We start from the raw sequence: 137,016 nt of genomic DNA, 5'->3' as shown, positions 1-137,016 counted from the left end.
TGCAGTCTACATGAATCTCTTATGTTTGACTGCCATCTACTGGTTACACTTATCATTACACCATGTACCAAATAAAATTGCTTCAAGGTCGGTAAGCAAAACCAGAATTATTCTGTACATTAGGCGCACTGGGTTATAAGGCGCACTTTCGAGTTTTGAGGAAAAAAAATGATTTTAAGTGCGCCTTATAGTCCGAGTTTACTGACAGATATAAGTAAGAACTTTACACTACTTTATATTAGAAATGGCAACAGTGGAGGATGAATGTCACATAACAAGAAGATAGAGAAAAAGAAGAGGATTATCGACTACGGTGTCGGCACGGACTACAAAGGCGGACGCGCAATTTTTCAGGACTTATGCAGATCCCAAATGCAGATCAGCAGGTGCCAGAAGGTAAGAAAAGTTGCTTTTGCATAATATTGCGAAATAAAACACCAGATAATATGTCTTACCTTATACACACACCATAATAATACTCCTATGTTGAAGCATATGCGGCTTCATAGCTTACCAAAGTCGTACTAAAACATTTTGATAGATTTTTGAGCGCGGTGTGTAATGTTCTATATTCTCAATTTAACATATAAAATGTTGGTGTTGTTTACTTGAGTCATATTGCCATCATATTGCAGTCTACACGTATCTCTTATGTGTGACTGCCATCTACTGGTCACACTTATCATTTCACCATGGACCAAATAAAATTGCTTCGAGGTCGGTAAGCACAAGCAGAATTACTCCGTACATTAGGCGCACTGGGTTATAAGGCGCACCGTCGAGTTTTGATAAAATGAAAGGATTTTAAGCGCGCCTTATAGTCCGAATAAGTACTTGTCCTTTGAAACTGACTTTGAAACAACGCTGCAAAACAGTTGTAGATTGTCCTGATGAATTCGAGGACCACAGAACTTTCCTCCAGAAGGTCTTATCTTTGTCCATGTGATGTCAGATGAAACTAAAATGGAGCTGTTTGGCCACAATACCCAGCAATATGTTTGGAGGAGATCCCAGGAACACCATTCCTAGCGTCAAGCATGGTGGTGGTAGTATTATGCTCTGGGCCTGTTTTGCTGCCAATGGAACTGCTGCTTTAAATGGGACAATGAAAAAGGAGGATTACCCCCAAATTCTTCAGGACAACCTTAAATCATCAGTCCGGAGGTTGGGTCTTGGGCGCAGTTGGGTGTTCCAACATGACTCCAAACACACCTCAAAAGTGGTAAAGGACTGGCTAAATCAGGCTAGAATGAATGTTTTAGAATGGCCTTCCCAAAGTCCTGACTTAAACGTGTGGACAATGCTGAAGAAACAAGTCCATGTCAGAAAACCAACACATTTGGCTGAACTGCACCAATTTTGTCAAGAGGAGTGGTCAAAAATTCAACCAGAAGCTTGTGGATGGCTACCGAAAGTGCCTTATTGCAGTGAAACTTGCCTACTATCATTTTGATAGTAGGCTAATATAGACAATTACATCATGTGTTGCCTTCATCATAACACTTATATAAGACTTTTAAAGTCATTTTGATAGTAGGCTAATATAGACAGTTAGATAATGTATTGCCTTCATCATAACACTTTTCAAGTCATTTTAATAGTAGGCTAATATAGCTAATATAGACACTTACATCATGTGTTGACTTCATTATAACACTTATATAAGACTTTTATAGTCATTTCGATAGTAGGCTAATATAGACGCTTATATCATGTGTTGCCTTCATTATAACACTTATATAAGACTTTTCAAGTCATTTTGATAGTAGGCTAATGTAGATACTTATATGTGTTGACTTCATTATAACACATATAAAACTTTTCAAGTCATTTTGATAGTAGGTTAATATAGACACTTATATCATGTGTTGCCTTCATTATAACACATAAAACTTTTCAAGTCATTTTGATAGTAGGCTAATATAGACATTTATATCATGTGTTGCCTTCATTATAACACTTATATAAGAATTTTCAAGTCATTTTGACAGTAGGCTAATATAGACACTTATATCATGTGTTGACTTCATTACAACACATAAAACTTTTCAAGTCATTTTGATAGTAGGCTAATATAGACACTTACATCATGTGTTGACTTCATTATAACACTTATATAAGACTTTTCAAGTCATTTTGATAGTAGGCTTGTATAGACACTTATATCATGTGTTTCCTTCATTATAACACTTATATAAGACTTTTATAGTCATTTTGATAGTAGGCTAATATAGACACTTACATCATATGTTGACTTCATTATAACACTTATATAAGACTTTTCAAGTCATTTTGATAGTAGGCTTATATAGACACTTATATCATGTGTTTCCTTCATTATAACACTTATATAAGACTTTTAAAGTCATTTTGATAGTAGGCTAATATAGCTAATATAGACACATCATGTGTTGTCTTCATTATAACACTTATATAAGACTTTTTTAATGTCATTTTGATAATAGGCTAATATAGACACTTACATCATGTGTTGCCTTCATTATAACACTTATGTAAGACTTTTCAAGTAATTTTGATAGTAGGCTAATATAGCTAATATAGACACTTACATCATGTGTTGTCTTCATTATAACACTTATATAAGACTTTGAAAGTCATTTTGATAGTAGGCTAATATAGACACTTACATCATGTGTGCCTTCATTATAACACTTATATAAGACATTTAAAGTCATTTTGATAGTAGGCTAATATAGACACTTATATCATGTGTTGCCTTCATTATAACACTTATTTTAAAAAATTTCAAGTAATTTTGATAGTAGGCTAATATAGACACTTATATCATGTGTTGACTTCATTATAACACTTATTTTAAGAATTTTCAAGTAATTTTGATAGTAGGCTAATATAGACACTTACATCATGTGTTGTCTTCATTATAACACTTATATAAGACTTTTCAAGTCATTTTGATAGTAGGCTTATATAGACACTTATATCATGTGTTTCCTTCATTATAACACTTATATAAGACTTTTATAGTCATTTTGATAGTAGGCTAATATAGACACTTACATCATGTGTTGCCTTCATTATAACACTTATATAAGACATGTAAAGTCATTTTGATAGTAGGCTAATGTAGATACTTATATGTGTTGACTTCATTATAACACATAAAACTTTTCAAGTCATTTTGATAATAGGCTAATATAGACATTTATATCATGTGTTGCCTTCATTATAACACTTATATAAGAATTTTCAAGTCATTTTGACAGTAGGCTAATCTAGACACTGACATCATGTGTTGACTTCATTATAACACATATAAAACTTTTCAAGTCATTTTGATAGTAGGCTAATATAGACACTTATATCATGTGTTGACTTCATTACAACACATAAAACTTTTCAAGTCATTTTGATAGTAGGCTAATATAGACACTTACATCATGTGTTGACTTCATTATAACACTTATATAAGACTTTTCAAGTCATTTTGATAGTAGGCTTATATAGACACTTATATCATGTGTTTCCTTCATTATAACACTTATATAAGACTTTTAAAGTCATTTTGATAGTAGGCTAATATAGCTAATATAGACACTTACATCATGTGTTGACTTCATTATAACACTTATATAAGACTTTTATAGTCATTTCGATAGTAGGCTAATATAGACACTTATGTCATGTGTTGCCTTCATTATAACACTTATATAAGACTTTTCAAGTCATTTTGATAGTAGGCTAATGTAGATACTTATATGTGTTGACTTCATTATAACACATATAAAACTTTTCAAGTCATTTTGATAGTAGGTTAATATAGACACTTACATCATGTGTTGACTTCATTATAACACATATAAAACTTTTCAAGTCATTTTGATAGTAGGCTAATATAAACATTTATATCATGTGTTGCCTTCATTATAACACTTATATAAGAATTTTCAAGTCATTTTGACAGTAGGCTAATATAGACACTTATATCATGTGTTGACTTCATTACAACACATACAACTTTTCAAGTCATTCTGATAGTAGGCTAATATAGACACTTACATCATGTGTTGACTTCATTATAACACTTATATAAGACTTTTCAAGTCATTTTGATAGTAGGCTAATGTAGATACTTATATGTGTTGACTTCATTATAACACATAAAACTTTTCAAGTCATTTTGATAATAGGCTAATATAGACATTTATATCATGTGTTGCCTTCATTATAACACTTATATAAGACTTTTAAAGTCATTTTGATAGTAGGCTAATATAGCTAATATAGACACTTACATCATGTGTTGTCTTCATTATAACACTTATATAAGACTTTTTTAATGTCATTTTGATAGAAGCTAATATAGACACTTACATCATGTGTTGCCTTCATTATAACACTTATGTAAGACTTTTCAAGTAATTTTGATAGTAGGCTAATATAGCTAATATAGACACTTAGATCATGTATTGACTTCATTATAACACTTATATAAGACTTTGAAAGTCATTTTGATAGTAGGCTAATATAGACACTTACATCATGTGTTGCCTTCATTATAACACTTATATAAGACATTTAAAGTCATTTTGATAGTAGGCTAATATAGACACTTATATCATGTGTTGCCTTCATTATAACACTTATTTTAAGAAATTTCAAGTAATTTTGATAGTAGGCTAATATAGACACTTATATCATGTGTTGACTTCATTATAACACTTATTTTAAGAATTTTCAAGTAATTTTGATAGTAGGCTAATATAGACACTTACATCATGTGTTGTCTTCATTATAACACTTATATAAGACTTTTCATGTAATTTTGATAGTAGGCTATCATAGCTAATATAGACACTTATATCATGTGTTGACTTCATTATAACACTTATTTTAAGACTTTTCAAGTCATTTTGATAGTAGGCTAATTTAGACACTTATACCATGTGTTGACTTCATTATAACACTTATATAAGAATTTTCAAGTCATTTTGACAGTAGGCTAATATAGACACTTATATCATGTGTTGACTTCATTACAACACATAAAACTTTTCAAGTCATTTTGATAGTAGGCTAATATAGACACTTACATCATGTGTTGACTTCATTATAACACTTATATAAGACTTTTCAAGTCATTTTGATAGTAGGCTAATGTAGATACTTATATGTGTTGACTTCATTATAACACATATAAAACTTTTCAAGTCATTTTGATAATAGGCTAATATAGACATTTATATCATGTGCTGCCTTCATTATAACACTTATATAAGAATTTTCAAGTCATTTTGACAGTAGGCTAATATAGACACTGACATCATGTGTTGACTTCATTATAACACATATAAAACTTTTCAAGTCATTTTGATAGTAGGCTAATATAGACACTTATATCATGTGTTGACTTCATTACAACACATAAAACTTTTCAAGTCATTTTGATAGTAGGCTAATATAGACACTTACATCATGTGTTGACTTCATTATAACACTTATATAAGACTTTTCAAGTCATTTTGATAGTAGGCTTATATAGACACTTATATCATGTGTTTCCTTCATTATAACACTTATATAAGACTTTTATAGTCATTTTGATAGTAGGCTAATATAGACACTTACATCATATGTTGACTTCATTATAACACTTATATAAGACTTTTCAAGTCATTTTGATAGTAGGCTTATATAGACACTTATATCATGTGTTTCCTTCATTATAACACTTATATAAGACTTTTAAAGTCATTTTGATAGTAGGCTAATATAGCTAATATAGACACTTACATCATGTGTTGTCTTCATTATAACACTTATATAAGACTTTTTTAATGTCATTTTGATAGTAGGCTAATATAGACACTTACATCATGTGTTGCCTTCATTATAACACTTATGTAAGATTTTTCAAGTAATTTTGATAGTAGGCTAATATAGCTAATATAGACACTTAGATCATGTATTGACTTCATTATAACACTTGTATAAGACTTTGGAAGTCATTTTGATAGTAGGCTAATATAGACACTTACATCATGTGTTGCCTTCATTATAACACTTATATAAGACTTTTATAGTCATTTCGATAGTAGGCTAATATAGACACTTATATCATGTGTTGCCTTCATTATAACACTTATATAAGACTTTTCAAGTCATTTTGATAGTAGGCTAATGTAGATACTTATATGTGTTGACTTCATTATAACACATATAAAACTTTTCAAGTCATTTTGATAGTAGGCTAATATAGACACTTACATCATGTGTTGACTTCATTATAACACATATAAAACTTTTCAAGTCATTTTGATAGTAGGCTAATATAGACATTTATATCATGTGTTGCCTTCATTATAACACTTATATAAGAATTTTCAAGTCATTTTGACAGTAGGCTAATATAGACACTTATATCATGTGTTGACTTCATTACAACACATAAAACTTTTCAAGTCATTTTGATAGTAGGCTAATATAGACACTTACATCATGTGTTGACTTCATTATAACACTTATATAAGACTTTTCAAGTCATTTTGATAGTAGGCTAATGTAGATACTTATATGTGTTGACTTCATTATAACACATATAAAACTTTTCAAGTCATTTTGATAATAGGCTAATATAGACATGTATATCATGTGTTGCCTTCATTATAACACTTATATAAGAATTTTCAAGTCATTTTGACAGTAGGCTAATATAGACACTTATATCATGTGTTGACTTCATTACAACACATACAACTTTTCAAGTCATTCTGATAGTAGGCTAATATAGACACTTACATCATGTGTTGACTTCATTATAACACTTATATAAGACTTTTCAAGTCATTTTGATAGTAGGCTAATGTAGATACTTATATGTGTTGACTTCATTATAACACATAAAACTTTTCAAGTCATTTTGATAATAGGCTAATATAGACATTTATATCATGTGTTGCCTTCATTATAACACTTATATAAGACTTTTAAAGTCATTTTGATAGTAGGCTAATATAGCTAATATAGACACTTACATCATGTGTTGTCTTCATTATAACACTTATATAAGACTTTTTTAATGTCATTTTGATAGAAGCTAATATAGACACTTACATCATGTGTTGCCTTCATTATAACACTTATGTAAGACTTTTCAAGTAATTTTGATAGTAGGCTAATATAGCTAATATAGACACTTAGATCATGTATTGACTTCATTATAACACTTATATAAGACTTTGAAAGTCATTTTGATAGTAGGCTAATATAGACACTTACATCATGTGTTGCCTTCATTATAACACTTATATAAGACATTTAAAGTCATTTTGATAGTAGGCTAATATAGACACTTATATCATGTGTTGCCTTCATTATAACACTTATTTTAAGAAATTTCAAGTAATTTTGATAGTAGGCTAATATAGACACTTATATCATGTGTTGACTTCATTATAACACTTATTTTAAGAATTTTCAAGTAATTTTGATAGTAGGCTAATATAGACACTTACATCATGTGTTGTCTTCATTATAACACTTATATAAGACTTTTCATGTAATTTTGATAGTAGGCTATCATAGCTAATATAGACACTTATATCATGTGTTGACTTCATTATAACACTTATTTTAAGACTTTTCAAGTCATTTTGATAGTAGGCTAATTTAGACACTTATACCATGTGTTGACTTCATTATAACACTTATATAAGAATTTTCAAGTCATTTTGACAGTAGGCTAATATAGACACTTATATCATGTGTTGACTTCATTACAACACATAAAACTTTTCAAGTCATTTTGATAGTAGGCTAATATAGACACTTACATCATGTGTTGACTTCATTATAACACTTATATAAGACTTTTCAAGTCATTTTGATAGTAGGCTAATGTAGATACTTATATGTGTTGACTTCATTATAACACATATAAAACTTTTCAAGTCATTTTGATAATAGGCTAATATAGACATTTATATCATGTGCTGCCTTCATTATAACACTTATATAAGAATTTTCAAGTCATTTTGACAGTAGGCTAATATAGACACTGACATCATGTGTTGACTTCATTATAACACATATAAAACTTTTCAAGTCATTTTGATAGTAGGCTAATATAGACACTTATATCATGTGTTGACTTCATTACAACACATAAAACTTTTCAAGTCATTTTGATACTAGGCTAATATAGACACTTACATCATGTGTTGACTTCATTATAACACTTATATAAGACTTTTCAAGTCATTTTGATAGTAGGCTTATATAGACACTTATATCATGTGTTTCCTTCATTATAACACTTATATAAGACTTTTATAGTCATTTTGATAGTAGGCTAATATAGACACTTACATCATATGTTGACTTCATTATAACACTTATATAAGACTTTTCAAGTCATTTTGATAGTAGGCTTATATAGACACTTATATCATGTGTTTCCTTCATTATAACACTTATATAAGACTTTTAAAGTCATTTTGATAGTAGGCTAATATAGCTAATATAGACACTTACATCATGTGTTGTCTTCATTATAACACTTATATAAGACTTTTTTAATGTCATTTTGATAGTAGGCTAATATAGACACTTACATCATGTGTTGCCTTCATTATAACACTTATGTAAGATTTTTCAAGTAATTTTGATAGTAGGCTAATATAGCTAATATAGACACTTAGATCATGTATTGACTTCATTATAACACTTGTATAAGACTTTGGAAGTCATTTTGATAGTAGGCTAATATAGACACTTACATCATGTGTTGCCTTCATTATAACACTTATATAAGACTTTTATAGTCATTTCGATAGTAGGCTAATATAGACACTTATATCATGTGTTGCCTTCATTATAACACTTATATAAGACTTTTCAAGTCATTTTGATAGTAGGCTAATGTAGATACTTATATGTGTTGACTTCATTATAACACATATAAAACTTTTCAAGTCATTTTGATAGTAGGCTAATATAGACACTTACATCATGTGTTGACTTCATTATAACACATATAAAACTTTTCAAGTCATTTTGATAGTAGGCTAATATAGACATTTATATCATGTGTTGCCTTCATTATAACACTTATATAAGAATTTTCAAGTCATTTTGACAGTAGGCTAATATAGACACTTATATCATGTGTTGACTTCATTACAACACATAAAACTTTTCAAGTCATTTTGATAGTAGGCTAATATAGACACTTACATCATGTGTTGACTTCATTATAACACTTATATAAGACTTTTCAAGTCATTTTGATAGTAGGCTAATGTAGATACTTATATGTGTTGACTTCATTATAACACATATAAAACTTTTCAAGTCATTTTGATAATAGGCTAATATAGACATGTATATCATGTGTTGCCTTCATTATAACACTTATATAAGAATTTTCAAGTCATTTTGACAGTAGGCTAATATAGACACTGACATCATGTGTTGACTTCATTATAACACATATAAAACGTTTCAAGTCATTTTGATAGTAGGCTAATATAGACACTTATATCATGTGTTGACTTCATTACAACACATAAAACTTTTCAAGTCATTTTGATAGTAGGCTAATATAGACACTGAGATCATGTGTTGACTTCATTATAACACTTATATAAGACTTTTCAAGTCATTTTGATAGTAGGCTTATATAGACACTTATATCATGTGTTTCCTTCATTATAACACTTATATAAGACTTTTAAAGTCATTTTGATAGTAGCCTAATATAGCTAATATAGACACTTACATCATGTGTTGTCTTCATTATAACACTTATATAAGACTTTTTTAATGTCATTTTGATAGTAGGCTAATATAGACACTTACATCATGTGTTGCCTTCATTATAACACTTATATAAGACTTTTATAGTCATTTTGATAGTAGGCTAATATAGACACTTACATCATATGTTGACTTCATTATAACACTTATATAAGACTTTTCAAGTCATTTTGATAGTAGGCTTATATAGACACTTATATCATGTGTTTCCTTCATTATAACACTTATATAAGACTTTTAAAGTCATTTTGATAGTAGCCTAATATAGCTAATATAGACACTTACATCATGTGTTGTCTTCATTATAACACTTATATAAGACTTTTTTAATGTCATTTTGATAGTAGGCTAATATAGACACTTACATCATGTGTTGCCTTCATTATAACACTTATGTAAGACTTTTCAAGTAATTTTGATAGTAGGCTAATATAGCTAATATAGACACTTAGATCATGTATTGACTTCATTATAACACTTATATAAGACATTTAAAGTCATTTTGATAGTAGGCTAATATAGACACTTACATCATGTGTTGCCTTCATTATAACACTTATATAAGACATTTAAAGTCATTTTGATAGTAGGCTAATATAGACACTTATATCATGTGTTGCCTTCATTATAACACTTATTTTAAGAAATGTCAAGTAATTTTGATAGTAGGCTAATATAGACACTTATATCATGTGTTGACTTCATTATAACACTTATTTTAAGAATTTTCAAGTAATTTTGATAGTAGGCTAATATAGACACTTACATCATGTGTTGCCTTCATTATAACACTTATATAAGACTTTTCATGTAATTTTGATAGTAGGCTATCATAGCTAATATAGACACTTATATCATGTGTTGACTTCATTGTAACACTTATTTTAAGACTTTTCAAGTCATTTCGATAGTAGGCTAATTTAGACACTTATACCATGTGTTGACTTCATTATAACACTTATTTTAAGAATTTTCAAGTAATTTTGATAGTAGGCTAATATAAACACTTACATCATGTGTTGTCTTCATTATAACACTTATATAAGACTTTTCAAGTCATTTTGATAGTAGGCTAATATAGCTAATATAGACACTTACATCATGTGTTGTCTTCATTATAACACTTATATAAGACTTTTTTAATGTCATTTTGATAGTAGGCTAATATAGACACTTACATCATGTGTTGCCTTCATTATAACACTTATGTAAGACTTTTCAAGTAATTTTGATAGTAGGCTAATATAGCTAATATAGACACTTAGATCATGTATTGACTTCATTATAACACTTGTATAAGACTTTGAAAGTCATTTTGATAGTAGGCTAATATAGACACTTACATCATGTGTTGCCTTCATTATAACACTTATATAAGACATTTAAAGTCATTTTGATAGTAGGCTAATATAGACACTTATATCATGTGTTGCCTTCATTATAACACTTATTTTAAGACTTTTCAAGTCATTTTGATAGTAGGCTAATATAGACACTTATATCATGTGTTGACTTCATTATAACACTTATTTTAAGAATTTTCAAGTAATTTTGATAGTAGGCTAATATAGACACTTACATCATGTGTTGTCTTCATTATAACACTTATATAAGACTTTTCATGTAATTTTGATAGTAGGCTATCATAGCTAATATAGACACTTATATCATGTGTTGACTTCATTATAACACTTATTTTAAGACTTTTCAAGTCATTTCGATAGTAGGCTAATTTAGACACTTATACCATGTGTTGACTTCATTATAACACTTATTTTAAGAATTTTCAAGTCATTTTGATAGTAGGCTAATATAAACACTTACATCATGTGTTGTCTTCATTATAACACTTATATAAGACTTTTCAAGTCATTTTGATAGTAGGCTATCATAGCTAATATAGACACTTATATCATGTGTTGACTTCATTATAACACTTATTTTAAGACTTTTCAAGTCATTTTGATAGTAGGCTAATTTAGACACTTATACCATGTGTTGACTTCATTATAACACTTATTTTAAGAAATTTCAAGTAATTTTGATAGTAGGCTAATATAGACACTTACATCATGTGTTGTCTTCATTATAACACTTATATAAGACTTTTCAAGTAATTTTGATAGTAGGCTATCATAGCTAATATAGACACTTATATCATGTGTTGACTTCATTATAACACTTATTTTAAGACTTTTCAAGTCATTTTGATAGTAGGCTAATTTAGACACTTATACCATGTGTTGACTTCATTATAACACTTATTTTAAGAATTTTCAAGTAATTTTGATAGTAGGCTAATATAAACACTTACATCATGTGTTGTCTTCATTATAACACTTATATAAGACTTTTCAAGTCATTTTGATAGTAGGCTATCATAGCTAATATAGACACTTATATCATGTGTTGACTTCATTATAACACTTATTTTAAGACTTTTCAAGTCATTTTGATAGTAGGCTAATTTAGACACTTATACCATGTGTTGACTTCATTATAACACTTATTTTAAGAATTTTCAAGTAATTTTGATAGTAGGCTAATATAAACACTTACATCATGTGTTGTCTTCATTATAACACTTATATAAGACTTTTCAAGTCATTTTGATAGTAGGCTATCATAGCTAATATAGACACTTATATCATGTGTTGACTTCATTATAACACTTATTTTAAGACTTTTCAAGTCATTTTGATAGTAGGCTAATTTAGACACTTATACCATGTGTTGACTTCATTATAACACTTATTTTAAGAATTTTCAAGTAATTTTGATAGTAGGCTAATATAAACACTTACATCATGTGTTGACTTCATTATAACACTTATATAAGACTTTTCAAGTCATTTTGATAGTAGGCTTATATAGACACTTATATCATGTGTTTCCTTCATTATAACACTTATATAAGACTTTTATAGTCATTTTGATAGTAGGCTAATATAGACACTTACATCATATGTTGACTTCATTATAACACTTATATAAGACTTTTCAAGTCATTTTGATAGTAGGCTTGTATAGACACTTATATCATGTGTTTCCTTCATTATAACACTTATATAAGACTTTTAAAGTCATTTTGATAGTAGGCTAATATAGCTAATATAGACACTTACATCATGTGTTGTCTTCATTATAACACTTATATAAGACTTTTTAAATGTCATTTTGATAGTAGGCTAATATAGACACTTACATCATGTGTTGCCTTCATTATAACACTTATGTAAGACTTTTCAAGTAATTTTGATAGTAGGCTAATATAGCTAATATAGACACTTAGATCATGTATTGACTTCATTATAACACTTATATAAGACATTTAAAGTCATTTTGATAGTAGGCTAATATAGACACTTATATCATGTGTTGCCTTCATTATAACACTTATTTTAAGAAATTTCAAGTAATTTTGATAGTAGGCTAATATAGACACTTATATCATGTGTTGACTTCATTATAACACTTATTTTAAGAATTTTCAAGTAATTTTGATAGTAGGCTAATATAGACACTTACATCATGTGTTGTCTTCATTATAACACTTATATAAGACTTTTCATGTAATTTTGATAGTAGGCTATCATAGCTAATATAGACACTTATATCATGTGTTGACTTCATTATAACACTTATTTTAAGACTTTTCAAGTCATTTTGATAGTAGGCTAATTTAGACACTTATACCATGTGTTGACTTCATTATAACACTTATTTTAAGACTTTTCAAGTCATTTTGATAGTAGGCTAATATAGACACTTACATCATGTGTTGTCTTCATTATAACACTTATATAAGACATTTCATGTAATTTTGATAGTAGGCTATCATAGCTAATATAGACACTTACATCATGTGTTGACTTCATTATAACACTTATATAAGACTTTTCAAGTCATTTTGATAGTAGGCTTATATAGACACTTATATCATGTGTTTCCTTCATTATAACACTTATATAAGACTTTTAAAGTCATTTTGATAGTAGGCTAATATAGCTAATATAGACACTTACATCATGTGTTGTCTTCATTATAACACTTATATAAGACTTTTTTTAATGTCATTTTGATAGTAGGCTAATATAGACACTTACATCATGTGTTGCCTTCATTATAACACTTATGTAAGACTTTTCAAGTAATTTTGATAGTAGGCTAATATAGCTAATATAGACACTTAGATCATGTATTGACTTCATTATAACACTTATATAAGACTTTGAAAGTCATTTTGATAGTAGGCTAATATAGACACTTACATCATGTGTTGCCTTCATTATAACACTTATATAAGACATTTAAAGTCATTTTGATAGTAGGCTAATATAGACACTTATGTCATGTGTTGCCTTCATTATAACACTTATTTTAAGAAATTTCAAGTAATTTTGATAGTAGGCTAATATAGACACTTATATCATGTGTTGACTTCATTATAACGCTTATTTTAAGAATTTTCAAGTAATTTTGATAGTAGGCTAATATAGACACTTACATCATGTGTTGTCTTCATTATAACACTTATATAAGACTTTTCATGTAATTTTGATAGTAGGCTATCATAGCTAATATAGACACTTATATCATGTGTTGACTTCATTATAACACTTATTTTAAGACTTTTCAAGTCATTTCGATAGTAGGCTAATTTAGACACTTATACCATGTGTTGACTTCATTATAACACTTATTTTAAGAATTTTCAAGTAATTTTGATAGTAGGCTAATATAAACACTTACATCATGTGTTGTCTTCATTATAACACTTATATAAGACTTTTCAAGTAATTTTGATAGTAGGCTATCATAGCTAATATAGACACTTATATCATGTGTTGACTTCATTATAACACTTATTTTAAGACTTTTCAAGTCATTTTGATAGTAGGCTAATTTAGACACTTATACCATGTGTTGACTTCATTATAACACTTATTTTAAGAATTTTCAAGTAATTTTGATAGTAGGCTAATATAAACACTTACATCATGTGTTGTCTTCATTATAACACTTATATAAGACTTTTCAAGTCATTTTGATAGTAGGCTATCATAGCTAATATAGACACTTATATCATGTGTTGACTTCATTATAACACTTATTTTAAGACTTTTCAAGTCATTTTGATAGTAGGCTAATTTAGACACTTATACCCTGTGTTGACTTCATTATAACACTTATTTTAAGAATTTTCAAGTAATTTTGATAGTAGGCTAATATAAACACTTACATCATGTGTTGTCTTCATTATAACACTTATATAAGACTTTTCAAGTCATTTTGATAGTAGGCTATCATAGCTAATATAGACACTTATATCATGTGTTGACTTCATTATAAAACTTATATAAGACTTTTAATTTTTTTGCGTCTCCAAACAGACATTTTTTGTTGTTGTATTTTTGGCCCAACATGGCTCTTTCAACGTTTTTGGTTGCCGACCCCTGACTTAGGCCTACTACGCTACAGTATTTCAATGTCGGTCACGATGGTGTAAAAGCGTTTGAGGATCGCTGTGATGGATAAACAAATATGTATTTGCATATGAGTACGAGTTCACGGTTCCAACTGCAACGGGGCAACTTCCTGGTGGCGTGGACTTTAAACCCGCAAGAAGCAGTCCATAAAAAGGTCGCGGCTGTAAAGCTGGAAGCTCAGTTAAAATAGTTTTTAATTGCAAACTGACACCTGGAAATAGACGTCAACGCTCACTGTAGGCTTTTCTTCCCCGCGCTCATACTTCCTGTTTTGCCTCTGAGCCCCGCCAGACCTTTCCTTTTATGATGATTAAACGTGAGGAATATCGCTCTCTCGAGTCGTAAAGTCCACGCCGTCTCCTGACATTTTCCGCCGCGGCCCACCTTCGTCAGATCGAGGGTATTAATACATTTTCTTCCCGGAAAAAGGAAGCGGGGATAGAATGTCAGTTGATTGTTTCTCCACCAGGAAGTCAGGCTGCCTGCCGGTGGTCACGTGATCACCTGAGAGGTTTTCTGTGATCCGAAAGTGTTGTTTGTTCCTGTAAGGCCCCGGTTTCCCCCCCCATTAGTGCTTTTCCGTGCAAGCACGTTTTTTATTAGTCTTGTATCATTGTGGTCGCGCTTTATGGGAAGAGCGTGAGGAGCTGCATTTATGTCCCCTTTAACAGTGCACTGTGCTCCATGTGTTAGCATGACCATGCTCTCGGAGGCCCGTCCCAAACTCAGTAGGAAGTTTACCTGACACACGAAAAGTGACGATGTGGTGAGGAGTCACCATCCACTTCAGGCGCAAAATGGCAGTAGAGTGTTAAATATCTTAAAATGTGTTTTGTGGCAACTTCAACTTTGACCACAACGTCAGTTGCTATGTGGAGTGGCGCTTTCCATCATTTTCTGCAGACTGCATTGCAAAATGATGATGAGTTTTTTTTTGTTTTTGTGATTTTAAGTTTCACAATTTGACTACAAATATGTCATACTTACTAAACCGTCCCATGTGTGATGTCTGGAGGAGTGTTTTCATGTATATTTTAACATGCTATCATAATCAATCTGTGTTTGTAATACTTCATCCATCCATCCATCCATCCATCCATCCACTCATCCATACATCCTTATATCTATCTAGTAAGCAGCAAATTTGTATCTTAAAATGTGTTTTGTGGCAATTTCAGCTTTGACCACAACGCCAGTTACTACGTGGAGTGGCGCTTTCCATTATTTTCAGCAGACTGCATTGCAAAATGATTAACCCCGCCTCCTCCTCTCATGCTAGATCCACCCACAAATATGAGTCCTTTCCTTACCGTGATTCACATATACCGTAAATTCCGGACTATAAGCGGCTACTTTTCCCCTACACTTTGAACCCTGCGGCTTATAAAACGGTGTGCCTAATTTCTGTTTTCTTTTTTTTTCTTTCGCTAATTGACAATGTTTTGTGTTCAGTAATGTTTTTTAAGTTTCACAATTTGACAAAAAATATTTCGTACTTACTAAACCGTCCCATGTGTGATGTCTGGAGGAGTGTTTTCATGTATATTTGCACGTGCTATCATAATGTAATCAATTTGTGTTTATAATACTGCATCCATCCATCCATCTATCCACTAGTCCGTACATCCTTCTATCTATCTAGTCAGCAGCAAATGTTTATCTGAAAATGTGTTTTGTGGCAATTTCAGCTTTGACCACAACGCCAGTTACTACGTGGAGTGGCGCTTTCCATTATTTTCAGCAGACTGCATTGCAAAATGATTAACCCCGCCTCCTCCTCTCATGCTAGATCCACCCACAAATATGAGTCCTTTCCTTACCGTAATTCATATATACCGTAAATTCCGGACTATAAGCGGCTACTTTTCCCCTACACTTTGAACCCTGCGGCTTATAAAACGGTGTGCCTAATTTCTGTTTTCTTTTTTTTTCTTTCGCTAATTGACAATGTTTTGTGTTCAGTAACGTTTTTTAAGTTTCACAATTTGACAAAAAATATTTCGTACTTACTAAACCGTCCCATGTGTGATGTCTGGAGGAGTGTTTTCATGTATATTTGCACGTGCTATCATAATGTAATCAATTTGTGTTTATAATACTGCATCCATCCATCCATCTATCCACTAGTCCGTACATCCTTCTATCTATCTAGTCAGCAGCAAATGTTTATCTTAAAATGTGTTTTGTGGCAATTTCAGCTCTGACCACAACGCCAGTTGCTACGTGGAGCGGAGCTTTCCATCATTTTCAGCAGACTGCATTGCAAAATGATTAACCCCGCCTCCTCCTCTCATGCTAGATCCACCCACAAATGGGATCATATGAATCCTTTCCTTACCGTGATTCATATATACTGTAAATTCTTGACTAAAAGCAGCTACTCTTTTTCTACACTTTGAACCCTGTGGCTTATAAAACGGTGCACATAATTTATGTATTTTTTTCACCCCGCTAATTGACAATGTTTTGGACACGTTTTGTTATCGTGCTTTACTGTAAATGGACAAACGGTACTACCATTTTTTTACAGTAAAATTCTGGCACATGAGCTATCAGCTTTGACCGTAAAATATTTTGTCGTTTTTACAGTGTACAACTTGTTGGATAACATACTTTGACCTCAAGCAGACATTAAGTATTTATTTGTATTTTTATTTAAGAAATGGTTGTATAATTATATAAAATCGTATTATAAATTCCGGACTATAAGCGGCTACTTTTTCCCCTACACTTTGAACCCTGCGGCTTATAAAACGGTGCGCCTAATTTATGGTTGTTGTTTTTTTTGCGCTAATTGACAATGTTTTGTGTTCACAAACGTTTTTAAGTTTCACAATTTGACTAAAAATAGTTCATAGTTACTATACCATCCCATGTGTGATGTCTGGAGGAGTGTTTTCATGTATATTTGCACGTGGTATCATGATGTAATCAATATGTGTTTATATTATTGCATCCATCCATCCATCAATCCATCCAGCCATCCATTCGTCCACTCATCCATACATCCTTCTATCTATCTAGTCAGCAGCAAATGTTTATCTGAAAATGTGTTTTGTGGCAATTTCAGCTCTGACCACAACGCCAGTTACTACGTGGAGTGGCGCTTTCCATTATTTTCAGCAGACTGCATTGCAAAATGATTAACCCCGCCCTCCTCCTCTCATGCTAGATCCACCCACAAATATGAGTCATTTCCTTACCGTGATTCATATATACCGTAAATTCCGGACTATAAGCGGCTACTTTTCCCCTACACTTTGAACCCTGCGGCTTATAAAACGGTGTGCCTAATTTCTGTTTTCTTTTTCTTTTTTTCGCTAATTGACAATGTTTTGTGTTCAGTAACGTTTTTTAAGTTTCACAATTTGACAAAAAATATTTCGTACTTACTAAACCGTCCCATGTGTGATGTCTGGAGGAGTGTTTTCATGTATATTTGCACGTGCTATCATAATGTAATCAATTTGTGTTTATAATACTGCATCCATCCATCCATCTATCCACTAGTCCGTACATCCTTCTATCTATCTAGTCAGCAGCAAATGTTTATCTTAAAATGTGTTTTGTGGCAATTTCAGCTCTGACCACAACGCCAGTTGCTACGTGGAGCGGAGCTTTCCATCATTTTCAGCAGACTGCATTGCAAAATGATTAACCCCGCCTCCTCCTCTCATGCTAGATCCACCCACAAATGGGATCATATGAATCCTTTCCTTACCGTGAGTCATATATACTGTAAATTCTTGACTAAAAGCAGCTACTCTTTTCCTACACTTTGAACCCTGTGGCTTATAAAACGGTGCACATAATTTATGTATTTTTTTCCCCCGCTAATTGACAATGTTTTGGACAAGTTTTGTTATCGTGCTTTACTGTAAATGGACAAACGGTACTACCATTTTTTTACAGTAAAATTCTGGCACATGAGCTATCAGCTTTGACCGTAAAATATTTTGTCGTTTTTACAGTGTACAACTTGTTGGATAACATACTTTGACCTCAAGCAGACATTAAGTATTTATTTGTATTTTTATTTAAGAAATGGTTGTATAATTATATAAAATCGTATTATAAATTCCGGACTATAAGCGGCTACTTTTTCCCCTACACTTTGAACCCTGCGGCTTATAAAACGGTGCGCCTAATTTATGGTTGTTGTTTTTTTTGCGCTAATTGACAATGTTTTGTGTTCACAAACGTTTTTAAGTTTCACAATTTGACTAAAAATAGTTCATAGTTACTATACCATCCCATGTGTGATGTCTGGAGGAGTGTTTTCATGTATATTTGCACGTGGTATCATGATGTAATCAATATGTGTTTATATTATTGCATCCATCCATCCATCAATCCATCCAGCCATCCATTCGTCCACTCATCCATACATCCTTCTATCTATCTAGTCAGCAGCAAATGTATATCTTAAAATGTGTTTTGTGGCAACTCCAACTTTGACCACAACGCCAGTTGCTACGTGGAGTGGCGCTTTCCATCATTTTCAGCAGACTGCATTGCAAAATGATTAACCCCGCCTCCTCCTCTCATGCTAGATCCACCCACAAATGGGACCATATGAATCCTTCATTTACTGTGATTCATATATACCGTAAATTCCGGACTATAAGCAGCTACTTTTTTCCTACACTTTGAACCCTGCGGCTTATAAAACGGTGCACCTAATTTATGTTTGTTTTTTGTTTTTTTCCGCTAATTGACATAATGTTTTGTGTTCAGTAATTTTCATTAACCAAAGCAGAGGACTGAAAGGGTGTGTTACTTTTTGTGCTATGGCGCCATCTTTTGAACAAATTTGCTCATGGCAGGTGTTGCGAGTTGAACATGTACTTCCTGTTTTTGCCTTAAACCGAAAGTGAAAGCTCGAAAGGATTCTTCATTCGTTGCTCCGAGCAACGTTTTTAAGTTTCACAATTTCCATCCATCCATCTTCTTCCGCTTATCCGTAGTTTCACAATTTGACAAAAAATATTTGAATGTATCAAATATATGAGCTACAGTAGGAAGGGGATTCATACGGCCCCATTTGTCGCGGTTTACCTGACACATGAAACGTGACAAATTGGGGCGACGGGTGCCCTATCCAGTTGAGTGTTGAATATCTTAGAATGTGTTTTGTAGCACTTCCAACTTTGACCACCGCGTCAGTTGCTGCGTACAGCGCTTTCCATCATTTTCAGCAGACTGCATTGCAAAATGATTCGCCCAGGAATAGGGCTACTGTAGCAAATACCTAGTTAGCCAGCACACCAAGCTAACTATACAGTCTTTTTCAACCTTTTTTGAGCCAAGGCACAATTTTTTTTGCGTTGAAAAAATGCGGAGGCACACCACCAGTAGAAATCATTAAAAAACAAAACTCAGTTGACAATAAAAAGTCGTTGTCGCAATTGTTGGATATGACTTTAAAGCATAACCCAGCATGCATCACTATAGCTCTTGTCTCAAAGTAGGTGTACTGTCACCACCTGTCACATCACACCCTGACTTATTTTAAAATAATAAATAATAAAATAAAGTACCAATGATTGTCACACACACACCAGGTGTGGCGAAATTATTCTCTGCATTTGACCCATCACCCCCTGGGAGGTGGGGGGAGCAGTGAGCAGCAGCGGTGGCCGCGCCCGGGAATAATTTTTGGTGATTTAACCCCCAATTCCAACTTTTGAGGTTTTTTTTGCTGTTTTCCTGAGTGTAGGGTTTTAGTTCTTGTCTTGTGCTCCTATTTTGGTGGCTTTTTCTCTTATTTTGGTGTTTTCCTAGCAGTTTCATGTCTTCCTTTGAGCGATATTTCTACTTTGTTTTAGCAATCAAAAATATTCCGGTTGTTTTCATCCTTTTTAGTGGGGACATTGTTGATTGCTACGTCATGTTCGGATGTACATTGTGGACGCCGTCTTTGCTCCGCAGTAAGTCTTTGCTGTCGTCCAGCATTCTGTTTTTGTTTACTTTGTAGCCAGTTCAGTTTTAGTTTTCGTTCTGCATCGCCTTCCCTAAGCTTCAATGCCTTTTCTTAGGGGCACTCACCTTTTGTTTATTTTTGGTTTAAGCATTAGACACCTTTTTACCTGCACCCTGCCTCCCGCTGTTTCCGACATCTACAAAGCAATTAGCGACCTGCTGCCACCTACTGATATGGAAGAGTATTACACGGTTACTCTGCCGAGCTCTAGACAGCACCGACACTCAACAACAACACATCATTTGCAGACTATAATTACTGGTTTGCAAAAAATATTTTTTAACCCAAATAGGTAAAATTACATAATCTCTCACGGCACGCGGCACAGTGGTTGAAAAACACTGAACTACACAATGTAGCACCCAATGACTACTTTCAGGGGTGTTAATGTCACGCTTCCGCATTTCCTGTCAACAGAGGTATAGCTTTAATGAGTAAATGCGGCACAATGTATACACAAAAACAGTAAGAGTGCATATCTAAAAAAGTGTGTGTGCGTGTGTGTGTGTGTCTATTAGGAGTGTTGTCAGAGTAAAGTCGCTGGTAGATCATCTTGTTCATTCTCTGCATTCTTTCCGATGGAAACAATCTTAACGCTGATCCCAGAGTGTCAGCCTGGTCTGACCCGCCAACCCCTGCAGTCTCTTTAACGCCGACTCCCCGCCGGTCCCTAGTCCAGCTGCTCCACGTAGTGTGTCACGTAGCAGGGGGGGAAGAACACTTATCTGATGGACCGCTGCTTTTAGTCCATGGCGGTTGTTATCGCCGCCATCAAAAGCCAGGGTTATTGTCCTTTGTTGGCTGGCAGAAGTATGCAAACGGCATTTTTTTTACCGGTATTTGTTACATTTTGGTGTAAATCCATATTTCGTTCAAATTTTTTAAGACGTTCTCCTGTCATTCACCACCTTTATGTGAGGCAAGGAGACATGTCTTTCTATTTTTTTATGCATTCAAAATCGTAAAAAAATGCTAGCAAGAGGAGTCACATACAGTCGCGGTCAAAAGTTTACATTGCTATGCCATGGCTGTCTTGAGTATCCAATAATTTCTACGACTCTTATTTTTTTTGTGGTAGAGTGATTGGAACACATACATTGGAGCAAACAGCATCCTCAAGGACTCATCCCACCCAGGTCAACACTTATCTGATGGACCGCTGCTTTTAGTCCATGGCGGTTGTTATCGCCACCATCAAAAGCCAGGGTTATTGTCCTTTGTTGGCTGGCAGAAGTATGGAAAAGGCATTTTTTTTACCGGTATTTGTTACATTTTGGTGTAAATCCATATTTCGTTCAAATTTTTTAAGACGTTTTCCTGTCATTCACCACCTTTATGTGAGGCAAGGAGACACGTCTTTCTGTTTTTTTATGCATTCAAAATCGTAAAAAAATGCTAACAAGAGGTGGATGACAATGTCGCCAATAGGAGTCGCATACAGTCGCGGTCAAAAGTTTACATTGCTATGCCATGGCTGTCTTGAGTATCCAATAATTTCTACGACTCTTATTTTTTTTGTGGTAGAGTGATTGGAGCACATACATTGGAGCAAACAGCATCCTCAAGGACTCATCCCACCCAGGTCAACACTTATCTGATGGACCGCTGCTTTTAGTCCATGGCGGTTGTTATCGCCGCCATCAAAAGCCAGAGTTATTGTCCTTTGTTGGCTGGCAGAAGTATGCAAACGGCATTTTTTTACCGGTATTTGTTACATTTTGGTGTAAATCCATATTTCGTTCAAATTTTTTAAGACGTTTTCCTGTCATTCACCACCTTTATGTGAGGCAAGGAGACATGTCTTTCTGTTTTTTTATGCATTCAAAATCGTAAAAAAATGCTAGCAAGAGGAGTCACATACAGTCGCGGTCAAAAGTTTACATTGCTATGCCATGGCTGTCTTGAGTATCCAATAATTTCTACGACTCTTATTTTTTTTGTGGTAGAGTGATTGGAACACATACATTGGAGCAAACAGCATCCTCAAGGACTCATCCCACCCAGGTCAACACTTATCTGATAGACCGCTGCTTTTAGTCCATGGCGGTTGTTATCGCCACCATCAAAAGCCAGAGTTATTGTCCTTTGTTGGCTGGCAGAAGTATGGAAAAGGCTTTTTTTTTACCGGTATTTGTTACATTTTGGTGTAAATCCATATTTCGTTCAAATTTTTTAAGACGTTCTCCTGTCATTCACCACCTTTATGTGAGGCAAGGAGACACGTCTTTCTGTTTTTTTATGCATTCAAAATCGTAAAAAAATGCTAGCAAGAGGTGGTTGACAATGTCGCCAATAGGAGTCACATACAGTCGTGGTCAAAAGTTTATGTCATGGCTGTCTTGAGTATCCAATAATTTCTACGACTCTTATTTTTTTTGTGGTAGAGTGATTGGAACACATACATTGGAGCAAACAGCATCCTCAAGGACTCATCCCACCCAGGTCAACACTTATCTGATGGACCGCTGCTTTTAGTCCATGGCGGTTGTTATCGCCGCCATCAAAAGCCAGAGTTATTGTCCTTTGTTGGCTGGCAGAAGTATGCAAACGGCATTTTTTTTTACCGGTATTTGTTACATTTTGGTGTAAATCCATATTTCATTCAAATTTTTTAAGACGTTCTCCTGTCATTCACCACCTTTATGTGAGGCAAGGAGACACGTCTTTCTGTTTTTTTTATGCATTCAAAATCGTAAAAAAATGCTAGCAAGAGGTGGTTGACAATGTCGCCAATAGGAGTCACATACAGTCGTGGTCAAAAGTTTATGTCATGGCTGTCTTGAGTATCCAATAATTTCTACGACTCTTATTTTTTTTGTGGTAGAGTGATTGGAGCACATACATTGGAGCAAACAGCATCCTCAAGGACTCATCCCACCCAGGTCAACACTTATCTGATGGACCGCTGCTTTTAGTCCATGGCGGTTGTTATCGCCGCCATCAAAAGCCAGGGTTATTGTCCTTTGTTGGCTGGCAGAAGTATGCAAACGGCCTTTTTTTTACCGGTATTTGTTACATTTTAGTGTAAATCCATATTTCGTTCAAATTTTTTAAGACGTTCTCCTGTCATTCCCCACCTTTATGTGAGGCAAGGAGACACGTCTTTCTGTTTTTTTATGCATTCAAAATCGTAAAAAAATGCTAGCAAGAGGTGGATGACAATGTCGCCAATAGGAGTCGCATACAGTCGCGGTCAAAAGTTTACATTGCTATGCCATGGCTGTCTTGAGTATCCAATAATTTCTACGACTCTTATTTTTTTTGTGGTAGAGTGATTGGAACACATACATTGGAGCAAACAGCATCCTCAAGGACTCATCCCACCCAGGTCAACACTTATCTGATGGACCGCTGCTTTTAGTCCATGGCGGTTGTTATCGCCACCATCAAAAGCCAGGGTTATTGTCCTTTGTTGGCTGGCAGAAGTATGGAAAAGGCATTTTTTTTACCGGTATTTGTTACATTTTGGTGTAAATCCATATTTCGTTCAAATTTTTTAAGACGTTCTCCTGTCATTCCCCACCTTTATGTGAGGCAAGGAGACACGTCTTTCTGTTTTTTTATGCATTCAAAATCGTAAAAAAATGCTAACAAGAGGTGGATGACAATGTCGCCAATAGGAGTCACATACAGTCGCAGTCAAAAGTTTATGTCATGGCTGTCTTGAGTATCCAATCATTTCTACGACTCTTATTTTTTTTGTGGTAGAGTGATTGGAACACATACATTGGAGCAAACAGCATCCTCAAGGACTCATCCCACCCAGGTCAACACTTATCTGATGGACCGCTGCTTTTAGTCCATGGCGGTTGTTGTCGCCGCCATCAAAAGCCAGGGTTATTGTCCTTTGTTGGCTGGCAGAAGTATGGAAAAGGCATTTTTTTTAACAGCTTGGTGGGAGTTTTTGAAAATAACTGGGTCCCCGCTCACTCCATGCCAATTTACGCCTATTTGGAATAATCCTGATTTTCTTTTAAACAAGAAGCCATTGAACTTTCCAACATGGTATGATAAGGGAGTCGGATGCCTTGGGGATATCATCAATGCAAACAGTTTTATCTCTTTTAAAAGTTTAATAACACAATATGCAATCAATCCTAATAAATTTCTAGAATATATACAAATCAAATCTGTAATCAGCGCAAGATTCAACAAAACAACATGGGAAACTAATCCTACGACCGTTAAATTCTTCAAAACATCTGCCCCCAAAGCTTTATCCAAATTATATGCTCTCTTATCAAAAATAGATAACACAATAAGTATTCCAACTTCTAAATGGCACTCAGACGTATCAACAAGCTGTGACCCAGAATTCTGGAAACAAATATGCCTCAATACTACTCGTTTGATTAAGAATCCAAATGTACGACTGATTCAGCTCAAAATACTTTACAGAATACATTACACCGGTCTAAGAATGTATAAAATGGGTTTAGCTGACTCTAACATCTGTGTACACTGCTCAGATAATAAGATAGATAATTACTTGCATTCAATGTGGTCCTGTGCTCCCGTGAGTAACTTTTGGCTTGGAGTGTGCGAGAACCTATCATTAGCGTTAGAGATTCCTATTCCCATCTCCCCCGCACTCTGCCTGTTGGGTGATCTCTCCGCAACTGATCTTGATATAAACAAAACATACCTCCTTATAAATGCGTTGGGCATCGCCAAGAAAACTATTCTCATAAATTGGAAATCAAAAAATAATTTATGTATAAACCTTTACAAAAACATTTTATTAGATTATGTAGTTATGGAAAGAATGTCTGCTGAATCAAACCAACAACTGACAGAATTCCGATCTCTTTGGGCACCGCTAATTAATTTTCTGACCTGACTCCCTTGGGGGCCGGGGCTGGGGCTCTGTCCCGGGGGTCTTGCTCCGTGGGTGGGGGGTCCTGGGTGCCGGGGGGGCCGTGTGCCGCGGGGTCGGGGGGCCTGGGGTGTGTTTCCTGGTTCCGGCCTGGCGGGCCGATCCGTGGGTGGTCTGGTGGCTGGGGGTGGGTGGAGGTGCCTAGGCGGGTGTTGGGGTGCGGGTGGGGCTGTGGGCGGCCGCCTTGGGTTGGTTGGGGGGGCTGTCCCTCCCGTGGGTGGTTGGGCGGGGGGTTGCGCCCGTGGGGCTGGGGTCTTGCCGCTGTCGGGCGGGGGTCGGCTCGTGCCCCGCTGGCTCCGGTTGTCCGTGGGCTTCCTCCTTCCCCTGGGGCGCGGGGCGGGGTCTGCCCGGGGTCGCCCTGCGCTGCGGCTGTGCGGGCCTGCCTGGTGCCGGGTTGGGGGGACTGCTTGCCTCCCTTGTTGGGGCCCCGGCGGTGCTGCCCGACTGCCCTGCGGGAGTCCCCCTCCTGTGTTTTACTCTGCCCTTATTTTTTTATTAATTTTATTTATTTATTTTAATTTATTTTATGTGTATATATATATATATATATATGTATGTATGTATGTGTATGTATGTATATGTATGTATGTATATATGTATGTATGTATGAATGTATGTATGTATGTATGTATATATGTATGTGTATGTATGTGTATATATATATATGTATGTGTGTATGTATGTATGTATATATATATATATATATATATATAATTATTATTATTATTATTATTATTATTATTATTTATTTATTTTATTTTTTTTAATCTATTTAATATATTTAACTTATTCTGTTAAATTATATATGGGTACGCGTGTATGTGGGTGTGTGTACGTTTGTATATATGTATGGTGAAATCTGTGTGTATGTATGTAGGTACATATGTATGTGTCGCTGCCCCGGTGTGTATTGCTGATCGCGGCGCCGGGTCTGCTGAGGTGCCGTGGCATGCCGGCTGTGGACGCAGGGCTGGGCCCTTATGGCTTTTTGCCGGATGGGATGCCTGGTGGGTGGTGGGCGGGGGGGGCCTGGACGTGCGGGAGGGGCTGCGGGGTTTGGTGGCGTTGGGCACTGTTGGCGACCAGGCCTCTTGTTTATTTTTATTTATTTTATTTTATTTAAAGGGTTTATTTTTTTTTTTTTATTTTTATTTTTATTTTTTATTTTTATTTTTTTTTTTTTTTTTTTTTTTTGTGTGTGTTGTGTATGTATGTGTTTGTGTATATGTGGGCTTATGTATATGTGTGTGGGTGTATTAATGTGTATATATGTGTGGATGTGTATGTTTATATGTATATGCATACGTGTGGAAATGTGTGTATGTGTATGTATATGTATATGCATATATGTATGTGTGTATGTATGTGTATATGAATGTGTAGGTGTGTGCATGGGTGTGGATGTCCGGTGGCTCAATTGGCCTGGCTGTGGATGAGTTGGGGTAGGTGGGTTGGTGGCCTCGGTGGTAGCCGGGGGTGTGCGTTGTTGTGGTTTACGGGGTCGGTCGCTTTTTTGTTTTGGTTTCGGCGGCCGCGGGTGTTTACGCTGCGGACGGGCGGTGGTGGTGATGGTTGCTGCGGTGATACCAGCGGTTGGCATCGCTGTGTTGGGTTGGAGTGGTTGGGGGACTGTGGCTGGTGTCTGTGCGCTTGTGGGGTTGTGGGGATGGCTGGCGTTGGCTTGCCGGCTGGTTTGGGGGCTGGCAGGCGGACGGGATGCATTGGCTTCTTCCCCCGTTGGGGGGCTCCTTCCCCTGGCCGGGACTCGTATGGGCACGTTGCTGTGTGGATGGCCGGGATGCGGTGTTTGCATTGGGCGTGGGGGCTGTGCGGTTTCTCTGCGTTTGGTTGCCGGTATGGGCTCTGCAGGGTTGGGTTGGGGCGGGCGGGGGCTGGCTTTGTTTGGCGGGGGGAGGGGCTCGCGTGGCGTCACGTCAAAGTGGTCTGGTGTGGGTCACGGGCTGTGGCGGCCTCCTGGCCGTAGTTCCTGGTTGTCGGCCGCGTGGACTGGGGGGATGTCCGGGCCCTCTACTCCTCCTACTTATAGCGCACACAGTCACACATATATAGGACTTTGGGGATTGTCCTGCGGGGAGGCATGGCGGGGGGTTGAGGATGCCTCCAATGGGGCTCCAGTCCTCCTTTCTTGTCCCCTGCTCGTCCATCCCTCAATCTTAGCTGCATATTAGACACTTAGGATTTGGGGGGCTTGGTTTGGTTGGGACCCACCATGACCTTGATGTCCCCCAATTTTAATCGCATTATTAGTTCCCACAAGCATACATATCTCACTCACGCTACAGTACACACATCAATAGGGACTGGAGGTCGGCTGTAACGGCTGACCTCCTAATTTTAACTACACAGTAGACACTCTGGGGGCCTTGTACACATGCATGGGGGGTTTGGGGTTCGGCGCACCCCTCATTGCCTCGTCGGCCGGCGGGGACTGCGGTCTGGTGGCCTGCCAGGCTTTTATTCATTTATTATTGTTATATATATATTTTTTATTTTTATTATTACTCATTTTTATTTTATTTTATTTTTTAAATTTTATTTTTTATTTTATTTTTTTTATTTTTATTTTATTTCATTTTTTTTTAATCTTATTATTTATTTGTGTGTGGCGTCGCGCGGGTCTCACTTCCTGTTGGATGGGGTCCGTGCCCGTGTGGCCCGACCTTGCGCTGTGGGGTCTCTGTTGGTGACTTGGTGTGGTGGCGGCGCAGCCCCCGTGTCTGGTCTGGATGCTGTGTCCCGGTTGTTTGGGCGGTGGTGTGTTTGTGCGGGTTTGGGTTGGGGTGGGGGGCCTTTTGGTTGGGGGGGTTGTTGGTGTCTCTTGTTTGCGTGTTGGCGTTCGGGCTGACCGGCGGGCTGGCGCCGGCTGGTCTCCGTGGCCCTGGTGGCGTGTGGTTGCTGGTCGCAGTTTTTCTTTGATCGCTTTAATTTGATTGGCTGGTGCTGGCTGTCTGGGGTTATTGCGGCTGCTGTTTCTGCTGCCGTTTGTTTGTGGTGTGGGCGCCCGTGGCTGCTGGGTCTGGTGCAGGGGTGTGGCTGATGTTGTGACTGGTGGCAGCGCGCGCGCGTGATGGCTGTCGGGGCTGACGAACTGTGTATATGTATGTATATGTGTGTGTATGTATGTATGTTTATATATGTGTATGTGTACATATGTGTATGTATATGTATATATGTGTATGTGTGGGTATGTATACGTGTATGTGTGTATGTGTATGTGTATGTGTGTATGTATGTATGTATGTATATTTCTGGGGGTACGCTCTGGGCCTGCCTGTCAGACGGGGGTCGACGCCTCAGGCTACTGCATCCGAACTGCGTGTCTGGAGCTCCTGGGTCCCGCTGTCCATCCCTTCCGGGTGCCCGTCTTGGTTGGGGCCTATTGGGCCTAGTCCCTGCGTCTATTGTGGTAGCTTGGTGCTGCAAGGTATTCCGAGGTGCTGCGAGTCGGCCAGTTGCTGGGGTAGTGACCTTGTTTGTCAGCATGTCTGTGATCTTCTTTTAATTCTTTTTTTTTTTTAATTAATTAATTTATTTATTTATTTATTTTTAAAATATATTTTATTAATATTATTTTTTAATTTTTCCCCTCCCTCAGGGGGGGGGCTCGGCGGGGCGGTTGCTGGTTGTTCCATCTCCATCGTTGGGGTCCCTGCGGGTGGGGTGGGTGGTTCCCGTGGCCCTGTGCCTGGGTGGTCCTGCGGCGGCCGGTTTGGGTGGGGTGGCCGGGGGCTGGCCTCGCCGCGCTCTCCGGGGGTGGGGGGTGGGCTCGTGGGGGCCCGGTTGCCGGTGGGGCGGGGGCGGTCTTCCCGTCCGGTTGCGGGGAGTCTCTGGGTCCTTCGGGCGGGGCGTCTCGCCTTTCTGCCCGTGTGGGGTGTGGTCTCTCGCTGGCTTGGGGTCTGGCTGTCCCCTGCTTTTCTCGTGCCCTGTCCTCCGCCGGGTGCGTCTGTCTGCGGCCTGCTGCTGGCCCTTGTGGGCGGTACGGTGGGTCGGGCTCTGGGGTTCCTGTCGCTGGCCGGCTTGGCTGCGTGGGGGCGGTGGTCCCTGGTTCCCTGGGCACCACGCCTCCTGTTTGTGGGTTGGGCTCTCGGGGGTGATGGGGCCGTGCTCTGGCTCCCACGCACTCTGGGAGTCGAATGTATTGTACATGCAAATTCACATATGCTCACATATGTACATAGGTACCTACGCTCCCACATACATACACAAATACAGTACATATTTACCTACCTAATGTTCGTACATCCACACGCACATTCAATATACAAACATACACATACACATACTGTACATATACATTCACTGTACAAACACATATACACATTCTGTACATATACATTCATTGTACAAACACATATACACATTCTGTACATATACAAGTACATATGCATACTTACACTCATGCACATAATCACGTTTCATCAAACATATATTAACGTTGTTGCCCTAGGGTAAACTGGGTGTAACACATGGCACACTGACAAAGCTTAACCTATTGTGACTATAACAATCTACAAGGTTAATGTAGGTTGCTTCTCTTTCTCCCCCTCCATTTTTCTGCATTCTTTCGTATCTCAAGTTATCATTACGTATATGTATTGTTGCATTTAAACAACTGTATTGTTGATAATAAAGGTAAATTATTGGTATTGTTCATTATCAATAGCGCTATTTCTATTGGTATTTGTATTGATCCATTTGTAGTGTAATAATGCTCATTGTCATTTCTGTATTATTTTTTATTTTTCGCTAACTGCTTATTTGCTATTACTTTTACCATCATATTTGTACATGTCATATTTGCTGATGTTGCTCTATTGTTGTTGTTGTTGTTGTTTGCTGTTGTTGTTTTTGTCTCTCTGTCTAATCCCCCTCTTGTCCCCACAATTTCCCCCTCTGTCTTCTTTTTTTTCTCTCTTTCTATCCCCTCCTGCTCCGGCCCGGCTGCACTAAATGATAATATAAATACATTTAATAAAGTCAAATACAAATAAGGCAACAAGAGAAGTATCCTACACTTCTCTTTTGTAAAGTAAATCTGAACAGCCGACATGGGCATCTACATCAACTATATGATTTGCCTGAGAAGCTGGACAGGACATAAAAAAAAAAAAAAAAAAAAAAAAAAAAAAAAAAAAAAAAAAAAAAAAAAAAAGGAGTCACATACAGTCGCAGTCAAAAGTTTATGTCATGGCTGTCTTGAGTATCCAATAATTTCTACGACTCTTATTTTTTTTGTGGTAGAGTGATTGGAACACATACATTGGAGCAAACAGCATCCTCAAGGACTCATCCCACCCAGGTCAACACTTATCTGATGGACCGCTGCTTTTAGTCCATGGCGGTTGTTATCGCCGCCATCAAAAGCCAGGGTTATTGTCCTTTGTTGGCTGGCAGAAGTATGCAAACGGCATTTTTTTTTTCCGGTATTTGTTACATTTTGGTGTAAATCCATATTTCGTTCAAATTTTTTAAGACGTTTGCCTGTCATTCACCACTTTATGTGAGGCAAGGAGACATGTCTTTCTGTTTTTTTATGCATTCAAAATCATAAAAAAATGCTAGAAAGAGGTGGATGACAATGTCGCCAATAGGAGTCGCATACAGTCGTGGTCAAAAGTTTATGTCATGGCTGTCTTGAGTATCCAATAATTTCTACGACTCTTATTTTTTTTGTGGTAGAGTGATTGGAGCACATACATTGGAGCAAACAGCATCCTCAAGGACTCATCCCACCCAGGTCAACACTTATCTGATGGACCGCTGCTTTTAGTCCATGGCGGTTGTTATCGCCGCCATCAAAAGCCAGGGTTATTGTCCTTTGTTGGCTGGCAGAAGTATGGAAAAGGCATTTTTTTTACCGGTATTTGTTACATTTTGGTGTAAATCCATATTTCGTTCAAATTTTTTAAGACGTTCTCCTGTCATTCCCCACCTTTATGTGAGGCAAGGAGACACGTCTTTCTGTTTTTTTATGCATTCAAAATCGTAAAAAAAATGCTAGCAAGAGGTGGATGACAATGTCGCCAATAGGAGTCACATACAGTCGCAGTCAAAAGTTTATGTCATGGCTGTCTTGAGTATCCAATCATTTCTACGACTCTTATTTTTTTTGTGGTAGAGTGATTGGAACACATACATTGGAGCAAACAGCATCCTCAAGGACTCATCCCACCCAGGTCAACACTTATCTGATGGACCGCTGCTTTTAGTCCATGGCGGTTGTTGTCGCCACCATCAAAAGCCAGGGTTATTGTCCTTTGTTGGCTGGCAGAAGTATGGAAAAGGCATTTTTCTTACCGGTATTTGTTACATTTTGGTGTAAATCCATATTTCGTTCAAATTTTTTAAGACGTTTTCCTGTCATTCACCACCTTTATGTGAGGCAAGGAGACACGTCTTTCTGTTTTTTTATGCATTCAAAATCGTAAAAAAATGCTAGCAAGAGGTGGATGACAATGTCGCCAATAGGAGTCGCATACAGTCGCGGTCAAAAGTTTACATTGCTATGCCATGGCTGTCTTGAGTATCCAATAATTTCTACGACTCTTATTTTTTTTGTGGTAGAGTGATTGGAACACATACATTGGAGCAAACAGCATCCTCAAGGACTCATCCCACCCAGGTCAACACTTATCTGATGGACCGCTGCTTTTAGTCCATGGCGGTTGTTATCGCCGCCATCAAAAGCCAGGGTTATTGTCCTTTGTTGGCTGGCAGAAGTATGGAAAAGGCATTTTTTTTACCGGTATTTGTTACATATTGGTGTAAATCCATATTTCGTTCAAATTTTTTAAGACGTTCTCCTGTCATTCCCCACCTTTATGTGAGGCAAGGAGACATGTCTTTCTGTTTTTTTATGCATTCAAAATCGTAAAAAAATGCTAGCAAGAGGAGTCACATACAGTCGCGGTCAAAAGTTTACATTGCTATGCCATGGCTGTCTTGAGTATCCAATAATTTCTACGACTCTTATTTTTTTTGTGGTAGAGTGATTGGAACACATACATTGGAGCAAACAGCATCCTCAAGGACTCATCCCACCCAGGTCAACACTTATCTGATGGACCGCTGCTTTTAGTCCATGGCGGTTGTTATCGCCGCCATCAAAAGCCAGGGTTATTGTCCTTTGTTGGCTGGCAGAAGTATGCAAACGGCATTTTTTTTTACCGGTATTTGTTACATTTTGGTGTAAATCCATATTTCGTTCAAATTTTTTAAGACGTTCTCCTGTCATTCCCCACCTTTATGTGAGGCAAGGAGACACATCTTTCTGTTTTTTTATGCATTCAAAATCGTAAAAAATGCTAGCAAGAGGAGTCACATACAGTCGCGGTCAAAAGTTTATGTCATGGCTGTCTTGAGTATCCAATAATTTCTACGACTCTTATTTTTTTTGTGGTAGAGTGATTGGAACACATACATTGGAGCAAACAGCATCCTCAAGGACTCATCCCACCCAGGTCAACACTTATCTGATGGACCGCTGCTTTTAGTCCATGGCGGTTGTTATCGCCGCCATCAAAAGCCAGGGTTATTGTCCTTTGTTGGCTGGCAGAAGTATGGAAAAGGCATTTTTTTACCGGTATTTGTTACATTTTGGTGTAAATCCATATTTCGTTCAAATTTTTTAAGACGTTCTCCTGTCATTCACCACCTTTATGTGAGGCAAGGAGACATGTCTTTCTGTTTTTTTATGCATTCAAAATCGTAAAAAAATGCTAGCAAGAGGTGGATGACAATGTCGCCAATAGGAGTCACATACAGTCGTGGTCAAAAGTTTACATTAATCTGTCATGGCTGTCTTGAGTGTCCAATAATTTCTACGACTCTTATTTTTTTGTGGTAGAGTGATTGGAACACATACATTGGAGCAAACAGCATCCTCAAGGACTCATCCCACCCAGGTCAACACTGGCTTGAACTCTTGCCCTCAGGGAGGCGCTATAAGACCATCAAAGCAAGGACAAATAGACTGAAAAACAGTTTCTATCCTAGAGCTGTTATTGCCCTAAACTCTGTACTTACCTGAACACTCACCACTTTGTTACTTGCTTACCTCTGATAAAGATCTACTGTTCAGTATGTTTTTTTTTACATTTAATTATGTTTTTAAGTTTTAAATTGTTTTATTATTGTTGTTGTCTCAAGACTATTTTATTTTTACTGAGCTGGATTGCTGTCCAATTTCGTTGTTTCCATACAATGACAATAAAGGTATTCTGCCATACTTGTTGGTGACAAAAAAACATTCATGAAGTTTGGTTCTTTTATGAATTCATTATGAGTCTACTGAAAATGTGACCAAATCTGCTGGGTCAAAAGTATACTGCGGAGCGGGGTGTGTAAGGACCGGCCTCGAAGCCAGCGGCAGGTGAGTGGATTGCCCAGCTGGGTCCGTTTATCTAATCACCTGTTTGTCATGCTTGTCCCTGTCTACCAGGCTCCCGAAGATCTGTTGGCGTCAGGAGAACCCACCACAAGAGGGAAACCTCTACATATACATACAGCAATGTTAATATTTGGTTACATGTCCCTTGGAAAGTTTCACTGCAATACGGCGCTTTTGGTAGCCATCCACAAGCTTCTGGTTGAATTTCTGACCACTCCTCTTGACAAAATTGGTGCAGTTCAGCTAAATGTGTTGGTTTTCTGACATGGACTTGTTTCTTCAGCATTGTCAACATATATATATATATATATATATATATATATATATATATATATATATATATATATATATATACTTTGGGAAGGCCATTCTAAAACCTTCATTCTAGCCTGATTTAGCCATTCCTTTACCACTTTTGACGTGTGTTTGGGGTCATTGTCCTGTTGGAACACCCAACTGCGCCCAAGACCCAACCTCCGGGCTGATGATTTTAGGTTGTCTTGAAGAATTTGGAGGTAATCCACCTTTTTCATTGTCCCATTTACTCTCTGTAAAGCACCAGTTCCATTGGCAGCAAAACAGGCCCAGAGCATAATACTACCACCACCATGCTTGACGGTAGGAATGGTGTTCCTGGGATTAAAGGCCTCACCTTTTCTCCTCCAAACATATTGCTGGATATTGTGGCCAAACAGCTCAATTTTTGTTTCATCTGACATCACATGGACAAAGATAAGACCTTATGGAGGAATGTTCTGTGGTCAAAACCAACATTTTGCCCAGCAATATGTTTGGAGGATAAAATATAAATAAAATCGCTTCGAGGTCAGTAAGCACAACCAGAATTATTCCGTACATTGGGCGCACCGGGTTATAAGGCGCACTGTCGAGTTTTGAGGGAAAAAAAGGATTTTAAGTGCGCTGTATAGTCTGAGTTTACTGACAGATATAAGTAAGAACTTTACACTACTTTATATCAGAAATGGCAACAGTGGAGGATGAATGTCACATAACAAGAAGATAGAGAAAAAGAAGAACCTACAACTACAACTACAGTGTAGGCACGGACTACAAAGGGGGACGCACGCAATTTTTCAGGATTTATGCAGATCCCAAATACGGATCAGCAGGTACCAAAAGGTAAGAAAAGTTTCTTTTGCATAATATTGCGTAACAAAACGCCAGATAATGTCTTACCTTACACACACACCATAGTAATACTTGTATGTTGATGCACATCAAGCGGTGTGGCTTCATAGCTTACCAAAGTCGTACTAAAACATGTTGATAGATTTTTGAGCGCCGTGTGTAATGTTCTATATTTTCAATGGAACATATAAAATGTTGGTGTAGTTTACTTAAGTCATATTGCCATCATAGTGCAGTTTACACGTATCTCTTATGTTTGACTGCCATCTACTGGTCACACTTATCACTACACAGTGTACCAAATAACATTGTTTTGAGGTCGGTAAGCAAAACCAGAATTATTCCGTACATTAGGCGCACCGGGTTATAAGGCGCACTGTCGAGTTTTGAGGGAAAAAAATGATTTTAAGTGCGCCTTATAGTCCGAGTTTACTGACAGATATAAGTAAGAACTTTACACTACTTTATATTAGAAATGGCAACAGTGGAGGATGAATGTCCCATAACAAGAAGATAGAGAAAAAGAAGAAGGTTTTCGACTACGGTGTCTCCACGGACTACAAAGGCGGACTTGCACAATTTTTCAGGATTTATGCAGATCCCAAATACAGATCAGCAGGTACCAGAAGGTAAGAAAAGTTGCTTTTGCATAATATTGCCAAACAAAACGCCAGAAAATATGTCTTACCTTATACACACACCATGTGTAATGTTCTATATTTTCAATTTAACATATAAAATGTTGGGGTTGTTTACTTGAGTCACATTGCCATCATAGTGCAGTCTACACGTATCTCTTATGTTTGACTGCCATCTACTGGTCACACTTATCACTACACCATGTACCAAATAAAATTGCTTCGAGGTCGGTAAGCAAAACCAGAATTATTTTGTACATTAGGCGCACTGTCGAGTTTTGAGGAAAAAAAAGGATTTTAAGTGCGCCTTATAGTCCGAGTTTACTGACATATATAAGTAAGAACTTTACACTACTTTATATTAGAAATGGCAACAGTGGAGGATGAATGTCACATAACAAGAAGATAGAGAAAAAGAAGAACCTACGACTACGATTACGGTGTCGGCATGGACTACAAAGCGGATTTGCGCAATTTTTCAGGATTTATGCAGATCCCAAATACAGATCAGCAGGTACCAGAAGGTAAGAAAAGTTGCTTTTGCATAATATTGCGAAACAAAACGCCAGATAATATGTCTTACTTTATACACACACCATGTGTAATGTTCTATATTTTCAATTTAACATGTTGGTGTTGTTTACTTGAGTCATATTGTCATCATAGTGCAGTCTACACCTATCTCTTATGTTTGACTGCCATCTACTGGTCACACTTATCACTACACCATGTACCAAATAAAATTGCTTCGAGGTCGGTAAGCAAAACCAGAATTATTCCGTACATTAGGCGCACTGTCGAGATTTAAGAAAAGAAAATGATTTTAATTGCGCCTTATAGTCCAAGTTTACTGACAGATATAAGTAAGAATTTTACACTTTACACTTTATATTAGAAATGGCAACAGTGGAGGATGTATGTCTCTTAACAAGAAGATAGAGAAAAAGGAAGAACCTACGACTACGACGTCTTCACGGATTACAAAGGCGGACCCGCGCAATTTTTCAGGATTTATGCAGATCCCAAATACAGATCAGCAGGTACCAGAAGGTAAGAAAAGTTGCTTTTGCATAATATTGCGAAACAAAACGCCAGATAATATGTCTTACTTTATACACACACAATGTGTAATGTTCTATATTTTCAATTTAACATGTTGGTGTTGTTTACTTGAGTCATATTGCCATCATAGTGCAGTTTACACGTATCTCTTATGTTTGACTGCCATCTACTGGTCACACTTATCACTACACCATGTACCAAATATAATTGCTTCGAGGTCGGTAAGCAAAACCAGAATTATTCCGTACATTAGGCGCACTGTCGAGATTTAAGAAAAGAAAATTATTTTAAGTGCGCCTTATAGTCCAAGTTTACTGACAGATATAAGTAAGAATTTTACACTTTACACTTTATATTAGAAATGGCAACAGTGGAGGATGTATGTCTCTTAACAAGAAGATAGAGAAAAAGGAAGAACCTACGACTACGACGTCTTCACGGATTACAAAGGCGGACCCGCGCAACTTTTCAGGATTTATGCAGATCCCAAATACAGATCAGCAGGTACCAGAAGGTAAGAAAAGTTGCTTTTGCATAATATTGCGAAACAAAACGCCAGATAATATGTCTTACTTTATACACACACAATGTGTAATGGTCTATATTTTCAATTTAACATGTTGGTGTTGTTTACTTGAGTCATATTGCCATCGTAGTGCAGTTTACACGTATCTCTTATGTTTGACTGCCATCTACTGGTCACACTTATCACTACACCATGTACCAAATATAATTGCTTCGAGGTCGGTAAGCACAACCAGAATTATTCCGTACATTAGGCGCACCGGGTTATAAGGCGCACTGTCGAGTTTTTGAGGAGAAAAAAGGATTTTAAGTGCGCCTTATAGTCCGAGTTTACTGACAAATATAAGTAAGAACTTTACACTACTTTATATTAGAAATGGCAACAGTGGAAGATGAATGTCACATAACAAGAAAATTGAGAAAAAGAAGAACCTTATCGACTACGGCGTCGGCATGGACTACAAAGGCGGATGCGCGCAATTTTTCAGGATTTATGCAGATCCCAAATACAGATCAGCAGGTACCAGAAGGTAAGAAAAGTTGCTTTTGCATAATATTGCCAAACAAAACGCCAGATAATATGTCTTACTTTATACACACACCATGTGTAATGTTCTATATTTTCAATTTAACATGTTGGTGTTGTTTACTTGAGTCATATTGTCATCATAGTGCAGTCTACACCTATCTCTTATGTTTGACTGCCATCTACTGGTCACACTTATCACTACACCGTGTACCAAATATAATTGCTTCGAGGTCGGTAAGCACAACCAGAATTATTCCGTACATTAGGCGCACCGGGTTATAAGGCGCACTGTCGAGTTTTTGAGGAGAAAAAATGATTTTAAGTGCGCCTTATAGTCCGAGTTTACTGACAAATATAAGTAAGAACTTTACACTACTTTATATTAGAAATGGCAACAGTGGAAGATGAATGTCACATAACAAGAAAATTGAGAAAAAGAAGAACCTTATCGACTACGGCGTCGGCATGGACTACAAAGGCGGATGCGCGCAATTTTTCAGGATTTATGCAGATCCCAAATACAGATCAGCAGGTACCAAAAGGTAAGAAAAGTTGCTTTTGCATAATATTGCGTAACAAAACGCCAGATAATGTCTTACCTAACACACACACCATAGTAATACTTGTATGTTGAAGCACATTAAGCAGTGTGGCTTCATAGCTTACCAAAGTCGTACTAAAACATGTTGATAGATTTTTGAGCGCCCGTGTGTAATGTTCTATATTTTCAATGGAACATATAAAATGTTGGTGTAGTTTACTTGAGTCATATTGCCATCATAGTGCAGTCTACACGTATCTCTTATGTTTGACTGCCATCTACTGGTCACACTTCTCACTACACAGTGTACCAAATAAAATTGCTTTGAGGTCGGTAAGCACAACCAGAATTATTCCGTACATTAGGCGCACCGGGTTATAAGGCGCACTGTCGAGTTTTGAGGGAAAAAAATGATTTTAAGTGCGCCTTATAATCCGAGTTTACTGACAGATATAAGTAAGAACTTTACACTACTTTATATTAGAAATGGCAACAGTGGAGGATGAATGTCCCATAACAAGAAGATAGAGAAAAAGAAGAAGGTTTTCGACTACGGTGTCTCCACGGACTACAAAGGCGGACTCGCACAATTTTTCAGGATTTATGCAGATCCCAAATACAGATCAGCAGGTACCAGAAGGTAAGAAAAGTTGCTTTTGCATAATATTGCCAAACAAAACACCAGAAAATATGTCTTACCTTATACACACACCATGTGTAATGTTCTATATTTTCAATTTAACAAATACAATGTTGGGGTTGTTTATTTGAGTCATATTTCCATCATAGTGCAGTTTACACGTATCTCTTGTGTTTGACTGCCATCTACTGGTCACACTTATCACTACACCATGTACCAAATATAATTGCTTCGAGGTCGGTAAGCAAAACCAGAATTATTCCATACTTTAGGCGCACTGTCGAGTTTTGAGGAAAAAAAAGGATTTTAAGTGCGCCTTATAGTCCGGAAAATACGAGTAATAATAAATGGATGGGGGACCCTTTAGGAGTTTTCTGTATGGGGGCCCAAAATGTAGTACTATTTAGTAATTTGTTTTCACAATTTGTCCTCTCTAAGCGCCGTCGGAGTCGGGGCACAGTTTTCCATATGTGCACGGCAGTAAGAATGTAACCAGGCACCATCACCACACTAGACCACACCACCGGTTACGTAATCTACCTCCTTAACATTTCATTGTAAACCATCCTGCCACCTCATCCTGAACCACAAAGTGTTCCTGTGCACGTTTTTTTAGAATATCGTGACTCAATGTTCATGTGCGTAAGAGAAATATTTTTCTCCCATGCTTGTTCCTCCAGTGTGAGAAGAAAGTAGAACTCTCAGGACATGAAGTCAAAGGGAAACTTTTTTTTTTTTTTTCAAAGACTGCGGCGGTTATTTATAACCTGTCTGGAGACGGCCCAGCTCGTGTGGATATCTGGCACTGTCAACAAGAAGGAGACGGGGGAGATGGACATGGAACAAAAAGGTGAAGAAGTCGTGGAATGAAAGTGTATGAAGACCACCTGATACGTAACATGGGGGACTGCATACATGGCTGTTTGGAGGAGAAGAAACTAGAAACCCCGTTTCCATATGAGTTGGGAAATTGTGTTAGATGTAAATATAAACGGAATACAATGATTTGCAAATCATTTTCAACCCATATTCAGTTGAATATGCTACAAAGACAACATATTTGATGTTCAAACTGATAAATAATCATTAACTTTAGAATTTGATGCCAGCAACACGTGACAAAGAAGTTGGGAAAGGTGGCAATAAATACTGATAAAGTTGAGGAATGCTCATCAAACACTTATTTGGAACATCCCACAGGTGTGCAAGGTAATTGGGAACAGGTGGGTGCCATGGTTGGGTATAAAAGTAGATTCCACGAAATGCTCAGTCATTCACAAACAAGGATGGGGCGAGGGTCACCACTTTGACAACAAATGTGTGAGCAAATTGTTGAACAGTTTAAGAAAAACCTTTCTCAACCAGCTAATGCAAGGAATTTAGGGATTTCACCATCTACGGTCCGTAATATCATCAAAGGGTTCAGAGAATCTGGAGAAATCACTGCACGTAAGCAGCTAAGCCCGTGACCTTCGATCCCTCAGGCTGTACTGCATCAACAAGCGACATCAGTGTGTAAAGGATATCACCACATGGGCTCAGGAACACTTCAGAAACCCACTGTCAGTAACTACAGTTGGTCGCTACATCTGTAAGTGCAAGTTAAAATTCTCCTATGCAAAGCGAAAACCGTTTATCAACAACACCCAGAAACGCCGCCGGCTTCGCTGGGCCCGAGCTCATCTAAGATGGACTGATGCAAAGTGGAAAGGTTTTCTGTGGTCTGACAAGTCCACATTTCAAATTGTTTTTGGAAACTGTGGACGTCGTGTCCTCCGGACCAAAGAGGAAAAGAACCTTGCGGAAAGTTCAAAAGCCAACGTGCCAACTTCACTGATTTTGGACTGCAATATTGATCAGTTAAGCATACTTATTACTAGGGATGTCCGATAATGGCTTTTTGCCGATATCCGATATTCTGATATTGTCCAACTCGTTAATTACCGATACCGATATCAACCGATATATACAGTCGTGGAATTAACACATTATTATGCCTAATTTGGACAACCAGGTATGGTGAAGATAAGGTACTTTAAAAAAAAGTTAATAAAATAAAATAATATCAATAAATTAAAAACATTTTCTTGAATATAAAAGAAAGTAAAACAATATAAAAACAGTTACATAGAAACTAGTAATTAATGAAAATGAGTAAAATTAACTGTTAAAGGTTAGTACTATTAGTGGACCAGCAGCACGCACAATCATGTGTGCTTACGGACTGTATCCCTTGCAGACTGTATTGATATATATTGATATATAATGTAGGAACCAGAATATTAATAACAGAAAGAAACAACCCTTTTGTGTGAATGAGTGGGTTGGTGCACTAATTGTAAGTGTATCTTGTGTTTTTTATGTTGATTTAATTAAAAAAAAACTAAAAAAAAAAAATTAAAAAAAAAATGATACCGATAATAAAAAAAACGATACGGATAATTTCCGATATTACATTTTAAAGCATTTAATTATCGGCCATCTCTACTTATTACTGTACGTGTGTCGAGCTTGTGTGCTTAGCTGTTGTGTAGCTGCTAGCTTCTAGTAGCCCATAGCCTACCACCTTTAACCTTTTTGTAAATGACTTAACTAAAACACAAGAAAATATTAAACGCGTGTTTTTACTGAAAGACATCTAGATGTTAACTGGCGGTCCAGCTTTGCACAGGGCGAACTCTGCAGGTGTGCTTGCATCAGCGCTTCTAGCAAATAATTTTCAAAGTATCATCGACACTTGGAATGTTTAACTGTTGCCTGTTAGTACCTTCTAAGACCCGTGTTGCTGTTTGTTAGGGTTAGGAATGTCAGCAGGTGTGGCTGTGCTGTGGAATGTTGTGCAAACCCTTACTTAAGAGCCGCGCTGGACATTGAGCTGACAATTAGGTGCTTTTAGCTCATTGCCTGAACTCTAATTCAAATGGGGGCAACTTATAGCCTCTTCCCTTCTCACCTTGAGAGTGGAGTGGAGACATACGAGGACATGAATGCTCTAATAGCCGAGAGAGACGTACAAAGTATGAGGTATCACAGGTGTGGGAGCCTTAAGATGAATCTTCAGAGTTTGTTGAAGGCAAGAATGTTCAAAATAACAAAGTGGACTTTTTCCTCCCCAATAAAAAGTGCTATCAATAGACTCCAAAGAGAGAGAGTTCAATGCCCAAAGAAAGTCAGTGTGCGTCTTTCCCACGTTGCCTTACTTGCGTAAGAGGGATGTCTCGTCCTAAAATAAGTGGATTCACAATCAAATGAATCTCATCAAAGATAGGGAAAGATACTTTATGTGAATTTTACGGTCTAGCTCCATCCTATCTGGACGATTGTATTGTACCATATATCCCGGAAAGAAATCTGCGTTCAAAGAACTCCGGCTTATTAGTGATTCCCAGAGCCCCCAAAAAAGTCTGCGGGCTATAGAGCGTTTTCTATTCGAGCTCCAGTACTCTGGAATGCCCTCCCGGTAACAGTTAGAGATGCTACCTCAGTAGAAGCATTTAAGTCCCATCTTAAAACTCATTTGTATACTCTAGCCTTTAAAGGGGAACATTATCACAATTTCAGAAGGGTTAAAACCATTAAAAATCAGTTCCCAGTGGCTTATTTTATTTTTCGAAGTTTTTTTCAAAATTTTACCCATCACGCAATATCCCTAAAAAAAGCTTCAAAGTGCCTGATTTTAACCATCGTTATATACACCCGTCCATTTTCCTGTGACGTCACACAGTGATGCCAACACAAACAAACATGGCGCATAGAACAGCAAGCTATAGCGACATTAGCTCGGATTCAGACTCGGATTTCAGCGGCTTAAGCGATTCAACAGATTACGCATGTATTGAAACGGATGGTTGTAGTGTGGAGGCAGCAGAGGTGGGACCAAGTCATTGTTTTGCAAGTCACAAGTAAGTCTCAAGTCTTTGCCCTCAAGTCCGAGTCAAGTCCCGAGTCAAGACAGGCAAGCCCCGAGTCAAGTCCAAAGTCAAGACTGGAAAGTCTCAAGTCAAGTCCTAAGTCCTGCATTTTGAGTTTCGAGTCCTTTCAAGTCCTTTTAACCACAGACTAATATATTAACACAGATTGTGTATGCTTTTCAAATGCTGTATTTATTTATTAAAACAAGTGCATTTTAAATTGCAGGAAAGAAAATTGTGCTGACATTGCACTTTATAATAGCACTATTAACCAGTCATTTTAAACATTAACTCATTCCTTTACAGAACAAACACATTGAAAAATAAAGTGCAAATGTACTTATTTGTACAAAAGTGTTAACATTGAAAAAACATGACATATACGTGAACATAACAAAAAAGTTGTACTTTTTATATGTCAGGGCCCTATGCTGCATTGCATTTGCAAAAGACCAAATTAGCCAAGAGTCTGTCAGTCATTTGTGCACGATGGGGGCGTAGTATGATGCCACCATGGCTGAAAACTCGCTCCACTGGAGCACTGGAGGCAGGCACTGCCAAGACTCTCATGGCCACTCGGAACAGTGAAGGAAGAGTCTTCATGTTCAATGCCCAGAACAAAAGGGGGGGGAGAGTTGTTTTGGGTTGGTGCACTACTTGTAAGTGTAGTGTTTTTTATGTTGATTTAATTAAAAAAAGAAAAAAATATATATATATTTCTTGTGCGGCCCGATACCAATCGATCCACGGACCAGTACCGGGGCCGCGGCCCGGTGGTTGGGGACCACTGAGGTAAACAACCAACAGTATGTCAGAAAGCTAGCTAAAACGGTACACATATTCATAATATAGTATACATTTTAACTGACCTTTATTTGACTATTTTTGTCTTTTTTTAGGTGGCTAAAATACGCGGTGCTGCTGACCGCCGTCTAACGTTACGTGTGATATATTGACTAACGTAACCCTGCTTAAAAAAAATCACTGAACAAAAAGTATGAATAAGGTAGTGAACTGCAACAGATTCCCGTGTTTGCAATAACGTTATAACGTTAGCAGTGAGTTTACAGCCTCACTGATTTAACTACACAGCAAATAAAAGTCACGTTACTTAGCCAATAAACGTTATCTTACATTCAAAACTTACCGTTCTTTGTGCAACTTCAAATGCCGGACGAAGTTGGAAGTTGTTGCCTCTCCATCAGTAATTTTCGAACCGCATGTGTTGCATACTGCAAACCGTTTTGTGTTGACCACCTCGTAATTTTTATACCCAAACAAAATTGTTTTAGGTATCATTTTTTGTTCACTGGCGTGTGGTTTGGACATGTCTTCTTCGTTGGTTGTCCTGCAATTTGATTGGATGAATGCTGTGTGATGAAAACAAAGTAGATCTAATTTGATTGGCTGTTGTACTGAGACCACACCAGCTGACACACGCTGATAGACAAGTACACAATGAAAAATACGGAGCGCTCCCGAATAACTTTTTCATCTTTGGGTTTTGGGGAAAGTAGCAAGTCATGTCAAGTCATGTCAATTCAAAAGGCTCAAGTCCAAGTGAAGTCACAAGTCATTGATGTTAAAGTCTAAGTCGAGTTGCAAGTCTTTTTACATTTTGTCAAGTCGAGTCTAAAGTCATCAAATTCATGACTCGAGTCTGACTCGAGTCCAAGTCATGTGACTCGAGTCCACACCTCTGGGAGGCAGGTAGCGAAAACGAAATTGAAGAAGAAACTGAAGCTATTGAGCCATATCGGTTTGAACCGTATGCAAGCGAAACCGACGAAAACGACATGACAGCCAGCGACACGGGAGAAAGCGAGGACGAATTCGGCGATCGCCTTCTAACCAACGATTGGTATGTGTTTGTTTGGCATTAAAGGAAACTAACAACTATGAACTAGGTTTACAGCATATGAAATACATTTGGCAACAACATGCACTTTGAGAGTGCAGACAGCCCATTTCAGGCGCACTAAGAACATATATTTTTCCATAGACACAAAATACTGCATTACACAAGACTACCCGAATGTACTCGAATGAGTGAAAAAAATGAATGTTTTTAAGCTAAATTATTGGAATAATAATTTACGTAAAACCGCGAGTAATGAATAAAGTTTTCATCAGTTAATATATTCTGTAGACATACCCTCATCCGCTCTCTTTTCCTGAAAGCTGATCTGTCCAGTTTTGGAGTTGATGTCAGCAGGCCAGGGAAGCTAGGGTCGATATTCTTCTTTTGATCATCTTCGGTTCATTCTTGCCATCTCTGTCGTAGCATAGCTTTCGTCGGTAAAGTGTGCGGAACAAACGACTGACCATTTCGTCGGCTTTCCCCACAGCCTCGTATTTTGAACAAATTTCGTCCAATTTCTTGCCACTTTCGCATCTTTGGGCCACTGGTGCAACTTGAATCCGTCCCTGTTTGTGTTGTTACACTCTCCGACAACACACCGACGAAAGTGAGAAAATGGCGGATTGCTTCCCGATGTTGACGTCACGTTTAATTCGCCAAAATTCACCCATTTAGAGTTCGGAAATTGGTTAAAAAAATATATGGTCTTTTTTCTGCAACATAAAGGTATATATTGACGCTTACATAGGTCTGGTGATAATGTTCCCCTTCAAACCAAAAATAAACAATAGGTGAATGCCCCTAAGAAAAGGCATTGAAGCTCAGGGAAGGCTATGCAGAACGAGACTAAAACTGAACTGGCTACAAAGTAGACAAAAACAGAATGCTGGACGACAGCAAAGACTTACTGTGGAGCAAAGACAGCGTCCGCAATGTACATCCGAACATGACATGACAATCAACAATGTCCACGCAAAGAAGGATAAAAACAACTGAAATATCCTTGATTGCTAAAACAAAGTAGATGCGGGAAATATCGCTCAAAGGAAGACATGAAACTGCTACAGGAAAATACCAAAAAAAGAGAAAAAGCCACCAAAATTGGAGCGCAAGACAAGAACTAAAACACTACACACAGGAAAACAGCAAAAAACTCCAAATGAGTCAGGGGGTGATGTGACAGGTGGTGACCGTACACCTACTTTGAGATAAGAGCTATAGTGATGCATGCTTGGTTATGGTTTAAATTCATATCCAACAATTGCGACAACGATTTTTTTCTGTCAACTGAGTTTCGTTGTTTAATGATTTCTGCTGGTGGTGTGCCTCCGGATTTTGTCAACACAAAAAATGTGCCTTTGCTCAAAAAAGGTTGAAAATCACTGGTGTAGAGAACCTTGTACCAGCGCAAACACATTGACACATCCTTGCATTGGCATTTAAACTTTGCCAGCAAACATAAAACACTCGAGTCCAAACTTGTGATTTGCATGACTCAGACGTTCCTCAAGGCGCCCATTTAAGTCCTCTCCTTTTTCAAAGTTGCACGTTTTTCGTAAAGAGATTGTGTAACTGAGGTGTTGCTGTAGCTCAATGTAGTTGTTAGTCATTTGTTCAACTGCTTTAGTTAGTAGTGGTGTTCCTTAAAGTTCCATTTTATGTGCTCTACTTTTCATCATTTGGGCTATTCGGTTGGTGGCCCGTGAGTTCAGTTCAAAAAACCTGTGAGTTACTCACAAATTTACAGAAGGTCCTTAAAAACAGTACAGTGCTCCTGTAACTCTGTCAAAATCAATAGACCAAAATTAAATGTCAACTGTAGAGGACACTGGTTCTATGGAATATACAAAATAAGACTAATAGTGAGGGTGAAGTTCCAAAACACTTTAGTGAACAATCTCTGTCCTATGTATTTTTTTCATTTAAAGGATTAAGCTTGCTAATCAACAAATTGACGGATAAACGAACAATGCAACAAACACATTTTTTTGCCCTCTTTGCCACGGTGGAACCGTTCTCCCCACCCCAGAACCAAAAATGGTACATTCGTTGCTTGCCAGCTACCTAACAACCAGATGCTGTTAGAGGTTTTGACTGTTCGGGTTACGATCGAACAAGTCTGATGACTAGTCCGTAGAAACAATTCCGCCAAGTTAGGTCATCTCCCAACCAAAAATGGTACAGTCCCTTTGCTTCACCTCATCCTCCATGAATCAAGAAGTAGCCTACTAGCTAACAAACTGATCGATAAGCAATAGACTACAACAAATACTGTGCTTTTATTTTTTCACTTTTTGCCAGTTCAGTCTCGATGTAAATGTTCTCCCAGCCACTGAACCACAAATGGTACAGTCCGGTCATCTTACGTCATCCCTCATGAACCAGGAAGCTTGCTAACTAACAAATTGAACGACTTTACAGACGCTAGTAGAGGTATTGATTGCTTATTTTTGCTCTTCGGGTCTAGATCGAACTGCTCTGTCAAATTGTCCGTAGAATCTCAAAATTAAGCAATTCCGCCAACTTAGGTACAGTCGTTGCTTTGCAGCTATCTAACAAGCAGACACTGTTAGAGGCATTGACTATTTATTTTTGCTGTTTTGGTTACGATCGAACAAGTCTGATGACTAGTCCGTAGAAACAATTCCGCCAAGTTAGGTCATCTCCCAACCAAAAATGGTACAGTCCGGTTGCTTCACCTCATCCTCCATGAATCAAGAAGTAGCCTACTAGCTAACAAACTGATCGATAAGCAATAGGCTACAACAAATACTGTGCTTTTATTTTTTCACTTTTTGCCAGTTCAGTCTCGATGTAAATGTTCTCCCAGCCACTGAACCACAAATGGTACAGTCCAGTTATCTTACGTCATCCCTCATGAACCAGGAAGCTTGCTAACTAACAAATTGAACAACTATCAAACAGACGCTGGTAGAGGTATTGATTGCTTATTTTTGCTTTTTGGGTCTAGATCGTACTGCTGTGTCAAATTGTCCGTAGAATCTCAAAATTAAGCAATTCCGCCAACTTAGGTGCAGTCGTTGCTTTGCAGCTACCTAACAAGCAGACGCTGTTAGAGGCATTGACTATTTATTTTTGCTGTTTGGGTTACGATCGAACAAGTCTGATGACTAGTCCGTAGAAACAATTCCGCCAAGTTAGGTCATCTCCCAACCAAAAATGGTACAGTCCGGTTGCTTCACCTCATCCTCCATGAATCAAGAAGTAGCCTACTAGCTAACAAACTGATCGATAAGCAATAGGCTACAACAAATACTGTGCTTTTATTTTTTCACTTTTTGCCAGTTCAGTCTCGATGTAAATGTTCTCCCAGCCACTGAACCAAAAATGGTACAGTCCATGTATCTTATTTCATCCCTCATGAACCAGGAAGTAGCTTGCTAACTAACAAATTGAACAATTATCAAACAGACGCTGGTAGAGGTATTGATTGCTTATTTTTGCTTTTTGGGTCTAGATCGTACTGCTCTGTCAAATTGTCCGTAGAATCTCAAAATTAAACAATTCCGCCAACTTAGGTGCAGTTGTTGCTTGGCAGCTATCTAACAAGCAGACGCTGTTAGAGGCATTAACTATTTATTTTTGCTGTTTGGGTTACGATCGAACAAGTCTGATGACTAGTCCGTAGAAACAATTCCGCCAAGTTAGGTCATCTCCCAACCAAAAATGGTACAGTCCCTTTGCTTCACCTCATCCTCCATGAATCAAGAAGTAGCCTACTAGCTAACAAACTGATCGATAAGCAATAGACTACAACAAATACTGTGCTTTTATTTTTTCACTTTTTGCCAGTTCAGTCTCGATGTAAATGTTCTCCCAGCCACTGAACCACAAATGGTACAGTCCGGTCATCTTACGTCATCCCTCATGAACCAGGAAGCTTGCTAACTAACAAATTGAACAACTATCAAACAGACGCTGGTAGAGGTATTGATTGCTTATTTTTGCTTTTTGGGTCTAGATCGTACTGCTGTGTCAAACTGTCCGTAGAATCTCAAAATTAAACAATTCCGCCAACTTAGGTACAGTCGTTGCTTGGCAGCTATCTAACAAGCAGACGCTGTTAGAGGCATTGACTATTTATTTTTGCTGTTTGGGTTACGATCGAACAAGTCTGATGACTAGTCCGTAGAAACAATTCCGCCAAGTTAGGTCATCTCCCAACCAAAAATGGTACAGTCCGGTTGCTTCACCTCATCCTCCATGAATCAAGAAGTAGCCTACTAGCTAACAAACTGATCGATAAGCAATAGGCTACAACAAATACTGTGCTTTTATTTTTTCACTTTTTGCCAGTTCAGTCTCGATGTAAATGTTCTCCCAGCCACTGAACCACAAATGGTACAGTCCATGTATCTTATTTCATCCCTCATGAACCAGGAAGTAGCTTGCTAACTAACAAATTGAACAACTATCAAACAGACGCTGGTAGAGGTATTGATTGCTTATTTTTGCTTTTTGGGTCAAGATCGTACTGCTCTGTCAAACTGTCCGTAGAATCTCAAAATTAAACAATTCCGCCAACTTAGGTACAGTCGTTGCTTGGCAGCTATCTAACAAGCAAACGCTGTTAGAGGCATTGACTATTTATTTTTGCTGTTTGGGTTACGATCTTACAAGTCTGATGATTAGTCCGTAGAAACTATTTCGCCAAGTTAGGTCATCTCCCAACCAAAAATGGTACAGTCTGGTTGCTTAGCCTCATCCTCCATGAATCAAGAAGTAGCTACTAGCTAACAAACTGATCGATAAACAATAGGCTACAACAAATACCTTATATTCCTTAAGATTTATTTATGCAAGTTTGAAGTATCAATTATCTAAACACAGTTTTGCTTGCATTTCAGGATATATACCGTATTTTTCGGAGTATAAGTCGCACCGGAGTATAAGTCGCACCTGCAGACAATGCATAATAAAAAAGGAAAAAAACATATATAAGTCGCACTTGAGCCCGGCCAAACTATGAAAAAAACTGCGACTTATAGTCCGAAAAATACGGTATATGTGTGTATATATATATATATATATATATATGTCTTAATAAGGTTATCCTAATGCAACTGTCTCAAACCACAACAAAACAATTGCAAATGAGCCGTCGACCCCCAGTCAGAACGACTCCAAAACCAACAAAGCATGTAACTGTCGAAAGAAACCTGATTGCCCCCTCAACGGGGGATGCTTACAAACATCAGTTGTCTACCAATCTAAGGTAATACGCAAGGACATTAACACATCCGACACATATGTAGGATTAACCGAGGGTGAATTCAAAACCAGATGGAACAACCACAAGGCTTCTTTCAGGAACAAAAACCTGCGAAATACCACAGAACTCAGCAAACACATTTGGGACCTCAAAGACAATAATGTTGAATTTTCAATAACATGGCAAATTCTTGCATCCAGCACACCTTACAATAGTGGTAATAAAAGATGCAACCTATGCTTGAAAGAGAAACTGTTTATTATCTACCGTCCAGACCTGTCATCCCTCAACAAGCGCAGCGAAATTGTAACAACATGCCGCCATAGACGGAAACACCTCCTAGGTAACACATGAACCAATCACCACGCCCCTAGGCCAGCCTGTACCCACCCACTCTGTGCCCTATATAAACCATGGTATGCGAATGCTCCCATTAAAATCTCCTGACGATTGAGGGTACCCCCCTCATGAAACAGGCCTGTAGAGATGAAATAGTCTTGTGATTTTTTTTCCCCACACATACATATATATATATATATATATATATATATATATATATATATATATATATAAAGACACACCGTATGTATGAAATACTTGGTGAATTCTACCTGTCAATATACTCCTCCCCTCTTAACCACGCCCCCGCCCCCAACCACACCCCCGACCACGCCCCCCCACCCCCACCCCCCACCTCCCGAAATCGGAGGTCTCAAGGTTGGCAAGTATGAAAATACGGTATACATTTTTCCACTTTTATTAACAATTTGTGCTCTGCTGAGCGGCATTCGAGTTACGGCATGAATGAGAACATCCATAGACAAAGTTCCAGCCCCGTTCTCCAAATGTTACGAGGCAATACCCCTGTGATCAAATATCCTTTGCTAGATGATCTCAGACGGCCATCATCAATCACATTAGTTTATTTCTCTTTTGAAGGTGAGCTGGCAAAGAGAAGCAACATTTTCCGCTCACCCTCCTCGAATGAAGTGATGTGTTGACCTCTGAGAGGTTTATCCTGATAAAGCAGGCATGGTACACTCCAGTCTATTAGATAGAGTGCATGCCACAGGCAGCGGGTCATGGAAAAGTCTTGAGTTTGACGTGCACTCACCCTCTCACTCTTTTTTTTTTTTTTACCCTGTCTGTCAGGCCGTGTTTGACTCACTCACAACACACACATCACTAAATGCTGACGTCATGATGTGTAACACAGGAGCGGCGGCGTGAGCGGCGGTAAAAGAAACAGATGACACATGCTTTACTTTGAAAAAGCGATGCTGGTTCTAGGCAGGAGATTACAACCCGTTGAGACATGTGATTCACCTGAGAATGAGGAAAGAGCAAAATAGAAAACACACGCTATGAGTAATGGCGTTTCAATATAGTGAGGTTAAGTTGCTTTCAAAAAGGTTGCATTCTTTAAGAATGCATGTTAATTTGCAAGTTAAACACATTAAATTAAAGGAATGAAATACATGTGAAAAGTTTAAAAAGAAAAAAAATCAGGGTAAGTAAAAATATATATGTTACCAACTATACCAGACCTGGGCAAATTAAGGCCCGGGGGCCGCATGGGGCCCGTTAAGCTTTTCAATCTGGCCCGCCGGACATTCCCAAATAAAAATGTTTTAGATCTTTAAGATGGAAACTGCAGCTGCCATTATGATGTGCAGTGATGTCTTTAAAGGGGAACATTATCACCAGACCTATGTAAGCGTCAATATATACCTTGATGTTGCAGAAAAAAGACCATATATTTTTTTAACCGATTTCCGAACTCTAAATGGGTGAATTTTGGCGAATTAAACGCCTTTCTATTATTCGCTCTCGGAGCGATGGGAAGCAGTCCGCCATTTTCTCACTTTCGTCGGTGTGTTGTCGGAGGGTGTAACAACACGAACAGGGACGGATTCAAGTTGCACCAGTGGCCCAAAGATGCGAAAGTGGCAAGAAATTGGACGGAATTTGTTCAAAATACGAGGCTGTGGGGAAAGCCGACGAAATGGTCAGTCGTTTGTTCCGCACACTTTACCGACGAAAGCTATGCTACGACAGAGATGGCAAGAATGTGTGGATATCCTGCGACACTCAAAGCAGATGCTGACATCAACTCCAAAACTGGACAGATCAGCTTTCAGGAAAAGAGAGCGGATGAGGGTATGTCTACAGAATATATTAATTGATGAAAACTTTATTCATTACTCGCGGTTTTACGTAAATTATTATACATAAACTGTGTTTACCAATAATTTAGCTTAAAAACATTTATTTTTTTCAATCATTCGAGTACATTCGGGTAGTCTTGTGTAATGCAGTATTTTGTGTCTATTTAGGTATGGTTAACCTGAGTGCTGAAATCGTGGAAAAATATATGTTCTTAGCGCGCGCCTGAAATGGGCTGTCTGCACTCTCAAAGTGCATGTTGTTGCCAAATGTATTCCATATGCTGTAAACCTAGTTCATAGTTGTTAGTTTCCGTTAATGCCAAACAAACACATACCAATCGTTGGTTAGAAGGCGATCGCCGAATTCGTCCTCGCTTTCTCCCGCGTCGCTGGCTGTCGTGTCGTTTTCGTCGGTTTCACTTGCATACGGTTCAAACCGATATGGCTCAATAGCTTCAGTTTCTTCTTCAATTTCGTTTTCGCTACCTGCCTCCACACTACAACCATCCGTTTCAATACATGCGTAATCTGTTGAATCGAGCTAATGTCGCTATAGCTTGCTGTTCTATGCGCCATGTTTGTTTGTATTGGCATCACTGTGTGACGTCACAGGAAAATGGACGGGTGTATATAACGATGGTTAAAATCAGGCACTTTGAAGCTTTTTTTAGGGATATTGCGTGATGGGTAAAATTTTGAAAAAAACTTCGAAAAATAAAATAAGCCACTGGGAACTGATTTTTAATGGTTTTAACCCTTCTGAAATTGTGATAATGTTCCCCTTTAAATGACCGTAAGTCTTGAACTGTACAAAGTATTTCAATGGTTGGAATCTGCGCTTTTGCATTATAGACTAGCTACTATGGTAATGTAATTAGTTACTATGGTAATCTAAGTCACAGCAGCTCAGACGAGGCACCAAGCAGTGTGGGTGGGGAGCGTTTCCACAGAGTGTTTCCAGAGCGGCCAGCCTGAAATACAGGTTTCAGGGACAGACGCGGTAAGAGATTTTTACAACAAAGTTCTAAAGCTTATTGATATATCACATATATCAGATTGTAGGTGGGTTTTTTTTTTACCCTTCACATTCATATTTCGCTGTGTTTGTTGCATTTTTGTTGCGTTTCGTTTGATTGTAAAATATGTGGATGGAAACGGGGTGTGACGCTCATATGTTGTCAATATTCAGTGTTTTATCCTTCATAGTTAATATTGTAAATCCCACATTCTTTATTTTCATGTGCATTCTAGGTGTCTCATTCAGTCAAAAACATTTACAATTGCATTCCACTTTTCAGGCGGTCTGTCATAACGTTTTTAGCATTCAATCAGACATTATTTTGAGGTTTTGTATTAGTCTTCCTAAAAATAGATATACGGCCCCCAGACACATTTTCTTATCTAAATTTGGCCCCCGAATCAAAATAATTGCCCAGGCCTGAACTATACCATACAAACTTTAATTATAAAGCCCTTTAAAAACAACCACAGTTGAAGAACAAAGGGCTGTACACTAGGGATGTCCGATAATGGCTTTTTGCCGATATCCGATATTCCGATATTGTCCAACTCTTTAATTACCGATACCGATATCAACCGATACCGATATCAACCGATATATGCAGTCGTGGAATTAACACATCATTATGCCTAATTTGGACAACCAGGTATGGTGAAGATAAGGTACTTTTAAAAAAAATTAATAAAATAAAATAAGATAAATAAATTAAAAACGTTTTCTTGAATAAAAAAGAAAGTAAAACAATAGAAAAACAGTTACATAGAAACTAGTAATTAATGAAAATTAGTAAAATTAACTGTTAAAGGTTCATACTATTAGTGGACCAGCAGCATGCACAATCATGTGTGCTTACGGACTGTATCCCTTGCAGACTGTATTGATATATATTGATATACAGGTAAAAGCCAGTAAATTAGAATATTTTGAAAAACTTGATTTATTTCAGTAATTGCATTCAAAAGGTGTAACTTGTACATTATATTTATTCATTGCACACAGACTGATGCATTCAAATGTTTATTTCATTTAATTTTGATGATTTGAAGTGGCAACAAATGAAAATCCAAAATTCCGTGTGTCACAAAATTAGAATATTACTTAAGGCTAATACAAAAAAGGGATTTTTAGAAATGTTGGCCAACTGAAAAGTATGAAAATGAAAAATATGAGCATGTACAATACTCAATACTTGGTTGGAGCTCCTTTTGCCTCAATTACTGCGTTAATGCGGCGTGGCATGGAGTCGATGAGTTTCTGGCACTGCTCAGGTGTTATGAGAGCCCAGGTTGCTCTGATAGTGGCCTTCAACTCTTCTGCGTTTTTGGGTCTGGCATTCTGCATCTTCCTTTTCACAATACCCCACAGATTTTCTATGGGGCTAAGGTCAGGGGAGTTGGCGGGCCAATTTAGAACAGAAATACCATGGTCCGTAAACCAGGCACGGGTAGATTTTGCGCTGTGTGCAGGCGCCAAGTCCTTTTGGAACTTGAAATCTCCATCTCCATAGAGCAGGTCAGCAGCAGGAAGCGTGAAGTGCTCTAAAACTTGCTGGTAGACGGCTGCGTTGACCCTGGATCTCAGGAAACAGAGTGGACCGACACCAGCAGATGACATGGCACCCCAAACCATCACTGATGGTGGAAACTTTACACTAGACTTCAGGCAACGTGGATCCTGTGCCTCTCCTGTCTTCCTCCAGACTCTGGGACCTCGATTTCCAAAGGAAATGCAAAATTTGCATGGTTGGGTGATGGTTTGGGGTGCCATGTCATCTGCTGGTGTCGGTCCACTCTGTTTCCTGAGATCCAGGGTCAACGCAGCCGTCTACCAGCAAGTTTTAGAGCACTTCATGCTTCCTGCTGCTGACCTGCTCTATGGAGATGGAGATTTCAAGTTCCAACAGGACTTGGCGCCTGCACACAGCGCAAAATCTACCCGTGCCTGGTTTACGGACCATGGTATTTCTGTTCTAAATTGGCCCGCCAACTCCCCTGACCATAGCCCCATAGAAAATCTGTGGGGTATTGTGAAAAGGAAGATGCAGAATGCCAGACCCAAAAACGCAGAAGAGTTGAAGGCCACTATCAGAGCAACCTGGGCTCTCATAACACCTGAGCAGTGCCAGAAACTCATCGACTCCATGCCACGCCGCATTAACGCAGTAATTGAGGCAAAAGGAGCTCCAACCAAGTATTGAGTATTGTACATGCTCATATTTTTCATTTTCATACTTTTCAGTTGGCCAACATTTCTAAAAATCTAATTTTGTGACACACGGAATTTTGGATTTTCATTTGTTGCCACTTCAAATCATCAAAATTAAATGAAATAAACATTTGAATGCATCAGTCTGTGTGCAATGAATAAATATAATGTACAAGTCACACCTTTTGAATGCAATTACTGAAATAAATCAAGTTTTTCAAAATATTCTAATTTACTGGCTTTTACCTGTATAATGTAGGAACCAGAATATTAATAACAGAAAGAAACAACCCTTTTGTGTGAATGAGTGTAAATGGGGGAGGGAGGTTTTTTGGGTTGGTGCACTAATTGTAAGTGTATCTTGTGTTTTTTATGTTGATTTAATTAAAAAAAAAAAAAAAAATAGAATAAAATTAAAAAATTTAAAAAACGATACCGATAATTAAAAAAAACCATACCGATAATTTCCGATATTACATTTTAACGCATTTATCGGCCGATAATATTGGCAGGCCAATATTATCGGACATCTCTACTGTACACCACAAAGAAATAGAGGCAAAGGACAGACTAAAAAAATAACATTTAAAACAGAAGTAAAATACACATTGAAAAAGCAAATACAAATGATCCTAAGAACAATTTGTTATATAAAAAGCAGTTCAAAAGTTAAAAACAGTTAAAAAAGTTAAAAACAGTTTAAAGTCTCATGCTGGGTTAAAAGCCAGTGAATAAAAAATGGGTTTTAAGAAGGGTCTTAAAAGTAGCCAAAGAAGGGGCCTGTCTCACATGGAGAGGGAGATGGTTCCAGAGTTTGGGACCCGCAACAGAGAAGGCCCTGTCCCCTCGAAGCTTGCGCTTTGATTTGGGTACCTCCAGGATCAGCTGATCAGCTGACCTGAGGGACCGGGTGGGGGCATAGAGGTGGAGTTAATATATGTTAATCAGAGACAACAAAAACTAACTTATTAGTTTTTGGTGTGGTAAATATACACATACTGTGTATAAAAGCTATAACTGTGTTATAACTGAAAGTTATTGTGTTGTGGCGTTTGCATTTGTTGTGATTTTATTCCGGCCATCGCATATACATGATTAATGCCATAACTTTAAGGTTGATTGGCAACACTAAATTGGCCCTAGTGTGTGAATGTGAGTGTGAAAGTTGTCTACCTGTGTCAGTGACGTGCGGTGAGGTTGATGGCTGGTGAGGCACTGACTTCATCACAGTCAGATTTACAAACATATGAACCCTAAAGAGTATCTTATTCACCATTTGATTGGCAGCAGTTAACGGGTTATGTTTAAAAGCTCATAGCAGCATTCTTCCCTGCTTGGCACTCAGCATCAAGGGTTGGAATTGGGGGTTAAATCACCAAAAATGATTCCCAGGCGCGGCGCCGCTGCTGCCCACTGCTCCCCTCACCTCCCAGGGGGTGATCAAGGGGATGGGTCAAATGCAGAGGACAAATTTCATTACACCTAGTGTGTGTGTGACAATCATTGGTACTTTAACTTAACTTTAACTTTACACATACAAACTGTAGCACACAAAAAAGCACATTTAATAAAAAAAACGTTATTATGGTCTTACCTTTACTTAGAAATTAAGTCCATGCGCCGCAACTAAAGCCCTCACTTAAACTTTCCACGTGCAAGATTGAATCTATTTAAAAAAGTGTAACCGAGGGTTTATAAATGTCGCCTATACTGTATGAAACTACAAAATAACAAACACGGAGGCTCCAGTTTACACGAGGACCACTTTATTTACCTTCTTTCAAAAACCTCCGCAACGTGACATCACTTCCGCTCTTAGCGCCTTCAAAATAAGAGCTCAAGGCATATACTGTATAACAGCGCATAACAGGAACTTAACATCACAAAGAGGAAAGCCCATGAAAATAGGTTACAAAAGTTATTTAATAAGAAGCCAAAAAGTGCAAAAACAATAATGTTCGTGTTGGAGGAGTTGTGAATTAGGTACACCTGCAGTCTGCAGGTGTACCCAATGTTGTGTCCCTGCAGTCATTCACAACTCCTCCAACACGAACATTATTGTTTTTGCACTTTTTGGCTTCTTATGAAATAATTTTTTTAAATAGATTCAATCTTGCACGTGGAAAGTTTAAGTGTGGGCTTTAGTTGATATAACAATTCTACGGCGGGGGTGCAGGAGGCGAGCCTCAGCCAGTGCGTCTTTTGCAGCCGTTTTATGATCGCTCAGCACAAGAAATACTTTACACACATACAGTTGTTGACAAAATACACTGTACATTATATACCTCAGCTAACTAAACTATGGAAATGTATAATATAGTTCATATAGCAATACAGTCTCACTGCACAGCAGGCCAGCAGTTAGCCGAGTCATTGCGCAATCCATGTTGCGGCACTGAGTGACGTGCCTCAACTAGCTGCTGTTCACCGCACCGTCTCTTCTCAGTATTTGAACGGCAAATGTGAAAATTCAGTGATTTTGAATAAAAATAATCTAAAACTGGTGAAGTTAAATGGAAAATAACTTTATAGTATAATCACTGGATACATACAACAATTAATTTTTTTTTTTTCTTTTTACTTTTTTTTTCTTTCCATGATGGCAGGTGAGGCCCCGCCTCACCTGCCTCTAGTGACTGCACGTCACTGATCTGTGTTGGCCCTGCGATGAGGTGGCGACTTGTCCAGGGTGTACCCCGCCTTCCGCCCGATTGTAGCTGAGATAGGCTCCAGCACCCCCCGCAACCCGGAAGGGATAAGCGGTAGAAAATGGATGGATGGATCAAATATATTGCACAAACACATACTGTACATGTAAGTTGGTGTTAGTTGCATGTTTACAACCATACTTGCCAACCATCACGATTTTCCCGGGAGGAGTCTGAACTATACCATACAACTATACCATTCACCCTTTAACGGCCGCATGCTGTCCTCAGTCTCGTCCGCATGCTGTCCTCAGTCTGTAAGATCAGCACTGTGTGAGAACACTTTAACAAGAAATGTGCAACAAATTGTGTTAGTATCTTCTTTTAAATATTTAGGATGTTTAATTGATGACCATTTGAGCTTTAAGGAGCACATTCAGTATGTTGTAAAAAAAATGAAACTTTTACTGGGATTTGATTATAGAAACAGGTCTTGCTTTTCTTTTACTGTGAAACAGAAATTGGTGGAAACAACCTTTTTACCGGTTATTGACTATGGAGATGTGTTGTACATGAATGCTACTGCTGCTTGTCTCCACAAGCTGGATAGTGTGTACCACGGGGCACTGAGATTCATCACCAACTTACTCACCATTGTGTGTTATACTCAATGGTTAACTGGACATCTTTATGTGCTCGACGCCTCAATCATTGGTATGTGTTCATCTACAAAACCATTCTGGGTATCACTCCATCTTATCGATCTTGTCTTTTAACAAAGAAGCAAGGAAGTCACAATCTTCGTTCAATTAATGTTCTGCAATTTGTCGTCCCCAAAGTAAGAACTGAACTGGGCAAGGAAGCATTTAGGTTTTCAGCACCAAAGGCTTGGAATAACCTACAATCGAATCTTCAACTTCAAACCCTTGTTACATTAAATGAGTTTAAAGCTTCTGTGAAAGGATTGCAGTCTATCTTGTCTGTATGCACATGCGTCATGTGAGCAAGTTTTAATGTTGTAAATTTGATGTTTTATGTGTTGTTTCCTGTTTTTAATGTAACCTTGCTGCTGCCCTCTTGGCCAGGTCTCTCTTGGAAAAGAGATCTTAGATCTCAATGGGATTTTACCTGGTTGAAGAAAGGCTAAATAAAAAAAAAACAGTCATGTCCGCTTTTCCTCCATACAAACAGCGTGTCGGCCCAGTCACATAACATCTATGGCTTTTGGAACTCAGTGCACATACAAGGTGCACACAAAACAACCTGCCTGGATTCGATAAGAGATTCGATAAGCAATCGGTTCGATAAGAGGATTTGCTAATGGCATCGACATCAATAATTTCTTAACGAACATCATCCCTATCCTCCTTCTTTTATTTATATATATATATATATATATATATATATATATATATATATATATATATATATATATATATATATGTATATATATATATATATATATATATATATATATATATATATGTATATATAATAAAATAAATACTTGAATTTCAGTGAATTACAGCTATATATATATAAATATATATATATATATATATATATATATATATATATAGCTGTATATATTACAGCTATATATATATATATATATATATATATATATATATATATATATGTATGTGTGGGGGAAAAAAAAATCACAAGACTATTTCATCTCTACAGGCCTGTTTCTATATATATATATATATATATATATATATATATATATATATATATATATATATATATATATATATATATATATAGCTGTATATATTACAGCTATATATATATATATATATATATATATATATATATATATATATGTATGTGTGGGGGAAAAAAAAATCACAAGACTATTTCATCTCTACAGGCCTGTTTCTATATATATATATATATATATATATATATATATATATATATATATATATATATATATATATATATATATATATAGCTGTAATTCACTGAAATTCAAGTATTTATTTTATATATGTATATATATATATATATATATATATATATTTGTATATATATATATATATATATATATATATATATGTATATATATGTATATATAATAAAATAAATACTTGAATTTCAGTGAATTACAGCTATATATATATATAAATATATATATATATAGCTGTATATATTACAGCTATATATAATATATATATATATATATAGCTGTAATTCACTGAAATTCAAGTATTTATTTTATATATATATATATATATATTTATATATATATATATATATATATATATATATATGTATATATAATAAAATAAATACTTGAATTTCAGTGAATTACAGCTATATATATATATATATATTACAGCTATATATATATATATAGCTGTAATTCACTGAAATTCAAGTATTTATTTTATATACATATATATATATATATATATATATATATATATATATATATATATATACACACCCTAATTCTGAGGTCTCAAGGTTGGCAAGTATGTTTACAACAATGCAACATCATATTGCCTTTGGGGTGCAGTTTGCTTTTGGATGCATTTTTCATTCCAACGCAATGGATGATTGGCAACACTAAATTGGCCCTAGTGTGTGAATGTTGTCTGTCTATCTGTGTTGGCCCTGCGATGAGGTGGCGACTTGTCCAGGGTGTACACCGCCTTCCGCCCGAATGCAGCTGAGATAGGCTCCAGCAACCCCCGCGACCCCAAAAGGGACAAGCGGTAGAAATGGATGGATGGAGGCATTCGCGTCGGTGACGTTTCCATACGTAGACACTGTCATAAGCCCTTTTTTTTTTTTAACCCTCTAGGGGGAAGAAACAGCACCACCTACCGACAGCCGCCTGCAATGTCAGCTGAAATGTAGCAAGTTGGCAGGTCGTGCTAGCAAAGAGGTATTTTTTTTTTTACATTTTCACCAACCGCCAAAACAAGCTGGACACCCAGCCGGGAGGTCGGCATGTACTCGGTCCAGTTGTTATTTTAACACTAAACCGTTTTCCCCCTCCCGGCTTGAATCCACGTCCGAGGACTAGGAAAGCGACTTACTTAGCCGCTAACAAGCTTAGCTTCGTCCAGCTAGCGAGCCTCGGACCGGGAAGAAGCCGCTATGTCGCAGTCGAGTAGTTGGACCTGTTTGAGCTAGCTCGTTAGCTCACACACTGTGACAAACTTCACCCCAAAGCGGAACCCACTCAAGGTGTGTATTTTTAATTCTTGTGTGATTCACTTGCTCTCTCCTGCTCCGTGTACCTGTTGACAAGTGTGTCCACAGACGGTGTGTTTGTGCGTGAACTCCACCGAGCCCGGCTGGCATTTAGGTCACACCGCCGCAAGTTTGAGCTAAATATAACCACGGCGAGTTGGCCGAGATCCCATTACACACCTACTATTTTACCTATTAACCTTAATTAATAATGCAATTACCTCGCAAGAAACAATGCGGCTTTACAAATTACCTCTACCAGCCTTGAGTCATATTCTTTTGAAATGGCATGTAGCGAACAATAAGGCAAGTATTGCAAACATGTTCTGACATAATGGACAACCCAATGCACAAATATTTCCATTTTACGTCACTATGTGTTCCTTTCCATAAACAGCTGATTGACAAAGCACTACTTTTGTTGCCCAGCAACATTGACAGCTGCAGTTGATGCACAGATCTTAATGTTTTTTAACCTTCCATCCATCCATTTTTCTACCGCTTGTCCCTTTTGGGGTCACGGATGGGGGGATGCTGGAGCCTATCTCAGCTGCAATCGGGCGGAAGGCGGGGTACACCCTGGACAAGTCGCCAGCTCATCACAGGGCCAACACAGATAGACAGACTGATTGATTGATTGAAACTTGTATTAGTAGATTGCTCAGTACAGTACATATTCCGTACAATTGACCACTCAATGGTAACACCCGAATAAGTTTTTCAACTTGTTTAAGTCGGGGTCCACGTAAATCAATTCATGGTACAAATACAGGTAAAAGCCAGTAAATTAGAATATTTTGAAAAACTTGATTTATTTCAGTAATTGCATTCAAAAGGTGTAACTTGTACATTATATTTATTCATTGCACACAGACTGATGCATTCAAATGTTTATTTCATTTAATTTGGATGATTTGAAGTGGCAACAAATGAAAATCCAAAATTCCGTGTGTCACAAAATTAGAATATTGTGTAAGGCTAATACAAAAAAGGGATTTTTAGAAATGTTGGCCAACTGAAAAGTATGAAAATGAAAAATATGAGCATGTACAATACTCAATACTTAGTTGGAGCTCCTTTTGCCTCAATTACTGCGTTAATGCGGCGTGGCATGGAGTCGATGAGTTTCTGGCACTGCTCAGGTGTTATGAGAGCCCAGGTTGCTCTGATAGTGGCCTTCAACTCTTCTGCGTTTTTGGGTCTGGCATTCTGCATCTTCCTTTTCACAATACCCCACAGATTTTCTATGGGGCTAAGGTCAGGGGAGTTGGCGGGCCAATTTAGAACAGAAATACCATGGTCCGTAAACCAGGCACGGGTAGATTTTGCGCTGTGTGCAGGCGCCAAGTCCTGTTGGAACTTGAAATCTCCATCTCCATAGAGCAGGTCAGCAGCAGGAAGCATGAAGTGCTCTAAAACTTGCTGGTAGACGGCTGCGTTGACCCTGGATCTCAGGAAACAGAGTGGACCGACACCAGCAGATGACATGGCACCCCAAACCATCACCCAACCATGCAGATTTTGCATTTCCTTTGGAAATCGAGGTCCCAGAGTCTGGAGGAAGACAGGAGAGGCACAGGATCCACGTTGCCTGAAGTCTAGTGTAAAGTTTCCACCATCAGTGATGGTTTGGGGTGCCATGTCATCTGCTGGTGTCGGTCCACTCTGTTTCCTGAGATCCAGGGTCAACGCAGCCGTCTACCAGCAAGTTTTAGAGCACTTCATGCTTCCTGCTGCTGACCTGCTCTATGGAGATGGAGATTTCAAATTCCAACAGGACTTGGCGCCTGCACACAGCGCAAAATCTACCCGTGCCTGGTTTACGGACCATGGTATTTCTGTTCTAAATTGCCCCGCCAACTCCCCTGACCTTAGCCCCATAGAAAATCTGTGGGGTATTGTGAAAAGGAAGATGCAGAATGCCAGACCCAAAAACGCAGAAGAGTTGAAGGCCACTATCTGAGCAACCTGGGCTCTCATAACACCTGAGCAGTGCCAGAAACTCATCGACTCCATGCCACGCCGCATAAACGCAGTAATTGAGGCAAAAGGAGCTTCAACCAAGTATTGAGTATTGTACATGCTCATATTTTTCATTTTCATACTTTTCAGTTGGCCAACATTTCTAAAAATCCCTTTTTTGTATTAGCCTTAAGTAATATTCTAATTTTGTGACACACGGAATTTTGGATTTTCATTTGTTGCCACTTCAAATCATCAAAATTAAATGAAATAAACATTTGAATGCATCAGTCTGTGTGCAATGAATAAATATAATGTACAAGTTACACCTTTTGAATGCAATTACTGAAATAAATCAAGTTTTTCAAAATATTCTAATTTACTGGCTTTTACCTGTATATACTATCATTTTGTGGCAACTTCAACTTTGACTTAGACCACAACGCCAGTTGCTACGTGGAGTGGCGCTTTCCATGATTTTCAGCAGACTGCATTGCAAAATGATTAACCCCGCCTCCTCCTCTCATGCTAGATCCACCCACAAATGGGACTATATGAATCCTTCACTTACTGTGATTCATATGTACCGTAAATTCCGGACTATAAACTGCTACTTTTTTCCTACACTTTGAACCCTGCGGCTTATAAAACGGTGCACCTAATTTATGTTGTTTTGGGGTTTTTTCTCCAAAGACATGCACCTGGGGATAAGTTGATTGGCAACACTAAATTGGCCCGAGTGTGTGAATGCGAGTATGAATGTTGTCTGTCTATCTGTGTTGGCCCGCGATGAGGTGGCGCCTTCCGCCCGAATGCAGCTGAGATAGGCTCCAGCGACCCCCCGTGACCCCAAAAGGGACAAGCGGTAGAAAATTGATGGATGGATGGATCATAATACAGTCATCACACAAGTTAATCATCAGAATATATACATTGAATTATTTACATTATTTACAATCCGGGGGGTGGGATGAGGAGGGTTTAGTTGATATCAGCACTTCAGTCATCAACAATTGCATCATCAGAGAAATGGACATTGAAACAGTGTAGGTCTGACTTGGTAGGATATGTACAGCGATCAGAGAACATAGTGAGTTCAGAAAGCATAAGAACAAGTATATACTTTTGATTATTTACATTTGGTTATTTACAATCCGGGGAGGTGGGATGTGGAGGGGGAGGGTGTTAGTCAAGGGTTGAAGTTGACTGTCCCTTTTGGGGTTGCGGGGGTGCTGGAGCCAATCTCAGCTGCACATGGGCGGAAGGCGGGGTACACCCTGGACAAGTCACCATCTCATCACAGGGCCAACACAGATAGACAGACTGATTGATTGATTGAAACTTTTATTAGTAGATTGCACAGTACAGTACATATTCCGTACAGTTGACCACTAAATGGTAACACCCGAATAAGTTTTTCAACTTTGTTTAAGTCGGGGTCCACGTAAATCAATTCATGGTCCACATATATAGTATCATCATAATACAGTCATCACACAAGTTAATCATCAGAGTATATACAGTGAATTATTTACATTATTTACAACCCGGGGGGTGGGATGAGGAGGGTTTAGTTGATATCAGCACTTCAGTTATCAACAATTGCATCATCAGAGAAATGGACATTGAAACAGTGTAGGTCTGACTTGGTGGGATATGTACAGCAAACCCTTTATTTACTGAGTCAAAAATATTGAAGTTCAATGATTTGGTAAAAGTAAGTTAAAGTTAAAATTAAAGTACCAACGATTGTCACACACACACACTGGGTGTGGTGAAATGTGTCCTCTGCATTTGACCCATCCCCTTGTTCACCCCCTGGGAGGTGAGGGGAGCAGTGAGCAGCAGCGGTGGCCGCGCCCGGTAATCATTTTTGGTGATTTAACCCCCAATTCCAACCCTTGATGCTGAGTGTCAAGCAAGGAGGTAATGGGTCCCATTTGTATAGTCTTTGGTATGACTCGGCCGGGGTTTGAACTCAACCTACCAATCTCAGGGCGGACACTCTAACCAGTAGGCCACTGAGTAAGTTGCCTAAATTGCAAACAGCTAAAATGATGTACAAAGCAAACTATAACCTGCTACCCAAGAATGTACAACATTTCTTCTCAACTAAAGAGGATAAATATAACCTTAGAGCATGGGTGTCAAACTCTGGCCCGCGGGCCAAATTTGGCCCGCTGTGTAATTTCACTTGGCCCGTGAGGTGATATCAAATTAAGACTAGAGCTGGCCCGCTGATTATATACAGCGGCGGTGCCGCCCCGAGAATTGTAACGTCCCCTTTTCGTCCAGTCCAACAAGTGCTGGCTCAGTTACATAATAAGTGCGGCTTTGGCACGCACACAGAAGTGAATGCAAACGCATACTTGATCTTCAGCGATACAGGTTACACTGAGGGTGCCAGTATAAAAACCTTTAACATTGTTAGAAATATACGCCACACTGTGAATCCACACCAAACAAGAATGACAAACACATTTCGGGAGAACATCCGCACAGTAACACAACATAAACACAACAGAACAAATACCCAGAACCCTTTGCAGCACTAACTCTTCCGGGACGCTACAGGGTGTGTGTATGTGTGTGTGTGGGGAGGAGGGGGCGGCGGGGTTTGGAGGTAGCGGGGGTGTATACTGTAGCGTCCCGGAAGAGTTAGTGCTGAAAAGGGTTCTGGGTATTTGTTCTGTTGTGTTTATGTTGTGTTACTGTGCGGATGTTCTCCCAAAATGTGTTTGTCATTCTTGTTTGGTGTGGATTCACAGTGTGGCGTATATTTCTAACAATGTTAAAGTTGCTTATACGGCCACTCTCAGTGTAAACTGTATCGCTGTTGATGAAGTATGCCTTGCATTTACGTGTGTGTGCGTACAGGAGCCGCTCATATCTTGTGATTGGGCGGGCACGTTGTTAGAAGGGATGAAAAGCGGACGTGACGTCAGCTCGTAGAGGACGTTAAAAGCAGTGCCTGTAAGGCACGCCCCCAAGACTGTGGAATACGAGAAATAATGACTGATGAACACCTTCGTTTGATAATGAGGGTTGCCTCAGCTCAAAGCCTGAGCCCCGACATTAATGAACTAGCATCCAAGAAAAGATGGCACGTATCTGGCTTGGGCAGATTAGATCAGTGTGTTGCAAACTGAGCAGTTTAAAGTCCTGAATGGTTGGTTTATTCATAATTTTATTTTCAAATGTATTAGCCTGTGGAAAAAGTTAATGTTGATATTTACCTCAGAAGGCTGCAAATAGAAAAGAGGCATTCAATTTGTATTTAAATTGTATTTGATATGCCATTGATATTTCTTAATTATTATTATCATTATTATTTGAAACTCGATTTTGCATGTCACTATAAAGTTATATAAGCCTTGCTTGTTCAATATTTAATGCAAAACTTGTTTGGGTCCCTATTAAAAAGGTTAATTTGTTCAACCTTGGCCCGCGGCTTTGTTCAGTTTTAAATTTTGGCCCACTCTGTATTTGAGTTTGACACCCCTGCCTTAGAGGGAAAACTAATTTAAAACATATGTATGCTCCTACAACACTAAAAACCTTTAGCACATCAGTATGTGGAATTAAATTATAATAATAATAATGACGCACTTTACATTTGTTAAAATCTCAAAGTGCTACAAAGTATAAAAAATAGAAAGTTAGAATATATAATAGAAAGGAAAACATGCAAAACCCTAGATAAAACAGAAACAGATAAAAATAGAAATAAAAGCATGAAAGCACTTGATAAAAACAGATAGGCAAGCAGTGTATTTAAAAACAAAAAGGCAGAGAAATTAGATAAAAGCTGTGCTAAAAAGGTTGGTTTTTAGTCCCTTCTTAAAACTGTTGACCGACTGTGATGCTCTAAGATGGTCGGGGAGAGCGTTCCAGAGTTCGGGTGCGGTCGAGCAGAAAGCCCGGCGGCCCATTGTTTGTAAGTTTGTCCTGATGGGTTTGAGGAGGTTGCGGGTAGGAGGTTGAGGGGAAACTAGGTCCCTGAGGTAGGAGGAGGCGTTGCCGTAGATGCATTGGTGTGTTAGTAGGTTAATCTTGAATTGGGTCTGGGATGCAATAGGGAGCCAGTGGAGTGTTTTGAGGATGGATGTGATATGATCACGCTTGTGCACTCTCATCTGCACTGTTTTGGATGTACTGGAGCTTTTTGATGCTCTTTTTGGAGACCCTGACGAGAAGTGCATCGAAGTAATCAAGCCAGTAATCAAGTAAAGAAGTAAAATGTACTGATATGATCCAGTTTTAGCGGTTGTTCAAATTAATAGTGCTTACAAAGTACAAAGAAAAAAAATTAGGAGAAATACCTTCAACCTTATTGAAAATGGGATTTTCTTCATCTCAGTATGTTTATCATGGCTGACTTAAAGGGGAACATTATCACAATTTCAGAAGGGTTAAAACCATTAAAAATCAGTTCCCAGTGGCTTATTTTATTTTTCGAAGTTTTTTTGAAAATTTTACCCATCACGCAATATCCCTAAAAAAAAGCTTCAAACTGCCTGATTTTAACCATCGTTATATACACCCGTCCATTTTCCTGTGACGTCACATAGTGATGCCAAAACAAACAAACATGGCGGATAGAACAGCAAGGTATAGCGACATTAGCTCGGATTCAGACTCGGATTTCAGCGGCTTAAGCGAAATTGAAGAAGAAACTGAAGCTATTGAGCCATATCGGTTTGAACCGTATGCAAGCGAAACCGACGAAAACGATACGACAGCCAGGGACACGGGAGAAAGCGAGGACGAATTCGGTGATCGCCTTCTAACCAACGATTGGTATGTGTTTGTTTTTAAGTGTTGTAATGTTTTTAAGCTAAATTATTGGTAAACACAGTTTATGTATAATAATTTACGTAAAACCGCGAGTAATGAATAAAGTTTTCATCAATTACCGTATTTTCCGCACCATAAGCCGCCCTGGGTTATAAGCCGCGCCTTCAATGAAAGGCATATTTCAAAACTTTGTCCACCTATAAGCCGCCCCGTGTTATAAGCCGCATCTAACTGCGCTAAAGGGAATGTCAAAAAAACAGTCAGATAGGTCAGTCAAACTTTAATAATATATTAAAAACCAGCGTGATGTGGGCGCGCATGGAGTCGTATATCAACATGGACGGAGCTGCGTGAAAAAAGCCACCCGGCCTCTTCGCGTAAACTTCCCTTAACCACTCGCTCATCTTTTCTTCATCCATCCATCCCTTCGAGTTAGCTTTTATGATGACGCCGGCTGGAAAGGTCTCTTTTGGCAAGGTCTTCCTTTTGAATATCACCATGGGTGGAAGTTTCTGGCCATTAGCATGGCAAGCTAGAACCACAGTGAAGGATGACTTCTCATTCCCTGTGGTGCGAATATTCACCGTACGTGCTCCCGTTGTATCCACAGTGCGGTTCACAGGAATATCAAAAGTCAGTGGAACCTCGTCCATGTTGATAATGTTCTCTGGCCGGATCTTTTTTTCAGCTATCTTGTTTTTACAATATGCACGGAAAGTAGCCAGCTTTTCTTGAAAGTCTTTAGGCAGTTGCTGTGAAATAGTAGTCCGTGTGCGGATGGAGAGATTGCGTCTTTTCATGAACCGGAAACCTGTCGCTTAGTAGGAGCCATTTTGTGGTCTTTACAGATGTAAACACACAAAGGAAATGAAACGTAATATCCGCGCGCTTCTACTTCTTTTACGGGGGCGGGTGGTTGCTTACAGTAGAAGAAGAAGCGCTTCCTCTTCTATGGGGGCGGGTGCTTACCTTGGCGGTTGCTTGCGTAGAAGAAGAAGCGCTTCCTCTTCTACGGGGAAAAAAGATGGCGGCTGTTTACCGTAGTTGCGAGACCTAAACTTTATGAAAATGAATCTTAATATTAATCCATATATAAAGCGCACCGGGTTATAAGCCGCACTGTCAGCTTTTGAGTAAATTTGTGGTTTTTAGGTGCGGCTAATAGTGCGGAAAATACGGTAATATATTCTGTAGACATACCCTCATCTGCTCTCTTTTCCTGAAAGCTGATCTGTCCAGTTTTGGAGTTGATGTCAGCAGGCCAGGGAAGCTAGGGTCGATATTCTTCTCTTGATCATCTTCGGTGGCATAAGAGACGGTAGAAGCGGTGTCCAGTCCAGTTGGAAATGCATCTGCTTTGAGTGTCGCAGGATATCCACACATTCTTGCCATCTATGTCGTAGCATAGCTTTCGTCGGTAAAGTGTGCGGAACAAATGTCCAATTTCTTGCCACTTTCGCATCTTTGGGCCACTGGTGCAACTTGAATCCGTCCATGTTCGTGTTGTTAAACACACCGACGAGGCATGATGTCTCCAAGGTACGGAAAACAGTAGAAAAAACGGAAAATAACAGAGCTGATTTGATTCGGTGTTTGTAATGTGTTTGAGAAAATGGCGGATTGCTTCCCGATGTGACGTCACAATTCACCCGTTTAGAGTTCGGAAATCGGTTAAAAAATATATGGTCTTTTTTCTGCAACATCAAGGTATATATTGACGCTTACATAGGTCTGGTGATAATGTTCCCCTTTAATTACCTATTACAAGAACTGCTGTTAATCATTCACTGATGTAATTGTGCTAAAAAAAGAAGTCAGTAAATGAACGTATGTATTTGTAAACGCTCTGAAGTGGGAAAGGGGTATGATTAAATAAGCTTTGCTTCTTCCTACTCCTTTTCAACAAAATGTAAAGAGAAATGATATGAAACTGTGTGATGTATTATGCTGTAAGTGTGTTCATGTTCGAAATAAACAAAAGAAAGAAAGAAGACGGTTTTTGACTCTGTGTAGGATGCGCCGTGTTGTGGGCGTCTTCTCTCCGCCATCTTTGTTGTGGTTTTTAGCGCTTCCACAGCATGTCTACTGACAGATATGAGAACTATACGCTACTTTGTATTAGAGATGGCAATCGAAGAGGATGCATGTGCATGTACGAGTCAGTCTGCCCAAAAACAAGAGGATAGAGGAAAGAGAGGGTGCTTATTGACTACAATGGCGGACTCGCACAAGTACATTTTTACCATGTATTGAGATATCTGCTGATGTCACAATTGGAAAGAAATGCACAATTTGGGCAAATTCCAAACGGGTCATTTGGAAGAAGTATGAAGGAAGGCAAGATTGGTTTATAAATATTTCCGCCAAGCATTCCTGGTTAGATTTAAAATTTTCCGGACTTAAGCAGATCCCATAAACACAAAAAACGGCAATAAAGTAGAAAAATAGGTCAGAAAAGTTAATATTGCATAACAGGTGCCCTTTAAGTGTATTTTCTTAACTGCGGCAATACTACTAAAAGACAAGTTGTCTTGTATGTTCACTATTTTGTTTAAGGACAAAATTGTTCTTCGATTGCAATAAGTAACATGTTTAATGTACCGTAAGATTTTTTTGTTAAAATAAAGCCAATAATGCCATTGTTTTTGTGGTCCCCCTTATTTAGAAAAGTATCGAAATACATTTTAGTAGCGGTACTAAAATATTGGTATCGGGACAACCCTAATATAGATCGCAGCTATAAATACAGTATCGACAAATTGTTGCAGCCCCAAAGATTAAGGCAGTTTTCTCAATTAGTCGGGGGGCGTGTGACCCCTGAGAACATTCTTTATCAGCATCAAAATGTGGTCATTATAACTAAGGCTGAAACGACGCGTCGACATAGTCGACGTCATCGGTTACGTAAATACGTCGACGCCGTTTTTGTGCGTCGATGCGTCGCATATTTACGTCACACTACCGTCATGGCGGAGCGCAAAGCAGACGATGCGAGCGGTGCGAGCGAGGGGAAAAAAGCACGCCAAAAGTCGTCAAAAGTGTGGGAGTATTTCAATAAACGGCCTAATAATGTTGTAGCGGTGAACAGCTGTCTCGTCAGCTGAAGCGCGAGCTCGCAACCTTGGCTGCTGAGCAACCAGCCAAACCCCACTTAATAAAATTATATTTTATCTTAGAGCACATCCGCATCCCTATTCACCTAGGCAACCCCAGGAAATGTATATAATTCGGCATTATTTCGGCCAGTCGGCTTATATGATCAGAACCGATCAGTTTACGTTCACGCGCAGGTATAACGTGGCGCGCTCCCGTCTCATCTGCTGGTGCGCGAGCCCGGTAATTAGACCGCTGTGTCAAATCAAGGAGTACAAAAGACGCCAGCGCAGAGTGGAAAAAGGTTTAGTTCGTTACAGAAAACCCAGAGTTGTGCCAAAAGTGTACCAAAACCAATAGCTGAACGGACAGCCGGTAAGATTGCACTTTACTTCTCTTTGTGGGTGTGGCGCACCTGTTGCGCTGGTGAGATGGGGGAGGGGGGTGCATGTAGCGTGCTTAGTCTGGAGGCTAAATACACACGGTGTTTTGTGTAACTGTTGTTTAGTAAGGAAGTGTTGATATTCTTTGCTTAGATTGATAAATGTTGGAGCAGTTTGCTTCATCAAGAGGGTGAAGTCGCTCAACTTAAAGTGTTGGATTTAATTGTGTTGGATCATTGGCTGCTGGTGAGGGCATAGAAAAAGGGGCATTTTTCTACCAGTAGACGGCGTTTAAGATTGAGTGTTTCACTGCTAATTTAATAATATATTTATATTGAATATGGATTTTAAATATGTATCTAAATAGGTGGTTAATTGTTTAGGTATTTATGTATTTGCATATTGGGTTTTCTGCTGCATTTATCTATTGTGTTTCTGGGTTTAAATGTATTTTATATGTATCTTGGTGCATTTATGTTGAGACAATTTATTTAAAATCTGTTTTAACTTAAAGGGAAAAGATGTGTCCATTTTCTTGCACTTGTTTAATGGTTAAGAGTTTGATTGCCTAATTAATAATTGTAAATTATGGGATTGATAATTGATTGATTTTTTACAGCATGTTAATCTTGTGGTGTTTTGTCCTTAAAGGTTTTTCACCTACTAAAGAAGCTAAAGGCTACTAAAGAAGCTAAAGGCTACTAAAGGCTACTAAAGACAGCTAATGACAGCTAAAGAAACTAAAGTCTACTAAAGTCTACTAACACTGCTAAAGACTGCTAAAAAGACTAAAGAAGAAAAAAGAAGCTGTTTCTTCGTTGGAAAAACTGTTGCAAACTAAAGGAAAATAAAAGGAAAAAGTAACTACGGTCTGGTCTTTTGAGTGAAATCCAGAAGCCACATTTAGCATTGGTACATCCCTTCAAGTGTGGGATAAGCACAGCGAAAAAAGCAAAACACTTGACAGTTGTTGTATGCACACTGTGTCGAGCGGAAATGGCCTATCATAGCAGCACAACGGCTATGAACGAACATTTGAAAAGAAAACACCCGACAGCATTCTTGCCATCACCATCAACTAGTCAATCGTCCGCGTGAGTATACGTTGTCATCATTACACAAAAACATGAATGTGTCATTTGTATCTGCGTTGTAAATTCATAAACTAAAACACCGTTTCGCTCTGAGAGGCGCGTTTGGCGTGCCTGTTCAGTGTTTACAAAGACGCTAACGTTAATTAGTTGTGCAAATACCTTTTACAACATTAACAGTTACATATACTATGTACAAACGAACAATTAACTTTCACTTTAATCATACTATCATTGTTGTGTTATTAAGCAAAATAAGCAATACTTTTACTTTTGTTGAAATATTTACACTGTTACAGAATATTTCGTTTTGCACTTTTTTGTATTGGATGTTTATCTTTATTTTTGTACATTTTAAAGCAAAATAAGCAATACTTTTACTTTTGAAATGCTTATACTATTGCAGAATATTAAGATTTGCACTGGATGTTTACTTTTATATTTGCACATTAAAAAGCAAATAAGCTACTTTTAATTTTGTTAAATGTTAAAAGTTTTAAATGTTTACATTGTTACAGAATATTTTGTCATGTTGTTGTCAATGTTGACTGAGTGGCCATACTTTTGTTTTTGTAAATAAGTCATGCCTTTTGAAAAAACTGGCCTAAATTTATTTTTTCATCTTCATTTTAAATAAAAAAATAATCGGTAAAAGGAAAAATAGTCTATAGATTAATCGAAAAAAATAATCTATAGATTAACCGATTAATCGAAAAAAATAATCTATAGAAAAAATAATCGTTAGCTGCAGCCTTAATTATAACTATTAATCCCGACTTCCTCATTTTGCATAAGTCCTGAAAAGTTGAAATCATACTATGGAGGCATGGCGGAGATATTTATAAAACAATATTGCCAATCTTCCTCCAAATGAGCCCGTTCGAATTTGCCCCAATTGTGATGTTTTTCCCAATTGTGACGTCAGCGGATTTACCATGAATTGATTAAACAAGTTGAAAAACTTATTCGGGTGTTACCATTTAGTGGTCAATTGTACGGAATATGTACTGTACTGTACAATCTACTAATAAAAGTTTCAATTAATCAATAAAAAAAAAGACTCCTTATATGTTATAAATTTACCCGAAGTGCTTTGCGCAACTCAGCCATTGTAGTCCGCGCTGCAGTCAATAAACTCTTTCTTCTTTTCTATACTCTTGTTGTGGGGCAGACTGTCTCGTACATGCACGTGCATCCTCCGCTGTTACCATTTAAAGTAGTGTTTAGTTTGAACTTATATCTGTCAGTAGACTCGCTATGGAAGCGCTAAAAACTACAAAATAGATGGCGGGGAGAAGACGCTGTCAAAGTGGAGGCACGTAAATAACAGCCCGCATCTTGAAAAGACGTTGAGAAAATGGTCCGTAAAACATAATCAATGCAAAATGTTGACCAAAGAACAACCATTACATGTTATGTAGACCACAAGGAAGTGTTTTAAATGTAGAAGAATACATCTTGTGGTTGACAAAAGCCGTGGTTCCATTTCTCTTCGACACACAAAGTCGTCACGCTGAACACGTCGACGGTGACACACTCAGCCTTGATGTGTAAGCCTTTAGAAAAATGCACCTCTGCTTTGAGTCACACCAGCTGGTTTGTATCCTTATTGCACCTTGTTATGCTCCCTGCTCAACCGCTGCCGTCGCTCAGGCTGTAATTGATGTCTTCAGACTGATTGAGTGCTTGTTATAAACCACATTAGATGTTGACCTTCATCTCTCTCTACCTTCAGATCGCCATGCATCTAATGTAATCCTTCCCAACCCAGCCCATCTTTTTTAATTTTCCAAAAAGATACTCAGCATTTATCCAAAGGCCTCTGTAACGAATGTGCAAGTACAGAGAAATTCCGTGACCTTGTATGCGTACGTGTCTTTGCAAAGTTGAGGTTTAAACTTATGTTGAGTACCGTATTTTCCGCACCATAAGGCGCCCTGGGTTAAAAGCCGCGCCTTCAATGAACGGCATATTTCAAAACTTTGTCCACCAATAAGCCGCCCCGTGTTGTAAGCCGCATCTAACTGCGCTAAAGGAATGTCAAAAAAACAGTCAGATAGGTCAGTCAAACTTTAATAATATATTAAAAACCAGCGTTCTAACAACTCTGTTCACTCCCAAAATGTACGCAAATGTGCAATCACAAACATACGTATATCAACATGGACAGAGCTGCGTGAAAAAAGCCACCCGGCCTCTTCGCGTAAACTTAAACTTACCTTAACCACTCGCTCATCTTTTCTTCATCCATCCCTTCGAGTTAGCTTTTATGATGACGCCGGCTGGAAAGGTCTCTTTTGGCAAGGTCTTCCTTTTGAATATCACCATGGGTGGAAGTTTCTGGCCATTAGCATGGCAAGCTAGAACCACAGTGAAGGATGACTTCTCATTCCCTGTGGTGCGAATATTCACCGTACGTGCTCCCGTTGTATCCACAGTGCGGTTCACAGGAATATCAGTTGCTGTGAAATACGGTAGTAATCCGTGTGCGGATGGAGAGATTGCGTCTTTTCATGAACCGGATCCTTGTCGCTTAGTAGGAGCCATTTTGTGGTCTTTACAGATGTAAACAGGAAATGAAACGTACGGTGATATCCGCGCGTTTCTTCTTCTTCTTCCGGGGGCGGGTGGTTGCTTACAGTAGAAGAAGAAGCGCTTCCTGTTCTATGGGGGCGGGTGCTTACCTTGGCGGTTGCTTGCGTAGAAGAAGAAGCGCTTCCTGTTCTACCGGGAAAAAAGATGGCGGCTGTTTACCTAAGTTGCGAGATCGAAACTTTATGAAAATGAATCTTAATATTTATCCATATATAAAGCGCACCGGGTTAAAAGCCGCACTGTCAGCTTTTGAGTAAATTTGTGGTTTTTAGGTGCGGAAAATACGGTACTGTGCATTTTCTAAGGGAGCTTGTTTCCATCACTATTGGCGAAATGAGCAGCAAAACTATAACCCTCAATCTACGTAGGCCTGGGCTCGTAACAAATTTTGCTTGACGATGTATTAACTTATAAATTATTGTTGGTAAACGATATTACTGCCATTATTTTTTTTTGGGACTAAATTAACCACTGATGTTATAATACACACTGTTATAATGCAGGTATACCCTTTTAAATGCAATAAACGTGCACTATCGTAAATGTTTACATTATAATTAGAAAGTAAACTTTTAATATCCAAATTAAAGGTTCTGTTTGCTGCTTCCTCACGGTAACATTTTTTGAAGCAAAACTTTATAACAAGCACACCGACTATCTTATGTTACCTTTAATGGTCAAACAGAACACATTTGTTTGACAATTTTCTATATTTTCACAAGTACACAGTTTATGTAATAAACATTTTTTACCGGCCCAAATAAAATGATTGGTGGTTACGGCTGTCACTCACCCAGTCTTGTCAACACAAATAGAAAAGTAGTCCAAGAGAATCAACAAACAATTTAATGTCATGTTGTTGTTATGATAGAACATACATTCAGTGACAGCTAAGACTAGCTATCCAAATTGCTATTATTAGCTAACAACACCTAAATTTAATGCACGTTGATGTGTTACGTTTGTACGTAGTTACGTCATTATGTACGAGAAGCCGTGAGAGGGCGGCATAAAGTGTGTAAAATACATTGGAAAGTTGGCGCCCTCTAGACATTTGTGTAAATGTTGCTAACAGCCCCTTATAAATAAAACAAACAAATAATAAAAATAAAATATTATCCGTCAAATGCAAAATTTTGCACTTCAATAAAAATTAGAGATGTCCGATAATGGCTTTTTTGCCGATATTCCGATATTGTCCAACTCTTAATTATCGATTCCGATATCAACCGATACCGATATATACAGTCGTGGAATTAACACATTATTATGCCTAATTTTGTTGTGATGCCCCGCTGGATGCATTAAACAATGTAACAAGGTTTTCCAAAATAAATCAACTCAAGTTATGGAAAAAAATGCCAACATGGCACTGCCATATTTATTATTGAAGTCACAAAGTACTTTTTTTTTTTTTTAACATGCTTCAAAACAGCAGCTTGGAATTTGGGGCATGTTCTCCCAGAGAGAGCATGAGAAGGTTGCGGTGGGCGGGGTTGGGGTGGGCGTGGTTGAGGTGTGGGGCTGGGGGGTAGGGGGTAGCCAGGGGTGTATATTGTAGCGTCCCGGAAGAGTTAGTGCTGCAAGGGGTTCTGGGTATTTGTTCTGTTGTGTTTATGTTGTGTTACGGTGTGGATGTTCTGCCGAAATGTGTTTGTCATTCTTGTTTGGTGTGGGTTCACAGTGTGGGGCATATTTGTAACACTGTTAAAGTTGTTTGTACAGCCACCTTCAGTGTGACCTGTATGGCTGTTGACCAAGTATGCGTGGCATTCACTTGTGTGTGTGAAAAGCTGTAGATATTATGTGACTGGGCCGTCACGCAAAGGCAGTGCTTGTAAGGTTTATTGGCGCTCTTACTTCTCCCTACGTCCGTGTACACAGCGGCGTTTTAAAAAGTCGTACATTTTACTTTTTGAATCCGATGCCGATAATTTTGAAACCGATACCGATAATTTCCGATATTACATTTTAAAGCATTTATCGGCCGATTATATCGGCAGTCCGATATTATCGGACATCTCTAATAAAAATCACAGCTAAAACCAATAAAATAGGTTCTGTCTCTGTTAAAGAGGGGAAGGGGGTCTTAAATATATACATGCACGAAACAAAATAATAAAGTTATGGTGCAAAAGTAGTATTTGGAAAAGTGTATGATATTTCTCAGTAAAACAGGAGTATAGCAACCAGAATAGTATTCATTCTTTAAAACTTTTATGTAGGGCTAGGCTGATAATCAATAAGCCAAATAATGGAATAATAAATGAAAATTAACTCGATAACTCGTTTTTTTTGTCTCTTGCTTCCAAGCAGGGTGCAAGAGGTTTCACTCTGTCGCTCTCAGCACTTGAAGCACATTCATTCAATAGCAAAATTAAATGAACAACGGGAACCCTCCTGTGAGTCATCCACAATCTTTGTCACTGTGAGTGGATGATGGGACTGCTAGCTTTAAACAGCGACAGAGACTTGCTAGTTGCTGGTGAGAAACACCTCAAGATAACATTAAATAGGAGGAAAACCGATGATTGCAAAGCAAAATGTCCCTGTGGGGCAATATTTTGGCTTCAAACGAGGCTGTATGCAGAATTTGTTGGAAAGCGATGGCAAAAAACTGCATTTAAAGATGTTCAGTTCATGGTACATGGGAATCGATAACGGTACCAATTTTCAGTAATTTTGAGTGTTATTAAACGTTAATTGTTTAACAAAACAATTTCCATTTTTTTATAAATCATAACATTTAACAGTGACCTAGTAATAACCGTGCTGTTCCGTTGTTATATCTTGATTTCTTATTACATTTCTGAGTCTCATTTTCAAGTGTTACAGTGGGGCAAACAAGTATTTAGTCAGCCACCGATTGTGCAAGTTCTCCCACTTAAAATAATGACAGAGGTCTGTAATTTTCATCATAGGTACACTTCAACTGTGAGAGACAGAATGTGAAAAAAAATCCAGGAATTCACGTTGTAGGAATTTTAAAGAATTTATTTGTAAATTATGGTGGAAAATAAGTATTTGGTCACTTCAAACACGGAAGATCTCTGGCTCTCACAGACCTGTAACTTCTTCTTTAAGAAGCTCTTTTGTCCTCCACTCGTTACTTGTATTAATGGCACCTGTTTGAACTTGTTATCTGTATAAAAGACACCTGTCCACAGCCTCAAACAGTCAGACTCCAAACTCCACTATGGCCAAGACCAAAGAGCTGTCGAAGGACACCAGGAAAAGAATTGTAGACCTGCACCAGACTGTGAAGAGTGAATCTACAATAGGCAAGCAGCTTGGTGTGGAAAAAATCAACTGTGGGAGCAATTATCAGAAAATGGAAGACATACAAGACCACTGATAATCTCCCTCGATCTGGGGCTCCACGCAAGATCTCATCCCGTGGGGTCAAAATGATCATGAGAATGGTGAGCAAATATCCCAGAACCACACGGGGGGACCTGGTGAATGACCTGCAGAGAGCTGGGACCAAAGTAACAAAGGTTACAATCAGTAACACACTACGCCGACAGGGAATCAAATCCTGCAGTGCCAGACGTGTCCCCCTGCTTAAGCCAGTGCATGTCCAGGCTCGTCTGAAGTTTGCCAGAGAGCACATGGATGATACAGCAGAGGATTGGGAGAATGTCATGTGGTCAGATGAAACCAAAATAGAACTTTTTGGTATAAACTCAACTCGTCGTGTTTGGAGGAAGAAGAAGAACATTATACCTACTGTGAAGCATGGGGGTGGAAACATCATGCTTTGGGGCTGTTTTTCTGCTAAGGGGACAGGCCGACTGATCCCGTGTTAAGGAAAGAATGAATGGGGCCATGTATCATGAGATTTTGAGCCAAAACCTCCTTCCATCAGTGAGAGCTTTGAAGATGAAACGTGGCTGGGTCTTCCAGCATGACAATGATCCCAAACACACCGCCCGGGCAACGAAGGAGTGGCTCCGTAAGAAGCATTTGAAAGTCCTGGAGTGGCCTTGCCAGTCTCCAGACCTCAACCCCATAGGAAATCTGTGGAGGGAGTTGAAAGTCCGTGTTGCTCGGCGACAGCCCCAAAACATCACTGCTCTCGAGAAGATCTGCATGGAGGAATGGGCCAAAATACCAGCTACTGTGTGTGCAAACCTAGTAAAGACCTATAGTAATCGTTTGACCTCTGTTATTGCCAACAAAGGTTATATTACAAAGTATTGAGTTGAATTTTTGTTATTGACCAAATACTTATTTTCCACCATGATTTACAAATAAATTCTTTAAAAATCCTACAATGTGAATTCCTGTATTTCTTTTCACATTCTGTCTCTCACAGTTGAAGTGTACCTATGATGACAATTACAGACCTCTGTCATAATTTTAAGTGGGAGAACTTGCACAATTGGTGGCTGACTAAATACTTTTTTGCCCCACTGTATATAGTAAACTTTACATGCAGTTGCAATTCCAAGACGTTAGATGGCAGTAGCGTATCGGCTGCACGGTGTGTTGCCGAGCTGGAAGTAGCCATTGCGATGGAGCTGAATGTGCCAGTCAAGTGTTATGTTGCGGCCTACAAAGTCTTTATATTATAAGTATTGTACTGTGGAACCTCGGTTTACAAACCCCTCTATTTGAAAACTTTTTGATTAAAAAAACTTTCAGATCACGCCAAATGTGCCTCTGTGCGAACCATGTTTCTGTGTCTGAACTCTTCATTCATTCATTCATTCATTCATTCATTCATGTTGTGCTCCACATGCAGGCACAATCAGTGTGCATCATTGTTGGGGAGGTGTAGCACTCCACGTCACTTGCTGCGCATTGCAGTACATTACTAGTCACTACTCGGTGCTTTAGTGTGTGCGCCTTTTGACATGTTTTGTTCATTTTGCTAACTCAGTGAGACCCAAAAACTCAACAGACCAGCGTGTAAAGGAGGAAAGAATTGCTGTGGAGTTAAAAAAGAAAAGAAAAAAAGAATGAAGACTATTTACAAGGCACAGTAATGGTGCACACAAGTATGGAAAAATTAACCAAGCTTACCACAGCAAGTTTAAATTGTGATGAGACTGGACTTTTCTGGGAAAATATGCCAGAGTAGACTTATTTTACAGCGGAGAAAAGATACTACCTCTCGTTCAAGCAGCGTGTCTTTCAAGCCACACACACACACACACACACACACACACACACACACACAAACGTTCCACCCTCCCTCCTCTCTGCTGCCTTCTCTTAAGCTCCTCTGCTGGTGTTTATGTGGGTGGATTTAAAATGGTTATTGTTGTAGCAATTTGGTTGTTAAAGTTAAGGATTTTTGTGATTTCTGAGCAATGTTTGTGAGCGCATTGGCAGATCAGCCCATCAGTTCAGCTTGTTTTGGCGTGGTAATAAAGAGAAAGTTGATCTATCACCCCCTTGTTATGTTTGTTTGATATACATTACTGTATAGCACTTTATTATTGTGTTCAAAGTGTACAAACGTTTACTAAAATATGGACTTTTGTCAAGGCTGGAACCCATTATTCATGTTTACATTGTGTCTTGTATAGAAATTTTGCCTTACTATACAAACTATTTGATCAACGAACCTCGTTCAAGAACCTATTAATTAGAGATGTCCGATAATGGCTTTTTTGCCGATATTCCGATATTGTCCAACTCTTAATTACCGATACTGATATATACAGTTGTGGAATTAACACTGGGTATTTGTTCTGTTGTGTTTATGTTGTGTTACGGTGCGGATGTTCTCCCAAAATGTGTTTGTCATTCTTGTTTGGTGTGGGTTCACAGTGTGGCGCATATTTGGAACAGTGTTAAAGTTGTTTATACGGCCACCCTCAGTGTGACCTGTATGGTTGTTGATCAAGTTTGCCTTGCATTCACTTATGAGTGTGTCAAAAGCCGTAGATTTTATGTGACTGGGCCAGTACGCAAAGGCAGTGCCTTCAAGGTCTATTGGCGCTCTGTCCGTGGACACAGCGGCGTTTTAAAAAGTCATACATTTTACTTTCTGAAACCGATACCCATCATTTTGAAACCGATACCGATAATTTCCGATATTACATTTTAAAGCATTTATTGGCCGATAATATCTGCAGGCCGATATTATTGGACATCCCTACTATTAATTTTGTAAATCGAGGTTGCATTGTTCTTATTACCGTATTTTTCGGAGTATTAGTCGCACCGGAGTACAAGTCGCACCTGCCGAAAATGCATAATAAAGAGGGAAGAAAACATATATAAATCACACTGGAGCCCGGCCAAACTATGGAAAAAACTGTGACTTATAGTCCGAAAAATACGGTACATCTTAGTTGTAGTTTTGTAGTAGTTTTCATTACCAAATGTGTAGGTATTGAAATCGCCATTAAAAATTGCTAATAGCAAATGGAACAGTAAATTAAGATCAAGCTAGCCCATTTTTGAAAATTGCAGCATTATCAAGAGGCAGTTAGGCAGAGTGGAGGGATTGTTTCCTTATCAAGTGTTGATGTATTAAATGTTTTTTTGGAATATTTCGGCATCGCGGTACCCTTCAGGCTGCCATTGTTCCCCTTAATCCATCTGTGACAAAATCTGAGTTTTACAGGCTGTGTAAAAGGGGCTACTCCGTAAACAATCGTTAATGTATGAAATTGTTGCACAAATCTAAGAACAATTTAAAGGTGCTGTTTGCATCTTGCTCACAGTAACAGTTTTCAAAGCAAAACATGTAACAATAACACCACCGGCTAGCTTATATTACCATTAGTGGTTTAACAGAACACATTTGTCTATATTTTTCACAATTACAGCCCACCGACACCAAACTGACGTCAAACGACTCCTTCCGAAGCCCCGTACAACATATTAAAAAAACAACGTACACAAAGGGAGCACGTGTACACATACAAATGCAGTCCAAGAGAAGCAACGGAAAACTTGCAGTCATGTTGTTGTTATGATAGAATACACATTTAATGACAGCTTAACCTAACTATCCTAATTGATATCATTAGCTAACAACAACCAAAGCTAATGAACTTGCATGTGTTATGTATTTACGTAGTTACGTCATTACGTACTACAAGCTGTAAGAGGGCGGTATACACTGTAAAAAACATTGGAAAGTTGGCGCCCTCTCAGCATCTGTGTGAATTTTGCAAACAGTCGTTTTAACTGCTATAATCATGTCATGCATATTGTATAGCATCTAGCCAGTCAGTGGCTAGCGCAAGCATTTTGCAGTTGACTTAAGTGCAGTTTTGGCTAAACTCCCACTTTGTTACTTTGCGTTACTGTAACACCGTTACAGTTACCGTTACTACATGATGTGTTACTGCGTTATTTTACGTTATTTTTTTATGTAGAATCGGCTAGAAACTGAGAGGATCTGAGTGTGTTTTATTGGAGAGCTGCAGAAAAGGTGACGGAAGAGGCGCGCTGCTCTGTGGGTGTGGGGCGGGTGGGCGTGTTTGTGTTTACTAACAAGACATGGCAGAGCCGAAGCCGAGTTTCTTAACATGGAGATATTCTCACTACTTTTCTTTTGTCAACCACAAAGAAAAGAACATTTTAACATTTTAGTTAAATGTAAGTTGTCTTGGACCAAAGATCCTATCCTAGCAATTAAAATCTGCTGAAACAGCTACAAAAGCATAATGCTTCGACGAAGCTAGTAAAGAGAGACACACTTCACCTCCTAAGCAACAGCGGCTGGATTTTAACGAGGCACTGCTAGCCAGTACAACATTGATAGAGACATTGCAGCACTGAAGGTACACACACTCTGTCAATTCTCTTATATACTCTTTCATTTTAGACTTCTAGAGTGTTTGATTATCACATCACCCTAAATGTATAAACTATAAAGTTCACAAACATAAAGAGGGATGCTAGTGGGCCAGGCCAATCTTTCCTTATCTCTAAACTAAAACTGGGGAAATGTGTAGAGTGTTCTGGGCTTCAGACATGATTTTATTTCAGAAAAAAACGCCTGGTTAGGCTTTGTGTATGTAGTGTGTGCCTTCCTTGGTTTACAGCTATGTTGTTATTATGCTGTTTGTTACTTATGTATGTTATGTTGCAGCTGTTTAAAATATTTTTGTCAATTTGTTCTGGCCTGAAACAAATTGGCCCTTTGAAACATCTCTCTGTCTTTGTGTGTTGTATGTAGACCACATTGCTTAGCAGAGTTCAGTGATGCAAATGCATGTCAAGTTGATCAACAGATTGTATTATTCTACAGTGCAATAACAGTACTGAAATGAAGGCTAAAAGGGCATTAAAGGGGGCCTTAAAAAAAAAATTAAAATAAAAAAATATTATATATATATATATATATATATATATATATATATATATATATATATATATATATATATATATATATATAAGTAACTAAATAGTTACTTTTCACAGTAACACGTTACTTTTTGGTGTAAGTAAGTGAATTAGTAACTGGGTTACTTTTTAAATAAAGTAACTGGTAGCTGTAACTAGTTACTGTTTTTCAGTAACTAACCCAACACTGCTCTTAAGTTAGGGGTTTCGCTGTTGCTCAGTGATTGGAGGCTCTCCTTTCTCTTAAGTTGCTTACGAGAACTCAAAATAGGACGAACCTGTGCAATTAATTTGACAGCTTTATCTATTTATTTCATTCCTTCCCTCCTTTTTTGTGTCATAAAGCCCCACGCACAACACTTATTGTTGAGCGCGAATCTATTGCGATGTCTGGTGTCAGGCCTCAAGTGAAAGAATGCATGATGACTGCCAAAGAATTACGACTTGGACCGTTATCTCAGCGTACTGCGGGGAAATGCTGCGGATTGCATGCACTGTTTGTTGAGGGGGTATGCTTTGCGGGATTATTATTACTCTGGTGTTTAAATTGCATCCCGGTGGGACTAAATCACATTAATAACTGGATCTAGTAAGTATGCAGAGTATGGAAACAAAAGGTTTTCCGTGAATGCGTTGGGGGGGGGGGGGATAGTTTTCCTAGCGTCCCCTGTCTCCTGTGGTTACATTAATCATAAGAAAAATGGGTAAAATTATAATTGTTATTGTTCATGTTGCACGTTCCATGCTACAGTGCCATTATTCCAGTTGTCACTGCAGGGTGTGTTCCGACATAAAGTAACATTTTAATGCCCCTATCCTCACATTTTCCATCATTAATATCAATAACCTTTACTGCCTGAAGGCTTGCACTTTATCATTGTTCTTATTAATAAACCTTCAGCCTCCTCGGTTGTCACATATCGAGTCTTGCTGCGTCACACTGGTGTTCCCAGGCAAAGGCAGGTCTGAGCCAAATGCTTTTTTGTGCGTGCGTGTGTGTGTATGTGTGTGTCTGTGTGCGCACAGTGATAATTGAGGTGGAAAGGTGTGAGCTGCATTGCGCACCTGCTGGATGAAATAATTCCCTGGAGCATCTGCTCAAGACCCACTGCGTCAGCAAGGCCTTATCAATTCAAGACTCTGCAGGCTCCCTTAATCTAAAAGGCTGCAAACTTGGTAATAATTGACTGGCACCCACTGCTAAGTTTAAGGCTGTTTGAGACATTTAACACATTCTAGTTGATGTATGTAATATACTGTAGTGTACGTGTTATGCATTTTCAGTATATGTTTATTGCTGACACCTCAGTTTGTCTTAAGGTCTAGTTTACACATAATAAACAATTATATATATATAAAAATATACAGTAGAGAACCTCTCAGGTCTAACACAATCCCTTCCCGGGTGGTGGTTAAGATTAGGGCTGAAACGACGCGTCGACGTCATCGGTTACGTAAATACGTCGACGCCGTTTTTGTGCTTCGACGCGTCGCATATTTACGTCACACTACCGTCATGGCGGAGCGCAAAGCAGACGATGCGAGCGGTGCTAGCGAGGGGAAAAAAGCACGCCAAAAGTCGTCAAAAGTGTGGGAGTATTTCAATAAACGGCCTAAGAAGAAACGCTACTTTTATCTACATTCAGCTCGCTACAAATTTTTATCGATCTGTTAATGCACACTTTGTTTGTTTTGGTCTGTCAGACAGACCTTCAAAGTGCCTGCCTTACTGGTGACGTTTCACTCCGTTCCACCAATCAGATGCAGTCACTGGTGACGTTGGACCAATCAAACAGAGCCAGGCGGTCACATGACCTGGCTTAAACAAGTTGAAAAACGTATTGGGGTGTTGCCATTTAGTGGTCAATTGTACGGAATATGTACTGTATTGTGCAATCTACTAATAAAAGTTTCAATCAATCAATCAAAAGTGTGAAGGAAAAAAGACTACTTTTTATTCCAACCGTACATCCCGTCAAAAGCCTAAAGACTGACTGCACAGTTCCTGTCTTCACAATAAAAGTGCCGCTCCATCGCGCCGCGCTTTCAAAATAAGAGTCTCCGAAAGCCAGCGCAAACAAGCTAGCAAGCTACGGAGTTTGCCGCCAATTTATTTCTTGTAAAGTGTATAAAAACGAATATGGAAGATGGACAAATAAGATACCAAAAACCAACCACTTTCATGTGGTATTAGACAGAAAGGAGGAACTTTTTTTCTCCTCCATTTGAAAATGTGGACGTTATAAGCAATACTGTCTGTTTACAATCAATGCAAGTCATCAGAATCAGGTAATACACCAACTTATATTCTTGTCTTCATGAAAGAAAGGAATCTATATGTGTTAAACATGCATGTATATTCATTAAAACACCTTTAACATGTAAACAAAAACGGCAAAATAAATAAATATAAATTATATACTGTATATATCAATGTATGTATATATATGTGTATATATATACATATATATGTGTGTGTGTATATATATATATATATATATATGTATATATATGTGTGTGTGTGTGTGTGTGTGTGTGTGTGTGTGTGTGTGTGTGTGTGTGTGTGTGTGTGTGTGTGTGTGTGTGTGTGTGTGTGTGTGTGTGTGTGTGTGTGTGTGTATATGTTACTCATCAGTTACTCATCAGTTACTCAGTACTTGAGTAGTTTTTTCACAATATACTTTTTACTTTTACTCAAGTAAATATTTGGGTGACTACTCCTTACTTTTACTTGAGTAATAAATCTCTAAAGTAACAGTACTCTTACTTGAGTACAATTTCTGGCTACTCTACCCACCTCTGCTAATAATGTTGTTGTATGCACAACGGCTATAAACGAACATTTGAAAAGAAAACACCCGACAGCGTTCTTGCCATCACCATCAACTAGTCAATCGTCCGCGTGAGTATACGTTGTCATCATTACACAAAAACATGAATGTGTCATTTGTATCTGCGTTGTAAATTCATAAACTAAAACACTGTTTCGCTCTGAGAGGCGCGTTTACTTGTAATAAATCTCTAAAGTAACAGTACTCTTACTTGAGTACAATTTCTGGCTACTCTACCCACCTCTGCTAATAATGTTGTTGTATGCACAACGGCTATAAACGAACATTTGAAAAGAAAACACCCGACAGCGTTCTTGCCATCACCATCAACTAGTCAATCGTCCGCGTGAGTATACGTTGTCATCATTACACAAAAATATGAATGTGTCATTTGTATCTGCGTTGTAAATTCATAAACTAAAACACTGTTTCGCCCTGAGAGGCGCGTTTGGCGTGCCTGTTCAGTGTTTACAAAGATGCGCTCCTCTTTAACGCTAACGTTAATTAGTTGTGCAAATACCTTTTACAACATTAACAGTTACATATACTATGTACAAACCAACAATTAACTTTCACTTTAATCATACTATCATTGTTGTGTTATTAAGCAAAATAAGCAATACTTTTACTTTTGTTGAAATGTTTACACTGTTACAGAATATTTCGTTTTGCACTTTTTTGTATTGGATGTTTATCTTTATTTTTGCACATTTTAGCAAATAAGCAATACTTTTACTTTTGAAATGCTTATACTATTGCAGAATATTAAGATTGCACTGGATGTTTACTTTTATATTTGCACATTAAAAAGCAAATAAGCTACTTTTAATTTTGTTAAATGTTAAAAGTTTTAAATGTTTACATTGTTACAGAATATTTTGTCATGTTGTCAATGTTGACTGAGTGGCCATACTTTTTTTTTTTTGTAAATAAAAGCCATGCCTTTTGAAAAAACTGGCCTACATTTATTTTTTCATCCTCATTTTAAATAAAAAAAATAATCGGTAAAAGGAAAAATAATCTATAGATTAATCGAAAAAAATAATCTATAGATTAACCGATTAATCGAAAAAATAATCTATAGATTAATCGATAGAAAAATAATCGTTAGCTGCAGCCTTAGTTAAGATTTAAAAATAGTATTTTTTATGAGGAAATCATGGACGTTGAACAGATCAATACCAGTGTCAAACTGACGTCATAGAACTTTTGACATAAAAAGTGAAAAAATAAGTTCCACACTGTATGACTAAAAAAGATTTCAGATTCTTTATTGTCTATTCACCATGTTTCCGAGACACACGCGACATTGAAATTACATTCCTCCCTCTCCACAATATAAAACAGTATACAAAAATCATTGTTAAAATGTAAAAAAATATATATATTCATGTACAATACAATCGTGAATAGCAACTCTGTGCAAACTAGGGATGTCCCGATCGACATTTTTGGCCTACGATCCCGATCCGATTTAATGGCTTCACATGCGATCCGATTTCGAGTCCCGATCCGATACTTTGACACTTGGTGATCACTTCCATAACACTGACAGTGGACTCAACAAACTACCTCTGGGTAATGTTGCAATTTTCAATGACAAGAAACCAGTTGACTCAAAAAACACTCCAACCTAAGTAAAGTAAGGCTACACTTTCCCAAAAATCTACTAGCTTGATGCTAATATACATTGGCTTGGATAATGACATGCTACAGATTAGCTTTAGCAAATTTAAATGGCGATTTCAACACGTCCAAATGTGTTAATGATAACTACAACTAAGATGCACGTTACAGTACAATTAAATGAGAAATGTTATAATAAAATGGCTGGACAGCAGTTACCATAATCAGCTCATCTTTAATTTTTTTTTTTTTTTTAATCAAAAAACGATTCATATTTATTATTAACACACACAAAAGTACTGAAAATTAGTACTGTTGAGTACTCGCATTGATACCCAGGTACTGCAAAATGCGAATGGTACTCATCCCTACTTTGACACTAGATTATGGACCTGTAAAAATATATATATTTTTAGCAAGTACCACATTCAATACCACATTTTTTATAAAGTTTATCTTATTGAATTCAGAAATTGCTAGTGTTATTCTGAATCAGATCATGTTTAAAATGTGTGCTATTGCATTTGACATCTTATTGAATTAGGAAATTGCTAGTATTGTTTTGAATCAGATCATGTTTAAAACGTGTGCTATTGCATTTTACAACTTATTGAATTAGGAAATTGCTAGTATTGTTTTGAATCAGATAATGTAAAAAACGTGTGCTATTGAATTTTACATAATTTTTTAAATAATACAATACAGTGGCTCGTGCACAATAACTAAAAAAAAACATTATATACCATTGGCTCTCATTGTCCTACAAAGCCTTTCTTTATCCAGAGACTTATACTTCCTGAGTTTGTAAACAATAACAAAAACGACCAAAAAATCCATCCATCCATTTTCTACCGCGTATTCCCTTTTGGGGTCGCGGGGGGCGCTGGAGCCTATCTCAGCTACAATCGGGCGGAAGGCAGGGTACACCAAAAAATTATTCTGTAATAATAACAAGAAAAAAAAAAATATATTATTTAATTAATCACTTTGGTATGGTTTATATACTGCTACTACAGTGGGTATCAATTATGGGATGATCAAAAAATCGATTTACGTCAATCGCGATTTTTATTGTGATTTTAAATCAATCAATTGAAAAAAATCTACTTTTTTTTTTTTGGCATATTATTGCATTTTTTTTTTTTAAGAATCCATTTTTTAAACATCTATAAATAATATTATTGATACTGTTGCTTTGAATAATTTTTGGTTTTCCTTTTTTTGTATTGTATTTAATATTTATTGTGTTTGTGTGTCCTCTCAATTACTTTATAAATTGTATTGTAAAGCTGGAATTGGGTTGGAGTTGCTATATTTTCTTTATTAGATTAATTATCATTATGTGAATTTTGTAAATAACATTTTAAGAATATATTTTTGAAAATAATTTTTATAGGCAAATGCTACGCCTATAAGTTGTACGTCAGCAGCCAAGACAAGCATTTGTAAAATGTAATCTGCTTTGGAAAGTTTTTATTATAATTTATGTACCAAATAATATATTACGAGAATCGTGTTGAATCGAGAAATTATTGAGTCGAATCGTCACCCCAAGAATTGTAATCAAATCGTGAGGTGGCCAAAGATTCCCATATTTAGTCTTGATAGTATCGACATCTGGATCGATCAACCCTACTTTCCATTGAACATGTAATTAATTGTATTCTATGACCGCCCCACCCTTTTGAAGGAATCTTTCGTGGGAGTACAATCTTTAACCATGTAAAACACTAGGACACAGCTGCGCTCAAGATCGACGGGGCTCAGCAGCTCATCTGCCAATTGTCCATCAGTTAAAAAAGGCAAATGTCGGCCTCTGATCAGATCCCATAACCGAGATCGGGACATCTCTAGTGCAAACACTGCCAAATGTGCAAAAAGTGTGATGTAAATGAAATAATCAGCGGTACAACTTTTGACGTTGACGTTTAAGTGTGGTTATCATCCCACTGTTTCGATTTGGCATCACATTTAATCAGAAGCAGACAATATTTGGAGAGCGGTTGAAAACTAATACACATTGCTAGAACTGTTAGCCGCTGTGTTTTTTACCCTAATTACAGACCCTTATGTATGTTTGCGGTCCACGCACCCAGCGACTATAGGAGACTCTGACGGAAATATTTATGGTATGTATGATCTGTGGCACTGCTTGGCGTTGCTTTCGGGTTTGGCAGGATAATTGGACATTTTTCTGGTATTGTTGGGAAGCATGCAGTGATTACTATAATAACTGTCCAAACAAAAAATTCAGACAATGTTCTTTCTTCTAAAGAGTGGGCGCGCATGCTGTTCAAGTGTAGAATGCCCATGAAATGCCAAGGGCTTGTCCGTCATTGACATGTACAAATGAGCCATTACGTAACAGACAATCGCAGGTCCTGTTTCTGAGTTTTGAATTTCAGAAGGCCTACGGGCTCAGCTCACTTCCCCAAGGGATCTAATGGCCATTCTGGTATGTCTGATATGTGGCAGCTACTGTGAAGCAAGTGGCAAAAAAACCTGGTACGAGACAGTGAGTTCACAGAAACAATGCAGTCTGCTAATTTGATTAATGGTCCTGATATCTAATACCCCTTTGATGCAGGTAGGGATTTTAGGAAAGTCTGCTGTTGGTAAAAAAAAAAAAAAAAAATTAATTTAAGCTTAATGTTAGGAAGAGTTTGATAAAGTAGTCATTGCATTGTTACTCTTAGACATCTGTGATTTATTGCTTCACTTTCCCCATATCCCTTTTCCACTCTGGGTCAAGGCCATTAAGCCTGTCAGCTACGACTCACTTAACAAGTAGCCCCACGTCCATTCTAAATTCTATTCCAGCCTGGGACCTCATTGAGGCCCTGAACTACTCAAAGAGAAGAGCTCTATTTGATAATTAGTGATGGGAATCGAAAAAAACGGTTCTTGTTCAGAAACGGTTCCCGGTGCATCTATCGATTCCTTGGAATAGCTTGCCATTTTGTCAAGCGTTTCTCTTATCGATTCTTCTGGGTGGGGATGATGTCATTACACAACGTGCGTACTGCGTAGTGACGTCAGATCTCAAATTGGCCATGCCAGGTCTAAACATTTTACAAGAAAATATTGCAACAGCGCTACTTGTAATAATTATAAGGCTGGGAGTTCATCAAGAGGAGGACATACAAGCAATATGCTGAAACATTTAAACACACATGTAATTAATAATAAATGAAAGTCGCTTTTTTGAACCGCTCCGATCTCATCCCAGGCAACAGTAATGCTAGCATGTCAACTGAATACAACAGGTATTAACTCACCTCCTGTCATGTTAGCGCTATTTGTTAAATTGAAATGAATGCCTTCTTGTTTAGATGAGCATGACGACAAACCGATTCTAAATGGCAGTTCCCAATCCAGTTCAAGTCTGCCGCTAGACGAAGGTCACCGAGCATCAACTAAGTTTGTGGTCTATTTGCTGCAGTACACACTCCTCATTTTCGGTAGGGGAATGTTCGATTGTAGTCAGAGAAAAGTTGCAAGTTTTCCTCCCATCATATATTCTCTCAGTCATTATATTATACAGGCAAAGCTAAAAGAAAATTGTAATATTGTGTACAAGTCGATCCAGCAATTAACTTCAAATGTGAAACTAACATGTGATATTAACTCATTACATGCAAAGTGCGGTTTGTCAAACCTTTATTATCATTTTGATGTTCTTGGCTTACACTTTTTGAAACCCCACATTTTCTGAGATTTTCAATTCAAGGTTTTCATAAACTGTAAGCAACAATCATCAAAATTATAACCAATAAAGACTTGACATATCTCATTTGCATGTAATAAGTTAATATCACATGTTACTAATAGTGGTTAGAGTGTCCGCCCTGAGATCGGTAGGTCGTGAGTTCAAACCCCGGCCGAGTCATACCAAAAACTATAAAAATGCGACCCATTACCTCCCTGCTTGGCACTCAGCATCAAGGGTTGGAATTGGGGGTTAAATCACCCAGTATGATTCCCGGGCGCGGCCACTGCTCCCCTCACCTCCCAGGGGGTGATCAAGGGTGATGAGTCAAATGCAGAGAATAATTTTGCCACACCGAGTGTGTTAGACAATCATTGGTACTTTAACTTTAAATGTTACATTCTTGTGTAATTTCCACATTATTTATTTTGTTAAATTCTACAAAAGAATATTTATTACATTTATTTATTTTTTTAAATACCTTTTTTCATCTATTTACGTATGTGACCTCACTGTAGACTTTCTAAAGTTAAACGTTAAAGTGCCAATGATTGTCACACACACACACACACACACTAGGTGCGCTGAAATTATCCTCTGCATTTGACCCATCCCCACAGGGGAGCAGTGAGCAGCAGCGGTGGCCGCACCCGGGAAGCATTTGGTGATTTAACTCCCAATTCCAACCCTTGATGCTGAGTGCCAAACATGGAGGTAATGGATCCCATTTTTATAGTCTTTGGTATGACTCGGTCGGGGTTTGAACTCACGACCTACCAATCTCAGGGCGGACACTCTAACCACAAGGCTAATCCACCTTTTTTTCTCTCTTTTTCCAAATAAGAAATCAATAAGTGAATCGTTAAGTAACCAAATAGTTCAGCAGAATCGAAAGTGGAAATAGAAAATTCACATTCACATCTCTAGTGAAAATGCCTACTTCTTAATCACAATATATATTAAACACTCCTGTCACTTGATATAACCGATTTGTATAAATCCTTATAGCAGGATGTTGTTTTGTTTTTTTATTTAACCAGGAAAAAAATCCCAATTAGATTAAGAACCTCTTTTTCAAGGGAGTCTTGGCCAAGAGCCAGCAAAGTTACACATAAAATCACATTCACATTACATATTAAAATGACAGGATGGACATCAAGTAAAACAGTTACAGATTACTGAGGCTCCTTCAAATGCTCTCAGTTTAGATTTAAAAGTGTCTTGGACTGGACAAGAAACCCTTACATTTTGTAAGGAATTGTGACTAGGGATGATGCCCGAACCCGGTTTTCCCGGTTGTTCGATAAGAAAAGAACCGAGTCCTTGGACTCAAATCCCTTTTTGAGAACCGGTACCCGTTATCGAGACCACTATAGTAAAGAAAAAGAGTTGGTTCTTTATTCGAATCCCTGGGAACGAATCTCGTCCCGACAAGAAATGCCCTATGAGACATCACAAGAAATGACGTCACGTAGCTCAGTCATTTGTCACGGTGGGGTGCAGCGTGCTGCGGTTCGTTCTCCCGGGACGCAAAACTGACAGCTCCGGACAAAAGCGTGCAGGCAGGAGATGATTTATTTCTCATAAATCATACACATTACAACAGACAGGAACGAAACAAAAGGAAAGCATGAGAAGCTAAAGCAAAAACTTTCTTAGCACAGGAATACTAGAAGCTAAGGTAACTTTAGCAAAGGAATCATGAGCTCGAAAACCAGAATGCCAACTGTTGCAAATGCAAACAATGAAGCCACGACGAGTGACCGGAAAAGGCAGGCTTAAATAGTCTCTAATGAGCAACAGGTGTGAGTACAAGGCAGGTGAAAATCATAAGTAACCATGGTGACTAAAACAAACCCCCGAAGTGCACAAAACAACTAAGGAAGTCCAAAACTAACAGAACATAACTAAACAAAACATGATCCGACCACATCATAATACATCACAGTTTCATATCATTTCACTTTACAGGAGTAGGAAGAAGTAAAGCTTATTTAATCCTACCCCTTTCCCACTTCATAGCGTTTACAAATATATACATCATTTACTGACCTTTTTATAATAAAATATCTGTGAATTAATATATACAACAGTTTTGTAATATATAATTAAGTAATTAATTCAGTTATTATTAATATACTGAGATGAAGAATATCTTATTTTCAATAAGGTTGAAAGTGTTTCTCATAATTCTTCTTTTTTGTACTTTGTAAGCACTATCAATTTGAACAACCTCTTAAACTGGATCATATCAGTACAATGCTTAACTTCTTTACTTAATCCATTCCATCATTTAATCCCACATCATTTTAGCTGTTTGCAATTTTACAAAATCATCGAACTTTAATATTTTTGACTCAATAAATAAAGTGTTTATATGTTCTCTATATCCAACATTATGTATCAGTCTAATTGATCTTTTTTGTAACATGGTTAATGAATGTAGCGCACATTTGTAGTTATTTCCCCACATTTCTGCACAATAACTCAGATATGGTAATACTATAGTAGCGAGCAGTAGAGAATGTGAAGTGATTTGTTAAACCAAATATTGTGTTTTTTTCCATATGCAACAACCTATCTGGACTCGATAAGAGAATCAATAAGGATTCGATAATAGGCTCGAACTGGATCATTTCTTATCAAACATCATCCCTAATTGTGTCTACAGATTTTTTTTTAATTGAGCGTCACTACCTGTATGGGGAGTCTTTTTGGCTTCACTTCCTCTCTGAACTCAGTTTGTAAACGATTAATGATGTCTGATGTCACCACGCGTGTTGCGTAATGATGTCATCTCCGCCTGCCAGAATTGTTAAGGCCAAATTGTGTGGAAGAATGGCAAGCGATTCCAAGGAATAGATACACTGAAAACCGGTTCTGAAAAAGAACCGGTTTTCGATTCCTCTCCCTAAATAAAATAGAATGTACAGCAAATAACTACAGTAGTTTTATGAAGTAGTGTATTAATGTACAGCATTTAGGGCTTGTCCCCACGGAACCGTTTTTAGGTGGAACTGTGAAGATACTGTATGCCCTGCTTCAGTCTTTGATCCGCACGCCAACAGCATTTTTGGTGGTCTGAAACGAAAGTTTTTGAAAACCGTCTCTAGAGTGGTACGGTCTGAAAACTTCGGCGTTGTTGTTTCCGTGCGGCGAAGAAAGCCGCCAGAGTACACTAGAATGTACTTCCTTCCCAATCGCCGCCCTGGCCGAGAGAATGCACACGCAACAGCTGTCAGCAACAAAGCTGTGATAGTGATATACAGTAGGTACTACTATAAGCACTATGGCAACACAACCTCGTCATCACCTATTAAACAGTCCTTCTCAAATAGTGGGGCGGCCCACCTAAGGTCACATGCTTTTTTTGCTGTACCAGAATATGATGAAGCGTATGTAGCACTTGGCTTCACTGCAACCACGGTAGGAGACGAGAAACGACTAGTGTTTTGTTTCCTTTAATGTTAATAAGCTTACAATGTTATGCAGAGGAATACCGTATTTTTCGGACTATAAGTCGCAGATTTTTTCATAGTTTGGCCGGGGGTGCGACTTATATTCAGGAGCGACTTAGGTGTGAAATTATTAACACATTACCGTAAAATATCAAATAATATTATTTAGCTCATTCACGCAAGAGACTAGACGTATAAGATTTCATTGGATTTAGCGATTAGGAGTGACAGATTGTTTGGTAAATGTATAGCATGTTCTATATGTTATAGTTATTTGAATGACTCTTACCATAATATTTTACGTTAACATACCAGGCACGTTCTCAGTTGGTTATTTATGCCTCATATAACGTACACTTATTCAGCCTGTTGTTCACTATTCTTTATTTATTTTAAATTGCCTTTCAAATGTCTATTCTTGGTGTTGGGTTTTATCTAATAATTTTCCCCCAAAAATGCGACTTATAAATGCTTTTTTCCTTCTTTATTATGCATTTTCGGCCGGCGCAACTTATACTCCGGAGCGACTTATAGTCCGAAAAATACGGTAGTTATATAAATTTTATAGACAAATTATACTATTTTTAGTAACGGTGGAGAGTGGGGGGGCGCAAAATATTTTCTTCTTCATTAGGGGGGCATAACAGAAAATATTTGAGAAGCATTGTATTAACTAGACATGCAGTACACACAAATACACAATAATACTAATACACATGTCATGTTATTTCAAATACAACAATGTCAAGCTCTTTGGTTAACTTTTGCTAAAAGTGTGGAATGACAAGACAATGTTGGTGAATTGTGTGTGTGCCGTGTGGTGTAAACAATGACAGCCACTTTTTTTCATTACACATACATACATATCACATACAGTATTAGACAATAAAATACTACACACATTATTCTGTATGAACCCAATCCACCATTCTCTTCTTTATTTTTTGCCTTCTTCGAATACTTTCTCCATTCCGTCTCCTTCGCAGCTCTCGTGTGTCTAGAGCAGTGGTTCTTAACCTTGTTGCAGGTACCGAACCCCACCAGTTTCATATGCGCATTCACAGAACCCTTCTTTAGTGGAAAATAAAATGAGTTTTTTTTTTTCCAAATTCAAGACAAAGTTATGTTTTGGTGCAGACTGGCCGTTCTACATTCCAACAGCTTTGTCAAGTCAGTCGCACGCTCTGTCATGTTTTTAATTACCTTATTTTTCGGAATATAAGTCGCACCTGCCGAAAATGCATAATAAAGAAGGAAAAAACATATATGAATCGCACTGGAGCCCGACCAAACTATGAAAAAAACTGTGACTTATAGTCCAAAAAATACGGTATTTATTTCTTAAATTCAATGAATATCATTCACCTCTTCTTGTCAGCACTATCCTTCAAACTCACTTTCTTTTCTTCCCATGTTTGGAAAAACAAAGTTATGTCAATATCTAGCCAAAAGCTAATGCTAGCGAGTAAGACCAAATGTTTTGGTCGGATCTTATGGGGTTTCACTGCAACAAGTCAAATTTTTTCTCGCAAAAAAATTAACCGAGAGACAGCTCGTATCCCAATAAAAGTAATCAACAATCAATTCCGCACGGTATTTCTTTACCACCGGCGAATCTCTCAATTTGCCGACCCATAATACCACCAACAGCACATCTTCTGACAGCATTCAGAGAAAAGCTGTCAAAAGTTCAACATGCTACAGTACATTTCAGGAATTTAAAGCCGCTCGAGTGACCATGTAGCCAAAATTACTTACCCACAGTCAGAAGGGTTCCTCTATTTACATTCCTCCCCAGGAATGTCTGCACTGGTTTTTCCACTGTTTGTGGGAAAATACAGTACATCGGAAGAACGGGCTTCAGCGTTGACGAGCGTCCGTAATCCTTCATGTGTTTGGTGAAGCATGAGAAAGAACTACTTCGTCTGTATTTAATTTTGTTTTGACTTTTCCCCTCTTGGTAATTTAATGCCATTGCTCTCTCTTGTCTTGACAGATGTCTGTGTCGGTGCGGGGCCTGTACTTTTTGCTGACCCTGTTTTTGGCCAGTTTCTTCGGGAGTGTTTTCATGCTGGGTCCGTTCTTGCCCCTCATGCTGCTGTCCCCCGCTTGGTACCGCTGGATCACCGATCGCATCGTCGCTACCTGGCTCACCCTGCCTGTGGTAAATACACCTGATCGACTTATTTATGTGTGTCCTTGGTCTGGTCTCCTGCATTTTTTTTCAAGTTTGACACTAACACTCATTGAACAGTGGGATGAGAAGATGAAGAATACGAGCATATCAATTAGCAATAATATCACTGCTTTGTCAGTTTGTAGCAAATAAACAAAAATAGGATTTTACATGTATTTGGCATATCTTAGCAAGTCTAACATTATGGCCCAACTCTTCATGCTATTGTACATCATCTCTCCTATCCTCCTCGCCTCTGCAGTCTTTGCTGGAGCTGGTGTTTGGGGTGAAGGTGGTGATCACGGGCGACGCGTTTGTCCCCGGGGAACGTAGCGTCATCATCATGAACCACCGCACCCGCCTGGACTGGATGTTCCTCTGGTGCTGTCTGCTGAGGTACAGCTACCTACGCCTGGAGAAGATCTGCCTCAAGGCTGCGCTCAAGGCTGTGCCTGGCTTTGGTAGGGGGATTTAAATTTTATCCAAAAGGGGAAGCCAGGGTTATACATTGTCTTCGATTTCAACATGCTTGCAAGTTACTCCGCCGGGAGGGTATGTATTTGTCAGTCAGTCAGTCAGTTAGTTACCAAGCAACATAACTCAAAAAGGTATGGGTAATATACGGGAAATGTCAGAAATGGTATAAAGTAGTGTTTCGTACCATCAATCAATCAAAGTGTACTTATATAGGCCTTAATCACAAATGTCTCAAAGGGCTGCACAAGCCACAATGACATCCTCGGCTCAAAAAACTCAACCCAACAGGAACAACGTGAAAGTGAGAGTCCAGTCCATAATGGGGCCAGCAGGGGATCTTCTTGCATGTAGACAAGTCCGCAGATGCACAGAGGAGTGGACCACCCCTGGCTAGCTCCTTCTCTGTGGAGGCTGATCCGTGGTCACCTGAGGAGAGGGGGAGCAGAGCAGAAATGAGAGACAGCAGATCAACTAGTCTAAAAAGTGGTCTATTTAAAGGCGAGAGTTTACAAATGAGTTTTAAGATGGGACTTAAATGCTGAGGTAGCATGTCTAACTGTTACTGGTAGGGCATTCCAGAGTACCGGAGCCCGAAACGAAAACGCTTTAAAGCTTGTATACTTTTTTTTGACTGACTCCACGTGACGCCCTGACAACAGCCTATTGCCCGGTGAGTCTCTTGAGTGCGTGTCTCACGTTGGGGTGTACATCTGACTACACGCCACTCAAAACGTTATCTTCTCCAAGTCACAACACTGACATTGTCTTTGTGACGGCGCGCTTGCTGCTCCCGCTGTCACTGTGCAGGCACGTCCTCGCTCTCCTGGCCAGAGAGAGAGAGGGACCTGCCGGTCCTCAAGTGACGGTGATCCTCATCAATTTGAGGACTGTTAATCATCTGAAAACCCACCATAAAAAAAGCGAAAGGGTTTGGAGACGAAACTTTGCACACAAGTCAATGTATGCATTTGTACAATGAGTTCTCGTAAAACTGAATCCTTCATGTTCCAGGCTGGGCCATGCAGGTGGCTTGCTTTGTATTCATCCATCGGCGCTGGGAGAAGGACAAGGAGCACATGGAGAACATGCTCGACTACTTCTGCGACATCAGAGAGCCCCTGCAGCTGCTTCTCTTTCCCGAGGGCACCGACCTCACCGGTAAGAGGCAGAGAACACGCCCGCATTTCACATTGTCACTCTCGCCCGGCGCTGGCCTTTCACCTGCCCGAGCCCTTTTGCCCTGACATCGCTATGGAAACACAATTTGTAAGCGATAATGCATAACCAAATGCTTGGACTCCACTCTGTCATCTCACCGAGAAGACTCTTGATGTGACAAGTGACACCAGCGCATAAATGTCCTCCTTCCTTAAGCCGAGCAAAGTCCCATGGTGCTTCATAAGAGGTGAAGGTGACTGTCTATGTGCATATCATGTGGTCATTAAGGGTCTGGTGAAGTTACATCATAATTCAGCAGTAGCTTTAGGGTCTTTTCATGTTCAATGACATGTATGTGCACATACAGCATGTAAGCCTCTTAAATCTCCAGGCTTATTTGGTAGCAAGACAAGGGGGATTGTGGAGGTTGGGGTGGTGGTACTTGCCCAACATTATGTACACTTAATGCAATTTCTTCCAAGAACTTTGTCATTGAAGCTCAGTTTTGATTATTTATTGACAATATATTAGTGTTTCTTCAAATACTGGCTGTTTATGTACTAAACTGCAGAGAGTACCAGGTGTTTTCGGGAGTCCTTTAGTTACTAGTGTTCTCAAAAGTACTTTCAAAAACTAATTAATTATAGTTACTTTACCAAAAAAGTAATTAAATGACTAACGCAAAAGCTCTATAAAATGTTTTATTAATTACTAGTAGAAGTAATTAATACCTTACTTAAAAAAAAAAACTTCAAGTATCTGGCATATGCAGTTGAGACGTTTCATATGAGGGCTAGGGCTGGGCAATATGGCCTTTTTTTTAATATCGCGATATTTTAAGGCCATATCGCGATACACGATATATATCTCGATATTTTGCTTTAGCCTTGAATGAACACTTGATGCATATAATCACAGCAGTATAATGATTTTATGTGTCTACATTAAAACATTCTTCTTCATACTGCATTAATATATGCTCTTTTTAAACTTTCATGCAGAGAAGGAAATCACAACTAAAAAAATCCCAATTTTTTTCATACGGTGTTGATCTGGAAATGTTTGCCTCGGCATTTTGATGGTGTGGGCGTGTGGCACCGAACGGAGATGTTGACGTGCGGAGTACGTAAATATTGTTTTTAATATTGTTGTGCAGCACTTTGGAAACATTTTTGTTGTTTAAATGTGCTATATAAATAAAGTGGATTGGATTGGAGTGAGCACTCTTCATTCACTAGCAGGTGACTTTTGAAATGATGCTACATATTAGCTGTAGGCAGTGTTGGGACTAACGCGTTACTTTGTAACGCGTTACTGTAACGCCGTTAGTTTCGGCGGTAACTAGTAATCTAACGCGTTATTTTTTTTTATTTAGTAATTTAGTTACCGTTACTACATGATGCGTTATTGCGTTATTTTACGTTACTTTTGATGTAGTATCGGCTAGAAACAGAAGCGCTGCGGTGTCGTTCTTCTGAATCTTTCTCTGTCACAAGCCGGAGAGAAGAAAAGAGGCGCGGTCTATGTGTGTGTGTGTGTGTGTGTGTGTGGGGAGGCACACAAGTGGAAAAAAAAAAAGTTGTTGGCACGTTCAGTCCACACACAGCGTGGTCATGGCGAGCGGAGTAACGGAGGAGCTTGAACGCCCCCGCCATTGAATCGGTGTGTTTATAAGTGCAGACTCGGTTGTGCAAAACGAGGGTTTTAAACACATGCTGAACGTGCTTGAACCACGTTACGACATCCCGTCGCGCACCCACTTCAGCAATAAGATTGTGCCAGATCTTTATGAGCAGGAGAAGAAAAAAGTTGTGGATGAACTATCCTGAGCATCATCTGTTGCGCTCATGACAGACGGGTGGACGTTTATGGGGAACTATAAGCGCTCACTTCATCACAGCAGACTGGGAGATGAGAAGACACGCCCCCTCTACGAGAGTCACCTTGCGCAGGTACTGACACAAGCAGTGGAAGATAAAGATATCCCAGTCACACGTGATAATGCCAAAAATCAAATAATTACAGAGAATGAGGCAGGACTGGGACCACAGATAGGTGCTTTGCACATGTAGTGAATTTGGCATCACAGAAGGGAATCTCAGTCAATAGGATGGAGCGCCTCTTTGGGAGGATCAGGAAGGTTTCTTACTTCCACCCAAGCACAACAGCTGCTCATGTGCTTAAGACAAAGCAAGAAATGCTAAAGCTGCCTGCTCATACATGATGTCCCAACAAGGTGGAACTCCATTTATGATATGTTGGAGCAGCAGGCAGCTATATACTCTGCATTGACCCACAACACCCTGAAGACAAATGTCACCCTGTCTGATGATGATGTGAGAGTGGCAGATGAGGTCCTCTAGGTGCTTAAACCCCTGAAAAGTGTTCCATCTCTACTGAGCACTGAAACTTCACCATCTGTGTCAATGATCCTGCCACTGAAAACAAGGATTCTACAATCCATGGCTCCAAGTGTGGAAGACAGCAGCATCACTCCAGATGTCAGGCTTTATTTCACTACCTATGTTTCAAGGAAGATGATGTTTCTTCTTATGTTGCACTTAAACTTGTTTTTTATTAATGGTCATTGGTCCAAGTTTAAAGAAAGGAGGAATGCCTTTTTATGTTGCACTGTTTTTCATTCATTATGTTAAAAGGAAAATAAAAATGCATGTCAAGTTGATCAACAGATTGTATTATTCTCCAGTGCAATAACAGTACTGAAATGAAGGCAAAAAGGGCATTAATGGGAGCTTTAAAAAAAAAAAGAGAAAAAAAAGAAGTAACTAAATAGTTACTTTTCACAGTAACGCATTACTTTTTGGTGTAAGTAACTGAGTTACTTTTGAAATAAAGTAACTAGTAACTGTAACTAGTTACTGGTTTTCAGTAACCAACCCAACACTGGCTGTAGGCTACTGCTACTTTTTATAGCAACGCTTTTGCCCCACACTTGACAAATGACGGTTGTCTGTTCGACATATTTCTACTTGAAGCCAAACCACCGCCAGACGATGGACCCCCTGTTGTTTTTTGGAGGAATTCATTCTTCCTTCATTTGTTACCAGATTTGTACCTTCTTTCACTCGTATTATCGCTAGCATCACAGCTAACGTTACCCATGCTGCTACCTCTCTGCTGCGCGAGGGCGTATACGTATGTGACGTATGACGTGACAGTATGTGACGTATGTAGAAGCTGCTTGCTTGCTGTCTGTGAGAAGGAGACACAGGAAAGAGCGAGTAGAGCCTGTAGTTTAATGCCCGCAGCTAAAAGCAACTGCGTGAGAACGCATACTCGAATATCACGATATAGTCATTTTCTATATCGCACAGAGACAAACCAGCGATATATCGCGCATATCGATATATCGCCCAGCCCTAATGAGGGCACAGTCACTTTTGTTCTCAGAATTTTACACACATTACCCTATAATGCCAACGTGACAATGTATTTTAGAGCTTTTTGCAAATGTATTAAAAATATAAAACTAAGTAATCACATGTACATAGGTATTCACAGTCTGTGCTCAATACTTGGTTGATGCAGCTTTGGCAGCAATTACAGCCTCAAGTCTTTTTGAATACGATGCCACAAGCTTGGCACACCTATCTTTGGGCAGTTTTGCCCATTCCTCTTTGCAGAAACTCTCAAGCTCCATCAGGTTGGATGGTAAGCGTCGCTGCACAGCCACTCAAGGACCTTTACAGAGCTTTATTTGAAGCCATTCCTTTGATATCCTGGCTGTGTGCTTAGGGTTGTTGTCCTGCTAAAGGATGAATTGTCGCCCCAGTCTGAATTCAAGAGCGCTCTGGGGAAGGTTTCATCCAGGATGTCTCTGTACATTAATGCATTCATCTTTCCCTCTATCCTGACTAGTCTCCCAGTTCCCGCCTCTGAAAAACATCCCCACAGCATGATGCTGCCACCACCATTCTTCACTGTAGGGATGGTATTGGTCTGGTGATGAGCGGTGCCTGGTTTCCTCCAACTAACGCTAGAGAGTTCAATCTTTGTCTCTTCAAACCAGAGAATTTGGTTTGTCATGGTCTGGGAGTCTTTCAGGTGCATTTTGACAAACTTTTTTTTTTTTTCACTAAGAATTTGCTTTCGTTTGGCCGCTTTACCATACTGACCGGATTGGTGGATTGCTGCAAAGATGGTTGTCGTTCTTGAAGGTTCTCCTCTCTCCACAGAGGAATGCTGTAGTTCCGACAGAGTGACCATGGGGTTCTTAGTCACCTCCCTGACTAGACTAAGATGAATGCAGCAATGTACAGAGACATCCTGGTTGAAAACTAACGCTTCCCATCCAACCTGATGGAGCTTGAGAGGTGCTGCGATGAGGAATGAGCTAAACTGCCCAAAGACAGGTGTGCCAAGCCTGTGGCATTGCATTAAAAAAGACTTGAGGCTGTAGTTGCTGCCAAAGGTGCATCTACAAACTATTGAGCAAAAGGCTTTGAATAATTTTGTACATGTGATTTTTGCTGAATTGTTCTTTAAAAAACAAAAAAACGTTATCACATTGTCATTATGGTGTATTGTCTGTAGAATTTTAGGACTAACATAACAAAATATGAATAAAGTGAAGCACTGTGAATACTTTCCAGATGCACTGTATGTCTGATATGTATTACATACCAGGCAATATTTGTCTTTTTTTCAGTTTTTATGTTATGGGGATGGATAAAGGCATTCTACAGGCGACACATCGGCGCTATCTTCACTGTGACAATCACATTTTTAATGCACTTCATCTTCGACTTTTGTCTCATCAATAACACCTCTCCTCATTGGGGAATCTTTGACACGAGCAATGTCAAAAGACAACAGCGGGACGCGAGGGAGGCTGCGATCAGCTAGTAAAAGCTGGCGGGGCCATGATAAGTGGAGATGAACACTGTAGATGCAAGATGAGCTTCATGTTGGACATTAATAACACAGCTCCACATGACAATGGTGAGCCTTTTGAGCAATGTGGAAAGACTCGCAATGTTAACACGAAATGCTAACACAGCGAACGATCATAGCTGCAATTGTCCAGTTGACCAAGTTTTTGCAGAACTTGCGCCTGTGATTTCAGCATTCTTCCACCTAGCGATTAGATAAAGAACTACCACTGTTAGAACAGAGTATTTAAGGAATTACCGAGCTATAACGGGGCTGTGTTCACTGGCTATGTTCATGCAGTTTTAATGGAGGTTGGATGGACAAACAAACACCCCTTATACATGCGGGAGGTGAAAGCGCACTTAAGCCGGACTTAAATCTTCTACAAATGACACATAAGCTTGTGTAAGAATCACAAGCTAAAGGGGGATACACATGAGGTCTGCATCCAGATTAACTGCCTCTCTGTAGTCCCTTTTGTCCTCCATGGCTGCCTGAAGGAGCTTCTTGCCTTACATAATATGACTAATGAGTCACCATATAGTTTACATGTTCCAGGGAAATGTTTGGTTAATAAACACTCATCTTTGCTATGTTTATATCCTTGTTTTGTTTTTTTAACAAATGTGTGTCTCTGGCCCTCTGCTAGAACATGGTCACTCTGCAACGAGCACTACTATCATTATTATTGTTACTACTGTTATGTTTAATTTAAACACAATAGTACTATACTATCACAGTCGTTGCCCTCTATTGTTTACAGTATATGAAGTGTTCCTTTATTGTCAGCCCTTTTGAAAATACTCTTGTGTGCTGCTCTGCCATGTGATTGCTGTGACTCCAGCTGTCCGCTTTATGCCCCCCGTCTCTTGCAGAAAACACGAGAGCGAGGAGCGATAAGTTCGCCTCCGAGAACAACCTCCCGAAATACGAACACGTGCTGCATCCGCGCACCACCGGGTTCACTTTCATTGTGGAGCGGCTACGAAAAGGTCAGAAGTTCAACTAACATACACAAGAGAAGTTCAGCCTTGTAATGTAAACTTAAAATGAGCTGGATCAGTAGTTCCTTATCCCATTTCAGACATTTCCTAAAAATGTCATCAAAATCTGCCTTTAACTTTTTGAGTTACGTTGCTAACTAACTAACGGTCAAGCAGACGCTGGCGAATACATAACTTCCTGGTGGAGGTAATTATTAAGGGTGTCCGAATCCGATATCGATATCAAATATCACTATGATATCAGCAAAAGAAAAAATATCGCATTATAACGGCCTGCATTTAGAGTCCTTACTTGTGAAAAACTGGACACTATTGTCTTCCAATAAGCACACAAGGTTGGTCTGTTCCTGAAGTTATTTACAAAAGGTAAACATGGTTGCTATGGGCTACTACTAGTGTGCAGCTAGACAACAGCTAAGCGTACAATAGCACACAAGCTAGACATGCGTAATAACTATCCTTCATTGAACAATTTTGTAGTCTAAAACAGCACATTTGTCAATATAAACAAGTCTCAAATAATTATAGTTTTGTTACTTACAGATACAAAGTCTCTAAGGCAGAAGTGCATTTGAAAGTATCTATTAACAAATGTGTCCGCATCATTTAACTTCCTGCGCCATGAGTTTAACTTTAAAAATGATTGTGACCAGATGTCTTCCAAAAACCATTACCACCTTACATTTACGATCCCTATGTCATTATTTCTTTTATGCATTCAAATTTGTCGTATTCAAGTATATATGGAGACTACCAACACATTAAGTTAGAACTATACGCTAAATGGCAACAGCAGAGGATGCATGGCCCTCAACAAGAAGATAGAGGAAAAGAAGTAACTTATTGACTATGGCGGACGCACGCAAATTTTCTGGACTTATGCTGATCCAAAATACACATCAGCAGGAACCGATAAGTAAGAAAAGTTGGTTTTGCATCATAAGGCCAAACAAAACGCCAGATGTCTCCTAACATGTACCATTTTAGGGTCCTTATACACACACTGTAACAGTACGTCTGACTAAGGTAGCCGTGATGCGCCGAAAAACCATCAATTGTTGCGGTTTCATAGCTTACAAATGTCGCACTAAAACATTTTGAACGCCGTGTGTAATGTTTTATATTCTCAATGAATCTTAGAAGTTTTGGTCTTGCTTGCTTATGGGTACTTTTTGAACAGGCGTCAACCTGCAGTCCAAACGTATCTTGTATGTGTGACTGCCATCTGCTGGTCACACTTATTTCACCATGTATTTTCATATTCATTTTTATTTCATTTATTTATTTATTTCAGCCAATGACATAAAAAAGTACAAAGCTGACAACACATAATGATATAAATTAATATACCATATTTTTCTGACTATAAGTCGCTCCGGAGTATAAGTCGCACCGGCCGAAAATGCATAAAAAAGAAGGAAAAAAACACATAAGTCGCACTGGAGTATAAGTCGCATTTTTGGGGGAAATTTATTTGATAAAACCCAACACCAAGAATAGACATTTGAAAGGCAATTTAAAATAAATAAAGAATAGTGAACAACAGGCTGAATAAGTGTACGTTATATGAGGCATAAATAACCAACTGAGAACGTGCCTGGTATGTTAACGTAAAATATTATGGTAAGAGTCATTCAAATAACTATAACATATAGAACATGCTATACGTTTACCAAACAATCTGTCACTCCTAATCGCTAAATCCCATGAAATCTTATACGTCTAGTCTCTTACGTGAATGAGCTAAATAATATTATTTGAGTGTTAATAATTTCACACATAAGTCGCTCCTGAGTATAAGTCGCACCACCGGCCAAACTATGAAAAAAAACTGCGACTTATAGTCCGAAAAATACGGTAGTGCAAAAGGTAATGTACAGTATGCAATGCATGATTGTCCAGTTTTAGCCTGAAAGGGAGTGGGAAGAAGATCACTTATTTAATCCCACCCCCAGTTCTCCATTCAGTGATTATTCCATTGAGTTTCACTGTTATTTTGTTTAAGGATTATAATACAAATGTTGTATCATAGTGGCATTACCACAGGTAACAATAATTATTACATTGTAACAATAATTTGTATCAACAATGTAGGAAGAATGAATATACCATAATGGTAAGGAAACATTTAGCACATGTTAACACTTTGAGACAGAGTACAACAGCAGGTCAAAATAAAGACCCTCATCTCTATATTTGAACCAGACCCCATGTTTCTATAATAGTTTAAATCGATTAATAGCTTGGCATTGCTTGTGTTGTAAGTCCAGTTTGTTCCATAGTTATGGAACGCATACAGACACACAAAAACGTTTACGAGTGGTTTGAGCTCTCAGTAATAAGAAATATCCAAAGCCTCTCAAGTTGTGAGCCTGCACTCGTTTTATAAAAAAAAACGTTGTAGATTAGGCGGCAATAATTTGTTAAATGCTTTGTATAAGATTATTAATGTATTATATTTAACAAGGTCATCACATTTGAGCAACTTTGATTGCATAAACAGATTATGAGTACACTGCAAAAACTGAAATCTAAGTAAGATCAAATAGCTCAAATAAGGTTGATATATGCTTTTTTTCTGTCTGATAAGATAATTCTTCTCACTGAACAGATTTTATGTTACAGTGTTTTACTTGTTTTAAGGGTTTCGGTCCTAAATTATCTCAGTAAGATATTACAGCTTGTTGCTGAGAATTTGTCACCTATATTGAGTAAAACCTGCTTGAAACTAGAATATCAACTGTTGCAAAGCTGTGTCATCAACACTCACAAGTATAAAACTACTTTTTTAAAGTATTCATTTCTTTCTTCAAGCATGAAAAAAAAAAAATCTTGATGCCGAGCGCATATCATTATGTCACGATAATGGCACTAGCATTTACTTATTTTAAGAATATTTTTCAACATATTGAATAAAAAGGTCTCTTTTTTTTTACCAAGAAAAGTGCACTTGTTATTAGTGAGAAAATACTTATTTTAAGGTATTTTTGGGTTCATTGAGGTTAGCTAATTTTACTTGTTTTGGAAAGTCTTGGCAAGCTGAATTTTCTTGTTCTATTGGCAGATAATTTTGCTTAGTTCAAATAAAATACCATATTTTTCGGAGTATAAGTCGCTCCGGAGTATAAGTCGCACCGGCCGAAAATGCATAATAAAGAAGGAAAAAAAAACAGTTTAAATCGCATTTTTGGGGGAAATTTATTTGATAAAACCCAACACCAAGAATAGACATTTGAAAGGCAATTTAAAATAAATAAAGAATAGTGAACAACAGGCTGAATAAGTGTACGTTATATGACGCATAAATAACCAACTGAGAACGTGCCTGGTATGTTAACGTAACATATTATGGTAAGAGTCATTCAAATAACTATAACATATAGAACATGCTATACGTTTACCAAACAATCTGTCACTCCTAATCGCTAAATCCCATGAAATCTTATACATCTAATCTCTTACGTGAATGAGCTAAATAATATTATTTGATATTTTACGGTAATGTGTTAATAATTTCACACATAAGTCGCTCCTGAGTATAAGTCGCACCCCCGGCCAAACTATGAGAAAAACTGGGACTTATAGTCCGAAAAATACAGTACCCCTATTTTTTTTTTTTTTTTCTTGTATTTGAACACTGACTTTTTGCAGTGTATGTTCTAAAAAAAAACAAGTTTGTGAATGATCAGCACCGAATGTACCGAATAAAATTGCTTCGAGGTGGGTAAGGTCAACCAGAATTAATCCGTTCATTAGGCCCAGATGTTTATAAAATGGCACACTATCGATTTTTGAGAAAATGAAAGGACAAATACGGTAAATGTTTTGCACGTGTCAATGACCGCTTATGCCGATGAGGACTGTTGACCTAAAAACCGGTTCCACTGCAATCTGATGATCTCAGTGCTGTTTGTCTACCTGCGCATTCTTCCATTACCCTGCTGCTTTTAATGTTTCCCTATGAGCGAATCATTCTGGCCGCCCTCCAGTGTTCTAAAATACTCCCTCTGACGCCTCCCATCCCCCAGCTGGACACGGACTGGCCAAGCAGGTGTCATGAAGTGTGATGTCAGCGCACTTGTCTAATTCCGTCCCCACTGCGTCGCTAACACTGACGGACGTTTGTGCCATGGTTCTTGACAGTCTGCCTGCCAGACAAAATCAGGGAGGTCCGATAATATCGGACTGCCGATATTATCGGCCGATAAATGCTTTAAAATGTAATATCGGAAATTATCTGTATCGGTTTCAAATTTTTCAGTATCGGTTTCAAAAAGTAAAATGTATGACTTTTTAAAACGCCACTGTGTACACGGACGTAAGGAGAAGTACAGAGCGCCAATAAACCTTAAAGGTACTGCTTTTGCGTGCCAGCCCAGTCACATGATATCTACGGCTTTTCACACACACATGTGAATGCCCTGCATACTTGGTCAACAGCCATACAGGTCATGCTGAGGGTGGCCGTATAAACAACTTTAACACTGTTACAAATATGCGCCACACTGTGAACCCACACCAAACAAGAATGACAAACACGTTTCGGGAGAACATCCGCACCGTAACACAACATAAACACAACAGAACAAATACTCAGAACCCCTTGCAGCACTAACTCTTCCGGGACGCTACAATATACACCCCCTGCTACCCCCAATCCCGCCCACCTCAACCTCCTCATGCTCTCCAGAGAGCATGTCCCAAATCCCAAGCTGCTGTTTTGAGGCATGTTTAAAAAAAAAATGCACTTTGTGACTTCAATAATAAATATGGCAGTGCCATGTTGGCATTTTTTTTTTCCATAACTTGAGTTGATTTATTTTTGTTACATTGTTTAATGCATCCAGCGGGGCATCACAACAAAATTAGGCATAATAATGTGTTTCCACGACTGTATATATCGCTATTGGTTGATATCGGAATCGGTAATTAAGAGTTGGACAATATCGGAATATCGCACTGCAAAAAGTCAGTGTTCAAAAACAAGAAAAAAAAAATACAAAAATGAGGGGTATTTTATTTGTACTGAGAAAAATTATCTGCCAATAGAACAAGAAAATTCGGCTTGTTAAGACTTTCCAAAACAAGTTAAATTAGCTAACCTCAATGAACCCAAAAATACCTTAAAATAAGTATATTCTCACTAATAACAAGTGCACTTTTCTTGGTACAAAAAAAAATGAGACCTTTTTGGTCAATATGTTGAAAAATATTCTTAAATTAAGTAAATGCTAGTGCCATTATCTTGACATTATGATATGCGCTCGGCATCGTGATTTTTTTTTCATGCTTGAAGAAATTATTACTTTTTTAAAGTAGTTTTATACTTGTGAGTGTTGATGACACAGCTTTGCATCAGTTGATATTCTAGTTTCAAGCATGTTTTACTCAATATAGGTCATCAAATCTCAGCAACAAGCTGTAATATCTTACTGAGATCATTTAGGACCAAAACCTATAAAACAGGGGTCTCAAACTCAATTTACCTGGATGCAGAAACTGGGTGAGGCTGGGCCGCAAGAAAATATTTCTTAAAAAAATCTAGCATGCACTTTTTATTGAATTCGCCTTCTTTGAATGGCTATCCCGCCCTAGCAATATACTTGCCAACCCTCCCGATTTTTCCGGGAGACTCCCGAATTTCAGTGCCCCTCCCGACAATCACCCGGAGCAACCTTTCTCCCGAATTTGTCCCGATTTTAACCCGGACAACAATATTACGGGCGTGCCGTGATGGCACTGCCTTTAGCGTCCTCTAAAACTTGTTGTCGCGACCGCTTTTTCACCATACACCAGTCACAAGTTGTATGAGGCTTCTGCAGACACACGTATGTGACTGCAAGACATACTTGGTCAACAGCCATACAGGTCACACTGAGGGTGGCCGTACAAACAACTTTATCACTGTTACAAAAATGCGCCACACTGTGAACCCACACCAAACACGAATGACAAACACATTTCGGGAGAACATCCGCACCGTAATACAACATAAACACAACAGAACAAATACCCAGAATCCCATGCAGCCCTAACTCTTCCGGGCTAGAATATCCACACCAGCTACCACCAAACACCCCCCCACCCCCAACCCCGCGTTGTTTGTTCTGTTGTATTTATGTTGTGTTACGGTGCGGATGTTCTCCCGAAATGTGTTTGTCATTCTTGTTTGGTGTGGGTTCACAGTGTGGCGCATATTTGTAACAGTGTTAAAGTTGTTTATACGGCCACTCTGTGTGACCTGTATGGCTATTGATCAAGTATGTTTTGCAGTCACTTACGTGTGTGTACAGAAACTAAATTCAACATGTGACTGGGCTGGCACGCTGTTTGTACAAGTTATAGAGGTCGCTATAGGCAGTGCCATAACGGCACGCCCTTAATATTTAATATTGTTGTTTGGGTGAAAATCGGCAGACATTCGAGGGAATGGTTGCCCTGAAATTCGGGAGTCTCCCGGAAAAATCAGGAGGGTTGGCAAGTATGGCGATGTCAAGCGCCATTCATATAAAACTCGCGGGCCGCACTAACATAACATTTTCATATTAAGGTGCGGGCCGCAAAATAACGTCTCGCGGGCTGCGTGTCTGAGACCCCTGCTTTAAAACAAGTAAAACACTCTAACATAAAATTTGCTTAGTGAGAAGAATTATCTTATCAGACAGAAAATAAGCAAATATCACCCTTATTTGAGATATTTAATCTTACTTAGATTTCAGTTTTTGCAGCGCGGATATCGGCAAAAAAGCCATTATCGGACATCTCTACTCAAAATGGCCCTTCTTGTTCCCAGGAGACAACCTCGACGCCGTCCACGACATCACGGTGGCGTACCCCAAGAACATCCCCCAGACCGAGCGCCACCTTATGCTGGGCCTCTTCCCCCGCGAGATCCACTTCCACGTGTGCCGCTATCCTGTGGCGGCGCTTCCCGCGTCCCCCGCACAGCTGGAGTCCTGGTGTCATGAGCGCTGGGCCGAGAAGGAGGTCCGCCTGCGGGACTTTTACTCGGGTCAACCGCGGGGCTTCGAGCGGGAGGGCGTCGCCCGCGTGCCGCCGTGCAAGTCGGAGCTGCGCGTGGCTCTGATCAAAGCGGCCTCCTTGCTGTACTGGAACGCTTTCATCGTGCTGTGTTTCGCCGGCCTGTGGCTCTGGGCCCCCATCAGGCTCTATTTGGTGGTCATGGTGGGGGTGTTTGTCGCCCAGCAGAAGCTGGCAGGCGGGCTGGAGCTGCTGGAGCTGGCGTGCCATCGCTACTGGACGTCCGTGGCTGCCAATGGCGAGAAGAAGAAGACCGAGTGAGGACCCTTTAGGGGTCAGCCATGCATTTCAAAAAGGGAATAAGACCACCTGACCTCAGTGAATACTGCTTACAAGGATGTGTTGACGCCATCCGCCACTTTGCGTATCCTTTTGTTTGCTCCCCCTAAACCGCAAGTTTATGTTTTGATGCTCGCGAACTGCAACCCGATGTCCACCTGGTCATGTTAGTGCAGATCTAAAGGAGTTTACTTGGAATGTTCCTCCGCTTGAGTCAGCCGTATGGCGTCACATTAGTGCCAAAAATCCGAGCACATAAAAACTGTTATCGCGCGCTGATTCTCCACTTTGTGCGCGCGCGACACCATTTTGCGCGCGCGCGGTGCCTTTCTGTGCGCGCACGGTGCCTTTTTGCGCGCGCGCGGTGCCTTTCTGCGCGCGCGCGTGACGCCTTTCTGCGCGCTCTGTGTACTCCTGGCATCTCTCCTCGCGCTGTCATGTTTCTTTTTGGCACTTTGGGGGCGGGTATGCTTAGACGGCCCCTCCTTTCTGATTGGCTGTGAGCATTTTTCATATGACCAATCATTCTCCATCTTACCTCGGACATCTAGCCTCAATCATTACATTGATGTCAATGGTACATGTACTAATTAAATTACCATAACTTGCTCGATTTTCGACCAATTTACAAACGGTTTGCCTTGTTACAAATCTTATTACATGTAGATATGACATAGGATGCTGTACCTGTTGAAATTACCTCTTTCGCTTTAAAAAAAAAATGACTTAATTGTGCAACATAGTTGTGTAGGGTCAGTGTTAGTCAGTTCTCTGATTATTTTAAACTGTTTCAGAATACATTATTAAAAGGCTATTTTTAACATTTTAAAAACAAAATTCAAAGATTATTTCATTAATTTTATGGCTGAATCAAAAGAAATTCCATAAATTAGAAAACAAATGTTCAAGAAGAAGTGAAAATATAAAATAATGTTATGGTTGGATGTTATTGCTGGTGGACCAGTTCTGGCTGAAAGATGTGATTATGGTGTTTGTTGTCTTATTATTTATTTGGGTCACATTTTGTATTACCCTGTATTGTGTTTTTGTGGTATGAAATAACCTTCATCAGCGCGCGACATTTTTTTATCCACTTCTTCCTCCGTAAATCTTGATACATATTGACGATGACCCGCCCTGCTATACTTCTGATTGGCTCTGAGCATTTTTCAGCATTTTTCGCCTGACCAATCAGAAAGAAGGGGCCGTCTAAGCATACCCGCCCCCAAAGTGCCAAAAAGAAACATGACAGCGCGAGGAGAGATGCCAGGAGTACACAGAGAGCGCGCAGAAAGTCACCACGCGCGCGCAAAAAGGCACCACGCGCGTGCAAAATGGTGTCGCGCGCGCGCACGAAGTGGAGAATCAGTGCGCGATAACAGTTTTTATGCGCTCGCATTTTTGGCACTAATGTGACGCCATACAGCCGCTCTATTACAGAAATAGTGGCCTACAGCAGGAAACTGCACAAGCACACCAGGACGAGAACAAGCCTCTCTTGGGTTTTCTTTTTGAGAAGATCAGGCAAAGTGTTGGCTACATCGACGGGGTACAATCACACTACAGTCGTCCCTCGTTTATCGTGACCGTGGTAAACGTATTTAATTAGTATTAAATCCAATATTTTTGTTTTGTTTTACGACCTTCTTTAAAAAAAATGTTTAACATTATTAGCGCTCTCTAAACATGACCTAGCACTGATGTAGTCACCTTTACACTGCTTTCACCCAGTAGCCTGGGGTGCATTCTACTGGAGATTACAGTACTCACCCACTACCGAGTAGGGTACATTTTCTGGCACCGACTGAGTCCTACCGGGCACCGATTCGCGTACAATCCAAAGGTGCCACGTTACGGTACCTTGGTTGTCACGACGTCAGCCGGCCTTCTGCACTTCGGCACTCGGGGAACACTCAATCAGCACTGAGAGCGAAACCAGCCAAACTACCTCTCGGTAATGTTGCAAGCTTCAATCCCAATAAGGAAATGCACTCAAAAAACGTTCTAATATATATATATATATATATATATATATATATATGTATGTGTGGGGAAAAAAATCACAAGACTATTTCATCTCTACAGGCCTGTTTCATGAGGGGGGTACCCTCAATCGTCAGGAGATTTTAATGGGAGCATTCGCATACCATGGTTTATATAGGGCACAGAGTGGGTGGGTACAGGCTGGCCTAGGGGCGTGGTGATTGGTTCATGTGTTACCTAGGAGGTGTTTCCGTCTATGGCGGCATGTTGTTACAATTTCGCTGCGCTTGTTGAGGGATGACAGGTCTGGACGGTAGATAATAAACAGTTTCTCTTTCAAGCATAGGTTGCATCTTTTATTACCACTATTGTAAGGTGTGCTGGATGCAAGAATTTGCCATGTTATTGAATATTCAACATTATTGTCTTTGAGGTCCCAAATGTGTTTGCTGAGTTCTGTGGTATTTCGCAGGTTTTTGTTCCTGAAAGAAGCCTTGTGGTTGTTCCATCTGGTTTTGAATTCATCCTCGGTTAATCCTACATATGTGTCGGATGTGTTAATGTCCTTGCGTATTACCTTAGATTGGTAGACAACTGATGTTTGTAAGCATCCCCCGTTGAGGGGGCAATCAGGTTTCTTTCGACAGTTACATGCTTTGTTGGTTTTGGAGTCGTTCTGACTGGGGGTCGACGGCTCATTTGCAATTGTTTTGTTGTGGTTTGAGATGATTTGTCGTATATTGTTCATGCAGCTGTAGCTCAATTTGATGTTGTTCTTGTTGAATACTTTTCTTAGGTTGTTGTCTTTGGGAAAGTGTTTGTCAATCAGGTTGAGGAATTTGTGTCCAATGTTCGTTGAGACGTTTTTGCTGTATGGGAGGTTGTACCAGATGATGCCGTTTCGTTTTCTGTTCTTTTTTGGCTGGTTTCCTGGCGTGGGTTCATAGGTGAGGGTGAAATTGTATCCGCTTTCATCAAGGGCTTTTTGGTACGGGGGGGTTGCTTGGTCAAATTCAGCTTTGCTAGATGACAGCATCGATAGCCTTTTATTGATTCCGGTAGGTATTCTTTTCGTGGTGGTGGGTGGATGGTTGCTGTCATGGTGCACGTATTGGAGTGTTGTGTTGGGTTTCGTGAATGGTTGGTAGCTGTTATTTCTCAGGTTGAAAGTGAAAGTGATTTATATATATATATATATACATATATATATATATATATATATATATATATATATATATATATATATATGTATATGTGTTAGATCCACTATGGACTGGACTCTCACAATATTATGCTAGACCCACTCGACGTCCATTGCACCGGTCACCCGGGGGGGTCCCCACATCTGCGGTCTCCTCCAAGGTCTTTCATTGTATCCCATTGGGTTGAGTTTTTTCTTGCCCTGATGTGGGATCTGAGCCGAGGATGTCGTCGTGGCTTGTGCAGCCCTTTGAGACACTCGTGATTTAGGGCTATATAAGTAAACGTTGATTGATTGATACAGTACAGGCCAACAGTTTGGACACATCTTCATTCAATGTGTTTTCTTTATTTTCAAGACTATTTAGAATAGAATAGAGTTTTATTGTCATTATTACAGTGAACAGGTTCAAAGAACAACGAAATTGGAGCAGATCCCCTAAGGTGCATACACAATAATTGAGTAATATAAATAGTAAAAAAAGATAAAAAAGAAGATATGGATCTATATATCCACACGCATGCACATATCCATACATAGGCATATATATATACATATACACATACAACATTATTTATTATTTACATTGTAGATTGTCACTGAAGGCATCACAACTATGAATGAAAACATGTGGAGTTATGTACTTAACAAAAAAACGGTGAAGTAACTGAAAATATGTTTTATATTCTATAGTTTCTTCAAAACAAACACCCTTTGCTCTGATTACTTTCTCGCACACTCTTGGCATTCTCTCCATGAGCTTCAAGAGGTAGTCACCTGAAATTATTTTTACTTCACAGGTGTGCTTTTTAAAGCTCATGAAGAGAATGCCAAGAGTGTGCAAAGCAGTAATCAGAGCAAAGGGTGGCTATTTTGAAGAAACTAGAATATAAAAACATGTTTTCAGTTATTTCACTTTTTTTTTTTTGTTACGTACAGTTGTGATGCCTTCAGTGACAATCTACAATGTAAATAGTCATGAAAATAGAGAAAATGCAGTGAATGAGAAGGTGTCCTGTACTGTACATAAAGTAAGGCTTTACCGTATTTTTCGGAGTATAAGTCGCACCTGCCAAAAATGCATAATAAAGAAGGAAAAAAACATATAAGTCGCACTATGAAAAAAAACTGCGACTTATAGTTCGAAAAATACGGTACTTTTCCAAAGATGCGGTAGCTTGAATCTAACTTTACTATTGACATGCTACTGATTAGCATTAGCGACCATTTTAACACCTCCAACTTTGCGAATGAAAACTACAACTAAGATGCACGTTGCAATTAAACAGCTGGTGGGTAATAGATACAACACTTGCAGTATTAACACATTGATTTTAAATCATTTCAGTGGGAGACATTGATTTGAGATTAGATTTAGATTTATTGGTCCCCGTTGGAGAAATTCATTTTCACTGCCGTACATTCAAAGGATAGACATTACACATCACAAACAAAAATAACAAAAAGACAACATACATGACCAACACATTTACAGGCTTTTTAAGGCGGCTATAGCTGCAGGGATAAGGCTATTCTCGAGATACAAGTGTTTCGAGTTAAGAGCTTCATCACTGAACCAATTAAGCGTGTAGGTAGGTTTAGGTACTACTGCACATGCAAAACCTAAATAAGGCTTCATTTAACACTTAAAGGGGAACATTATCACCAGACCTATGTAAGCGTCAATATATACCTTGATGTTGCAGAAAAAAGACCATATATTTTTTTTAACCGATTTGCGAACTCTAAATGGGTGAATTTTGGCGAATTAAACGCCTTTCTAATATTCGCTGTCAACGTGACGTCACATCGGGAAGCAATCCTCCATTTTCTCAAACACCGAGTCAAATCAGCTCTGTTATTTTCCGTTTTTTCGACTGTTTTCCGTACCTTGGAGACGACATGCCTCGTCGGTGTGTTGTCGGAGGGTGTAACAACACGAACAGGGACGGATTCAAGTTGCACCAGTGGCCCAAAGATGCCAAAGTGGCAAGAAATTGGACGTACACTTTACCGACGAAAGCTATGCTACGACAGAGATGGCAAGAATGTGTGGATATCCTGCGACACTCAAAGCAGATGCATTTCCGACTGGACAGATCAGCTTTCAGGAAAAGAGAGCGGATGAGGGTATGTCTACAGAATATATTAATTGATGAAAATTGGGCTGTCTGCACTCTCAAAGTTGCCAAATGTATTTCATATGCTGTAAACCTAGTTCATAGTTGTTAGTTTCCTTTAATGCCAAACAAACACATACCAATCGTTGGTTACAAGGCGATCGCCGAATTCGTCCTCGCTTTCTCCCGTGTCGCTGGCTGTCGTGTCGTTTTCGTCGTTTTCGCTTGCATACGGTTCAAACCGATATGGCTCAATAGCTTCAGTTTCTTCTTCAATTTGGTTTTCGCTACCTGCCTCCACACTACAACCATCCGTTTCAATACATGCGTAATCTGTTGAATCGCTTAAGCCGCTGAAATCCGAGTCTGAATCCGAGCTAATGTCGCTATAGCTTGCTGTTCTATGCGCCATGTTTGTTTGTGTTGGCATCACTGTGTGACGTCACAGGAAAATGGACGGGTGTATATAACGATGGTTAAAATCAGGCACTTTGAAGCTTTTTTTAGGGATATTGCATGATGGGTAAAATTTTAAAAAAAAACTTTGAAAAATAAAATAAGCCACTGGGAACTGATTTTTAATGGTTTTAACCCTTCTGAAATTGTGATTATGTTCCCCTTTAATTTCGGCCAGAAATATGTAGAATATGCTTTAAAAAAAAAAATGTAGTGAAGTTGTAGCGAGGGACGACTGTACACAGTCCGACGCTTAGGACTTCAACATTAACATCGTTTCTGGGGCTCAAGCAACGAGCAGGTCGCAGTGGTTTGTCAGTCACATCCTCCGCCACCCCAGCTCGGACCTTCTTTTGCCAACAGTGCGGCGTTGAACCACCTCAGTGCTTGGGGGGGGGGAAGCGGGCAACATATAGTACAGTCCAGCCTAGATTAAAGATGAGCAGTTTGTCCTTTTTCTGACGTACTAGAAGCAAATATGGCACTTTTTTTTTTAAACTTACCTTGTCATTAATTTGTATTTTTTTGTTTTTATTCTGTTAGAACTACGCCATTGTCTGTAATTATTTTTCTGATACAGTCGGTGTCTTACGTTGTGTCGGGTGCGTCCCACGGATGGAGCAAAGCCATACAACTACATCAAAACTGCACATGCAAGGACTTCAGTCAGTCCCAGGCATGTCTGGAGAGTTGTCCCTAGGGGCGTGAATGTTTAGGCACCTAACGACTCCTGGGTGACGATTCAATTCTCGATTCAACGCGATTCTTAATTCAAACCGATTCTTGCAATATTATATTTGGTCTAATAATTATATTGAAACTTTTTCAAAACAGGTTAGAATAGCTTCTTCTGCCTCTAAAAAGATATTTTTAAAAATGGATTCTTCTTGTTTTAATTTTTTTTTTTTTTTAATTATGAATCTATTTAGAAAAGAGATGAAGAAGACTTACGATTTGGATGTAAATCGATTTTCCTTGTGCACCCTTACTTCTTATAATAATTATAAGGAAACTTTTCCAAAACAGGTTAGAGGTTAGAAAAGCTCCTTCTGGTTGAATGGAGATGGCCTAAAAACATATTTTTTTAAATGTATTCTTAAAAAAACTTTTCTTTTTTTTTACCAATCGATTTTTCAAAAAATGATGAATCTATTTAAATTTATCACAATTTGTGCACACTTATTTTGGTATAATAATTATGAGGAACAGTTTACAGGTGAGAGAAGCTCCTTCTGGTTGCATGGAGATGGCTTAAAAACATATTTTTAAAAATGTACTCTTAAAAAAAAAAAATTTTAAATATTTTATTTTCCCAATCGAATATTCAAAAAATGATGAATCATTTTAAAATCGGGATGAAGATTCATCGCGATTTGGATGTGAATCGATTTTTTTGTGCACGTTTTAATTTGGTATAATTATAAGACCTAAAAATGTCTTTTTGAAAATCAATTCCTAATTAAAAAAAATAAAAAAATGTCTTAATTAAAAAAAATTTAATTATCAATCTATTTAGAATCGGATAAAAGAAGAAAAAATTATGAATCAATTTAAAATCGGGATGAAGATTCATCACGATTTGGATGTGAATTGATTTTTTTGTGCACTTTTATTTGGTAAAATTATAAGACTTAAAAATGTATTTTTGAAAATCAATTCCTCATTTAAACAAAACAAAAATCTTAATTCAATAATTTTTAATTATCAACCTATTTTGAATTGGATAAAAGAAGAAAAAATTGTGAATCTATTTAAAATCGGAATGAAGAATCATCGCGATTTGGATGTGAATCGATTTTTTTGTGCCCTTTTTAATTTGGTATAATTATAAGACCTAAAAATGTATTTTTGAAAATCAATTCCTAATTAAAAAAAAAAAAAAATGTCTTAATTAAATGTTTTTAAATCATCAGTCTATTAAGAATCGGATAAAAGAAGAAAACATTATGAATCGATTTAAAATCGGGATGAAGAATAGTCACGATTTGGATGTGAATCGATTTTTTTGTGCACTTTTTAGTTTGATATAATTATAAGACCTAAAAATGTATTTTTGAAAATGAATTCCTAATTTAAAAAAAAATAATAATAATGTCTTAATTCTATTTTTTTTCATTATCAATCTATTTAGAATCGGATAAAAGAAGAAAAAAATATGAATCAATTTAAAATCGGGATGAAGAATAGTCACGGTTTGGATGTGAATCGATTTTTTTGTGCACTTTTATTTGGTATAATTATAAGACCTAAAAATTTATTTTTGAAAATCAATTCCTAATTTTAAAAAAAAACAAAATGTTCTTAATTTAAAAAAATGAAAATGATCAATCTATGTAGAATCGGATAAAAGAAGAAAACATTATGAATCGATTTAAAATCGGGATAAAAAATAGTCACGATTTGGATGTGAATCGATTTTTTTGTGCACTTTTTAGTTTGATATAATTATAAGACCTAAAAATGTATTTTTGAAAATGAATTCCTAATTTAAAAAAAAATAATAATAATGTCTTAATTCTATTTTTTTTTCATTATCAATCTATTTAGAATCGGATAAAAGAAGAAAAAAAATATGAATCAATTTAAAATCGGGATGAAGAATAGTCACGATTTGGATGTGAATCGATTTTTTTGTGCACTTTTATTTGGTATAATTATAAGACCTAAAAATTTATTTTTGAAAATCAATTCCTAATTTAAAAAAAAAAAAAGTTCTTAATTTAAAAAAATGAAAATTATCAATCTATGTAGAATCGGATAAAAGAAGAATCACAATTTGGATGTGAATTTATTTTTTTGTGTACACTTATTTGGTATAATAATTATTGTTTCTTTTGATATTAACAAAAGAAACAATAATGTAATACAAAATGTTGTCTGTGTGTAAATAAATAAATATATAAAAAAAAATAAATTATAAGGAAACTTTTCCAAAATAGTTTACAGGTGAGAACAGCTTCTGGTTGCATGGTGATGGCTTAAAAACATATATTTGAAAATTAATTCTCATTAAAAAAGTTAAAAAAAAATTTTTTTAATCAATATTGGAAGTTTATGACCCTATTTAGAATCGGGATAAAAAATAATTGTAATCTGGATGTAAATTGGGTTTTTTTTGTGCACCCTTATTTGGCATAATAACTATAACAAAATGTGTTCACAACAGATTACAGGTTAAAAAATATCTTTCTGGTTGCATGGAGATGGCCTAAAAATGCCTTTTTTGAGAATTGATTCTTATTTAAATAAAAAATATATATAATTATGAATCAAAATAGAATCTTGATGAAGATTCGCGATTTAAATGTGAATCAATTGTTTAGTGCTGCCCTGCTTCTCACTAAAGTAAACGTCTACATGTATTAAATAGGAAAGAAAAAAACAATTGGGGGAAAAAAATCTGTTTGTAGGAATTGTTTTTTTTGTTTGTTTTTTTTTTTACAAAAAAAGCCAAAGATGTTTAAAAGATTACCAGAATGTTCTTTCTCATGCTACACTTTTTGGATTTTTTTTTTTCAAACTTGATTGAAATGTCCTTAGTGGGAGTGAGTGTATAGAGGATGAGGGCGGTGCCGGTCTGGGGGGAATGAAAGTCCTGTTGGGACAACATGGCCCAGCAGTGCGCAGGGTGGCCACACTTGGAGTGGAAAACTGTCCCCTGAAGTCAATCTAATCCCCCACAAAAAAAAAAAAAAAAGTCCTCGCGTCCCTCCGGGGAGACATGGATGCGCCCGCTGAACTCAATTAGCAAAATGACAGCTGGGAGGATTGTGCCAAACAAGAGCCGAGCCTCGCTTACATGTTTCACGCCAGAACTTTTCCTGATGGCAACTTGCAGCAAACTTGTCAAATTGTAGCTGATCTGTGCGTTCTCCAATCACTGTGATTTCCATTGACCTTGACCTTGTCATTGGTTTTTTTTGGTCTTATAATTGGTAGTAATCACTACAGGAACTAATGATGCTGGACCTCTCAGGTAAACGCAGAGTGACGTTTACGTAAAGTTTACCATAAACAAATATAGCTGATTAAATAAACTATATGATTCCATAAAAGGATTTGGGGTTTTTATTTTTACTTTGTGTGTGTGTGTGTGTGTGTATCCTTCTTGAGACATCAACAAGGAAAAGTAGCTTCCATATGAGGACCGAAATTGTGGTCTCAATACTGAAAAGCATCCTATCTAATAGAGAATGTCTCATTAGCACCCCTGGTGGTGAAATATGTCTAAATCAGGGTGGTCCCAAAAAGGAGGGATTTTTCAAATTGACTGTTGCAAGTCTTGTGTATTCTTTGTAACTTGTTTGTGTGTGCTATGGCTATTGAGGTTTTTTTTTTCCTAGTCTCTGGACCCTCTCCCCGGGAGTCCAGCCTTAGACTGAATATTTTTTTTACTCAACCCCCCCACCCCCCATGAATGTTTACCTGTTTTCCACCTTTTTAAGGGGCGTCCTGGAAGTTGGCTGACCCGTCAGCGGTCCTGTTCTGTCTCCCTCTAATCAATCAATCAATCAATCAATGTTTATTTATATAGCCCTAAATCACAAGTGTCTCAAAGGGCTGCACAAGCCACAACGACATCCTCGGTATAGCCCACATAAGGGCAAGGAAAAACTCACCCCAGTGGGACGTCGATGTGAATGACTATGAGAAACCTTGGAGAGGACCGCATATGTGGGTAACCCCCCCCCTCTAGGGAGACCGAATGCAATGGATGTCGAGTGGGTCTAACATAATATTGTGAGAGTCCAGTCCATAGTGGATCCAGCATAACAGTAAGAGTCCAGTCTACAGTGGGGTCAGCAGGAAACCATCCCGAGCGGAGACGGGTCAGCAGCGCAGAGATGTTCCCAACCGATATACAGGCGAGCGGTCCACCCCGGGTCCCGACCCCGGACAGCCAGCACCCCATCCATGGCCACCGGATCTGTGTGTCTTCCCCTCCACAAGGGATAGGGGGGAGCAGAGGAGAAAAGAAAAGAAACGGCAGATCAACTGGTCTAAAAAAAAGGGGGGCTATTCAAAGGCTAGAGTATACAAATGAGTTTTGAGATTGTCTGCTCTTGAAAACTGTGTGTCGGTTTTAAAAGTGCGCCCCCTCTGGTCGACATATGAAATAAGTGTGTGTAAAAAAAATTTAAGTGCTCCCCCTCTGGCCAACATATGTAATAACAAGTGTGTGTAAGAAATTTAAATGTGACCCCTTTGGCCAACATTAATTAAAATAAATAAGTATATAGAGGCATACTACAAAATTTGACTAAAAGCTTACCATTTTTATATTTGCATAATAGAATAAGCGATAGAAAATGGATGGATGGATGTATATTATATTAATGTTGTAAATACTGTCTGTCTATCTGTATTGGCCCTGTGATAAGTTGGTGACTTGTCCAGGGTGTACGCCGCCTTCTGCCCGAATGCAGCTGAGATAGGCTCCAGCACCCCCGCGACCCCGAACGGGACAAGCGGTAGAAAATGGATGGAAGGAAATACAAATCTTTATATATCTAGAAAGGGTGGTCCTAAAGAGGTAGGCATTTTCCGCAGGTCTCAAGAAGGTAACATATACAAGAATGTGTGTGTGTGTGTGTGTGTTTTCTTGTATTTATCCTTCTTGAAGGAAAAGTACCTTCCATATGAGGACCGGTGAACAAGTTAGGACATAAATCATGGTCCCAATACGGAAAAGCATTGCATCTAATAGAGAATGTCTCATTTGCACCCCTGGTGGTGAAATCTATCTAAATTAGGGTGGTCCCAAAAAGGAAGGATTTTTCAAATTGACTGTTGCAAGTCTTGTGTATTCTTTGTAACTTGTTTGTGTGTGCTATGGCTATTGAGTTTTTTTTTTCCTAGTCTCAGTCTGGGCCATCTCCCCGGGAGTCCAGCTTTAGACTGAATATTCTTTTACTCAACCCCCCAGCCCCCATGAATGTTTACCTGTTTTCCACCTTTTTAAGGGGCGTCCTGGAAGTTGGCTGACCCGTCAGCGGTCCTGTTCTGTCTCCCTGTAATGTTTGTCTGCTAATAGAGAATGTCTCATTTGCATCCCTGGTGGTGAAATCTATCAAAATTAGGGTGGTCCCAAAAAGGAGGGATTTTTCAAATTGACTGTGTGTCAGTTTTAAAAGTGCTTCCCCTCTGGTCAACATATGAAATAACAAGTGTGTGTCAAAATTTGAAGGGCTCCCCCTCTGGCCAACATATGTACTAACAAGTGGGTGTAAGAAATTGAAATGCACCCCCTTTGGCCAAAATTTATTAAAAATAAATATGTATATAGAGACATACTGTAATAACTTGTAGTAAATAATGAAGAATAAAAACCAATTACAAACAAAAATGTCAACAAAAAAATTAACTAAAAGCTTACCTTTTTTATATTTGCATAGTATGTATATATTATTAATGTTGTAAATACAAATCTTTATATATCTAGAAAGAGTGGTCCTAAAGAGGTAGGCATTTTTCAGAGGTCTCAAGAAGGTAACAAATACAAGAACGTGTGTGTGTGTGTGTGTGTGTGTGTGTGTGTGTGTGTGTGTGTGTGTGTGTGTGTGTGTGTGTGTGTGTGTGTGTGTGTGTGTGTGTGTGTCTCATTTTCACCCCTGGTGGTGAAATATATCTAAATAGGGGCCGTCCCAAAAAGCAGGGATTTTTCAAATTTACCCTGTTGCAAGTCTTGTGTATTCTTTGTAACTTGTTTGTGTGTGCTATGGCTATTGAGTTTTTTTTTTCCTGGTCTCAGTCTGGACCTTCTCCCCGGGAGTCCAGCCTTAGACTGAATATTTTTTTACTTAATTTCTCTTCCCCTAGGAAGAAGACATTTTGCACCTTCCCCAGGTTCACCGTGACTATAAATAGTATAATTTGTCTATAAAATTGTTATAAGTACACCTCTGCATAACATTGTATCTTTATTAACATGAAAGAAAACATAAAATAAACTAACACCGTTTTATTAGTCTTTATTAGCATCAATTAAAAAAGAACAAAAAAAAAATGTAATCCTTGTTTAAAAAAAAAAAAAATTCAGACCAACTTGAATTATTTAATACTAAAAATTACATCAGGGAGAAGTTGGGAGAGTGGCCATCGCCCGCAACCTGAGGGTTCCTGGTTCGATCCCCACTTTCTACCAACCTGGTCACGTCCGTTGTGTCCTTGAGCAAGACGCTTCACCCTTGCTCCTGATGGGTCGTGGTTAGGGCCTTGCATGGCAGCTCCCTCCATCAGTGTGTGAATGTGTGTGTGAATGGGTGAATGTGGAAGTAGTGTCAAAGCGCTTTTGAGTACCTTGAAGGTAGAAAAGCGCTATACAAGTATAAGCCATTCAATAACTTTATTAGGGCCCGCAATGGCCCATTGCAAAAGGACTCCCACAGGGAGTCCTTATGCAATGGGACATAAGGACCTATTGTTATTCGTTCGTTTTATTCTTTATTCTTTATTATTCTTCCGCCGCCTCTTTGAGCACTAATTTGACCCACTTAACATGCTTCTTCAAAACTCACCATATTTGACCCACCCATCAGGACCTGCGAAAATTGTCTTTTAATAAAAAAACTGAACCGCAAAAATCAAAATTGCGCTCTAGCGCCCCCTAGGGAAAAAAAAAACTAGACTGCCTGTAACTCCCACTAGGAAGGTCGGAAAGACATGAAACAAAAACCTCTATGTAGGTCTGACTCAGACCTAACTTTCATAATGGTACATTCTCAGGCTAAAATCTACAGGAAGTTGGCAATTCCCCCTTCAAGACAAAAAAGTACTAAAAACAGTCACTTTTGCCTCTTTGAGCTGTAATTTGACCCCCTTAACATGCTTCAAAACTCACCGAACTCAACGCACACATCAGGACTGGCTAAAATTGCGATCTATTAAAGAAACCTAACCCCAAATGTAAAAATTGCCCTCTACAGCAATTTTTGAATAAAACTGATAAAAAACTGCTTCTCGGAAGAAAAAAATTACAAAACTGCCTGTAACTCCCACTGGGAAGGTCGGAGAGACATGAAACAAATACCTCTCCGTAGGTCTCACTTAGACCTACATTTCATAAATTGACTACCCCCAGCAAAAATCAACAGGAAGTTTGATATTCCCCCTTCAATACTAATTTTTTGTCAAAACCTGTCACCTTCCTTCAAAAACGAACTCCTCTGAGCGCGTTTGTCGTTTCGCCTTCAAAATAACACAGGACACACATTGAACCCTTGTGAATACAACAACAGAAGCGCTTTTTAATTAAGTGCTCCGGTTTTGATTTTATGACCCTTCAAAGACCCGCTGCACTCATGCTGCTGCGGTGCTGTTTTTTTAAGATGGCTGCTCTAAAGCAGGAATAACCAACATGCCCACACTATGCAGACAAGGTAGGTACACTAGACAAAAGTCTTGGGACACTTCAGACTACAAGTAGACAAAAGTATTGGGACACTTAGGACTAGCACCTGCCAAATACGCGGGCCCGACCAACGCTGCTTGCAGCTTTAATTCTTTATTATTCTTCCGCCGCCTCTTTGAGCACGAATTTGACCCACTTAACATGCTTCTTCAAAACTCACCATATTTGACCCACCCATCAGGACCTGCGAAAATTGTCTTTTAATAAAAAAACTGAACCGCAAAAATCAAAATTGCGCTCTAGCGCCCCCTAGGAAAAAAAAAAACTAGACTGCCTGTAACTCCCACTAGGAAGGTCGGAAAGACATGAAACAAAAACCTCTATGTAGGTCTGACTCAGACCTAACTTTCATAATGGTACATTCTCGGGCTAAAATCTACAGGAAGTTGGCAATTCCCCCTTCAAGACAAAAAAGTACTAAAAACAGTCACTTTTGCCTCTTTGAGCTGTAATTTGACCCCCTTAACATGCTTCAAAACTCACCAAACTGAACACACACATCAGGACTGGCTAAAACTGTGATCTAATGAAAAAACCTAACCCCAAATCTAAAAATTGTGCTCTACAGCAATTTTTTAATAGAACGCACAAAAAACTGCTCCTCGGATGAAAAATCTGACAAAACTGCCTGTAACTCCCACTGGGAAGCTCGGAGAGACATGCAACAAATACCTCTATGTAGGTCTCACTTAGACCTACATTTCATAAATTGACAACCCCCAGCAAAAATCAACAAGAAGTTTGCTATTCCCCCTTCAAAACAAATTTTTTGTAAAAACCGGTCACCTTCCTTCAAAAACGAACTCCTCTGAGCGCGTTTGTCGTTTCGCCTTCAAAATTACACAGGAGAGAGATTGAACCCTTGTGAATACAACAACAGAAGCGCTTTTTTTATAACTTCTCCGGTTTTGATTTTATGAGCCTTCAAAGACCCGCTGCGCTGATGATGCTGCGCTGCTGTTTTTTTTAAGATGGCTGCTTAAAAGCAGGAAGCACCAACGTGCCCACACAATGCAGACAAGGTAGGTACACTAGACAAAAGTCTTGGGACACTTCAGACTACAAGTAGACAAAAGTATTGGGACACTTAGGACTAGCACCTGCCAAATACGCGGGCCCGTCCAACGCTGCTTGCAGCTTTAATTAACATTGTTTTAGTGCATCAGTTTGTCTGGAAAAAATGTAATCCTTATTTTTAGACTGACTTGAAACAATAAATAAACTCAGTGAACAATAATACATTCCAATAGATCAGTAACTTTAACTCTCAAATAATAATCCTATAATATAACTGTTTACTTTCTTTATCCAATTTTTTTATTATGTTTTGGATAAAAATGTAAAAATAATTAAAGCTGCAAGCAGCGATGGACGGGACCGACTTTGAGGGCTCATAAAATCCAAACCGAAGCAGTAATTAAAACTCTTTCATCAACTTTTAATCAGTAGGGTTCAATCTCTCTCCTGTGCTAGTTTGAAGCCGACACGACAAACGCGCTCAGAGGAGATAATGTTTGAAAAAAGGTGACTGTTTTTACACAACTTTTGTTTTGAGGGGCTAATTGCAAACTTTCTCTTGATTTTTGCTGGGGGTTGTCAGTGTATGAATTATAGGTCTAGGTGAGACATACATAGAGGTTTTTGTTTCATGTCTCTACGACATTCCTACTGGGAGTTACAGGCAGTTTTGTCTGTGTTTTCTTCGTAGGGGGCGCTAGAGCGCAGTTTTGAGTTTTGGGGTTTGGTTTTTTGATTAGATCGCAATTTTCGTCAGTCCTGATGTGTGTGTCCAATTTGTGAGTTTTGAAGCATGTTAAGGGGGTCAAATTACATCTCAAAGAGGCGGCGGTATAATAATAAAACGCTAGAAATACAATAGGGTCCTCTGTCCCAAAGGGACTCGGTCCCTAAAAATAGTTGTTTTTCTAACTGATGGTCAGCCGTGGGTTTTTAAAAAATATATATTTTCCGGTTTCTGATTTATTTAAAAAAAAAAAAAAAAAAAATACATTTTTGAGAAAAATAAATGCTGTCCATGTTGTAAAAAAAAAAATCGGGAAATCAAATCTCAATTACCATGCTTTATAAAAACACAACTTTGTAGTTTTTCTAACACTAAAATTTAAGGTATTTGCTTGATGTTTTGGATTTTTTATTAAATTTTTTAAAATTTAAATATAAATAAAACACCTGTTTGCAGGTGTTTTATTTACACCTGCAAACAGGTGTGAATAAAACTGCTTGCATCTGGACTTACGGTGACTATAGCAGAGTAAATAGAATTGAAAAAAGCGGAGAGAGAGCGAGAAGAAAAAAAAAAAAGGCAAATTCAAGGCAGTGCTGAAGTTGCTAAAAAAAGTTAAAAATATAAAGCCAAAAATAACATTTCTTTAAAACAGGTTTCAGCTACGAAGCTCTCGCGCAGTCTATTTTTGTTGTTGTTGTACTTGATAATTCGTACAAAACCTCAAATAGTCATTTAAAATCATTTTTAATTCCGTTATTCATTTTTTTTTTTTTTTTTTACTAATGACAGAAACATTATTTATTCAGATGAGGGTTATCATAAGACATAGTAAATGTTTAGTTGTATTTTAAAAAACAAACATTTTAGGAACTTAAATGGGGAAACAATTTTTAAAATGACCTAAAAACTCGCCCAGTTTCCCTTTTTTTTTTCTTTTTTTTTTTTACTTCCAAAATTATTTTAAAAATGTATTTTTTGGGTAAAAATTAAATAGTACGTCAGTTTAGCTCGCGTCAACATTGGGCCGTGATTTATTTGTTTTGCCAAAAAAAAAAAAAAAGATACAATTTGAATGTTCTGAAGTTGCACGACATTTTGGGGGGAAAATCTCAACAAACAAAAAAATCCTGTAAAATCTTGAAACTTTCGGCATTTTTCAAACAATGTGAAAAGGGAAAAATATTATAAGATAAATATATCCTAATCAAAAACCTTCTTTTTCCAGCAGTTCTCTTCTTTTTACACTCTAACTGCACGACAACGTCAACAAGTAATTCACCTTCTTTTTTTATTAACATGGTGACTAACTTCCTTTTACACTTGCATGACAAGAAGCATCGTCAAATGATGATTATTCTTATGTCTACTTATTTTTAGGGCCCGCAATGGCCCATTGCAAAAGGACTCCCACAGGGAGTCCTTATGCAATGGGACATAAGGACCTATTGTTATTCGTTCGTTTTATTCTTTATTATTCTTTATTATTCTTCCGCCGCCTCTTTGAGCACTAATTTGACCCACTTAACATGCTTCAAAACTCACCATATTTGACCCACCCATCAGGACCTGCGAAAATTGTCTTTTAATAAAAAAACTGAACCGCAAAAATCAAAATTGCGCTCTAGCGCCCCCTAGGAAAAAAAAAAACTAGACTGCCTGTAACTCCCACTAGGAAGGTCGGAAAGACATGAAACAAAAACCTCTATGTAGGTCTGACTCAGACCTAACTTTCATAATGGTACATTCTCGGGCTAAAATCTACAGGAAGTTGGCAATTCCCCCTTCAAGACAAAAAAGTACTAAAAACAGTCACTTTTGCCTCTTTGAGCTGTAATTTGACCCCCTTAACATGCTTCAAAACTCACCAAACTCAACACACACATCAGGACTGGCTAAAACTGTGATCTAATGAAAAAACCTAACCCCAAATCTAAAAATTGTGCTCTACAGCAATTTTTTTATAAAACGCACAAAAAACTGCTCCTCCCATGAAAAATCTTACAAATCTGCCTGTAACTCCCACTGGGAAGGTCGGAGAGAGATGAAACAAAAACCTCTATGTAGGTCTCACTTAGACCTACATTTCATAAATTGACAACCCCCAGCAAAAATATACAGGAAGTTTGCTATTCCCCCTTCAACACAACATTTTTGGAAAAACCCGTCCCCTTTCTTCAAACATTATCTCCTCTGAGCGCGTTTGTTGTTTCGGCTTCAAACTAACACAGGAGAGAGATTGAACCCTTCTGATTAAAAGTTGGTGAAAGAGTTGTGATACCTGCTCCGGTTTTGATTTTATGACCCTTCAAAGACCCGCTGCACTGATGCTCCTGCGGTGCTGTTTTTTTAAGATGGCTGCTCAAAAGCAGGAAGCACCAACGTGCCCACACAATGCAGACAAGGTAGGTACACTACACAAAAGTCTTGGGACACTTCAGACTAAAAGTAGACAAAAGTATTGGGACACTTAGGACTAGCACCTGCCAAATACGCGGGCCCGACCAATGCTGCTTGCAGCTTTAATTACACTTGTAACGGTTTTATATGGCGACAGTTTGACCCTGGAACAGATGAGGGATATTTGCTATAGTAAGATTGTGTCTGTGGTCACTGACTAAGTTAGGGAAACGTGTCATCATGTCAACAGCAACAACAACAACAAAAAAGTGTCGGTTAACGTTCCACGTGTGTGTGTGTGTGTGTGTGTGTGTGTGTATGCTCTCTCCGCTCAGATGCGGATAGACGCCCGGCCTGAAGTGTTGACGTGAAACGCCCTCCCTGCACGCCGGGGTGCCGCCGCGCTCCCAACCGCAGGCGAGCAACAAAAAAAAGAAAAAAAAAAAGGTCAGGAGCTTTTTGAAGGTGAAGTGCAGTCGCCATAGTAACACATGTTGTCTCCCCTGTCTCCTAGCAACGGGATGTGGAGTGATGTCAATGGAAAGCATGCTATTTTTTCCCCGCTGACAGAATGTCACTCGTGTGCGCGCGCATCTCTGCCCTGCTTAGGGAATGGAAATGGGGGGTGGGGGGGTGGGGGGGGTGATGTTGCGACATATCTATTTAGGGCTCTAAAACAACTTAAACCTAGAAAGCCAGCTGGCTCAGATAAGTTGGAGCCGCTCTTTTTAAAGTTAGCAGCTGAAATTATAGCTGAACCACTGACTCACATTTTTAACCTTACTCTAATTGCAAATGAAATACCTTTGGATTGGAAATCTGCCCTTGTAATCCCCCTATTAAAAGGAGGTGACCCTAGTAATCTAAATAGTTACAGACCGATCTCTAAACTCTCTGTTCTGGCAAAAGTGCTTGAATCCCTTATCAGTGAACAGATAAAAGACTTTTTGGACACCAATTTTATTCTGTCACCATTTCAGTCAGGTTTTCGTAGAAATCACAGTACTGTTACTGCTGCTATGAAGTTTATAAATGATGTAACTGAAGCTCTTGACAAGAAGCAGTGCTGTCTTTCCCTCTTTATTGACTTTTCAAAGGCATTTGATACTGTTGATCATGTAATTTTAATCAAACGTCTTTTAGCTATTGGTTTTTCTCAGCAAGCAGTTGGATGGTTTGCAAATTACCTCACAAGTAGAACTCAGGCTGTTCAGATAGAAGGTTCCTCCTCGGACATACTGCAAGTGAAAAAGGGTGTCCCTCAAGGTTCTGTGTTGGGCCCCTTATTATTCACTATTTACATAAATAATCTTGGACAGAATATTCCGAACTCAACTTTCCATTTCTATGCTGATGATACTGTCATATACTGCACAGCACCCACTCTTGCTGAGGCTTTTAAATATCTACAACATGCATTTGACAGAGTACAAGAACAACTTTGCTATCTTCAACTGGTTTTAAATGCAGAGAAAACAAAGTGTATGCTCTTTACCACATCAAAAACTGTAAGATCATCACTGTGTGAGAACATTTTAACAAGAAATGGGCAACAAATTATGTTAGTATCTGCTTTTAAATATTTAGGATTTTTAATTGATGACCACTTGAGTTTTAAGGAGCACATTCAGTATGTTGTAAAAAAACTGAAACTTTTACTGGGATTTTATTATAGAAACAAGTCTTGCTTTTCTTTTACTGTGAAACAGAAATTGGTGGAAACAACCTTTTTACCTGTTATTGACTATGGAGATGTGTTGTACATGAATGCTACTGCTGCTTGTCTCCACAAGCTGGATAGTGTGTACCACGGGGCACTGAGATTCATCACCAACTGCGCTCCCCTTACTCACCATTGTGTGTTGTACTCAATGGTTAACTGGACATCTTTATGTGCTCGACGCCTCAATCATTGGTATGTTTTCATCTACAAAACCATTCTGGGTATCACTCCATCTTATCTGTCTTGTCTTTTAACAAAGAAACAAGGAAGTCACAATCTTCGTTCAATGAATGTTCTGCAATTTGTCGTCCCCAAAGTAAGAACTGAACTGGGCAAGAAAGCATTTAGGTTTTCAGCACCGAAGGCTTGGAATAACCTACAATCGAACATTAAACTTCAAACCCTAGTTACGTTGAATGAGTTTAAAGCTTCTGTGAAAGGATTGCAGTCTACCTTGTCTGTATGCACATGTGTCATGTGAGCAAGTTTTAATGTTGTAAATGTGATGTTTTATGTATTTGTTTACTGTTTTTAATGTAACCTTGCTGCTGCCCTCTTGGCCAGGTCTCCCTTGGAAAAGAGATCTTTGATCTCAATGGGATTTTACCTGGTTAAATAAAGGCTAATAAATAATATCCCTGGGAGTCGATGATAAACTAAAATATCCACAGGGAGAGGAATGATGATGCATGTGCCAATTAAGGCTGCAATTAATGCTACTGGCGCTTCTGACAGCATATCCTCCCCCCCCTCCCCTCAAAAAAAAAAAAAAAAAAAAAATAGCGGCGTCATCTGCTTTTAGAAACGTGCTCCAATATTTAGGACGTGTCATCACTTGGTCAACACACTTCCCAGTGGGAGATGATCACTTTCTCCACATTTTGGTGTGTTGTTTACAGCCTCATTCCAAAAAATGGAATACGTGCATTTTTGTCCTCAAAATTCTCAACACAATAGCCACCAATGACAATGTGGAAAAAGTTTGTTTTCAAGATTTAGCACAAAAAAAAAAGGAATACTTTTGTGTTGATGCACATTTGGCGGCCACACCTATCTTACTAATGATAGTCTTATTTAGTGGGAGCTTTCTGCTCCGCCGCTTCCAGTCTGTGGAACGCTCTCCCTGACCACCTGAGGGCACCACAGACGTTGGATGCTTTTAAAAAAGGCTTAAAAACCCTTCTTTTTAAAAAAGCCTTTTTTTTCCTTTTTTTTTTTAGATGTATGCATACTAGTTTTAGCTATTTGGCTGTTCTAGTTTTTATTTTTATTTTTTATACATATATTTTTTAATACACTATACCACTTTCAGGTTGTTTACTTAAAGGGGAACATTATCACAATTTCAGAATGGTTAAAACCATTAAAAATCAGTTCCCAGTGGCTTATTATATTTTTCGAAGTTTTTTTCAAAATTTTACCCATAACGCAAATATCCCTAAAAAAAGCTTCAAAGTGCCTGATTTTAACCATCGTTATATACACCCGTCCATTTTCCTGTGACGTCACATAGTGAAGCCAACACAAACAAATAGCAAAGAACAGCAAGCTATAGCGACATTAGCTCGGATTCAGACTCGGATTTCCGCGGCTTAAGCGATTCAACAGATTACGCATGTATTGAAACGGATGGTTGTAGTGTGGAGGCAGGTAGCGGAAACGAAATTGAAGAAGAAACTGAAGCTATTGAGCCATATCGCTTTGAACCGTATGCAAGCGAAACCGACGAAAACGACACGACAGCCAGCGACACGGGAGAAAGCGAGGACGGATTCGGCGATCGCCTTCTAACCAACGATTGGTATGTGTTTGTTTGGCATTAAAGGGAACTAACAACTATGAACTAGGTTTACAGCATATGAAATACATTTGGCAACAACATGCACTTTGAGAGTGCAGACAGCCCAATTTTCATCAATTAATATATTCTGTAGACATACCCTCATCCGCGCTCTTTTCCTGAAAGCTGATCTGTCCAGTTTTGGAATTGATGTCAGCAGGCCAAAGAAGCTAGGGTCGATATTCTTCTCTTGATCATCTTCGGTGGCATAAGGGACGGTGTGAGCCAAGACATCCAGGGGGTTTAGCTCGCTCGTCTGCGGGAACAAACTGCCGCCATTGCTTGCCGTGCTACCGAGGTCCTTTGTCCCTGAATTGCTCACACACTCCGGCAGATTCAATGGGGGTCTGGCGGCAGATTTCTTTGACTTTATCGTTGGAAATGCATCTGCTTTGAGTGTCGCAGGATATCCACACATTCTTGCCATCTCTGTCGTAGCATAGCTTTCGTCGGTAAAGTGTACGTCCAATTTCTTGCCACTTTCGCATCTTTGGGCCACTGGTGCAACTTGAATCCGTCCCTGTTCGTGTTGTTACACCCTCCGACAACACACCGACGAGGCATGATGTCTCCAAGGTACGGAAAACAGTCGAAAAAACGGAAAATAACAGAACTGATTTGACTCGGTGTTTGAGAAAATGGCGGATTGCTTCCCGATGTGACGTCACGTTGTGAAGTCATCGCTCCGAGAGCGAATATTAGAAAGGCGTTTAATTCGCCAAAATTCACCCATTTAGAGTTCGGAAATCGGTTAAACAAATATATGGTCTTTTTTCTGCAACATCAAGGTATATATTGACGCTTACATAGGTCTGGTGATAATGTTCCCCTTTAATGTAAAGTGTTTTTTACAAATAAATTATATTATTATTAGGGCCCGCCATGGCCCATTGCAAAAGGACTCCCACAGGGAGTCCTTTTGCAATGGGACATAAGGACCTATTGTTATTCTAGTGTTTTATTATTCTTTATTATTATTATTCCGCCGCCTCTTTGAACACTAATTTGACCCACTCAACATGCTTCAAAACTCACCATATTTGACACACTCATCAGGACCTGCGAAAATTGTCTTTTAATAAAAAAAAAAAAAAACTGCAAAAATCTAAATTGCGCTCTAGCGCCCCCTAGGAAAAAAATAAACTAGACTGCCTGTAACTCCCACTAGGAAGGTCGGAAAGACATGAAACAAAATTCCCTATGTAGGTCTGACTCAGACCTAACTTTCATAATGGTACATTCTCGGGCTAAAATCAACAGGAAGTTGGCAATTCCCCCTTCAAGACAAAAAAGTACTAAAAACAGTCACTTTTGCCTCTTTGAGCTGTAATTTGACCCCCTTAACATGCTTCAAAACTCACCAAACTGAACACACACATCAGGACTGGCTAAAACTGTGCTCTAATGAAAAAACCTAACCCCAAATTTAAAAATTGTGCTCTACAGCAATTTTTTTATTAAACGCACAAAAAACTGCTCCTCGGAAGAAAAAAATTACAAAACTGCCTGTAACTCCCACTGGGAAGGTCGGAGAGACATGAAACAAGACCTACATTTCATAAATTGACAACCCCCAGCAAAAATCAACAGCAAGTTTGCTATTCCCCCTTCAAAACAATTATTTTGTAAAAACCGGTCACCTTCCTTCAAAAACTATCTCCTCTGAGCGCGTTTGTCGTTTCGGCTTCAAACTAACACAGGACAGAGATTAAACCCTTGTGCATACATTAACAGAACAGTTTTTTTATAACTGCTCCGGTTTTGATTTTATGACCCTTCAAAGACCCGCTGCGCTGATGCTGCTGCAATGCTGTTTTTTCAAGATGGCTGCTTAAAAGCAGGAAGCACCAACGTGCCCACACAATGCAGACAAGGTAGGTACACTAGACAAAAGTCTTGGGACACTTCAGACTACAAGTAGACAAAAGTATTGGGACACTTAGGACTAGCACCTGCCAAATACGCGGGCCCGTCCAACGCTGCTTGCAGCTTTAATTATTATTATTATTATTATTATTTATCTTACTATATGAAATACAAATAACTTCACTTTTTATTAATTGCGCGCATGTTCCATCATTTTAAAACAACTGCAGGGGAGCAAGGTGGAGGAACACTCAAGAGGACGACGACGAGACGGGCGAGCAGAACCGAATACAGTCGTGGTCAAAAGTTGACATACACTTGTAAAGAACATAATGTCATGGCTGTCTTTGAGTTTCCAATCATTTCTACATTTTTTTTTTTTTTTGTGATAAGAGTGATTGGAGCACATACTTGTTGGTCACAAAAAAAAACATTCATGAAGTTTGGTTCTTTTATGAATTTATTATGGGTCTACTGAAGATGTGAGCAA

General features: G+C 38.5%; 1 protein-coding gene across 3 annotated transcripts; it reads left to right on the top strand.

The window, feature by feature from the left end:
- The first annotated feature begins 61,557 nt into the window (after window positions 1-61,557).
- On the top strand, window positions 61,558-113,012 carry lclat1 (lysocardiolipin acyltransferase 1). 3 transcript variants are annotated; one of them, XM_072913628.1, is made up of 6 exons: window positions 61,558-61,888; window positions 97,752-97,919; window positions 98,194-98,392; window positions 99,420-99,566; window positions 105,335-105,451; window positions 112,257-113,012. In XM_072913628.1, exons 2-6 carry the CDS (start codon window positions 97,752-97,754, stop codon window positions 112,763-112,765), a joined length of 1,140 nt encoding a protein of 379 aa, XP_072769729.1. In that variant the 5' UTR covers window positions 61,558-61,888; the 3' UTR covers window positions 112,766-113,012. The 3 variants fall into 3 exon arrangements, with proteins under 3 accessions (XP_072769729.1, XP_061824140.1, XP_061824142.1); XM_061968156.2 differs by lacking the exon at window positions 61,558-61,888 and adding an exon at window positions 67,225-67,793; XM_061968158.2 differs by lacking the exons at window positions 61,558-61,888; window positions 97,752-97,919 and having other exon boundaries at window positions 98,256-98,327.
- Window positions 113,013-137,016: the final 24,004 nt, after the last annotated feature.

Source organism: Nerophis lumbriciformis, linkage group LG08, assembly GCF_033978685.3.
Source record: "Nerophis lumbriciformis linkage group LG08, RoL_Nlum_v2.1, whole genome shotgun sequence".
NCBI classification, from domain to species: Eukaryota; Metazoa; Chordata; class Actinopteri; order Syngnathiformes; family Syngnathidae; genus Nerophis; species Nerophis lumbriciformis.
This window is presented reverse-complemented; position numbering and strand designations above follow the sequence as displayed.

Bases quoted from the DNA above. Each gene is read 5' to 3' on its own strand.
- lclat1 (XM_072913628.1), top strand. From the start codon at position 97,752: ATGTCTGTGTCGGTGCGGGGCCTGTACTTTTTGCTGACCCTGTTTTTG. The intron at 99,567-105,334 runs GTAAGAGGCAGA...CGTCTCTTGCAG, and splicing joins CGAGGGCACCGACCTCACCG to AAAACACGAGAGCGAGGAGC. The intron at 105,452-112,256 runs GTCAGAAGTTCA...TCTTGTTCCCAG, and splicing joins TGTGGAGCGGCTACGAAAAG to GAGACAACCTCGACGCCGTC.